Raw genomic sequence first — 142,760 nt, 5'->3', positions numbered from 1 at the left:
AGGGCACCCACCTGTCAGGGCTGGAGTGAGGATTAGGTGAGAGAATGGAAGTCAAGTGCTCCATTTATTACCAAAGAACTAAAAAAACGGGAGCTTAAGAAAATGGAGGCACTGGATAAAAGTCTACCTAGGCTGGGCGCAGTGGCTCACACCTATAGTCCCAGCACTTTGAGAGGCCAACGTGGGTGGATTGCTTGAGCCCAGGAGTTCAAGATGAGCTTGGCAACATAATGAGACCCCATCTCTACAAAAAGTACAAAAATTAGCTGGCCATGGTGGTGCACGCCTGTAAGTCCCAGTTACTCAGGAGGCTGAGGTGGGAGGATCACTTGAGCCTGGGAGGTCGAGGCTGCAGTGAGCCATGATTGCACCACTGCACTCCAGCCTGGGCAACAGAGTGAACCTTGCCTGAAAAAAAAAAACAAAGTCTACCCACCCCATCCTAGGGCAGAATAACCAGAGAGGAGGAGGTGAGAGTCCTTTCCAGGCACCTTCTAGGTAGTCCCGCAGTCTAGAATTCTGCTCTGGTTGGGCTAATTCCTGAGAGGGGTGTGGCCCAGTGCTGCCCTGGTCCTAGCCCTGCCTCTGGTGCTAGCTTGCTGTGTGACCTGGAGTACGTTGTTTTGCTTCTCTGAACCTCAGCAGCTCCTTTTCTCCATCCTGGATAGTTGTGAAGCTCACATGAGACTGTGCATCTGAAACTGTTCGGAGAGGTGAGAAATCCTCAGTGGGGAGCATCTCTGGTCACCCTTGAACAGTTGAAATTGATGATATCACTTTGCCAGGCCGACAGGCCCACCGTTGACCGTGAAGCCTCGACCACTCTTCTCCTGCCACCCCTGCCCCAGGACCATAGTGTTCACTGAGGCTCTTGGCAGGATCCCGTGGCATCAGTTGGACCTCCCTGGATCTGCCCCTGCTGTTCCCATTCCTTCATCCAAGCTCAGGAAAAGAAAGGCCCAGGCAGGGTTTCAACCAGTCTGTCTCCTAGGATGCACATACTCAGTGCCAAGGGGGAGCCTCAGACGTCTGGAGCACTCTGGTTTCTGTCCCACTGTGTGCTTTCCTCTGGAGGTGGGGGACTTGGGGGAGGCCAGTTTCATCACAAAGCATAAGTTCAACAGGCAGGTAAGACGATGCCTGGCCGAACTCCCATTAAAACACCCAAAGCCAGGCATGGTGGTTCAAGCCTGTAATCCCAGCACTTTGGGAGGCTGAGGCAGGCGGATCACTTGAGGCCAGGGGTTCGAGTTGGCCAACGTGGTAAAACCCCGTCTCTATGAAAATAGAAAAAGTAGCCAGGCACGGTAGTGTATGCCTGTCATTCCAGCTACTCGGGAGGCTGAGGCAGGAGAATCGCTTGAACCTGGGAAGCGGAGGTTGCAGTGAGCTGAGATCACGCCACTGTACTCCAGCCTGGGCGACAGAGCAAGACCCTGTCTAAGAAAAAAAAAAAAGAAACAAAAAACAAAACCAAAAAACGCCCAGTGCTGAATGGGCCCCTGTGGTCTCACCTACTGGCTCGGAGCTTTCACAGGGCAGGTTACCTAGCCTGGGCACCAAGCATGGGCCTGTGGGCAAGGGATGGCAAGACGGGATGGGTGGGGGCGTGAGGTCCAGGGTGTCCCCACACCCCTCCATGGTGAGGAAGGAGGTCTGGACCAGTGACTGGAAAGCTTGTCCCTATCAGGGCCTGGTCCCCCCAAGCCCACAGTGCCCAGGGTGAGTAAGTGTGGCCATGACCCTGAGCCCACCATGGCAGCTAATAACCCCAGGCCATCAGTGCCTGGTCAGTAGACAGCCCTGCTTCCGACCTTCCCACGCCGCCCCTTGACTCATTCTGAGAGCATTGCCACAAGGGGTTCTGGCCTCCAAGTTCACCTTTGGTTTGGTTTCTGCTCGGGCAGCTCAGAGCACTTTTGTTTTCAAGTGCAAACCCACAGAGCTGCTTTCCCCTTTCTCTGATCCCCCAAAACAAACAAAGGATGTTGGTGTGCATTTCGGTTTGTTTTGAAGCTGCAGAGGAGAGTGAGGGAAATGGGTCACCTCAGGAGCTTCGAGGGTGGCCAGGCCAGCCAGCAAGTGTGGGTGGTGGCCAGGATGGCGCCTTACTCTGGAGGACTGGCTAGCCAGCCCACCCTGGGTGGGCCCTGCTCCCAGGGAGCCACTCACCAACAGGGATGCTTGGAGCTGGGGGCTCCTCATGGGGCCATGCAAAGCGCCCTGTGTGGAAGGCAGGAGACCCAGGTCCCAGGCATGGCTCCAAGGCCCCTTGCTATGTGACATTAGGCAAGGCCTGCCTTTCTCTGAGTTTGAGTCTGGTGAAATGAGGCGCACTAGGCTCTGTTCCACTATCTCTCCCATCCTCGCTGGAGTAGTGGGGAGGGGGCATTACGGAGTCCCATGCCACTCACAGCACTGATGTCCAGGGCTCCCTGAGCAGCTGGTCCTGGGACTATTGGATAAGCACCTTATATCCTGCTAGGACTTTGGCCATCAGGGCTGGCCTTCTCTAGCCCCAGACCCATTCCTTCACCTTCCCACTGGTCAGCAGAGGCCCCCACACTACTTGGTTTACATGATCCATGGATGTGCCCCTGCTGGGCCTGTGGCCCTTCCCATAGTGGGTGCAGCTACCTGAAACAGTAAAGATTAGGTCAAGGAATTTTCAGCAGCAACCTCTTTTCTGACATCCCCCAAAGAAAGAAGTCCCCTGAGCAAGGCGAGCTCTGTCATTCCCAGAGCCTGCAGGTGACCAAAGATGTTCAGAAGGAGCCTGTGGGTCAGCCAAGTCTTTGAAGCATCAAGGGAAGGACCTGGCAATGATTTCCCTGGAGTGGGACCAGTAGCCGGGGGTTGAGCAAAGTGAGTGCATTTATTCCAGAACAATTGAACTGGATCCCAAGGACAGTATTTTAAATTTCTTCATTAAAGTCCATCTGTTTGGACAGTTCTTCATCTTTTGTATTCTTAATCCTTTTAGTGAAAGCTGCAGATTCTCTTCTTGGGGAAAAAATGCATACACAGAATTTTGCACCAGATTTAAAAAGATTCGCAGTCGTCCATGTGTAATTCTTGGGAAGTTAAAGTAATTCAGGGAGAACTGACTTCCTAGAGTGACCTTTCCCAACTAGGGAGGAGACACTATTGGATAGCCTGGGTTTTTCTTCAAAGGATGTTTTGGAGGACACAGAATCAATTGCTCCTTTTAGAGAGACACAGAATCAATTGCTCCTTTTTTTTTTTTTTTTTAATTTTTTCTTTGAGACAGAATCTCGCTCTGTCACCCAGGCTGGAGTGCAGCAGTGCGATATTGGCTCACTGCAACCTCTACCTCCTCGATTCAAGTGATTCTCCTGCCTCAGCCTCTACAGGCACGTGCCACCATGCCCAGCTAATTTTTTTTCTTTTTTTTTTTTGAGACGGAGTCTCACTCTGTCACCCAGGCTGGAATGCAATGGCGTGGTCTCGGCTCACTGCAACCTCTGCCTCCCGGGTTCAAGCGATTCTCCCACCTCAGCCTCCTGAGTAGCTGGGACTACAGGCACGTGCCACCACACCCGGTTAATTTTTGTATTTTTAGTAGAGACGGGTTTCACTATGTTGGCCAGGCTGGTCTCGAACTCCTGACCTCGTGATCTGCCCACCTCGGCCTCCCAAAGTGCTGGGATTACAGGTGTGAGCCACTGCTCCCAGCCTATGCCCAGCTAATTTTTATATTTTTTGTAGAGACCGGGTTTTGCCATGTTGGCCAGGCTGGTCTAGAGCTCTCGACCTCAAGTGATCCGCTCATCTTGGCCTTCCAAAGTATTGGGGTTACAGGTGTGAGCCAACGCGCCGGCCAATTCCTCCTTTTAGAATGGGAGTGCTAACTTCAGGATCGCTCTCTCTCGGGTGCCAAAAGAGGAGTGGCTTTTGTGTGGACCCAGGAACTGAAGCCTCCGTCCCTGTCCCTGGGAGGGCCCAATTTTGGGGTTCCAGGAGCTCCTGCACCTGATAAGGGGGTGCTGGCACCCTGTGGTTTTTCTTAGTTGACAGCTCATAGGTGATTGGAAATGTGCTGTGTCTGCGTTCCAGACTGCGGGAGCAGTCTGGAAATTTGTCTGTGGGCAGACATGCCACCCTCCTAAGATGAAAGAAACCTCGAGTGGCCAGAGCCTAGTGTTTGCTCGCCTAATTTGAGAGCAGGAAACTGTGCCTCCTCCTGGAGACTGCAGGGTTTGGGAGCGGGGAGATGGCCCATCTCGCTTCTTTGGCCAGCTTCTGGCGCCGCCTCGTGTCTACTTCTCTAATAGCAGCCAGGTCTCATTCCGGCACAGAGGGTTCTCAGTAGAACCACCAGAGGGAGCTTTAAAAATACGCATGTCGGCCGGGCGCGGTGGCTCACGCCTGTAATCCCAGTACTTTGGGAGGCCGAGACGGGCGGATCACGAGGTCAGGAGATCGAGAGTATCCTGCCTAACACGGTGAAACCGCCGTCTCTACTAAAAATACAAAAAATTAGTCGGGGGTGGTGGCGGGCGCCTGTAGTCCCAGCTACTCGAGAGGCTGAGGCAGGAGAATGGCCAGAACCCGGGAGGCAGAGCTTACAGTGAGCCGATATCGTGCCACTGCACTCCAGCCTGGGTGACAGAGCGAGATTCCGTCTCAAAAAATAAAATAAAATAAATAATAAATCAATAACCATGTTGGGGGCTATTCCAGACTAATGAAAGAATCATCTATTTCATTGGGGCCCAGCATCAGTATTTATTTATTTATTTACTTTTGAGACAGAGTTACGTTCTTGTTGCCCAGGCTGGAGTGCAATGGCGCAATCTCGGCTCACTGCAACCTCTGCCTCCCAGGTTCAAGCGATTCTCCTGCCTCAGCCTCCCTGGTAGCTGGGATTACCGGCATGTGCCACCATGCCCGGCTAATTTTGTATTTTTAGTAGAGATGGGGTTTCTCCATATTGGTCAGGCTGGTCTCAAACTCCCGACGTCAGATAATCTGCCTGCCTCTGCCTCCCAGAGTGCTGGGATTATAGGCGTGAGCCACCGCGACCGGCCCAGCATCAGTATTTATTAGGGCTCTCCAGATGACATCAACGTGAAGCTAGGGTTGTGAATCACTGTAACAGCAATAGGTTGGTTCCTTGGTCTTGGCCGACCGGCAAGGGAGGATGGTTGAGGTGGGGAGGAGAAATTACAAGGGATTTCTGGAGAATGTGTTTCACTTTGTTTGCATGGACCTACTTGGTGCTCTGGAAAGCACGCAGGTCAGCGAGTAATGAATGCCACAATAGAGAATGTTGTAAACAAAGCACCTATTGTAAAAAAAGTGTCTATTACTGGGCCTTTACATTAGCATCTGTGGGTGTTTCCATGGGCCCTCTCTGGGCATTTGTTCATTTTTTGTCTATCTCAATGATAACATTTAAAAGTCAACATATAAACATACCTTCACACCTTGGCTTACTTGGAAGGCTATTAACTGACTTTCTGTTCTGGTTTTGGTGTCCAAGATAACTTTGGAATTTACTATCCTATTGCTGCAAAGCAAAACTACGTTAATTGTCACAGGGTAATTAGCAAAGGGTAAAAGGACTCACTTGGTGAGGGATGTGTTTGAGCCAGGCAAAGACAAAACACTTGGGAGAATTGAGTTATCTTTTCAAAATATTTTCATGTTTACAAAACAATGCTGTAGCTATTTTGAACTCACAAGTACCTGCCTCACTGAATGATATTTGTGTGTGTGTGGTGGGGGGTGGGGGTTGAAGGAGGGGGTTGTGGATAGGAAATAAAGTCCCAACTCCTGGCCAGAGTAGGCAAAACCCTGTATGCTCTCCTCTGCATTCCTTCCAATCCCCACTCTTACACTCCATACTGACTGGCTCCCCTCCAGCCACACTGGGCTTTTTGCTGCCTCTCAAACATGCCGCCTTTTTCCCATCCCAGGGGCCTCTGAATCTGCTGTTTGCCCTGCCTGGGGCACTCTTCCCCCAGATATTTATGTGGTTAGCTTTCTGAGTTCTTTCAGGCCTTAGCTGTAATGTCAGAGGCCTTTCCTAATCACCCTAATTAAATTAGGACCCCTACCTAATTCTTCTCCCCATTTTGTATTCTCCATTGTACTTTTCACTGCTTGAATTGTATTGCTTATGTGCTTGTTTCCTTGTTTATTGCTTGGGAACCCTCATGTGTTATAACTCCTTGAGGGTAGAGGCCATATCTAGCATTTACCATAATTTCCCCAGTCTCTGGCACATTGACATGATTTAATAAGTCTTCTTTTACAAATTCTCGTATTTTGGAATAATTTTAGTTGCAATGATATCACAGAGTAATGGTATATTTTCACTCTGATTGCCTTACTGTCAATATCATATATAACCGTAGTATAAGGATCTAAAACAGGAGTTAATGTTGATACAATACAATTCACTAATCTACAGGTTTTTTTGTTGTTGTTTTGGGGGGATTTTTTTTTTTTTTTTTTTTTGAGACGGAGTCTAGCTCTGTCGCCCAGGCTGGAGTGCAGTGGCCGGATCTCAGCTCACTGCAAGCTCCGCCTCCTGGGTTTACGCCATTCTCCTGCCTCAGCCTCCCGAGTAGCTGGGACTACAGGCGCCCGCCACCTCGCCCGGCCAGTTTTTTGTATTTTTTAGTAGAGACGGGGTTTCACCGTGTTAGCCAGGATGGTCTCCTGACCTCGTGATCCGCCCGTCTCGGCCTCCCAAAGTGCTGGGATTACAGGCTTGAGCCACCGCGCCCGGCATGGGGGGATTTTTTTGCAGTGAGAGAAAGAGGCATTTATTACAGGACATCAGGCAAGGAGGATGGGGAGCTCACGCTTAAGACCCAACCTCCCTGATGGCTTACAAGCAAGGGTTTTTAAAGGCAGGGGTACATTTCAGGAAAGGAGAAGTTATAGGCCAATGTATAAACAAACATGTGGAAGCTATATATTGGTTTAGCCCAAAAAGGTGGGATATCTTGAAGCAGGGGCTTACAGGTCATAGGTAGATTCGGAGATTCTTTGATTTGCAATTGGTAGAGGAAGGAAGACTTTGTCTAAAATACTTGGGGTCAGCAGAAAGGAATGTTAAGGTTTGGCCTTAATATAGGCTAGCTAAGATAAGGAAACCGATTAATCATCAGGGGTGCTATACCAGTCAGGTCACGAGAGCAAGCCCTGATGCACTAGGTCAGAGTGACCAGTTTAGCAAATTGATGGCCTGCAGTGCCACTTTCTCCAGGCACCTCAGGAAGAAATTTAGAACACAGGACAGTGATCAGCGTTCAGTCCTCAGTTCCCCCTTATCTGAGGTCCACGTGACAGCAATGGGCATTTTCCATCTGGTGGGCGTCCAGGTTTCTGAAAAACAAATCTATTAGGGTTGTTGCTTTATTGGGCCTCGTTTCTTCCATCTGACTTTCACTTCTTGTCCTGCAGTGTCCGTCCTGGTCTCTGGATGGTTGCCTGTTTGTGCTGTGGTTGTTCCTCTGTTCTCCTGCACTTGGTTACTTGTTAAAGGGCACCTTCTGCATCCTCATCAGCCTGAGGAACTGCTAATAATGTCATATTAACAGTTTGTGTATTTGCTTCATTTTTTTTTTTTTTTTTTTTGAGATGGAGTTTTGCTCTTGTTGCCCAGGCTGGAGTGCAATGGCGTGATCTCAGTTCACTGCAACCTCCACCTCCCAGGTTCAGGCGATTCTCCTGCCTCAGCCTTCCCAAGTAGCTAGGATTATAGGCATGCGCCACCAAGCCTGGCTAATTTTGTATTTTTAGTAGCGATGAGGTTTCTCCATGTGGGTCAGGCTGGTCTCAAACTCCCGACCTCAGGTGATTCGCCCACCTCAGCCTCCCAAAGTGCTGGGATTACAGGTGTGAACCACTGCAACCAGCCTTTTTTTTTTTTTTTTTTTTTTTTTTTTTAAAGACAGTGTCTTGCTGTGTCACCCAGGCTGGAGTGCAGTGGTGTGATTATAGCTCACTGCAACCTTACACTCCTGGGCTCAAGGGATCCCTACAGATCTTACTAGAAGTGCACTTGACCTACTAATGTCCTTTTTTCTGCTTGAGGTTTTAGTCCAAGGATTCCACATTATGTTTAGTTGTCATGTCTCTTTAGTGTCTTCCAATCTGGGACAGTTCCCCAGTCTTTCATGACCTTGACACTTATGAAGAGTGTTGGTCAGTTATTTTTTGAATGTCCCTCAATTTGTGTTTGATTTTTTTCAGGATTAGACTGAAGTTATGCATTTTAGCAGAAATACCACAGCAGTGACGTGCTATTCTCAAAGGATGGCATCAGGAAGCACATGATGTTTATGTGTCTCCTTTCGGGTGTTATTAACTTTGATCACTTGGTTAAGGTGGTACCTGCCTGGTCTCTCCACTGTGAAGCTGCTATTTTTTCTCTTTGTAATCAATTAAATGTCTTGTGAGGAAATACATGGAGATGATCCAAATATTATATTTCTTGTCATATTTTAGCTCACTAATTTCAGCATCCATTGATGATTCTTGCCTGCAACAATTCCTGTATTGTTTGGCAAATGGGAATTTTCTTTTTTTTTTCTTTTTTCCTTTTTTTGAGACGGACTCTGGCTCTGTTGCCCAGGCTGGAGTGCAGTGGCGTGATCTGGGCTCACTGCAAGCTCCGCCTCCTGGGTTCACGCCATTCTCCTGCCTCAGCCTCCCGAGTAGCTGGGACTACAGGCGCCTGCTGCGACGCCTGGCTAGTTTTTTTGTATTTTTTTTTTTTTTAGAGACAAGGTTCTGCGTGTTAGCCAGATAGTGTGATCTCTGACCTCGATCTCCACCTTGGCCTTCCCAAGTGCTGGGATTACAGTGAGCCACCGTGCCTAGCCTGGAATTTTCTTTCTTTTTTTTTTTTTTTTTTTTGAGGCGGGTCTGGCTCTCACCAGGCTGGGGTGCAGTGGCGGCGGATCTCAGCTCACTGCAAGCTCTGCCTCCCGGGTTCACGCCCTTCTCCTGCCTCAGCCTCCCGGTAGCTGGGACCACAGTAGCCGCCACACCTGCGCCATTCATTTTTGAACTTTTTGAGGCTGAGGCGGGTTTCACCATATTGTGAGATCGGGTCTCGATCTCTCTGACCGCTGTGATCTGCCTGGACCGGCCTCTAAGATGCTAAATTACAGGCGAACTACGCTTGACCTTTTTTTTTTTTTTTTTTTTTTGAGGCGGTCTCATTCTGTCACCAAAGCTGGAGTGCAGTGACAGGCGATCTCAGCTCACTGCAGCCTCCACCTCGGGTTCAAGTGATTCCTCCTGCCTCAGCCTCTGGTAGCTGGGATTACAGGTGCCGCCACCATGCCTGGCTAATTTTTGTTGGGGTGGGGTTCCGCCATGTGATGATCAGGCTGGTCTTGAACTCCTGACCTTAAGTGATCTGCCCACCTCAGCCTCCCAAAGTGCTGGGATTACAGCCGTGAGCCACTGCACCTAGCCTCTCCTCAGCTGTCTATTTATATTCTAGAATCATGAATTAAGCCTAGATTTGCTGGAACAAGGCCCCTTCCCTAGGGATCCCAAGGGGCCAACAACAGTAATGTCCCAGCTACCACTTCCATTCCCATCACTTGCCACTCATGAGACAGACTACAGGGACCTCGCACTTTTGCCCTCAGGCGGTCCTGGATGACCACCTGATGTGGGGATCAAGTTAGCCTTGGAAGAAGCCATTTGCAGGCCATTCCAGCTGATCAAGAAAGAACTAAACCCAGCATAGGATTTTAGACAGTGAGGAACATTGAAGACCTCCTGGTTTTATCCCTACCTTTCATATGTGGGAAAATGAAGACTTAGAGTAAGTCTACAGGGATTAAATTTACTTAATTAAACAACAACAACAAAAAAATGTGTTACTTGTGGTAGACTAAATACTGACCCCCAAAGATATCCTGGTCCTAATCCCCAGAATCTGTGAATGCTGCCTTATATGGCTTAAGGGACTTTGCTAACACAAAATAAGAATTTTGAAATAGGGAAATTATCCCGGCAGACCTTAAATCAATCACAAGTCTGTTTATAAGAGGGAGATGGGAGATTCTATACAGAAGAAGGCAATGTGACCAGGAAAGTAAGATGCTACTCTGGGCTGGGTACAGCTGGTGAGTAAACATGGCGGACAGTGACAGCCAGGTTTCCCCTATGGAGGAGGAGCTGCGAGTAAGGAAAGGGGCAAGGTTGAAATCAACCCTGTGGTGTTGAATTGGAATCTGAGGTATCGGTACACATTCATGATGTTTTCCTCTGACAACTGATCATAGGGAGAAAAATTCATGGTTTTTACAGTAGATGGAGAGATGGGGGATATGTAGCAATGGATATAGATGTGCATGTGTATGTCTGTCTGAACATACACTTCCTAGCTCTGTCCACCAAGAGGGCCTAGGAGCATTGACACCCCCAGCAATGAGGACAACTAGTGCCCAGAAAGCAAGCTGAGGGGAGAACTTTTCTACCCTCACCGAAACCTGTTGGTCTGAGCTTTCTTCTTATTAGAGCTTTGAAACAGAACCTTGTGAGGAGGTGAGCTCTCTGCCACTGGAAGTTCTGAATGACTAGGAGATTTTACAGGGGGTTCTATGCATTATTGGGGCCTCCCTGTCCAACATTATGGGCACTAGCCATATGTGCTATGTAGTGCTTATTTCATATTAACTTTTTTTCTTTTTCTTTTCTTTTCTTTCTTTCTTTTTTTTTTTTTTTTTTTTTTGAGATGGAGTTTCACTCCCATGGGAGTTGTACTCCCAGGCTGGAGTACAATGGTGCAATCTTGCTCACAGCGGACCTCTGCTTCCCAGGTTCAGTGATTCACCTGCCTCAGCCTCCCGAGTAGCTGGGGTTACAGGCATGCACCACCACGCCCGGCTAATTTTGTATTTTTAGTAGAGACAGGGTTTCTCCATGTTGGTCAGGTCCTGGCCCTCGAACTCCCGACCTCAGGTGATCCGCCCACCTCGGCCTCCCAAAGTGCTGGGATTACAGGTGTGAGCCACCGCACCCGGCCTTTTTCCTTTTTCAATTGAAATAATTATAGATTTCCAGGAAGTTATAAAAAGTAGTTGAGAGAGGTCTCATGTACCCTTCACCCAGTTTTCCCCAGGGGTTACATTTTACGTTACTGTAGCACAATATCAAAATCAGGAAGTTTTTTTTTTTTTTTTTTGAGACGGAGTCTCGCTCTGTCGCCCAGGCTGGAGTGCAGTGGCCGGATCTCAGCTCACTGCAAGCTCCGCCTCCTGGGTTCACGCCATTCTCCCGCCTCAGCCTCCCAAGTAGCTGGGACCACAGGCGCCCGCCACCTCGCCCGGCTAATTTTTTGTATTTTTTAGTAGAGACGGGGTTTCACCGTGTTAGCCAGCATGGTCTCGATCTCCTGACCTCGTGATCCGCCCGTCTCGGCCTCCCAAAGTGCTGGGATTACAGGCTTGAGCCACCGCGCCCGGCCAAAATCAGGAAGTTGATGTTAGTACAATGTGTGTGTATTGTTCTGTGCCATTTTCTCACATGTGTAGATTTATGTAACTACCACCTAATCATGATACAGAACTATCCCAGCATCACAAAGACCTCCTGCAGGCTCTCCTTTTATAGTCACTCCTACCGCCCTTTCCCACCATCCTTAATCACTGGTCACCACTAATCCGTTTTCCATCTCCATATTTCTGTCATTTCAAGAGCGTTACATAAATGGAATCCTACACATGTGCTATTTAAACGTCAAGTTTAATTTATTAAAATTAAATCAAATTGAAAATTCAGTTCCTCGGTCATATCAGCCACATTTTGAAGGCTCAATAGCCATGTTTGGCTAGTGACCATCAAATTGCACAGCACAGATGCACTACTGTTCTATCATTGCAGAAAGTTCTATTGGAAAGTGCTGCTTTAGGGAATATGACCAGATCTGTGGTTCACAAATGCTGATTCATAGGCCAGATTACCCAACAGTGTGACAAAATAGATTCCTGAATGTATGACTTATATATTGTGGCATAATAAATTACCCTAAAATGCAGTGGCTTAAAACAATGATCAACCTTTCTTACCCCACATATTTTCTGTAGGTCAGGAGTTCTTGGGTGACTCAGCTGTGCTGTTAGGCACAGAGTCTCTCATGAAGCTGCAATCAAGAGGTTGGTCAGGGGTAGCCCCCTGAAGGCTTGGCTGGGGCTAAGGAGCCTCCTCCAATGTGGCTCACTCACATGGCTGGCCAGTTGGTGCTAGATGTTAGGTGGGCACCCACTTCTGTTTGCCTGGGACTAAGAAGTTCCCTGGGATGTGGGACTTTCAGTGTGAAAACTGGAACTGTCTTAGACAAACTAGAATGATTGGTCACCCTACTGCTGCCAGGAGGGCTCAGTTCCACCCAACATGGGCCTCTTCCAGGGCTGCTTGAGTGTCCTTATGACATGGCCACCATCTTTTCCTAGGATGAGGGATCCAGGAGAGTGCTCTGGTCCATATTCAAGGACAGGGGAATTAGCATCTGCCTTCTGAAGGGAGGATTGTCAAAGAATATGGACGTATTTTAAACCTTCCTTACTGTCCCATCTGATTGGGCCAATGATACAGGGCCTAGGAATCTATACTTGGTTGAGGGATCAACGATCGCTGATGTACAGTCACGTTTGCCCACCAGTGGTTTGGCTGGCCTCAAGGTCCTTTCCCACTGTGAAATGATGGTCATCCCACCTACCTCAGGAGGCATTCATGGGAGGGAAGGAGGGGGAAGAGCAATGCCAGCCAGAGGAATTGGTGAGCTGAGCTTGGTTAGATTACTGGATGTTCCTTCCCAAAGAAAAAATGAACAATAATTAGAGAACCATTTAGAAAATCCTCAGTGCAATGAAACATTGAACACTGTTATAAATGATGATTACCAAGCCTACATAGCAACATGGAAGAAAAAACAATACAAAATATACACTCAGGGCGGGGTGCAGTGGCTCACACCTGTAATCCCAGCATTTTGGGAGGCCAAGACAGGCCGATCACCTGAGGTCAGGAGTTTGAGACCAGCTTGGCCAACATGATGAAACCCTGTCCCTACTAAAAAGACAAAAATTAGCCAGGCATGGTGGCGGGTGCCTGTATTCCCAGCTACTTGGGAGGCGGGGGCAGGTTAATTGCTTGAACCTGGAAGATGGAGGTTGCAGTGAGCCGAGATGGCACGACTGCACTCCAGCCTGGGCAAGAGAGTGAGACTCTGTCTCTAAATAAATAAATTAATTTACGTATACACACACTCAAAGGATGGCTAAAATGCTATAGAAATACCTGAACATGGCCGGGCACAGTGGCTCACGCCTGTAATCCCAGCACTTTGGGAGGCCAAGGCAGGCAGATCACCTGAGGTCAGGAGTTCGAGACCAGCCTGGCCAACATGGTGAAACCCTGTCTCTACTAAAAATACAAAAATTAGCAGGGTGTGGTGGGCACCTGTAATCCCAGCTACTCGGGAGACTGAGGCAGGAGACTCACTTGAACTCGAGAGGCAGAGGTTGCATTGAGCCGAGATCACACCACTACACTCCAACCTGGGTGACAAGAGCGAGACTCCATCTCAAAAACAAAAAACAAAAAACAAAAAAACATGGACAAGGTCTGGAAATGAATTTATTATACCAAAAAGAACAGAGTTGCAGTCATAGTAGGTGGGCGGGGAGAAGATCCCAGGTAATTGAAACAAATGCAAGTTAGTGTTGGTTGTGTTGTCTTTTCGATTAAAGTGGGCGGCTCTTTCTTCAGACCTTAGCTCAGCAGTCACCTTTTCAGAGGCTTTTCCAATCTTTGTTTAAGTTGGTCCCCTCTGTATTATTCTGTGTCTCAGTCCCTTTTTTGTCCCACCATGGCACTTGTCACATTTGTAAATACTTTGTCTCTCCCTGCAGCCTGAGCTGCTGGAAGGAAGGCAGGGAGGGGCCGTCTCTCCTTTGTCCCCCATGTTCTCTCCAGGGCCCGGCACAGTGCCTGCACGCCTTGTTGCTCAGGAACTGTTCATGAATGCAGTGGGTCTGAGGGAGAGATGAGGGAGACCTGCAGGTGAAGGAGCCAATGGGAGCCCCTCTCATGGCTGCTGAAGGGGTGGGAGAGGGAGGAGGGCTGGGGATCATCCCCTCCAGGGGCCTCGGATCCAGGGATGTCTCAGCACTTTGCAGGCCATTGACTCTTGAGAATCTGATTAAATCAGTGTTTCTTAACCTCATCACTGTTGATATCTGGGCTAGACATTTCTTTGTAGGGCAGGGTTGGGGCTTGTCCTGTGTAAGATGTTTAGCATCATCCCTGGCCACTACCCAGCAGAGGCCAGTAGCACCACCTCTTCCCCAAAGCTGAGAAGTTAAAAACATCTCCAGATATTGTCAAATGCCCCTGGGAGTTGAGGGTCAGGTTGCCCTTGGAACTGGGTCAGAAAACCAGCCTAACACTCTAGTGGGAATGAAATCTTTTCAGCTCCGACTTAGAAGGATTTCCTCAGCAGCCTCGGTTTCCACATCTGTAAATGAGGGAATCTGATGCCAGTTTCACACAGGGGAAAATCTGTCTTGAGAATTTACCTTTGTACAGATCCCTGCAGGCTTGGGGTGACCGACTTGGAGAGTGCTGCCACTTGTTGGTGAGTAGGTGGGAGTGCACCTATGGCTTTTTCAGCTCCAGTCCACAGGGAAGCAAGTCGCCTGCCACGTGGAATGCAGCTGGCTTTTCTGGTAAAGGCCTGGCTCTAAGACTGGGCCCGGGAAGCCGAAAATAAGGCCAGCTAGGGTGTGTGGCAGTCAGGGGAGTCAGTGGGGATGGGACATTTTTCTATAATTTTGGTCAAATGTTTAGTGATTTTTTTTTTTTTTTTTCCCCTGAGACGGAGTCTCACTCTGTCGCCCAGGCTGGAGTGCAGTGGCGCCATCTCGGCTCACTGCAAGCTCCGCCTTCTGGGTTCACGCCATTTTCCTGCCTCAGCTTCCCAAGTAACTGGGACTACAGGCGCCCGCCACCACGCCCGGCTAATTTTTTGTATTTTTTGTAGAGACGGGGTTTCACCGTGTTAGCCAGGATAGTCTCGATCTTCTGACCTCGTGATCCACCCACCTCGGCCTCCCAAAGTGCTGGGATTACAGGCGTGAGCCACCGCGCCCGGCCATTTAGTGATGTTTAAAAAAAGTTGGGCCAACTTTGTTTATTTCCCTCTCCCTTTTCCTGCAGATGCAGAGATCCCTCTCCCTTAGAATCTCTCTAATTCAGGGCTTGGCTGTTCGGATTTGCATGAGGGCAGGGAGTCTGAGGGTTGGAATCATGTCTCACTGCTTGCCCGGCAACGACTCCCTGTGGCCAGACTGGTGGTGATTCCAGGCATCTCCCGCCCCCAGGCCAGGCTCGGTGGAAAAGGCAGAAGGTTGGCACTGCCCATGGCAACCCAAATTCACATCTTTCCCTAAACCTGGCACTTCTCCAACCCAGTAGGAGCTGGACCAGACCCTGAGTTCCACAGCTAGAAACATCACCTTCATTTGGGAGGCTGAGTGGGAGAATCACTTGAGGCCAGGAGTTCAAGACCAGCCTAGGTAACAGAGTGAGACCCTATTTCTATGGGAAAAAAAAAAAAAAGAAAAGAAACTTAGCTGGGCATGGTGGTGTTTGCCTGTAGTCCCAGCTATTTGGGAGGCTGAGGTGGGAGGATTGCTTGAGCCCAGGAGTTTGAGGTTGCAGTGAGCTGAGATTGCACCACTGCACTCCAGCCTGGGTGATAGAGTGAGAACTCAAATTAAAAAAATAAATAAATAAGAGAGAGGGAGAGAAGGAAACATCACTTCCATCACTGAATCCTACCGGCTCTACTTCCTAAGTAAGTCCAATTCATCCATTTCCCCCACCCCTACTGCTGCCCTCATCTCAATTTGAGCCTCTGATATGGTCTGGATATTTGTCCCTTCGAATCTTATGTTGATGTGTGAGTCCCAGTGTTGGAGGTGGGGCCTGGTGGGAGGCATTTGGCTCATGGGGGTGAATCTCTTATGAATGATGAATGGCTTGCTGTCCTCCCCATGGTAAAGAGTTACCACGAGATCTGATTGCTTAAAAGAGTCCGCAACCTCCTCCCAACCCCATGCTCCCTCTTCTGCCATGTGACATGCCTGGTCCCCCTTCATCTTCTGCCATGAGTGGAAGCTTCCTGAGGGCCGTGCCAGAAGCAGATGCTGGCATCATGCTTCCTGTACAGTCTGCAGACTGTGAGCCAATTAAACCTATTTTCTTTATAAATTACCCACCCTCATGTATTTATTTACGGCAACACCAAAACAGACTAACACAGCCTCCCTCATCCCATGCCTGGGCCAGGGCAGTGGCTCGGCTTCACCATGCTGCTCTATGTGGTGTTGCCTGGGGCCATGCATGTGGCTGCCTTCAGTTGGGAGCTTGGCAGGGGCTGGAATCTTCTAGATGGCTTCACTCACATGTATGGTAGCTCAGCTGGCTAGGGCCTGGGGGAGTGGGTGCAGAGGCAACTGGGCCTCTCTCTCCAGCAGAATAGTTGGACTTCTTACTACCCATGTGGGTCTGGGCTATAAGAGCAGAGAATAGAAGCTACCTGGCCTCTAAGGTCTAGGCCTAGCACTGGCACAGTGTTCTTGCAACCACATTCTACTGGTTAGAGCAAGCTCTAAGGGCAGCACAGTAGTGGACTGTGGGGTAAGTAGACTCCAGCTCTTAAAAAATTTGTATTTTGCTGCAGTCATTTTATTTATTTACTCTTTTTTTTGGCGGGGGGGGGAGGAATTGGCCACCCACCTTTTTTTTTTTTTTTTTTTTTTTTTTTGAGGCAGGGTCTCACTCTGTTGCCCAGGCTGGAGTGCAGTGGTACAAGCTTGGCTCACTGCAACCTCTGCCTCCTAGGTTCAAGCAATTCTCCTGCTTCGGCCTCCCAAGTAACTGGGACTACAGGTGCCCACCACCACACCTGGCTAATTTTTGTATTTTTTGGTAAAAACAGGATTTCATCATGTTGACCAGGCTGCTCTCAAACTCCTGACCTCAAGTGACTGCCCTCCTTGGCCTCCCAAAATGCTGGGATTATAAGCATGAGTGACTGCACCCGACCTGGCCACCATTTTTGCAGACAATCCACCAGGCCCACCTCCTTCAAGTCAGGTCAGGGGCCTCTGTGAAATACTTGCTAACTTCATTCTTTTTTTTTTCTCTGGAGATGGAGTCTTGTTCTGTTGCCCAGGCTGGAATGCAGTGGCACGATCTCGGCTCACTGCAACCTCTGCCTTCTGGTTCAAGTCATTCTCCTGTCTCGGTCTCCTTGAGGAGCTGGGATTACAGGTGTGCCACCACACCTGGCTAATTTTTTTTTTTTTGTATTTTTAGTGGAGATGGGGTTTCGCTATGTTGGCCAGGCTGGTCTCAAACTCCTGACTTCAGGTAATCTGCCTGCCTTGCCCTCCCAAAGTGCTGGGATGATGCGTGAGCCACTGTGCCCAGCCCACTTCATTCATTTCTGCTTAAAAGTCACCTCCTTGGAGAGGCTTTCTGTGACTGTCCTGAGTAGCCCTCACCCCTTATGCCCACTCTGCCTTATCAACACTTGCCATCATACTTTTTTTGCTGTCAGTCTTGCCCCCTAGACAGTAAGTGCCAAGAGGGGAGGAACCACATTTATTTTGTCCATTCCTGAGTCTCCAACACCTAGCAGAGGGCCTGGCCCATGGTAGGAGCTCAATAAATATTTGTTGAATGCATGAATATTCCTAAGAACGTTTCTTCCAAAGCAGTTATCAAAATCCATAATTACATATTTATTTGTATGATGATTTGTGCAAGTCCATCTTCTCCCTTGACTATTAGTTCCATAGGAAGGGACAGTGTCTATTTCTACTCACCATAGGAATATATCCTTAGTTCTTAGTGATCCTTAGTTCTTAGTGTGATGTCTAGAAAATAATAACCTGCAATGGATTTTGGCTGAATGAGTGCAAGCTGAGTAGGAGGGGCAGGATAGAGGCCAAAAAATAGAGCATTCCCAGATAGAGACATCCCTCATCACAACACACAGATACTAGACCTTGATGAAGATGGGTTGCTGTGGTTTTAATAGTTGTCCCCTCCAGAACTCATGTTTAAATTTAATTGCCATTGTAACTGTATTAAAAGGTGGGACCTTTATTTTTCCTTCTGAGGTTGGAGTGAAAGTTTAAGTGAAAGAAGAGAGCTCTCTGCCATGGAGAGGGGGCCCAGAAGAGGGTCGTCTATTTTTTTTTTTTTTTTTTTTTAACTTTAAGTTCTGGGATACATGTGCGGAACGTGTAGGTTTGTTACATAGGTATACATGTGCCATGGTGGTTTGCTGCACCTATCAACCTGTCAGCTAAGTTTCAAGCACAGCATGCATTAGGTATTTGTCCTAATGCTCTCCTTCCCCTTGTCCCCAACCCCCTGACAGTTCCCTGGTGTATGATGTTCCCCTCCCTCTGTCCATGTGTTCTCATTGTTCAACTCCAACTTAGGAGTGAGAACATTCGGTGTTTGGTTTTCTGTTTCTGTGTTAGTTTGCTGAGAAAGATGGCTTCCACCTTCATCCATGTCCCTGCAAAGGACATGAGCTCATTCTTTTTTATGGCTGCATAGTATTCCATGGTGTATATGTGCCACATTTTCTTTATTCAGTCCATCATTGATGGGCGTTTGGGTTGGTTCCAAGTCTTTACTACTGTGAATAGTGCTGCAATAAACATATGTGTGCCTGTGTCTTTATAGTAGAATGATTTATAATCCTTTGGGTATTTACCCAGTAATGGGATTGCTGGGTCAAATGGTATTTCAGGTTCTAGATCCTTGAGGAATCGCCACACTGTCTTCCACAATGATTGAACTAATTTACACTCCCACCAGCAGTGTAAAAGTGTTCTATTTCTCCACAGCCTCGCCAGCATCTGTTGTTTCCTGACTTTTTAATAATCACCATTCTAACTGGTGTGAGGGGCTTGTCATTTTTATAGTTGAATGCAAAGACTTTTATAAGAAACTGATGAAGGCTGGATGTCTCATTTGCATAAGGCACAAATTTCTGGTACCTCCACCCCCTATCCTCCTAGTGCTCATGTGGGCCCTTAACTTGAGTTTCTCCATATTGCTTTGTTCCACTTCCTGAGCATGCGTTAGGGGATGGAATTTTCCATTGTGGGGAGGTAGGACCTTTAAGAGATGTTTAGGTCATTAGGGCAGAGCCCTCATGAATGGCTTAATGCCATTATCTTGTTATTTTGGGAAATGGGTTGGCCTCGTCTTTCTTTCTCTCTCTCTCTCTTTGCCCTTCTGCCAAGTGATACTCTTCCACTATGGGATGATATACAAGAAGGCCCTCACCAGATGGCAGCATCTTAATATCAAACTTCCCAGCCTCTAGAAATGTATGCCAATAAATTTCTGTTTATTATAAATTACTCAGTTTGTGGTATTGTTATAGCAGTACAAAATGCATGAAGACATGGATGTAAATAATAATTTTCTGAATTGATTTTTTCAACACCCCAGGGAGCTGGTGTTTACATCAGCCACATCCTGAACTTCTTTCCATGGTATTATGTAAGATCACAGCCTTTCAGCTGGGCGCAGTGGCTCATGCCTGTAATCCCAGCACTTTGCGAGGCTGACGTGGGCAGATCACCTGAGGTCAGGAGTTCAAGACCAGCCTGACCAACATGGAGAAACCCTGTCTCTACTAAAAATACAAAATTAGCTGAGCAAGGTAGCACATGCCTGTAATCCCAGCTAGTCGGGAGGCTGAGGCAGAAGAATCACTTGAAGCTGGGAGGCAGAGGTTGTGGTGAGCCGAGATCGCGCCATTGTGCTCCAGCCTGGACAACAGAGTGAGACTCCATCTCAAAAAAAAAAAGATCACAGCCTTTCTCTGAGCCTACTGCTCCAGTATTACTTGGGTGCTTGTGAAAAATACAGGTGCCAGCCCCACCCCAGAAGTATTAATGGAGAACCTCCAGGGGCTAGGGGCTAGGCACCCCCACCTGCACATCCCAGCAGCCATGCAGGTGATTCTCAAGTGCACCACATTTTGCGGTAAGGTATCATCGCCTTTCCATTTCTATGCTTTAAGCTGGAAATTTCTTGGGCTGGGTTTTCCTTTAAGACACCCTATGTCTCTTAAGACCTCAGTAGCTTTATTTCCCCAGAAGGCTTTTTTTTTTTTCCTTTTTTTTTTTTTTAAAGACAAGGTCTCAATACTATGCAGCCATAAAAAAGAATGAGTTCATGTCCTTTGCAAGGACATGGATGAAGCTGGAAACCATCATTCTCAGTGAACTATCACAAGGACAGAAAACCAAACACCACATGTTCTCACTCATAGATGGGAATTGAACAATGAGATCACTTGGACACAGGGCGGGGAACATCACACACCGGGGCCTGTCGGGAGGTGGGGGGCTGGGGGAGCATTAGGAGAAATACCTAATGTAAATAATGAGTTAATGGGTGCAGCAAACCAACATGGCACATGTATACCTATATATCAAAACTGCACGTTGTGCACACGTACCCTAGAACTTAAACTATTTAAAAAAAAAAAAGACAAGGTCTCATGCAGGCTGGAGTGCAGTGGTGCGATCACAGCTCACTGTAGCCTTGACCTCCCGGGGCTCAGGTGATCCACCCAGGGCTCAGGTGATCCTCCCACTTCAGCTTCCCGAATAGCTGGGACTACAGTTGCACACCACCATGCCTGGCTATTTTTTTTATTTTTTATTTTTTGTAGAGACAAGGTCTCTTTATATTTCCCAGGCTGGTCTCAAACTCCTGGGTTCAAGCAATCCTCCCACCTTGGTCTCCCAAAGTTCTGGGATTACAGGAGTGAACCACCGTGCCTGGCTTCCCCAGAAGGCTTTGTAAAGAAGCCTGTTCCATAATCCCTGAAAAATGCAGCATGTTTATATACCTTTTGAGGCTTGTGGAGAGGTTATATGGCCCAGGGCCTTATGACTGGGCAGGATGACACTGAAGCCACACCAGGTAGGGAGGAAGCAAAACTGGATTCTCTTCTCTTCAGATTTACTGTGTGCAGAATTGGGAAGTTTATATTGGGAAGTAGGGAGACAAGGGGTGGGGTCCTTGGCTGTGGTGATGGGGAGGAGCCTTTAGCACAGTTAAGGGGAAGCAAATATTTCCTCAGGGGTGAAGAGGAGCTGGGGAGGGGTGAGTGGGGGAGTCATGGAAGAACCTGTTTTGTAACAGGTTGGGTGGCAGGCTACTAGGTTTAGATTTGAACCTGAAACTTTTGGACTTTGAGAGGCATCTGAGGCTGTTGGACTTTGAGAGGCATCTGAGGCTTTGAGAGGCATCTGAGGCTGTTGCTGCCTCTGACTACGCTGGCTCTGGCAGGAAAGGCTGCATCTGTGGCTTGGCGAAACAGTGGCATTAGAAAAAGGTGGGACTTAATGAGTTTTAGGAAAGCTATGGTATTTCCAGAGAAAATCCTGATGGTCAGACTACCCCTCCCCACACAGTCTCTCTTCCAGCAGGAAAGGCTAGAGAGTAGGTCATGGGGGTATGAAAGGATGGGGTGAGGACAAAGGCAGGGACACTTGCAGGCTCATTGGCCAACCTGGGTATTAATTTATTGTGTATCTACCTGTCACTGCGCATGTCAGAGAGGACATCCTTCCTGGCAACCAGGACAGAGGAGGAGGTGTTGGTGTGGGGCCAATGAGGAAGCAAGTCCCCTCCAGATTCAGGAGGAGGCTAGAGAAATAAGAGCCCATAGGCAGTGTGGTCTCAGCCAGGCCAGGTGCTTGGTCTGACACCAGGCCTCAGTCAGCCAGGAGAACCAGTCCTCATTCAGGTGCATGTGCACATGTGATGGGGGCTGGGGCAGCTGTGGGATAGTGCAACGTTAGAGTTGTTGTAGCCTTAGGTAGGGGAATGTGGCTTCTGTTATGTTGTTGCTTGGAAGGATAGGAGGTGGGGAAATAAATACTCCATTTTTTGTTTGTTTGTTTGAGCCAGAGTCTTGCTCCGTCACCCAGGCTGGATCACAGTGGTACGATCATGACTCACTGCAGCCTTAATCTCCTGGACTTAAGTAATCCACCCACTTCAGCCTCCTGAGTAGCTGGGACTACAGGTGTTCACCACCATAACTGGCTATTTTTTTTTTTAATTTTTTTATTTTTCATAGAGACAGGGTCTCACTATGTTTCCCAGGCTGGTCTTGAACTCCTGGGCTTAAGCAATCTTCCTGCCTCAGACTCCCAAAGTGCTGGGTTTATAGGTGGGAGCTACTGCAGCTGGCCAAAGTTGTGGTTTTTGCAGTCTTTTGTGATCATTCTTGTAATTAGGTGTACATGTAGCAGAATCTTCCCTTTACTGTCCTCCCTGTGTCTACTTGTAGGGTTTTGTTTGTTTGTTTGTTTGTTTGCTTGCTTGCTTGTTTTTTTGTTAACCCAAATGACTCCATTTTCATTCCGACACCTTCACACATTTTATAAGTCATTGAAGGGACTCAGTGCGATCTTGATTATCCTAACAGTTACATTTTATTACAGGGGAAGGATGTAGATTAAAATCAGCCAAGTGGGGAGATGCATAGGGCAGAGTCAAGGAGGGTTCCAAACACAGAGCTTCCATTGTCCTTTCCTGACGGAGGCATATGGAGGGTGTGCATTCCTCCTGGTGATGATGTGTGGCAGTACACATAGAATCTTGCCAACCAGGAAAATTCACCTGAGCCTTCAGACCTAGAGTTTTTACTGGGGCTCCTTGGTCAAATGCCCACAGGGCTGACATCGTCTCCATTCTCCAGAGATCCAGCTGAGAGTGCTTGACTCACAGTCCTCACCCTGAATCACATTTTAGTTTATCCCATGTGGCCACCCCCACCCTAAATCACATTGCTTGTTTATCTGGTGTGGCCAGCCTCCGCCCTAAATATCCTCCTATCAGGCATGATATTGCAAGGGCTTACAGATTACCTTCTGGAAGCTGAGGGCAAAAGTCAGGCCTCTCCTTGGGCAAGGCTAAATTATTTACTCCACAGGCAGATTAAACAGGCCCCAGCCCACGCCAAGGCTGTGAGTCCATTGTTTCTCACAGATTGACAACCCAAGAGGCATGATCCCTAGCTGTCCCTAAGGTGTGTGATGTGGTTTGGGTATGTGTCTCCTCCAAATCTCATGTTGGAATGTGAGCCCCAGTGTTGGAGGTGGGGCCTGGTGGGAGGTGTTTGGGTCGTGGGGCAGATCCTTCGTGAATGGCATGGTGCCCTCCCCAAGGTAATGAGCGAGTTCATGCTCTGTTAGTTCATGCTAGAGCTGGTTGTTTGAAGGAATCTGGGACCTCCTCCTTCTCTCTCTTGCTCCCGCTCTTGCCACATGATGTACCTGCTTCTTCTTGGCTTTCTGCCGTGATTGGAAGCTTCCTCATTAGGAGTCACTCACAGGCTTCACCAGAAGCTGAGCAGATGCCTGCACCATGCTTTTTGTGCAGCCTGCAGAAGAACCATGAGCCAATTAAACCTCTTTTCTTTATAAATTACCCAGCCTCAGGTATTTCTTCATGGCAACACAAACACGGACTAACACAATGTGCAGCCTGCACAGAGGGGTGATAAGCCCCTCCATGTCAGTCACCTGCCTTTATGCCACACATCATTCATCATCTATTCAGTTATTTCTTTACTCACCATTTACTGATACCTAAGATGTGGCAGGCACTCTGGAAAGGACACAAGCACGGACAAAGCAGAGCCAGTCCTGGCCTCACGTCCTCACTCTAGTGAGAAAGCTGGAGCAAACCAATGATGAAATACTTTTCTTTTTGAGATGCAGTTTCGCTCTTGTTGCCCAGGCTTTAGTGTTGATGGCGTGATCTTGGCTCATTGCAACCTCTACCTCCCAGGTTCAAGTGATTCTCCGGCCTCAGCCTCCCGAGTAGCTGGGATTACAGGCATGTGCCACTACACCTGGCTAATTTTGTATTTTTAGTAGATATGGCGTTTTTCCATGTTGGTCAGGCTGGTCTTGAACTCCTGACCTCAGGTGATCCACTTGCCTCAGCCTCCCAAAGTGGTGGGATTACAGGCATGAGCCACCATGCCCAGCTTGAAATAGTTATAATTTGCTACAAGCTATGAAGGAAACAGAAGGCTGAGCTCAGAATAAGGAAGGAGAGGAGAAAAGAACCTGTGTTAGATTTTGTGGCAGGGAAGGTAGATTCAAGAAGGTCCCGTTTAAGCAGAGGCCAGAGAATGAGAAGGCACCAGCCATCTGGGAAGAACATGCCCAGGAGAGGGGCACGTGGGCCTTGCTGCCCTGCCTCCTACAGATTGTGAAAGCAGAAACACAGCCCTTTCCTTGTGGCTGACATAGTCTGGTCAGGATCTAAGGCTTTGCAAGCCGTGCATGGCCAGGGTCTCAGTCCTACACATCCCCTGTGCTGATGCAGTGTGTAAGCCACACAACCCTACACAGCAGGTTTGGACAGACAGTGCCTGAAAGCCAGCACCCTGTGCAGCTCTACCAGGCTGGCACCAAGATGCCAGGCCATTTTAATTGCATCTGGCCTCATCCACATTTTATTTTTATTTTTTAATTTTTCATGTTCCCTGTCCCTGCATTGGTCCACATTTTAAATAATAACAAAGTGGTGCCCGTTAGCAAAGGCCATGGTGACAGAAACTGGGACATTCTTCAAGTCCCAGCCACTTAGCATAAATGCAAGCCAAGTGGAAGAGACAGCTCTGTTTTTGGCTTAAGGAAAAACTGCTTGGGTCCACTCACTGGTGGGGCCTGGAGAAGGGGTTCCATGTCCCTTGCAATACAAAGGGATCCCAGCCTAATTTTTTCCTGCTTTTCTTTAACCTTTATCAGGGACCAGAGTGTGCTGAGCAAAGGGGGAAGCCCTTGCCTTCTCAAGTCAGAGTTTTCTGGTGGGGTTCCAGCTCCAAGGCCAGTTCTCCTTACAATACCCACTCCCCATCACAGCCATGTGCACAGGCACACACAGTCCCTCTCAGAGAACATCACAGGTACCAGCACTGGGCCGGAGTTTGCCGTACAATAATAATGAGATCTGCACTTACCCCAAATTGCCATCTGTCTTATGCAGCAAGAATCGCTGCCTCTTTCCTGATTGTTTGATTTTAATACCACACTCGGCCTCCTTTAAAAGTTGGAGGCCTCCTTTGAAAGTTAGAGGCCAGGTGTGGGGGCTCATGCCTATAATCTCAGCACTTTGGAAAGCCAAGATGGGTGGATTGCTTGAGCTTACAAGTTCGAGACCAGCCTGGCCAACATGGCAAAGCCCCATCTCTACAAAAAATACAAAAATTACCTGGGTGTGGTGGGACCTGTAGTCCCAGGTACTTGGGAGGCTGAGGTAGGAGGATAGCTTGAGTCCAGGAGGCAGAAGTTGCAGTGGGCCAAGATCATGCCACTACACTCCAGCCTGGGCAATACTTTGTCTCAAAATATTTATTTATTTATTTATTTATTTATTTATTTATTTATAGATAGAATTTTGCTCTTGTCACCCAGGCTGGAGTGCAATGGTGCCCTGTCATAAATATTTTTTTAAAAGTTAGAAAGCAGGGAGAATAAAAGAAAAAGGCCTGCTGGGTGCAGTGGCTCATGCCTATAATCCCAGCACTTTGGGAGGCTGAGGCAGGTGGATCACCTGAGGTCAGGAGTTCCAGACCAGCCTGGCCAACATGGTGAAAGCCTGTCTCTACTAAAAATACAAAGTTTGCTGGGCATGGTGGCATGCGCCTATAATCCCAGCTACTTGGGAGGCTGAGGCAGGAGAATTACTTGAACCTGGGAGGCAGAGGTTGCAGTGAGCCAAGATCACTCTACTGCACTCCAGCCTGGGTGACTGAGTGAGACGAGACTCTGCATTAAGAAAAAAAAAAGTGGGGGGCGGGCACGGTGGCTCACGCCTATAATCCCAGCACTTTGGGGAGGCCGAGGTGGGCGGATCATGAGGTCAGGAGATCCAGACCATCCTGACTAACATGGTGAAACCCTGTCTCTACTAAAAATACAAAAACTAGTCAGGCGTGGTGGCATGCGCCTGTAGTCTCAGCTACTCGGGAGGCTAAGGCAGGAGAATCGCTTGAACCTGGGAGGTGGAAGTTGCAGTGAGCTGAGATCACGCCATTGCACTCCAGCCTGGGTGACTCCGTCTCAAAAAAAAAAAAAAAAAGCGATTCAAAATAGGAAAAAACAAATCATTCCAGTGATTCTCCTACCTCAGCCTCCCGAATAGCTGGGATTACAGGTGCTCCTTACAACCTTGCCATTTGCCTTATTTTATCCAGGCTGTTATAGCAAAATGCCATAGACCGGGTGGCTTACAAACCATAAAGTTATTTCTCACAGTTCTGGAGGCTGGAAGTTCAAGATCAATGTACTAGAAGATTCAGTGTGTGTTGTGGGCTTGCTCTCTGGTTCATAAATGGCACTTTATTTTTCTTTTTTCAATTTTTCTTTTAGATTCAGGGGTTACGTGTGCAGATTTGTTACAAGGGTATATTGCATGGTGCTGAGGTTTGGGGTATGATTAAACCTGTCATCCAGGTACTGAGCATAGTACCCAACAGGTAGTTTTTCAACCCTTACCCCCCTCCCTCCCCTCTCTTGTAGTCCACAGTGCCTATTGTTCCCATATTTATGTCCATGTGTACCCAGTGTTTAGCTCCCGCTTATAAGTGAGAACACACGGTATTTAGTTTTCTGTTCCTGCATTCTTTTGCAGCAGTTTCCTCCAGCTGCATCCATGTTGCTGCAAAGGACATGATTTCATTATTTTTTATGACTGTATAGTATTCCATCATATATATGTATCACATTTTCTTTATTCCATCCGCCACTGATGGGCACCTGGGTTGACTCCATGTCTCCTGCTATTGTGAATCATGCTGTTACAAACGTACATGTGCATGTGTCTTTTTGGTAGAATGATTTATTTTCTTTTTTTGAGATGAAGTCTCACTCTGTTGCCCAAGCTGCAGTGCAGTGGCACGATCTCGGCTCGCTGCAACCTCCACCTCCCGGGTTCAAGAGATTCTCCTGCCTCAGCCTGCCGAGTAGCTGAGACTACAGGCATGCACCACCACGCCCAGCTAATTTTTGTATTTTTAGTAGAGATGGGGTTTCACTATGTTAGCTAGGCTGGTCTTGAACTCCTGACCTCATAATCTACCCGCCTCGGCCTCCCAAAGTATTGGGATTATAGGTGTGAGCCACCACGCCCGGCCATGATTTATTTTCCTTTGGGTGGAATGGTAGTTCTATTTGTAGTTCTTTGAGAAATATCCAAACTGCTCTCCACACTGGCTGAACTAATTTACATTCCCACTAGCAGTGTATAAGCATCCCCTTTTCTCTGCAGCCTCTCCAACATCTATTTTTTAACTTTTATTTTATTTTATTTTTTATTTTTGTTTATTTATTTTTTAATTTTAATTTTTATTTTTGAGACAGAGTCTGGCTCTGTCGCCCAGGCTGGAGTGCAGCGGCGCGATCTTGGCTCACTGCAAGCTCCGCCTCCCGGGTTCACACCATTCTCCTGCCTCAGCCTCCCGAGTAGCTGGGACTACAGGCGCCTGCCACCACACCCAGCTAATTTTTTGTATTTTTAGTAGAGACGGGTTTCACCATGTTACCCAGGGTGGTCTCTATCTCCTGACCTTGAGATCCGCCTGCCGCGGCAACCCAAAGTGCTGGGATTACAGGTGTGAGCCATGGCGCCTGGCCATTTAACTTTTTAATAATACCCATTCTGACTGGTGTGAGGTGGTACTCATTGTGGTTTTGATTTGCATTTATTGGATGATTAGTGATGATGAACATTTTTTCATATTTATTGACCACTTGTATGTCTTTTTTTTTTTTTTTTGAGAGGAAGTCTCACTCTGTCATCCTGGCTATAGTGTGGTGGCACAATCTCGACTCACTGCAACCTCCACCCCCCGGATTCAAGTGACTCTCCTGCCTCAGCTTCCTGGGATTACAGGCGCGCGCCACCACACCCAGCTAATTTTTGTATTTTTAGTAGAGATGGGGGGTTTTACCATGTTGGCCAGGTTGGTCTCAAACTCCTGACCTCAGGTGATCTGCCTGCCTCGGCCTCCCAAAGTGCTGGGATTACAGGTGTTAGCCACTGTGCCCAGCCCTCTGCCCACTTTTTAATGGGGTTCTTTGCTTTTTGCTTGTTGAATTGTTTACGTTCCTTATAGATTCTGGATATTAGAGCTTTGTCAGATGCATAGTTTGTAAATATTGTCTCCCATTCTGCAGGTTGTCTGTTTACTCTGTTGATAGTTTCTTTTGCTGTGCAGAAGCTCTTAAATTTAATTAGGTCCCACTTGTCAATTTTTTTTTTTTTTTTTGAGACATGGTCTCTCTCTGTCACCAAGGCTAGAGTGCAATGGTGCAATCATAGTTCACTGCAGCCTCAACCTCCTAGACTCAAGCGATCCTCCCACCTCAGTTTCCTGAGTAGCTGAGACTATAGGTGTGTGCCACCATGCCAGGCTAATTTTTGTATTCTTTGTACAGATGGGTTTTTGCCATGTTGCCCAGGCTGATTTCTGTTTTTGTTGTAACTGCTTTGGAGGACTTAGTCATTTATAAATTCTTTGCCACGGTTGATGCCCAGGAGGGTATTTCCTAGGTTTTCTTCTAGGATTTTAATAGTTTGAAGTCTTCATTTAAGTCTTCAATCTGTCTTGTGTTAATTTTTATATATGGTGATAGGCAGGGGTCCAGTTTCATTCTTCTGCATATGGATAGCCAGTTATTCCAGCACCATTTATTAAAGGGGAGTCCTTTCCCCATTGCTTATTTTTGTCCAATTTGTTGAAGATTAGTTGGTTGTAGGAGTGTGGCTTTATTCCTGTGTTCTCTATTCTGTTCCGTTGGTCTATGTGTCTGTTTTTGTACCAGTACTATGCTGTTTGGGTTATTGTAGCCTTTTAGCATAGTTGGAAGTCAGGTAATGTGATGCCTCCAATTTTGTTATTTTTGCGTAGGATCCTTTGGTTATTCTGGCTCTTTTTTTGTTTAATATAAATTTTATAACAGTTTTTTTCTAATTCTGTGAAAAATGATGTTGTTAGTTTGATAGGAACAGGATTAAATCTGCAGATTGCTTTTGGCAGCATGGACATTTTAATGATATTGATTCTTCCAATCCATGAGCATGGAGTGTTTTTCCATTTGCTTGTGTCACATAGATAATGCTTTCTAACTGTGTCTTTACATGGTGGAAAGGGTGAACAAGCTCTCAGGCCTCTGGCCTGATGATAATCACATTTCAAAAGCTCTGCCTCCTAATACCATCATCTTGGGACTTAGGATTTCAACATATCAATTTTGGGAGATAAACATTCAAACTCTAGCCCCATTCTAATAAATCATTTCTAGAATTGTCTTTTAGAGGTTGTATATTAGTTTCCTATTGCTGTTGTAACAAACTACCAAAGACTTGGTGGTTTAAACAACTCAGATTTATCATTTTACAGTTCTAGAGGTCAGAATTCTGAAATCAGTCTCTCTGGGCTAAAATTAAGGGAGCATCAGGGCTACCTCCTCCTGGAGGCCTTGGGAGAAGAATCCATTTCCTTGTCTTTTTTAGCTTCTATTGGTTGCCTGCATTCCTTGGCTCATGGCCCCTTCTTACATCTTCAGAACTAGCGATATAGCATCTCCAATCTATCTCCCTCCCTCCCTGCCTCCCTCCCTCCCTCCCTTCCTTCCTTCCCTCCCTCTCTCTCTCTGCCTTTCTTTCTCTCTCTCTTTCTTTCTTTCCCTCTTGCTTTTCTTTCTTTCTTTCTCTTTCTCTCTTTCTTTCTTTCTTTTTCTCTCTTTCTCTCTTTCTCTTTCTTTTTTCTTTTCTTTCTTTCTCTCTTTCTTTCTCTCTCCATCTCTCTCCCCCACTGCCCCACTTTGCTTCTGTCATTAAATCACCTTCTCTCACTCTGACCCTCTTGTCTTCCTCTTATAAGAACTGTAGGCTGGGCATGGTCGCTCATGCCTGTAATCCCAGCACTTTGGGAGGCTGAGGTGGGTGGATCATCTGAGGTCAGGAGTTTGAGACCAGCCTGGCTAACATGGTGAAACCTCGTCTCTACTGAAAAAACAAAAATTAGCTGGGCCTGGTGGCAGACACCTGTAATCCCAGCTACTTGGGAGGCTAAGGCACGAGTATCGCTCGAACCCGGGAGGCGGAGGTTGCTGTGAGCTGGTATCGCGCCACTGCACTCCAGCCAGGGTGACAGAGTGACACTCTATCTTAAAAAAAAAAAAAAAAAAAGAACTTGTGATGACATTCTTGTGATTACATTGGGCCCACTTGGATGATCTAGGACAATCCCCCCATGTCAAGATCCATAACATCTGTATGATCTCACTTAAATGTACAATCTAAAGTAATCACTGTCATAGAAGCAGACAGTACAATGGTAATTTTCAGGGCTGGAGGGAAGGGAAAATGGAGAGGTGATGATCAAAGGGTATAAGGTTTAGTTATAGCAGATAAATAAATTCTGGAGATCTATGCATCTGACCAAAGGTCTAATATCCAGAATCTATAAGGAACTTAAACAGTTCAACAAGCAAAAAACCAAATAACCTCATTAAAAAGAGGGCAGAGGGGGCCGGGCACAGTGTCTCACACATGTAATCCTAGCACTTCAGGAGGCTGAGACAGGTGGGTTGCCTGAGCTCAGAAGTTCGAGACCAGCCTGGGCCACATGGCAAAATCACATCTCTACTAAAAATGAAGAAAAAAATGTGGGCAGAGGACATGAACAGGTGCTTCTTAAAAGAAGACATACAAGTGGCCAACAAACATATTAAAAAATGTTCGTCATCACTAATCATTATCTACTGTATATCACTGTGCCTACAGCTAACAATACTGTACTGTATACTTAGATTTGCCAAGAGGATAGATCTTAAGTGCTCCTACAAAAAAAAAAAAAAAAAAAAAAGGGAATGGGGATGGGGGAGGAAACTTTGGTAGGTGTTGGGTATGTTTATATGCTTTATGGTGGTGATGGTTTCATGGAAATATACTTAGCTCCAAACTCATTGACATATATATATTAAATATGTACAGCTTTTTATATGTCAATGCTATCTCAATAAAGTGGTTTTTGTTTTGTTTTTTTTGTTTGTTTTTTACATTCACAGGTTCCAGTGAGTAGGATGTGGATATCCTTGGGGGGCCATTATTGTACTTACCACAGTTTGCCTCCACAGTTTTTAATGTTGGGGTTGCAGTAATACTGAACATAGATTACCTTCCATTAACACTGTAACAGAAATATTTCCCCTCAAAGTGTTTTTTTTTTTTTTTGAGACAAAGTCTCACTCTTGTCCCCCAGGCTGGAGTGCAATGGCGTGATCTCGACTCACCGCCACCTCTGCCTCTCAGGTTCAAGCGATTCTCCTGCCTCAGCCTCCCGAGTAGCTGGGATTACAGGCGCCTGCCACTACGCCTGGCTAATTTTTTTTATTTTTGTAGAGACAGGGTTTCATCATGTTGACCAGGCTGGTCTTGAACTCCTGACCTCAGGTGATCTGCCTGCCTCAGCATCTCAAAGTGCTGGGATTACAGGCGTGAGCCATCGTGCCCGGTCCCCACAGGAAGTTTTTGTAACCATATTTCCTCAAGGTTGTGAGTGATTCAATATGCCCAAGCTGGAAGCCAGGTTGTGTTCCGTCCTGGGCTGCTGTCCATTTTCCTGCAGCGGGCATTCCCCATACTTACAATGATCGTCTTAGCGTGGGTTCCCAGCAGCAGGTCAAGGGGGGTGGAATAGGTTTATGATTCTTATCGCATGTAGCCTAATCCTTGCTTTTCAGAAGGATTGTATCACTTTACACATGTCCTGATGAACCTCATATGACTTTTTTAAAGCTGAAAAAAGTTCGTTCTTTTTTTTTCTTTCTTTCTTTTTTTTTTTGAGACAGAGTCTCGCTCTGTCGCCCAGGCTGGAGTGCAATGGCGGGATCCCGGCTCACTGCAAGCTCCGCCTCCCGAGTTCACGCCATTCTCCTGCCTCAGCCTCCCGAGTAGCTGTGACTACAGGCGCCTGTCACCTCGCCCGGCTGGTTTTTTTTTTTTGTATTTTTTTTTAGTAGAGACGGGGTTTCACCGGGTTAGCCAGGACGGTCTCGATCTCCTGACCTCGTGATCCGCCCGTCTCGGCCTCCCAAAGTGCTGGGATTACAGGTGTGAGCCACCGCGCCCGGCCTTTTTTCTGTATTTTTTAGTGGAGACGGGGTTTCACTGTGTTAGCCAGGATTGTCTTGATCGCCTGACCTTGTGATCCGCCCACCTCGGCCTCCGAAAGTGCTGGGATTACAGGCATGAGCCACCGTGCCCGGCCTGCTCTTTTTATATCAAGGTATTATGTCCTCATTAAAGCATATTTGGAGATTTTAAAGAATTTTATATATATATATATTTATATATATAATTCTTAATTATATAATTCTTAAAAATCATAGCTATGATGTTGGAACTTCTTGGAATTGTTTTAGACTAGATTTAGGACACCTCATGTTTTGGGATATGCAGGAGAACATTATTGATTGTGTTTATCTTGGGATGGTTTCTGTTCATTTCCCCAAGTGATTACTGCTGTCACTCAGAACCTGGAGGCCTGGCTGGGTCCTTCCCTGGATGCTGAGTGTCAGGGCACAATGTGGGGAGTGCGGCCAGAGATCCTTGACCACAAATACGCCATCTTGATTCTTCCCACTCAAACTCTAGTCTGAGAAGTTCGCTGGAAAATGATCGGAAGGCTAGGTTTTATGACAATGCAACTTTATCATCCAATTAATTGATGCTGATTACAAGCAGAATATTTTCTCTTTAAAAAATAATATATATAAGTTACTACTATTGCTGCCTTCATGAACTTCATCTTCAAGCTCTGGTACTTGGCATAGACAATGCTAACAAACCACATAGAAATCCAGCGACATCTGGCTCTGAAAACAGAAGAGTTGGGAGTGTTTCAACCTATGTTCTTGAAAGGGTAATTGGCTGCTTTCCACTTTGATAAATATCTACAGTAGAAGCCCTAAGGCTGTAAGTTAGAGACAAGAAAAAAACCAAAAACTCCCTAAAATGAAAGAGTCTTACATTGGTAACCCATTCTAATATTAACAATAAAAGAAAAACCTCATTTTTCCCTGGATGCTTTACATTGTTCTGCTTGAAGGGAGGAGAGGAACTGAGTTAGCATCTGGAAGAAACAATTCAAACTGGACTAGGCAAAACAGGAATCCGTTGGCTCAGGCAGCTGGTAAGTATAGGTTGTAGGCTCAGGCATGGCTAGATTCAGGACCTCATCTCTGCCTTTCTCTTATGGGCTGACTTCATTTTCAGGGAAAGACTTCATTTTCAGGGAAAGTCTTCATTTCCCTAGCCCCAGGAATTCTCATCTGGTCTCATTGGTCCATCCCTGTGGGGCGGGGATGGGGTGGGGACGGGGAGGCAGGAGCAGGAGAGGTATACAGGGCTCTAATTGGTCAGGCTGGGCCATGAGGCCACTCCCAGGAAGGCTTTGGAGTCAGAGATGGAGTCAGCTCCATGAAAGTTTGCTGACGGAAAGGAGAGGGAAACAGAGAAAAACTGACGTTGGGATTGTCCTATCCTCACAAACCTCCTTCTCCACCCACCAAGATTTGACTGTCTTCACCAGGGACTTGCTCTAGCTGGGTCAAGCTCAAGTGGGGTTATTGAAGTGGCGTAGGGAAACCCACACATGACAAGAACAGGGGAGCACTCAAGGAACAAGGGCCCACAGCCACCCTCTGCAGTGGCTGCTCCATTCTCTGCTCTGTGAAATGCCCTCGTTAGTTTCCCAACGTGGACAGGGATGCCAGACCCAGATCTACCCAATGGCCTTGAAAGCTCCTGCATTTTCCCCTCTGGTGTACTCATCTCTGGGTTTCTCTGTTCAGAATTGCAAGAGAGGATCTGATTGACCTGGCTTGGGTCAGGGGCCCAACCCCGGCCCAATCAGCTGTGGCAGATGGAGTGGAGATGGGGCTTAGGGGGTTCCCCTCTTCCTCAGAGTTGTGGTGGGTCAATGGATTCTAGTGGTTATGGGACCTGCAGATCTCAGCTGATTTCCTCTTTAAAAAAAATTACTAGTACTGTTTCTTGAGACAGGAACTCGCTCTGTGGTCCAGGCTGGAGTGCAGTGGTGGAATGCTAGCTCACTGCAGCCTCGAACTTCTGGCCTCAAGCCATCCTACCTCCTTGGCCTCCCAAACAGTTGAGATTACCCACGTGTGCCTCCAAGCCTGGCCCAGTTACTGAGTGCCTACTCTTTTTTTTTTTTTTTTTTTGAGGCAGAGTATCACTCTTGTTGCCCAGGCTGGAGTGCGATGGCAAGATCTTGGTTCACCGCAACCCCCGCCTCTCGGATTCAAGCAATTCTCCTGCCTCAGCTACACGAGTAGCTGGGATTACAGGCATGTGCTACCACGCCCGGTCAATTTTTGTATTTTTAGTAGAGACAGGGTTTCTCCATGTTGGTCAGGCTGGTCTCGAACTCCTGACCTCTGGTGATTCGCCCGCCTTGGCCTCCAAAAGTACTGGGATTACAGGAGTGAGCCACCGCACCAGGCCAAGTGCCTACTCTTTATGTGTTCCATTTTAAACTTACACCAACACTCTGAAGCTGAGGCTCTGAGAGGCCAGCCTTCTTGCACGGGGTCACACAGCCAGTAAGTGCACGGTTAATCCGAAACTAGCACCTAGGGGAGCTGGTAAAGGGGCCCAGTGTAGCAGAGGCCATGGAGAACTCTCCCCAGGTTGTTTTTTGTTTGTTTGTTTTTTGAGACAGTCTCACTCTGTCACCCGGGCTGGAGTGCAGTGGCTCGATCTCAGCTCACTGCAACCTCCTCCTTCCAAGTTCAAGCGATTCTCATGCCTCAGCCTCCTGAGTAGCTGGGACTGCAGGCGCGCGCCACCGCGCCCGGCTAATTTTCATATTTTTAGTAGAGACAGGGTTTTGCCATGTTGCTCAGGCTGGTCTCGAACTCCTGGCCTCAAGTAATCTGCCCGCTTCGGCCTCCCAAAGTGCTAGGATTACAGGCATGAGCCACTGCGCCCGGCCCAGATTGGTTCTTGAAAGCGGAGTTGAGAGGTGGCTCTGGAGGGGAGGAAGCCCTTCGAAATTTGCTCCCAGCCTCAAAACTGGGCTGCACTGGCGTCTGTTCCTAGCCCAGTGAGGTTCCTGGAGACCCGGTCTCCCTGAGTTCTTGTCCTCCCCCTGCCCACCAGTCTCTGTGTGTGGAGTGGGGACCACCAGGCTGGGAAGCCCAGAGTCCCCAGACAACTCGTGGGCCTGGGAGGGTCATAGAATCCGTCCTACACTCCCCAGGATCTTGAAGGAGGCTCTTCTTTACATTCCCAGTCACCCCTCCCCCAGCCCCTACACAGGGCCTAGGCACCCTGTCTGCACCCCACTTCCACTCTGTATCAGCTGCCCTCTTCCTCAGCACCCTATCCCACTGGAACAACTTTTCTAACTCAAGTCGCCACGTTCACATTTAATCTGCCGTCTCTTTCCAGCAGCCAGTCCTGATTGCCTCCTCCGCAGCCCCAGTTGCCTACTGCTTTAGCTAGTGTCGCTGCTGGCTGTGAGGAGTGTCCTGATTCTGTAACCCGGCACCTCCTCCACAGGGCCCTAGACGCCTGAAGCATTCGAGGACGTTTGTTGATCAAAGGCGAAGGGTGTGCAGAAGCTTCGTCCATCTACGAATTAATTCTCGAAACCCGCTTCAAGTGGGCCTCGCGCGGAACACAGGGAACACTCAGTGGTGAACGAGACCACTCGCTTAGGCCTAGCAAGGAGAAGGTGACCGTTCACTCAACACATACTAACTGGGTCCCACAGGAGCACAGGCCCCGGCTGGTCGCGTGTTCCCCGCGGTGCCCTCAGCCGGCCGGCCGGCCAGAACCGGCGTGATTTCCTCGCGCCGAGAGACCCAGCAGGAGCCTCGCAAAACCCAATTCACGTTTTATTTTATTATTTTGCCTGTCAAATGCATGGAAATTGGCTGTTAGTAGCTTTGCTACAGGAGAAAATCGCTAATCTGCGGTGCAAAATCGGCACACAGGGGTTTTCTCCGCGATTGTCTAGACGCCATGCGGGCGGGTCCGAGGCGCCAGACACATTGTATCCGGAACGCGGAGCTCTGGAGCAACAGTCGCCGCTGCTACTCAGTATCTGCGCCGCCCCCAGCGCCCAGTGTCCGCGCTGGGCCTGAGACTGACCTCGGGGGATGGGGCCCACCCGGGCTTTGATGGGGGGCCGGGGGTCACTTCGTCCACCCAGGCAAGGCTCGAGTCCAGCGCCGGCCACATCAACTCCCGGGGGATCTAGCAGCGCAGAGGCCGACCAGGAGGCCCAGAAGCCCCGCGCGTCTTCCATTAGCGCAGGGACCTCGGGGCCACCGCTCAGAGAATCAGAAGGCCTCCTCCCCCTTCCCGAGCGCTGCCACTGGGGCCGAGGTTTCCAGCAAGAACCCGCGTGTCCCTGCGCACGCACACACGGTGCACACGTCAGTACCGCGCCTCCCCGTGCCCGGGCTCACGCAGGTCCTCCCGCGCGCCCGCAACGCGCCCGCAGGCTCCCGTGTCTGCTGCCGGGGCCGCGGGGCCCGGAAGGGTAAGAACGCGACTCGCGAGCGGGACGGGGACCCCGGCCCAGCCCGGACGCTTTCCCGGGCGGGGCCTGGGGGCGGAGCGCGCCGGACTCGGCGCGCGAGAGGGGAGGCGGGTCCGCGCCGCCGCCGTCCGCGCCGCCCCGCCCTTGGCCCCGCCGCTTGCTCGGCTCCGCTCCCTGCCTCCGCGCCGCAGCCCCCGCCGTAGCCGCCTCCGAGCCCGCCGCCACCGCCTCTGAGGTAGGCGCAGCGGAAAAGGACCCTGGCTCCCTTGCGCCCTGGACGGCGGGGGCCGGGCCCCTGGGGAACTGAGAGGGAGGCGCTGAGGGAGGAGCGGGCGAGGGGCCTCGGGAGTCCGGCCCCGGGGAGGGAGCCCGAGCGGCCGGCGCGGGCCTGGATGGTTAGCTGGCGGGCAGAGAAGGCCGCGCAGGCGGGCGCCGAACGGGTCCGGGCTGGGGACCGCGAGGCCGAGGGTCCGGAGACGCTTGCGGCTGGCGGCGAGAGGCGGCCCGAGCTTGCGGGCGGAAGGGCAAGGGCGACCGCGTGGAGGCCCGGCGGGCCGCGCGTCTAGGTGACCTTCCCCGGCGGCGCCCTCTGGCCCTGGATCCCACCAGCGTGGATCCGGCGGGGACCCGTTCGCCGCCCACGCTCGCTGGACCAGGCCAGCAGGCGGGTGCCGGCCACGCTGCCGCCGCGGGGATGAGCTCACGTGACGACCGTGGCCCCGCGTCCCCAGGCCCACGCGTCGTGGCCGGCCCACGCCCGCAGAAGCTGGCGCCCGGCACCGCCCGCCTGTGCCAGAGCCTTCTAGGGCGGAACCCGCCGGCCGAGAGTCGACTTAGGCCGTAGAGGCTGGAGCTCGGGCCTGGGCTGGAGGTTTGGCCTAGGAAAAGGAGGCCCCACGGGGAAGGATGTGGCCTTCTTGGCCTTAGGAGTGATTCCTGGTTCGGTCGTTCATTCATTTGCCAAACGCGGAGGTGCATTTGGGAGCCTGACGTTGGATCAGAGGCCGGCAGTCCTAGTGATTTGTACAAGGTCACACAGCTGGGAAGATCGCAGACCTTCGTTTTCTCATCTATAGGATGGGAGCAATTATACCTCTCTTTCGTTGAGTTTTGGGGAAGAATAAAATGAATTAATTAACATGAAACCTTTAGAACAGTGCCGGTATGGAGAAGGGCTAAGTAGAAACCCTGACACCCTTGGGGCTTTTTGGGTGAATCCAGCCCATCCCCTGCAGACCATTTTGCTACACGTGGCGTTGTGGAAAGTGTTCAATAAATGTAGCTCCTGGTTTTAAGCATTTTTGCACTATTATTGACAAGCATTTGTATACCAGGTATTGAGTAACTTTCACGTTAATTTATGAAAAGTCTTGTAAGTTTACAGATCGACATTGTCAAGCTCGAGCAGTAAGTTTGCATGTGGAGACCTTGATTGCAGGAGCAGACCCTGTTTTAGAGGCCTGATCGGTCCGGGGTCCCTGTCCCCTTGACTAGCCTCTCCTCTCCTGGGGAGATAAGGGAAAGGGCTCCTCTGTTGCCTAAACTTCTCCACTGAGGCAGGGGAAGACCAAGGCAGACTACCGAGGGCCTGCCTGCATTCTGCCCACCCCAGCTCTGGACCGACTCAGCTCTTAAGGGTCAGACTGAGGCACTGAGGCCCTGTGCTACTTTGTCTTCAGTGCCTGGCGTGATGCTGCCTGGCACACAGTAGGTGCTTGAGAAGGGTCTGTGGGGGTAAATGCACTCTTGTATCAGAATCCACCCACCTTTATTGACAGAGTTTTACTATTTCAGTACATGGTACATAGTAGGTGCTTATTAGGTATTTGTGGAATTTTTGAATGGGCATGTGAAGGGCTGCAGGCCCAGACCATAGTCCTTTGATCCTAAACGTTTTTTCTTTTTCTTTTTTTTGAGACAGGGTCTTGCTCTGTTGCCAGAGTGCAGTGGCACCATATTGGCTCATGGCAGCTTCTATTTCCTGGGCTCAATCAATCCTCCCACCACAGCCTCCCAGAGTATCTGGGATCCCAGGCACACACTACCACGCCTGTCTAATTTTTGTATTTTTAGTAGAGTGGGGTTTCACCATGTTGGCCAGGCCGATCTCAAACTCCTGGCCTCAAGCAATCCACCCACCTCAGCCTCCCAAAGTGCTGGGATTACAGGTGTGAGCCACCATGCCCGGTCCTGGACATCGTTTTGAGGGACACACACATCTCACTTGTGGAAAACAGCCTCACCTAGAAGAGAGTCACAGGTATTTAAAGAACTGTAACAGACTGTATAGTCTCTTGAAATAAGTGCTTTAAACACATTGTCTTCATTCTCTGGTTTTCCAAGTCCCGAGGGAAACTTGTTGAACTGGTGTTTCTGGGCTTGCAGGGAGGGTGACGTGGGTGATTGGGATTCTACAGAAAGTGTTGGGTCTGTTACCCCTTCCCTCGTGGTGGGTGGATGGACAGCTTATGCTGGGGTTGTCCAGAGTAGGGTGCCTGCCTCTGGGTAGTGGGGACTGCTCATTGTTGATGATTTAGTTTTATTTCTGCTATTCTAGAGTGGGGCTGTAGGCAGGGGTTATTTGTAGCATAGAAGGTGGGAGACCATACAGGGATGAAGTGCCTGTGGGCCCCTGGCCTTGCTGAACACTAGGCGAGTGTGGACAGTGAACATGTTGGGGTGGTGAAGGGCCTCCACCCTCCACCCTTACCAGGAAGATGCTCCTGAAGCACTGAAGTCCACTTCGCCCTTGATGGAATTTCCCATGGTGCAGTGTCTTCAGTGGTAGTGACAGAGAGGCGCATGTATGGCTGAGGACCAGCCCAAGCCTGGAGGCAGCACCTCCCAGTGCTCCAAGATTCTGTAGTCTGCGGCTTTGGGTTTTCCATGGACTCCTGTGGTAGCCACTGAGAAAAGGTGACCAGTGGGCTTCTCAGCTGGGTCTGGGCACATTTCTCCATTTTACCGCGTACTCAGGGGATTTGGGATGAGTGGGACTTTAAGTTATTTACTCAGAACTGTGCTGCAAAGAGCACAGGAGAGTAGTTTGGGCCCACACCACAGGTCTAATGAGCCACAGGGTCTGTCTCATACAGGTCAAGTCACTTTCTTGTGCCTCAGTTTCTCTTTCTCTCTCTCTTTTTTTTTTTTTTGAGATGGAGACTCACTCTGTCGCCCAGGCTGGAGTGCAGTGGCATGATCTCGGCTCCCTACAGTCTCCATCTCTCGAGTTCAAGCAATTCTCTGCCTCACGCTACTCAGCTGGGATTACAGGTGCCCGCCACCATGCCCGGCTAATTTTTTTGTATTTTTTAGTGGAGACGGGGTTTCACCATCTTGGCCAGGTTGGTCTTGAACTCCTGACCTCATGATCCATCTGCCTCGGCCTCCTAAAGTACTGGGATTGCAGGTGTGAGCCACTGCGCCTGGCCCAGTTTCTCTGCTATAAAAGTATGATTGTCATCATCACAGTGATTGCTGATTGAGGGCTTGCTCAGCACCTTTCTAGGGGCTCAACGAATGTTCTGTGATGTTGAGTTCACCACCCTATACCCAGGGAGAGAGGTAGTGTGTTTCCATTTCACAGGGCAGCAAATGAGCACAGAGAGGTGAGGTAACTGCTCTGAGGTAACACAGCCTGGCAGGAGTGGAGTTGGGATTGAAGGCCTGATCTGAATGGTGGTGCTCTCACATTGCAGTTGCCCTCCAAGGGACCCTTGCAAGGTGCTAATAGATGTGAATGCCTTTTGGAAAGTCAAAATTGGTGTTCAGATGGGAGACATTATTCTTCCGCACCAATCAGAGTGACCTTGTGCATGACTGAGTGTGGGCCAACTGGCAGTGGACAATGGAGTCACCTCTATTTCTTGCAAGGACAGTGGTGCTGAGTGTCTATTATAAGGGTCAGTTTTCCCTGGGATCTGGTGGGAGGCGTTCTTCCAGGACCTGGTCAGCTAAACAACGCCTCATTATGGGCATGAAGGACTCTGGACCTTGTGGTTCAGGGTGACCTTTTGAACATGCTCAGTAGCCATTATTATAATAAATATACAAAATGAAAACGTGTGATAAAATACTGTGTGTGTTCCCTGCTTACCATGCACCAGCCACTGTACCAAGTGTATATTAACGAGCTGATTCAGTCCTCGTAGTGTCGCCAATCCAGGCTGTCTTTCTCCATATTAGAGCTGAAGAAGAAGGAGTGGAGAAGTTGCGACTTGCCCAAGCTCACATATCTAGAAAGTGGTGCGGTGGGTTAGAACTCAGATCTATTTGATTCCCGAGGCTACCTGGCCAACCACTGTCTGTCTCAAGCCCACCTGGTCAGGCCAAGCAGTGAGGCTCCAGGGAACTTGAGGTGCCTGAGGTCAGGCAGGAGCCCCAAGTGTGCCTGGAATCCAGACCATAGTGTACTGGCTGCCAACCCAGGCCATCTCCCCTTGATAGGTGTGTGGGCAGGCTGCCCTGAGTCAGCAACCTTCTCCTGAGCCTAGGAGCTCAGCATGGAACTCAGCTGTGCTGGTGGTGGCCCAGCTGCCAGGGTGTTTGAAAATAGAAGCTACCCCTGGAAAGCTCTACTGCCCACCGCGCGACTGTTGTGGAAGGATGGAGGGGAGAACAGCTGCACTGGGTACACAGACTTGCTACCAGAGCACAGGGCCATTGGCCTTTGCCAGCATCCTGGAGCTCGAACCAGGAACTGTTCCCCTGGGCTGTTTCTTCCTGGCAAGAAAGAGAAAGTGCTGGAGTGTATGTGTGTGTGCGTGTGTGTGAGCGAGCTGCTGACTGTGTTCGCCCCCACGTTGGCTTTTAGAGCTAGGGTTGCCTTCTGCTGGGGAAGTTGCTTTTCCTGGTCCTCAGGGCTAGGAAGAGGTGCTGTTGCTGTGATCCCTGGCTGGTCTGATACCCCTCCTATAGGCTGGCCTAGTTCTGCCCTGACAAACCACCTAGAGTGGTGTTGGTGGAACAGCGGGGCCAGAGACTTTTCCATAGTATTCTCTTCCTCAGCAGAATCATAAGATGATGGCAATGATGGTGATGATGATTGTGATTGCTCTGTTGGTTAGGGTCCTTGCAGGGATCTGGTACACACTTACACTTGGTAATCCAAAAGAGTTTAATGAAGACATCATTTGCAAAGCTGTGGACAGGGTGTCAGTTCTGGTCTGTTAACACTCTGAGGCCTACAAGAGAGGGAGCTTCTTGGCAGGAGCTGTGGCCTTGGGTAGAGGAAGGTAGTCGTTACCCATCTGAGGCCCAGCAGGGAGGGAGACTTGGGGTGACTACTCCGACTTCATTCTTCCCCAAACTCTCATCTTCTGCAAGTACCTCACATTGATAGGCTAAGCCCAATCCTAAACCCATGGATAGCAGTCCATAATGATCAGTTCTGGGGGCACAGAGCAGGGTGAAAGGGAGGAGAATGGATCTGGAGGGGCAGACAGAGTATCCAGTATAGTGGATTATGGTTACCACTGCCATTTGTTGAACACTTAACTCCATGCCAGATACTTCCGCTGTTCTGCCTGTTTCACTTATTCCTTGTAACAACTTCCTTAGGCCTAATCCTTTCCTCCCAGCTGTTCTTAGCTGAGTCTTGGAGACCCATGGGCACCCTGCTCCCTGTATCAACCATTGCAGTAGTTGTTGGCTCTCCTGGGATGCAAAGCTCTCCTGCCTGAATCCTTCTATTATTACTATTTATTTCTTTTTATTTTTTATTTAAAAGAGACAGAGTCTGACTATATTGCCCAGGCTGGTCTCGAACTCCTGCATTCAGGCGATCCTCCTGCTTCGGCCTCCCAGAGTGTGGGATTAGAGGCATGAGCCACCATGCCCGGCACATGCCTGAATCCTCTTGAGGGAGCCTCTGCAGAGAAAAGAGCCTATTTCTACCAGATGGGGGCCTGGTGGGTGCTTAGTGCAGGGACCACCCTGAGCTGCTGCTTCTCAGTGGCACTTGGGGGCAGCCCTGCCTGTTAGGCACAGGCTAAGAGGTAGGGCAGGAGGAGTTCCACCTCCTCTGGCAGGCTCTTGTTGAACAAGTGCCTCCGGTGATTCTTGTGCACACTGAAGTTAGGGAGCTCCGCCCTGCTCATGATTTCTGGCAAAGTGGCCAAGCCACTAGTGGTCACCTGGGAGTGAAATGTGCCCCGATGGATCTTGCCTGATAGCTCTTCCATCTCAGTGTAGTTTAAATCTGTTCTTGCAATCTGTATGGACATTCTAGGTAGCCTTCTGGCATGGCTACTGTAGCAGCCTTGGAACATGACTTGGGACACAACACAGCTCAATTTCAGGCACAGTGGTTGGCTTTTAAAATGCTTTTTTTTTTTTTGAGAGGGAGTCTAGCTCTGTCACCCAGGCTGGAGTGCAGTAGCATGATCTCGGCTCACTGCAACCTTTGTGTCCGGGTTCAAATGATTCTCATGCCTCAGCCTCCCAAATAGCTGGGATTACAGGCGCTTACCACCACATCTGGCTAATTTTTGTATTAAAATTCTTTATCCTTAAACAAATTATCAATATACACAAATAGTTTAAATATTGAAGCAGAACAAAAAAATGAAAATTCGATTTGAAGTCCATTCCTAAACCTCCTTCTCCAGAAGCATATCTAAGCCAGCCCCAATTTGCAGATTGGCTTATATCCTTCCACGTGCTTTCCCATCCATTCATGAACATAGAAAGATGTGTAAAAGGTTTTCCTCCAATTACATGGAATTACAAATTTTCTGACTTTTTTCATTTAACTGTGTCATAGCTATCTTTCAGTGCCACCGCATACATCCACTTTATTTATTTATTTTTTTGGTGAGACAGTCTTGCTCTGTCATCCAGGCTGGAGTGCAGTGGCATGATCTTGGCTCACTGCAACCTCTGCCTCCTGGTTTAAGCTCATGCCTCAGCCACTTAAGTAGCTGGCATTACAGGTGTGCACCATCACGCCTGGCTGATTTTTTTTTTTTGTATTTTTAGTACAGATAGGGTTTTGCCATGTTGGCCAGGCTGATCTCGAACTCCTGGCCTCAAGTGATCCACCCACCTCAGCCTCCCAAAGTGCCGGGATTACAGGCATGAGCCACCCACCTTATACTTTTTGATTACCATGTGATACGCCTTAGTTTGCAAGTATAGTACCTTAATTTCTTTTTCATTCATTTTCCCTTTGATGGACTTTTAGTTTGCTTCTGGGTTTTGTGTTACACATACTGCTACAGTGAGCATCCTGATGTACACGTCTTCGAGTGCCTTGGTTGCTACAGTGGAGCAGCTTCCTAGGAGTGGAATTGCCACTAGGATTAATGCTGGGTTAATTGCTTTCCAAAAAGAGTGTACCTGTAGTACTCCCACTTGGCATGAACGAGAGCGACCGTTTTCCACACCCTCACTGACACTGGATATTATTTACGTTTTTGCCAGTCTGCTGGTTAAGTAAGCTTCTGAAACACAGATGTAGCAGTCACTCAACAGTGGCTCTTGGTGGCCCTTAGAATAAAATCCATGCATGGTATTGAGGTCAGAGTTAACCAGTGCTTCTGAAGGCACTTGGTCCCCTCAACCTGAGTTCAGCTCTCCTTAGGCCCAGGTGGGAGCAGGCAGAGAGTGGGGGTCATTGCTAGTCGAGGGTCTCCCCAACTCCCCCACTCTTGGTGGTGCTGCAACAGTGGCCCTGCAGAGGGAGCTCGCTCTTCCTGGTTACATTATAATAAGTTCCTATTGTCAGATTCCAAGTTTCTACTTTTTCCCCTACTACTCAATAATACTTTGATGCTCATTGCTCATTCACTCATCAAACACATTTATATTGAATGCCTATTATGTGCCAGCCAGGCCTTAGCATCTTTATATACATAGCTTTTTCCATATTTTGGATAAATTTATGCATGACAGGCTCTGGGGTGCTTTGAGTTCAAAGGTGTGATTTGGGGGTAGGTGTATGAGGTAGGGTGGGGTGGGGGCACAGTGAGCAGAGCAGCTGTCATTGCCATGCAGCTGATGAGCCAGGAAGGATGTGTACCCCCAAGACAGAGGTTACATAAGTATTATGCAGTCTGCGCTGGGTGATAGATACACTATCCTTCCCCTCTGAGCTTCCAGTATGGGCCAGATTTTCATTCCTCAGCTGGAATGGGGCTTGCATAATTTGTTCAAGGTCAGCCAAGGAAAGGTTGGGTAGGTAGACTGGCAGGCTGTGGAGGGGAACCAGGGACTCCTGTATCCTGGTGTGACTTGCTGGTCCTTCTCAAAGTCTTCAGTGACTGCAGGCGGGTCTGCCCATCCCTCTCTTTCCTACCAACCAGTGGGAACGAAGCCCCCAGGCTCTGCCCTGAAGCCATCAGTCAGGCAGAGAGGCCTGTGTTTTTGTCTCCCCCAGGACGCCGGACGCCCTCTGACTTCTGTCTCTCCAGGGCTAGGTGCTTTGCTGATGTCAGACTGCCCTGCTTCATACGCAGCCTCCAGAGGCTTGGCTTGTGATGGCCCCTGGGGGTTGGATGCTGCAGAGACAGCTGTGTGTCAGTAGCCAACTGTACAGACTCCGATTTAGAGCAGATCTGGGTGGAAGGAGTGACTGGGAGAGGTGGGGGCCAGGGTTCAGCCTTCAAGTCAGCGCCCTGGCAGGGTGTTAAGTGAAAGCAGGTTGCCGACTTTTCTTTCCTCCAGTCCTCGCCTTAGAAAACGAATGCAGATTATCTCTGAAATGGGTTCAAGAGCTGTGTAAAAATGGGCATTTTGGGGGTGCTGTTTGTAGCTGTAAGAAAGCTGAACTTCTTAGGGAGCGGCTGAACTGTCTCGGGCCTTCCTTAGTTCCGTCAGATCAGTGCAGCGGGGGATGGGCTGAAGTGCACAAAAAGCAGGAGGGGAAGCTACCACTACCTGGCAGTTGGGGGCCTTTAGTGAAGGGGCAAGTCATCCTTTTGCTGTCCTCGGTGGTGTCACTTCAGGCCCAGGAGTAGACTTGACTCCATTTAGCCAGCGGTTTCTGTGCGTCTTCCCTGCCAGGTGCTGTGCTGGGGAGAATGCTTACCTGGGGGTCCAGAATGGGGGAGATTATGCTTCATTGTCTGTGTTCAAGGAGATGGGGAAGAGAGCATGACACACAGAAGAGAAAGCCAGCATCCAGCATCCAGCATGTTTACAGTGAGGTGTTGGATAAGGATATGTTTTAGTGAACAAGCAAGTTCACTTGTGTGCTGCTGGTACCAACTACGCGGTTGTTGTGGGACCCCACAGCCCCAAAAGAGCTTGGCTGTGTTGGAGCTCCCAGAGGCCCCAGGAGGGGTCCGGTCTGCTCTTCTGAGCTCTGCTGTCTGAGTCCCTTGTCCTTGGGTGGTAATCTCCTTAGTGGCCTTGTACTTTAGGCTGATGTTTGCTGTGGGTGGGGTGTTTTTTGACAGGTGGCTGTGCTTGTTGGGTTTTGGGGATTAGTGATGAGAGAGGGCATTTGGGGAACATTAAGTGGATGAGTGTTCTGCCTTTATCCTGAGCGGGGACCAGTCCAGATGTGAAGGCTACTGTGTCTGGGAGGCATCTCTTCTGTGGGGTCAGGGGAGAGTCGTGGGGAAGGCTCTGGCTCCTAAGGTCCAGGGAGGTCTTAGCTGACCCACAGATATTACCACAGGACTGCTTCTCCTCCTGTCTCCCTAGCCCCCACCCCGAGCTGAGTTTGTAGCCCAGCTGGGAGAGATAGCACTGAAGGGGGGTGCTTGGTTCACTGATGGTTTGTTAACCCTGTCAGGTGGAGAATGTTCTGGGCCATTTGCTGTTATGTTCTGTGTCTGCCTGGGGTTACATTGCCTCAGCTTTCAATCCAGAGTTGTTCTCCTAGGAAGGGGTCAGGCAAAGGATATTTCTTGAGGATCTGGTGGATGGTTTCCTGGTCTATCCCAGGGGGATGTACCTACAGGGTTAGTTTGGGAGGGAGGAACAGGTGGGGAGAGGGGAGCCCCCAGACTTGAAAGAGCCAGTGGCGGGCAGTGTAAAATGGTTCGTCCTCCTCATCGCTCTATCCTGATCCTAATGTGGGTTGACCTGTCCATGGTTCCAGCCTGATCATGTGCAAGAAATAACACAGCAGCGACAAAAATAGGACAGAGTAAACAGCTTGCTGCTCTTCTGTCTCTGCTCTGACACAAAAGTGAGCTGGGATAAAATTAACAAAGCATCTGGAAAAAGTAAAGTAGGACCTGGACCACAACTTCACAATTTAAAATTGTAGAAGTTTATACTGTTTCTTTTGCAACGTACTCAGTGAGTCTGTGGCCTCCTGCAATGCCTTTGAAGTTAAAGCTTTGGCCAAGAATGCAACTTCCATTTGTTATATTGTTCCCCCAGGATCACTTGAACCACTTTTTAGTGGGCTCCCTCCCACTCACCAGGAGCAAGTCATACATGTGTTTACTTGTGTGAGTATATATACATGTAACTTCAGATGGTGTATATGCAGATGCATTTTGATAATTTAGGTATACTGTATTTTAAAACGAATGGTCCTTCTGGTTGAGACTAATGATTCTGGGAATGGAGAATGTGCAGGAGATGAGGCTTTCTCATGTTTGACCCCCTCTGCTCCTGGGCAGAGCACACAGTGTACAGTCCCAGATGAGGATATTAATCCTGTGTACATAGCATATACAGCATGCCAAAGCAAAGCCTTCCAGGACTGCAGTGTGCTCCTCAGGGCAAAGACTATCTGAGTTACTCTCCTTCCTTGAGCACTGAGGTGCTTAATAAATGTTTGTTGATTGACTTAGTGATATGCAGCAATCCCAAGTAGTCCTTTGATGGTTGGTTTTGAAAATAGTTACACTGGAGCTTAAAAAAAATGTTTGTTTAAATTAATTTATTTGTAGGATGTATTTGGGTTTTTTCCACGTGAACAGCTGCCAAATTGGTTAGGTTTTACTGTATTTTCTATGAGAAATATGAAGTGGGTTTCCATAAAGTCCAAAAGTTTTGTGAAAAGTTGCTCCCATCCTGGCATGTAGTAGGTACTCTATAAATATTTGTTGAATGAATGAAATCAGAGCCACATGGAAAATGATGTTCCCATGAAAAGCTCTTATTTCCTTTTTTTTTTTTTTTTTTTTTTTGAGACGGAGTCTAGCTCTGTCGCCCAGTCTGGAGTGCAGTGGCCAGATCTCAGCTCACTGCAAGCTCCGCCTCCCGGGTTTACGCTATTCTCCTGCCTCAGCCTCCCGAGTAGCTGGGACTACAGGCGCCCGCCACCTCGCCCGGCTAGTTTTTTGTATTTTTTAGTAGAGACGGGGTTTCACCATGTTAACCAGGATGGTCTCGATCTCCTGACCTTGTGATCCGCCTGTCTCGGTCTCCCAAAGTGCTGGGATTACAGGCTTGAGCCACCTCGCCCGGCCCGAAAAGCTCTTATTTCTATTTGGCGCATTTAATGTCCTAGTAGCTGGCATTTTGTAAGAGGATATGTTTTATTGGCAACAGTCCTAAAATTCAGTAAAGTCATTGGCTCATGGGAATATGTCTTTGACAGTTTATTCATTAAGCAAATATTTCCTGACTCCTACTCTGTTCTGGGCCTGGGCTCAGTCCTGGGGATGCTGAGGAGGAGAGGTCTAAATTGTTGATCCTCTGTCAACAAAGACTCACTGAGTGTCTCAAACTCTGGCCACAAAATGAAGTACAAGACAGCAAGGGCTTCTTGGCCCATGTGGGAGGATAAGCTACCTGGAAGTTTTAGTGCTAGGTGATTTTTATTGGTTGCTAACTACATCTAATAATTGTTATTGATGGAAAGCTAATTTCCCTAATTACCAATGCATTTATTCTGGTGATTCTTTTATCATAGCAGAAGATGGCTGTGCCACCCACGTATGCTGATCTTGGCAAATCTGCCAGGGATGTCTTCACCAAGGGCTATGGTGAGTGTTGCAGAGAGCGGGTGCCTTTCAGCCCCCAGACTGAGTTGGCATGTTTGAGACTTTACCGATAACTGTTTAGGAGACCTGGGTAGGTCAGCTGTTCTGAACTTTCACGTGAAGGAAAAAAGAAGCTTTCATTTGTGTGGCAAATGAAGCAGTTTTGGTTGTGCCCCCAGTTGGACGGGCTCCTGCATTGATGCTGTCAAGTGGGTATTCCTGTTTTCTCTTCCAAGTGTGGAGCAACCCTATGGAAGCTGCTGCAGTGGAGTGCGGCTTCTATATTTAGCCTGTGCTTAGGCACATGCCCACGAGGCCTGATGACTGTGTCTCTGCCAGCTGTCAGGCATCTTCTTCTCAAACCCTGCTGGGAGTGCAGGTGGGACCCAGGTGGGCCTGTGCCCATTCTGTCTGCTGCTGTTCCATGGCAGCTGAACTCCCCCCACGAGCAGCAGCAGAGACTGGGTGCCCTCAGCCCGTGTGGCAGTAGTGTACTTCTTCTAAAAAAGCATTTCGAAGCAACCGTGAGGGAGGCAGAGGTGCTGTTCTCTAGATAGTTATTTAACCTATTAACAGTTGTCTTCTTCTTTCTTTAGGATTTGGCTTAATAAAGCTTGATTTGAAAACAAAATCTGAGAATGGATTGGTAAGTTGTCCAACCCACGTGGAACATGAGTATTTATTTATTTTTATTTTATTTTATTTTATTTATTTATTTTTGAGATGGAGTTTCGCTGTTGTCACCCAGGCTGGAGTGCAATGGCATGATCTCAGCCCACCGCAACCTCCACCTCCAGGGTTCAAGCGATTCTCCTGCCTCAGCCTACCGAGTAGCTGGGATTATAGGCGCATGCCACCATGCCCGGCTAATTTTGTATTTTCATTAGAGACAGGGTTTCTCCATGTTGGTCAGTCTGGTCTTGAACTCTCGACTTCAGATGATCCGCCTGCCTTGGCCTCCCAAAGTGCTGGAATTATAAGCATGAGCCACCACACCTGGCTTATTTTTATTTTGAAAAAAGATTTTAGATTCAGGCTATACATGTACAGGTTTGTTACATGGATGTATTGTGTAATGGTGAGGTTTGGGTTTCTAGTGTACCCATTACCCAAATAGTGACCATTGTATGGAACATGGGTATTTGTTGTAGATCAACAAATAACTGTCATGACATGGCTGGCAAAACCAAAAGAAGGTACTTTTTAAAAAAAATTCTGGCAGTTTGTGGTTTTCACATTCAGTCCATTTTCTACATGATGGGTGGTCCAGGGGAACCATGCCAATAGGCCCCCAATTCAGCAGCGGGTAATACTCAGAGCAGAATGGGGCAGGTCTCAGTTTCAGTTTTCCTTGTGCTTCTTATTTTCAAGTTCACCTGTGTTCAACCACATAAGTGTTTTTAAAGTAATCTTAGTAGTCCCTTTTAAATTGTGTGTGCAGTAATTGTTGGAAGGAAGAGGTTTTGGGTTTGAGTTACTGCTGTGTCAGCTTTAGCTCAGTGCTTTTTTTCTGTACCGGGCTGGAGCCAGGATGGAGGGGAGATGCTTTCCTGTCCAGACTGAAGAGTTACAGGGAGGAAGGAAGCTGTCTGCTGACAACGAATTCCCCATAAGATTTCTTTACATAGCAGGCTCCTTTACTCCCATCTGTACTTTAAATATCTATTTGAATTGTAGAGTTAGCCTTAGCCCCGCCACGTTCAGGGTCTTGCCTCTTGCAGAAAGGCAAGTGTAGTGTTTAGAAGTGGAGTGAAGCCAAGTGAGTGCTGTGGTACAGGCTGTGACTCTCTCTCTCCTTTGAAGGAATTTACAAGCTCAGGCTCAGCCAACACTGAGACCACCAAAGTGACGGGCAGTCTGGAAACCAAGTACAGATGGACTGAGTACGGCCTGACGTTTACAGAGAAATGGAACACCGACAATACACTAGGCACCGAGATTACTGTGGAAGATCAGGTAATGGCTGCTGTGAAAAGACACGGATTTGCTAATTCACATCTGCCGGCCTGCCTTGTGACTAAACCTACTGGCAAATTTCTTTTCTGTTCAGCTTGCACGTGGACTGAAGCTGACCTTCGATTCATCCTTCTCACCTAACACTGGGTAAGATTCTCATCTGTTTTCTCCACAAGGATGTCCTCTTATGTTGCAGGTGGTGGAAGCCCTTTGTGACAAAATGTTTTGGGGGCTGATAACACCTAAAATATGGCCTCCAAGACCTGGCGATTTAAGTCCTCTGGTTTTAATTTGGTCCTGGGGTCGTACCCACATCTATGCATTAACAGACTGTGCTATAATGAGCGCTTCCTAATTCAGGATTGGTGTTTACCCAACAAATGTTTTCTAAGTGCTGCCTGTGCTTGGCCCTGTGCCCATCTGGAGATCTAAGGATGCCCAGGCCATGATTGTTACCCACAAGGAGCTCACTTTCTAATAGAGGATTCAGAGCAGTGTTTAGCAGTGTTTCGTAATAAGATTCTGCATTTTGTTAGTGCTCTCCTGGCTTCAGCCGTGGAGGCTGCAGGATTTCTGGTTCAGTAATAGCCATTTCATGTGAGTTAGGCTGCTGGTGATGTAAGTGGCCATGGCCAAATGGGAGTGGGTGACATTTGGAAGCAGGGCCTAACTGGTCACTGTTGCCAGCCTCATTTCTTGAGGTGTGGAAGTCCTTATCCCATCTTCCTGCTTAGGGACACTGAGACCCTGTGGATGTAACTGCAAGGTGGCTCCTGAGGCTGCACTTTCTCCAGGCCTTCTGGATGTATTAGGCTTGTTAGTTCTTAACCCATCAGTTGGCAAGATTGTATGGCAGTCTGCCTCAATTCCTGGGTGCTTTTCAAAGTGCCTAGAAGGAATTACTCCCTTTTAGAATACACCCTTGTTTTTTTCCACTCATATTGGTGGGTCTTCTAAACCTGGGGAAGATTGTTTTGTATGCTGATGATGGGATCAAGGGCATGTACTGAATTTCAGTTTTTAAAAATTGTGGCCTGGGTGTGGTGGCTCACGCCTGTAATTCCAACACTTTGGGAGGCTGAGGCAGGCAAATCACCTGAGGTTGGAAGTTTGAAACCAGCCTGGCCAAAGTGGAGAAACCCTGTCTCTACTAAACATAAAAATTAGCTGGGCATGGTGGGCGCATGCCTGTAAGCCCAGCTACTTGGGAGGCTGAGGCAGGAGAATTGCTTGAACCTGGGAGGCAGAGGTTGCCGTGAGCCTAGATGGCGCCATTGCATTGCAGCCTGGGCAAGAAGAGTGAAACTCCATCTCAAAAAAAAAAAAAAAAAAAAAAAGGATTGGATGCAGTGGCTCATGTCTGTAATCCTAACACTTTGGGAGGCTGAGGTGGGTGGATTGCTTGTGGTCAGGAGTTTGAGACCAGCCTGGGCAACATGGCAAAACCCCATCTCTAATAAAAATACAAAAATTAGCCAGGCATGGTGGTGCGTGCCTGTAGTCCCAGCTACTTGGGATGTTGAGGCACGAGAATTGCTTGAACCCGGGAGAGAGAGGTTGCTGTGAGCTGAGATCGCACCACTGCACTCCAGCCTGGGCTACAGAGAGAGACTCTGTCTCAAAAAAAAAAAAACTTGTGGTAAGATATACATATAAAACTTAACATCTTTAAGTGGTGTAGTTAAATGGCATTATCAATTTTTCAGTTTTGCCATTTCATGTATTTTTTTTCTTTCTTCCTTTGTTCCTTTCCCACAAATATTTATTAGAGGGAGGATCTACCAAGTCCAGACCTGTGCTGGGTGTGCGGTCCACACAAGTGACTGGGCACACAGGGTTCCTACCCTCTGGAGATGTCTTCTTATAGCCTGGCTATAGATGATCTGAAGAGACCATTGTTAAAGGGCTGATTTACTCTCATTCTTCCTCTCTGCTGTAGTTTCTTCTGCAAGACCACTGCCTTCTTGCAGTGCTGTGTACTTTCCCCCCAGGAACTCTGCCATGATATCGGGGAGAGGTTATACAGAAAGATCCTGGGATAGGATGAGGGGCTGGAGGATGTGCCCACATGCTTGAATTTGCTGCCTGGGACTTTGCCTGCTGCCCTGGGATAGCATACTTTGGAATTTGTAGGCAATTTCCTTCTCATTACCTTAGGGAGCTTTGCAGAGGTCTTCAGGCCCTGCAGTATAAAAACGCACAGGAAAGGTTTTTTGCTTTTTTTTTTTGGGGTGTAGGGGGGACGGAGTCTTGCTCTGTTGCCCAGGCTGGAGTGCAGTGGTGTGATCTTGGCTCACTGCACCCTCCTCCTCCTGGGTTCAAGTGATTCTTCTGCCTCAGCCTCCCAAGTAGTTGGGACTACAGACATGGGCCACCACACCTGGCAAATTTTTGTATTTTTAGTGGAGACGGGGGTTTCACCATATTGGCTAGGCTGGTCTCGAACTTCTGACCTCGTGATCTGCCTGCCTTGACCTTCCAAAGTGGTGGGTGGGTTCACGTTTCTCCTGCGTCAGCCTCCCGAGTAGCTGGGATTACAGGAATGCGCCACCACACCCAGCTAATTTTGTATTTTTAGTAGAGATGGGGTTTCTCCATGTTGGTCAGGCAGGTCTTGAACTCCTGACTTCAGGTGATCTGCTTGCCTCAGCCTCCCAAAGCGCTGGGATTACAGGTGTGAGCCACTGCACCCACCCTTTTTAAAAAAAATTTACTTTTTATTTCAAAGTAATTTTATACTTAGAAAAATGTGGTAAAAATAGTATGCAGAGTTCTCCTGTGTGCTTCCCCCAGCTTCCCCTAATGTTATTGGCTTATATAACTATAATGATCAGAATCAGCACGTTAATGTTGATATCATACACTTAATCTGTTGTCACAATGGCATCTTTTTTCTGATCTGTGATCCAGTTCAGGATCCTAAATTGCATCTAATTGTTTTTTTTTTTGGGGGGGGGGGGCGGGGTCTCTCTCTGTTGCCAAGCTGGAGTGCTATGGCATGATCTCGGCTCACTGTAACCTCCGACTCCCTGGTTCAAGTGATTCTCTACTTGGGAGGCCTCAGCCTTCCAAGTAGCTGGGATTACATGCATGTGCCACCAAGCCAGGCTAATTTTTGTATTTTTAGTAGAGACAGGGTTTTACCATGTTGGCCAGGATGGTCTCGAATTCCTGACCTTGTGATCCGCCCACCTCAGCCTCCCAAAGTGCTGGGATTACATGCATGAGCCACCGCACCCGGCCAATTGCATCTAATTGTTAAGTCTTCCCTAATCTGGAATATTTTCTGACCCTGACACTTTTGAAAAAGAGTGGCCAATTATTTTGTTAAGATGTCCGTCAGTTTGGATTTGTCTGATGCTTCCTTATGATTAAATTTAGGTTTTACATTTTTGGCAACCATAGAAGTTATTGTGTTGTATTCTTCTCAGCATGTGATGTTAGGAAGAATATTATCAATCTGCCTCATTTTTGGTGATCAGTTTTGAAGTAGTGTCTGCCAACTCTTCACTGTAAAGCTACTATTTTTTTCTTTGTAATTAGTAAGTGTCTTGTGGGTAGACACTTTGAGATATGCAGATATTCTATTTCTCATCGTACCTTTGCTGACAAATAGTAACATCCATTGATGATTCTTGCCTGCAACAGTTACGCTTGACAAATGATGACTGGAGTGCAATGGTATGATCCTGGCTCGCTGCAACCTCTGCCTCCTGGGCTCTAGCAGTCCTCCTTTTCAGCCTCCCAAGAAGCTGAGACCACAGGCGCGTGCCACCAAGCCCAGCTAATTTTTGTATTTTTGGTAGAGATGAGGTTTCACCATGTTGGCCAGGCTGGTCTGGAACTCCTGAGCTCAAGCGATCCACCTTTCTCAGCCTCCCAAATTGCTGGGATTACAGGTGTGAGCCACCACGCCTGGCTACAAATGGTGATTTTCTTTTCTTTTTTGTTTTTTTGAGGTGGGGTGTCACTCTGTCACCCAGGCTGGAGTGCAGTGGTGTGATTCGGCTCATTGCAACCTCTGCCTCCCCGGCCAAGGGATCCTCCCTCCTCAGCCTCCCCAGTAGCTGGGACTACAGGTGCCTGCCACCACCCCTGGCTGATTTTTATATTTTTGGTAGAGACAGTGTTTCACCATGTTGCTCAGTCTGCTCTCGAATTCCTGAGCTCAAGTGATCTGCCTACCTTGGCCTCCCAAAATGTTGGGATTACAGGTGTGAGCCACCACACCCGACCTCAAATGGTGATTTCCTATTGCCATCCTTCCTTCACTTGTTACTTGGTATTCTATTGTAAGGAAGAGCTATTCCTTCTTTCCCATGTATTTATTCAATCAATTATTTATTTATATTAGTATAGATGCATGGACATTTAATCTATGGGCTATAATCCACAGTGTCATTTATTTTGTTGCTCAAGTTGTCCCAGATATGGCCTTTGGGAGACTACATCTTGTGTGCTTTTTGACAAACCTCTGTCATTTTTCAGAACATGTCTTTATTTCTGGTTTCAGAAAATATACGATGCTCATCTAGTACTTGTTTTTCCCCAGTCCTGCTGTCTGCCATTTCTCCAAGGAACCTTGGTTCTTTATGTTGGAGAATGATGTTTAGAAACTAAGATTGTGGGCCTGGTGTGGTGGCTCATGCCTGCAATCCCAGCACTTTGGCGTGCCGAGGCAGGCGGATCACGAGGACAGGCGTTTGAGACCAGCCTGGCCAACGTGGTGAAACCCTGTCTTTACTAAAAATACAAAAATTCGCTGGCTGTGGTGGCGCACACCTGTAATCCCAGCTACTCAGGAGGCTGAGGCAGGAGAATTGCTTGAACCCAGGAGGTGGATGTTGCAGTGAGCTGAGATCATACCACTGCACTCCAATGTGGGCGACAGAGCAAGACTCCGTCTCAAAAAAAAAAAAAAAAAAACAAAAAAAAACACTAAACTAAAATTCTGGGTGCTAGGTGTACATATTGCTACTGGGTATTTGAGGAAAGTTCTGGTGATGCATGATGGAGATTAGAAATGAAAGCTGGCTTTCCAAAGTGACTGAGGGTACAGCCTGGGAAAACACCTGGCTCCCAGGAGGAGCTGAGTGTAGACCACATCTGGATGAGGCTGCAGACCTCAATAAGGACCAGCACCCACACTGAGTATCTACCACAAATAAAGCTTGCTTGTTAACTACAAATCAGTCAGGGCTCTCTCGGGTGCTTGTCAAATTAGCACTACTGTTGAAATAGCTTAAAAATAAATCCCAATAATATCTGAAAAAGGAAGACTCCACAGACATAGTGTGCAGTGTTAGAAAGAGACCTGGAGAGAAGCCTGAGCACTCCCCAGCACTGCCCTTTCTCTTGGGGATCGTGGGCCCTGGCCAGAATCCAGTGAGACAGTGGGTGGGGGTGCCATGTAAACTGGTGCAGGTGGTGCACACCACTGGTCAGAGGCCCTGCCATAGGCATCATAGTTTGTGATCATCAGCAGCTTTTTATTAAAAATTAAAAAAGAAGATGGTTAGAAGATGCATGATTTTATATTTCTTGGTCTTTTTGCCTTTCTAAATGTCAGCCTCTCAACAGCTGTCTAATCATCAGTCATCTCAGCCAGCCTGGTGCCAATCACATACTTGTTCGAAACCCAGGCTTCTTTCCCCAGAGAGCAGGCAGATGAAGATAGGTTTCTTTTTCTTTTTTGTTGAGACAGTCTCACTCTGTCACCCAGACTGGAGTACAGTGACGTAATTTCAGCTCACTGCAACTTCCACCTCCCGGGTTCAAGCAATTCTCGTGCCTCAGCCTCCTGAATAGCTGGGATTACAGGCACATGCCACCATGTCCTGCTAATTTTTTAATTTTTAGTAGAGACGGGGTTTTCCCATGTTGGCTAGGCTGGTCTCCAACTCCTGACCTCAAGTGATCTGCCCCCCTTGGAGTGCTGGGATTACAAGTGTGAGCCACTGCGCCTGACCAGTTTTGGATTTTTCTTATTGAGAGATAATTTAGTTGTTACTCCTTTCCTTCAAACCTTGCCAAAATGTATAGAAGTAACTTAAACAAAGTTGAGGTTCCAAGGCATGTTTCATTGTCACTTGTTCTGTTGGTGAGCAGGTCTGTGCACACCTACCACCCAACTGCTGAGGGAGCTGAGCAGCCAAAGAAAGAGACTGACAAATCCAGTTTCTCGGAAAGAAACATTTAATAGAGACTTGCAAATAGAAGCAATGTCTCAAGCAGCCAAGAGACAGTGGATCCTTGCACTTATCCTCCAGAAAGTATTCTTTATATAGCAAGCTTTTAGAGTAAAGATGTGTGCATGTCTTAGACCGTCTTGTAAAAAACTTGCAAAACTTGTGACCACAGGGAAGTTAGATAAGCATCTTTACTTTTTTTATTTTTATTTATTTATTTTTTTGAGACAGAGTCTCACTCTGTCACCCAGGCTGGAATGGAGAAGCATGATCTTGACTCACTGCAACCTCTGCCTCCCGGGTTCCAGCGATTCTCCTTCCTCAGCCTCCTGAGTGTCTGGGACTACAGGTGCGTGCCACCACACCCAGCTACTTTTTATATTTTTAGTAGAGATGGAGTTTTGCCATGTTTTCCAGGCTGGTCTTGAACTCCTGACCTCAAGTGATCCACCTGCCTTGGCCTCTAAAAGTGTTAGGGTTACAGATGTGAGCCACTGTGCCTGGCTGGCATTATTTCTTTTATGGGATTGTCTGTGATATATTTCTTGGTTGTCATGGCTGTATTAGGCTGTTCTTGCATTGCTCTAAAGAAATACCTGGTCAGGCGAGGTGACTCATGCCTGTAATCCCAGCATTTTCGGAGGCTGAGGCAGGCAGATTGCTTGAGCCCAGGAGTTGGAGTCCAGCCTAGGCAACATGGTGAAACCCCGTCTACACACACAGGCACACACACGCTAGCTGGGCGTGGTGGTGCACACCTATAGTCAGTTCCAGCTGCCTGGGAGGCTGAGGTGGGAGGATCACCTGAGCTCAGGAGGTAGGGGCTGTAGTGAACCATGATCACACCACTGCACTCCCGCCTGGACAACAGAGTGAGACCATGTCTCAAAAAAAGAAAAAAATACCTGAGGATAGGTAATTTATGAAGAAAAGAGGTTCAATTGGCTCATGGTTCTGCAGGCTGTACAAGCATAGCACAAGCATCTGCTCGGCTTCTGGGAAGGCCTCAGGAAGCTTTTAGTCATGGCGATTGATGAAGCAGGAGCAGACACATCACATGGCAAGAGCAGGAGCGAGAGAGAGAGAGTCGTGGGGAGGTGCCACAGTCAAACAACCAGATCTCATGATAACTCATTATTGCAAGGACAGCACCAATCCATGGGGGATCCACCCCCATGATCTAATCACCACCCAGCAGGTCCGACAGTGGGGACTGCATTTCAACATGAGATTTAGAGGGTACAACATACAAACTGTATCAGTGGTGGTTTTGCTTCAAGATGGTGTCACTCTTGCCATGGAACAGGCTGTTTTCCTACATCACTTGGGAGGGGGGTGTTGGCCTTATTTTCAACTGCGACCTCTAAAATTCTTGTCTCATTGAGAATTTGGAATGTTTAACCTTTATTTATTTATTTTTTAAATGAGAAATTTGAAACATACAAAAACATACAAAAAAAATGTTTAATCCTCATTCTATTCCTATCACACAGCTTTGATAGTTACCAACCCTGTGGCCAATCATGTTTTATTTATACAGCCATAAATATAGCACTCCTCCATGCCCATATTATTTTAAATAAATAACAGCACATAATTTCATCTGTAAGCATTTTATTATGTATCTTTAAATGGCAAGATTCCATTTTAAAGGAGCATAACCATGGTATTATTATTGAAAAAAGTTGATATTTCTTTTTTTCTTTTTTCTTTTTTTTTTTTTTTTTTTTTTTGAGACGGAGTCTCGCGCTGTCGCCCAGGCTGGAGTGCAGTGGCGCGATCTCGGCTCACTGCAAGCTCCGCTTCCCGGGTTCACGCCATTCTCCTGCCTCAGCCTCCTGAGTAGCTGGGACTACAGGCGCCCGCCACCTCGCCCGGCTAATTTTTTGTATTTTTAGTAGAGACGGGGTTTCACTGTGGTCTCGATCTCCTGACCTTGTGATCCGCCCGCCTCGGCCTCCCAAAGTGCTGGGATTACAGGCTTGAGCCACCGCGCCCGGCCGTCTTTTTTCTTTTTTTTTAAGATGGAGTTTCACTCTTGTTGCCCAGGCTGGAGTGCAATGGCGCAATCTCAGCTCACCGCAGCCTCTGCCTCCCGGGTTCAAGTGATTCTCCTGCCTCAGCCTCCCGAGTAGCTGGGATTACAGGCATGCGCCACCACACCCGGCTAATTTTGTATTTTTAGTAGAGATGGGGTTTCTCCGTGTTGGTCAGGCTGGTCTCGAACTCCCGACCTCAGGTGATCCACCTGCCTTGGCCTCCCAAAGTGCTGGGATTACAGGCATGAGCCACTACGCCTGGCGGATCGTTTTTAATATTGTCAAATCTCTAGTCTCTTCAAATTTACATGATTGTTTCATGATTTTTTTTTTTTTTTTGAGACTGAATTTTATTCTTGCTACCCAGGCTGGAGTACAGTGGCGCGATCTTGGCTCACTGCAACCTCCACCTCCCAGGTTCAAGTGATTCTCCTGCCTCAGCTTCCTGAGTAGGTGAGATTACAGGTGCGCGCCACCACGCCCAGCTAATTTTTGTATTTTTAGTAGAGATGGGGTTTTGCCATGTTGGCCAGGCTGGCTTTGAACTCCTGATCTCAGGTGATCCACCTGCCTCGGCCTCCTAAAGTGTTGGGATTATAGGTGTAAGCCACCACACCCAGCCTCTTGCTGTTTTTAAAATAACAGGTTGGTTCTCTAGTCTCTAAAGATGACAGCTATGTGATTTGAGTGTTATTATAATTATTTATTTATTTATTTATTTTTTTGAGATGGAGTCTTACTCTGTTACCCAGGCTGGAGTACAGTGGCGCAATCTTGGCTCACTGCAACCTCTGCCTCCTGGGTTGAAACGATTCTCCTGCTTAAGGCTCCTGAGTAGCTGGGATTACACATGCCTGCTACCACGCTCAGCTAAGTTTTGTATTTTTAGTAGAGACAGTGTTTCACCATGTTGGCCAGGCTGGTCTCCAACTCCTGACCTCGTGATCCACCCGCCTCAGCCTCCCAAAGTGCTGGAATTACAGGCATGAGCCACCACGCCCGGCCCTGAGTGTCATTATAATGCCTAGAATAAACATATTGTTTAATATGTTTCAGCCTTTTGCTGATATTTTCCTTATTGAGGCTCACATTGCTCCATTGTTGAATCCCTTGGGAGCCTCTTCAGGTTAGCTTGTAAGTCCTTTTGCCTCCACCCCAGTAGTCTTCAATAGCTTTGATAGATGTTTTAGGTCACTGTGTACATCTCCTGCCTAAGATCTATAGTCAGCCATTTCTCCAAGGAGCACTGGTTCCATTTAGGAGGAAATGGTCTAGGTGCTGAGGATGAAGCATTAATCTCAATGTGAATAAAGCTAGAAGTGAACAGTGCTGTGTAGTCCTTGGGGCTCTGAGTGGATCTGGTTCCTCCTGTGGTCTCTGCTGAGAATGCAGCTTCCTGTGGGAGATGTCGATCTTGTAACTGAATGATAGAAACAATCAGATAAAAATGGCCCATGTTTTATTTGTTTGATGTGATCTTGTTCTCCAGTGGGTACTTCTGGTAAAAGACATGGTAATAATAGGTCTGCAGGTAACACTATTCACCTGCTCTTCCTAGGGCATGCTGGGTCTTGAGGAACAGGCAGTACAGACACTGAACTGCTTATAGACTCACATCTGATATCATCAGGTTGGACCTGGGGTACTGTCTGACTAACTAACACTTCCTGGCCCCCATGTCTGCAGAGTTCCAGGTTCTATATCAGTACCCGGTTCTCTGAAATATGTACTCATTGGGGTCTCATGAATATGTAATTGAAATCCATTTTACTGTTGTATTCACTTGGAAGGAAGGAACATACCCTATGTTTCCTTATTTAACTGTGTGAGCCACAGAGTAAGAAGATAACCGTCTCTTTAAAAGCTGCTATTTAGGTAGCTGTCTTCATGACAGATAAATCTTTTCCCCAGGTTTGGAAAATATCAAAGATGCATCTGTCTCATAATTACATGGTGGCTTTCTACCTAATGAATGCCTGTGTAGGCTGCTACATTAAGCATACAAAGAGGATAGGACAAGGAAGTTACTTCGTATTTATCTTCCAGGCTTTTCCTGTCTGTGTTCTCACTTCATTAGTGTGGGGTTTCTGCACACTGGGTCCCCGTGGAAGAGAGGTTGTGTCCTGCTCATTGTGGTACGGCAGTGCCTTAAGGGAGAACTGGAGTCCTGATTTCACCCCCACCCCACTTCCTTTATTTGACCTAGGATTAAAAAAAAAAAGCATTTCAAGGTGAGTTAGCTTCTGATCTTAATACAACTTCTTTTCCTTCAGGAAAAAAAATGCTAAAATTAAGACAGGGTACAAGCGGGAGCACATTAACCTGGGCTGCGACATGGATTTCGACATTGCTGGACCTTCCATCCGGGGTGCTCTAGTGCTGGGTTACGAGGGCTGGCTGGCTGGCTACCAGATGAATTTTGAGACTGCAAAATCCCGAGTGACCCAGAGCAACTTTGCAGTTGGCTACAAGACTGATGAATTCCAGCTTCACACTAATGTGTAAGTGTACATGGGGACAGCGGGGTGAGGGGTGGGGTTGGAGTGTGTGTGATAAGGGGATCGCGTTCATTATTTTTTTTAAAAGAAAGCCCAATTTTTAACCACTGTAAAGTGAGTTTGTTGGCATTAGATGAGCCAGATGGCCTGCTGCTATCATTTGTTTCCCACTTACCCATTTCCTAGAGTGTCTTAGATCCTTTCCACTCTACGAACAGTAAATATTGCCACAGGTACACAAAGTGGCTGATTAATTACAGCAGGGACATGGTGTCAGTCCAGAGCGTGTCCATTCCCTGCAGTTTTTGTTTTAGTTAACAAAACAGCTCTCAGCGCTCTTTCTCTGTCTAATGCCTGAGGATTAGCCTGCTGGGCTTGATGACATGTAGACATGGTAGACAAATTTAGGAGCTGATTGTCTGAGTTACAAAGTATCTTCTCTGTACAGTGAAACATGTAAAAGTAACTATTGGACAGTATGGTGAAGGGAAACAGTGATTATAGGTTAGGAGAGAGCCCCTTGAGAACTGAAGTAGATTGATGATTTAGGTTAAGGGAAACACATTTCATTCATGGATCTTGTTTTATCATAAACCTTGTTTTATTCAGTTTCATGAGGAATTAACCTGTGACAGGCACAAGCTGGGTGCAGAGTTACCATGTTTCTTTCTTTCCACTAGAGGTCACTAAAGAAGTAACTTCTTAAGGCAAATCAATGGTATTAATGTGTAAACTAATATTATTTCCATTAATAAATTTTTTGAGGAATTTTTATCATTAATTTGGAATCTGTTACAGCTAAAAAGTCACAGGAAAACTATAGAGATGGACAATCTAGTGGTTGGCAGGGGCTGGGGAGGGTATGACTACAAAGTGGTGATTGAGGGAGTTTGGGGGAGGGAACTGTTCTATATCCTGACTGTGGTCATGGTTACATTAATCTGTGTATGTGTGTTAAAATTCATAAAAATGTATACCAAGAAAATATCCATTTTGGCCGGGTGCGGTGGCTCACGCCTGTAATCCCAGCACTCTGGGAGTCCGAGGCAGGTGGATCACGAGGTCAGGAGTTCAAGACCAGCCTGGCCAAGAAGGTGAAACCCCGTCTCTACTAAAAATACAAAAATTAGCTGGGCGTGGTGGCGGGTGCCTGTAATCCCAGCTACTCAGGAGGCTGAGGCAGAGAATTGCCTGAACCTGGGAGGTGGAGGTTGCATTGAGCTGAAATCACGTCACTGCACTGCAGCCTGGGCAACAGAGCGAGACTCCATCTAAAAAAAAAAAAGAAGAAAATATCAATGTTATTGTATGTTTAATTAAGAAAAGGTGAAACATACAAAAAAGCTATAGGAAACATACCACATGCGTAGAAATGTTTTTGAATGTAGAAATCTGATTGGCATGGGAAGTTTTTTCCTTGGTTTAAAATTGGGCATTGGCACCAATTCTAGGAGGAACAATGGCTGTTAGCCATTTCCCCCACATATCTAAGCTTCAACATTTTTAATAAGCAACAAGTGGGTATGGTTTATTTTTGGAACCAGCGTGAAGGCAGCTGACACAACTCATCTGGGTTGCCCTGGTGCTTGCAGGGGCCCAGATGCATAACAGAAAGTCTTTGTGCTTCATATAGATGAATTTGAACAGTTCCAGCTGTTTATTTATTATTATTATTTTTTGGTGACAGGTTCTTGCTCTCTCACTCAGACTGGAGTGCAGTGGCACGATCTCTGCAGCCTCTGCCTCCCAGGATCAAGTGATTCTCCCGCCTCAGCCTTGCAAGTAGCTGGGACAACAGGTGCACACCACCACACCTGGCTACTTTTTGTATTTTTTGTAGAGGCAGGATTTTGCCATGTTGCCTAGGTTGTTCTTGAACTCGTGAGCTCAAGCGATCTGCCTGCTTTGGCCTCCCAAAGTGCTGGGATTACAGATTACAGGCGTGAGCCACTGCGTCTGGCCTCTTGTTTATGGTTTTGAAAGCTCTGTATAGGAAGGCAATATTGTGTTCCTGGTTTTGGGATATTCTGAAAAGTCTGGCCTTTTAAAAAACATGTAAGCCCAAGAAACTTCCCCAATTGAATATATTACTAAAGTCATTAAAAATCTGTTATTTTTGACAGGCTGCTGTTTTATTGTAGCATACTTGGGCTGTCTAAAGAAGACAGGATTCCCTGTGAATCAGGCAGTGCCTGGGTCTCCCTGTACTTTCTAGAAGCATAATGTCTGTCTCGCTGAATTTCATGGGGAAGCGAGAATTTACAATGTGTGGCTCATATGTGTAATCCCAGCTACTTGGGAGGCTGAGGCGGGAGGATCACTTGAGGCCAGGAGTTTGGAACCAGCCTGGGAAACAGAAATACTGTGTCTCTAAGAACATTTTTAAAAATTAGCTGGGCATGGTGGCAACATGCCTGTGATCACTTGAGCCCAGGAGTTTGAGGTTGCAGTGAGCTATGATTTTGCCACTGCTCTCCAGCCTGGGCAACAGAGCAAGATCCCATCTCAGGGGAAAAAAAATTTAGAATGTATTCTGTAATTTAGGGAGAGTGTCTTGTGAAAACTAGAGTTTTTTTTCTTAGGTCCTGAAGCCCTTTGCTGCATTCCAAAGTACATTGGCTCTGACACACAGTTACCAATGCCATTTCCACTGGAAATGCCCACAATTATGAGGCAGAACTCAGACAATGATTTTATGTTAAAGATGTTTGAGAGGGTTTAGGCAGGCTTGAAGACCATCTAATGCAAGGGGGATGGTCATTCCTTTTTAAAAAATTGCAGCCTTAAAATTTTTCTTAATTTTTTTAATCAAAGGAGTCTGAGCCCATGGTTGTAAAATCAAACAGTACAGATGGGCTTATGAAAAGCAGTGATTCCAGCCTGCCTCAGCCTGCTCATCCCACCTCCCCAGTGGCAGCCACTTTAACTGTTTTTGTTTTCTGTGGTTCCCTCTGTGGAGAAGGTTGCTTCTGACTAGGCACCAGTATGCACTGTGCATATAAACAACAATCTGAAAGCAGTAATGAGAGACAGTAAATGATCTGTGCAGACCCCAGCCCGACAGAGGACAAAGTGTAGACTCTCTGAGCTGGCTTTTTTAGTGGTGGCAGTGACTGCAGAGTTTGTATAGGCTGTTCAGCTGGGTGGGGCAGACTTTCAAATTCTGAGAGCTTAAGCAGGGCCCCCAAAGAGGAAGAGGAGAATTTGAATGACTGAAGAAGGGAAAAGGATATTCCCAGCAACTGGAGTCATTCAGTGTGTTTGTAAGAGAGGAGGGAGCTTGACCAGCTGGGGTCTCATTCTGAATGTTTCTGAAAGAGCGAGGCATTTTATGATGTAGCAAAAAGCTCCCTTTCAAATCCTGCCGGGACCTTAGATGTTGCGGCATGGGTGAGGAGTGTGCACAGGTGGACGAGATGAATTGTGGATTAAGCTCTTTTGAAGTGCTGCTCCTCCAAGAGGCTGGGTCAGTGCCAACCGTATCTCCCCAGCAGTGGCTGCAGCAGGTTGTGCCAAGGGCTCTAACTTGCCTTCTGAGGCATATGAGCCCTGCCTTTCTTGCCATTTCTGGCTGTGTTCTTTTCTCATTTTCTTCTCTTTCCATACCATTTTTTATTTTTATTTTTATTTTTTGAGCCAGAGTCTCTGTTGCCCAGACTGGAGTGCAGTGGTATGATCTCAGCTCACTGCAACCTCTGTCTCCTGGGTTCAGATGATTCTCCTGCCTCAGTCTCCCAGGTTGCTGGGATTACAGGCGCCCGCCACCATGCCCAGCTAATTTTTATGTTTTTAGTAGAGACAGTGTTTCATCATCTTAGCCAGGCTGGTCTTGAACTCCTGACCTCAAATGATCCGCCTGCCTTCCCCTCCCAAAGTGCTGGGATTATAGGCATGAGCCACCGTACCTGGACTTCTGTGCCATTTTTCTGGTAGAATCATTTATAAAAGTAATAACATCAGTAGCAGTAAAAATAAATCCCTAAGAATCTCAGTGCTCTACTTGCTGCTTTTCTTTCTTTTTTTTTTTTTTTGAGACGGAGTCTCGCCCTGTCACCCAGGCTGGAGTGCAGTGGTGTGGTCTCGGCTCACTGCAAGCTCTGCCACCTGGGTTCACGCCATTCTCCTGCCTCAGCCTCCCGAGTAGCTGGGACTACAGGCGCCCGCCACCATGCCCGGCTAATTTTTTGTATTTTTAGTAGAGGCGGGGTTTCACTGTGTTAGTCAGGATGGTCTCGATCTCCTGACCTCGTGATCCGCCCGCCTTGGCATCCCAAAGTGCTGGAATTATAGGCGTGAGCCACCTCACCTGGCCTGCTTCTTTTCTTTTTCTTTTTTTTTTTCGTTATAGAGACAGGATCTTGCTGTGTTGCCAAGCTACATCATGGGCTCAAGCGGTCCTCTTGCCTCGGCCTCTCAAAATGCTAGGATTACAGGCATGAGTCACCATGTGCCCCTTCTTCCCCGGCTTTTTCTTTTTTTGTTTGAGACAAGGTCTTGCTCTGTCACCCAGGCTGGAGTGCAGTGGCATAATCTCGGCTCACTGCAACCTCTGCCTCCCGGGTTCAAGCAATTCTCCTGCCTCAGCCTCCTGAGTAGCTGGGATTACAAGCGTGTGGCACCAGCCCAGCCAATTTTTGTATTTTTAGTAGAGACAGGGTTTCACCATGTTGGCCAGGCTGGTCTCAAACTCCTGACCTCAAGTGATCTGCCCGTCTTGGCCTCCCAAAGTGCTGGGATTACAGGCGTGAGCCAGTGTGCCTGGCCAGGTGCCTGTTCTATACTTATCAGACTTCCTGTAATTTAGTGCCTGTTTTGTGAAATTTGGTGAACTTCTGACTTCCCTTAATACCAGTATTGGTTCAGTCCGTTTCTGGCATCCCTGTCTTCTGGGAGACTTGGGTGGATCTGTCTGGGCTGCAGCTCGCCTCCCTGGGAAGCTCAGCATCTGTGCTGTGCTTGTTTGCAGGAATGACGGGACAGAGTTTGGCGGCTCTATTTACCAGAAAGTGAACAAGAAGTTGGAGACCGCTGTCAATCTCGCCTGGACGGCAGGAAACAGTAACACGCGCTTCGGAATAGCAGCCAAGTATCAGATTGACCCTGACGCCTGCTTCTCGGTGGGTATCTGTGGAATCACGCATCTCACAGGCAGGCCCATCTGCTCTTTACGTTGGAGTCCTTCAGGTTTGCTAGAGTGCTGTGCTTCAGCTTATTCAAAGTGAGAGATGCTGCTGCGTGCGGTGGCTCACGCCTGTAATCCCAGCACTTTGGGAGGCCAAGGCAGGCAGATCACTTGAGGTCAGGAGTCTGAGACCAGCCTGGCCAACATGGCAAAACCCCGTCTCTACTAAAACTACAAAAATTAGCCGGGTGTGGTGGCAGGCGCCTGTAATCCCAGCTACTCGGGAGGCTGAGGCAGGAGAATTGCTTGAACCCGGGAGGCGGAGGTTGCAGTGAGCCGAGACCATGTCACTGCACTCCAGCCTGGGTGACAGAGCGAGACTTCATCTCAAAAAAAAAAAAGACTCTGTCTCAAAAAACAAAAACAAAGTGAGAGATGTTCTCACTTTGAAAAGAGTTCCAAATGAGTACAGTGATCATACTACTAGTACTTCTTATGGGTACCAGGCACTGTGCAGAGCCTTTTATGTATAGACTACTGTGTTTAATCCCATTTGAAATAGGTGCTTTGTTTTTTTAATCATCTCTGGGTTTTTTTATTTCTTGTTTTTTTGAGACAGAGTCTTGCTTAGTTGCCCAGGTTGGATGCAGTGGTGTAATTACAGCTCACTGCAGCCTCAACGTCCTGTGCTCAAGTAATCCTGCCACCTCAGCTTCCCAGGTAGCTGGGACTACAGGCACACCACCATGCCTGGCTAATTAAAAATTTTTTTAGTAGAGACAGTGTCTTGCTCTGTTGCCTGGGCTGGTCTCAAACTCCTGGGCTCAAGCTGTCCTCCGACCTCAACCTTCCAAATGTTGTTGGGATTACAGGCATGAGCCACCATTCCTGGCCAATCATCTCTGTTTTTTTTTTTTTTTTTTTGAGATGGAGTCTCCCTCTGTTGCCCAGGCTGGAGTGCAAGTGGCACGATCTCAGCTCACTGCGCAACCTCTGTCCCCCAGGTTCAAGTGATTCTTCTGCCTCAGCCTCCCATGTAGCTGGGACCACAGGCACCTACCACCACACCTGGCTAGTTTTTGTATTTTTAGTATAGATAGGGTTTCACCATGTTGGTCAGGCTGGTCTCGAACTCCTGACCTCAGGTGATCTGCCTGCCTCGGCCTCCCAAAATGCTGGGATTACAGGCATGAGCCATGGCCCCCACCCAATCATCTCTGTTTTTACAAATGAGGAACTAGAAGCTTAGAAAGGTGAGTAACTTGCCCAAAGGAACACACCAGGAAAGTGCTGGGGACTGGATTTGAGCCAGACTGGCTTACTGTTGAGCCTCTTCCATTAATACCAGTTCCTGTTCTATAAAGCAGACTGTTAAAAGGGGCACTCTGAAATCTAGGGTTCTAATTGATAATTCCCCCCACCCCCCACTTTTCATTCTCCTTTTCAGCTCCTGCATTGCATATTAAGAAATCAATAGTCAGTTGGCATCTTGCAGACTCTCTGGCATTGCTCACAGGCCCTCAAACTACTTCCCAGTTTTTGCAGTAAATCCTATTGGGCTCATTTCTCTTGTCACAGGGCACTGGAGGTTGTATCTCTTTGGGGTGGAATGAGGGAATCTCATGTTGCAGAATGGTGTCTGTACTGATTTCTGTAATTTATGGACAGCCCATTTTAAGTCTCCTAAACTAGAACCGAATTTGGCTCCCTTAACAGGCACTTAAAAACAAGAGAAAAGGAGCCTCATTATTTATATGAGCAAAAGGACACGGGCCCCTAAGAGGCCTTCCTTCTCTCTGCTTTGTTCTTATGAGGGGTGTCAGATCTCAGAACACCATTTGAACAGGAAAGTATGCACCTAAAATTGATATATTTTGTATTGAATTTAATGAATCTTGTGAACAAGATGGTGATAAAAAAATTTGATTCTGAAGTCAAAGGTTGGTTGACTAAAAAGCTCTTATTAATTTTGGAGATGGAAGCGCAAAGTATTATACTTAATGTTTTCTCTGTTTTGTCATTTCCTTGACTAGGCTAAAGTGAACAACTCCAGCCTGATAGGTTTAGGATACACTCAGACTCTAAAGCCAGGTATGTGTTGCTTGTGTGTGAAATCGGTTCTTTGTCTTAAAAAAAATTGTGGTGCTGGTTTGCTGATTTATAAAATGTTTATATAATACAGTGGGTATATATAAATGGGTATATATAAATGGGTATATATAAAGTATAATTAAATGTTTATAAAGGAGTATGGGGTCATTATAAAACATTTGGAGAATATGAGATGTGGCAAGCAGGAGGAAAAAGGCTGAGGCTAACATATATTCTTTGCTATTTTCTTCCGTCCTTTTTTCCAATGTGTACATAATGCTTGATACTTATTTCTGGCAGATTCTCAAAACTAACTTATAAATCAGTCCCCCTGTAAAAAGACAAAGAAATAGGAAAAGTGGTTTGCAGGTTTCCTCTGCACAGTTGGCTAGGCCAGTCCATGATGTATTCTAGTTCTAGCATATAACCACCTTGGAACCCTGGAGATCTAAGATTACCAGCTACTTCCTGAATCAGGCTATTCCAGGGAAGGTCGGTTTGTTGTGTGCATCTGTGGATGTGCATGCACACTACCCATGTGTGTACACTGAACATGAACATGTAAGACCTTAGGTTGGATTCAGGATTGAGGTTTCATTTAAAGGGATGATTGCCAAAGAAGCTTACTGTATGCTACCAGTACTAGAGACTAATTGTACCAGGGGAACAGTGAGAGGAAAAAGGAAAGTGGGGTTCCAGAAGTAGATTTGGGTAGGCTCTCTGGGCGGTGGGATAATTAGTTGTTTTATAAGCCCACTCTAGGATACCTGTTGGTCAGATAGTGCTAAGCAACAAGGATTGAAGGGCCATGTGGACCCTGCTGATAATATCTGGAACAGGTTCTGAATTTGTTGTTAATCTTTCTTGTCATTTCTTTCCTCCATTCCTCCTCCTTTCCTCTCCCTCATTTTTCTCCCTGCAGGTATCAAACTGACACTGTCAGCTCTTCTGGATGGCAAGAACGTCAATGCTGGTGGCCACAAGCTTGGTCTAGGACTGGAATTTCAAGCATAAATGAATACTGTACAATTGTTTAATTTTAAACTATTTTGCAGCATAGCTACCTTCAGAATTTAGTGTATCTTAATGTTGTATGTCTGGGATGCAACTATTGCTAAATATGTTAGCCCTCCAGGTTAAAGATGATTCAGCTTTAAGATGTTACCCTTCCAGAGGTACAGAAGAAACCCATTTCCAAAAAAGGTCCTTTCAGTGGTAGACTCGGGGGGAGCTTGGTGGCCCCTTTGAGATGCCAGGTTTCTTTTTTATCTAGAAATGGCTGCAAGTGGAAGCTGATAGTATGTAGGCACTTTGTAAATTCATATTGAGTAAATGAATGAAATTGTGATTTCCTGAGAATCGAACCTTGGTTTCCTAACCCTAATTGATGAGAGGCTCGCTGCTTGATGGTGTGTACAAACTCACCTGAATGGGACTTTTTTGGACAGATCTTCATGACCTGTTCCCATCCCAGTTCATCGTCACCTCTTTTACACCAAAAGGTCTGCAGGGTGTGGTCACTGTTTCTTTTGTGCCATTTTGGGGTGGAGAAGGTGGATGTGATGAAGCCAGTAATTCAGGACTTATTCCTTCTTGTGTTGTGTTTTTTTTGCCCTTGCACCAGAGTATGAAATAGCTTCCAGGAGCTCCAGCTATAAGCTTGGAAGTGTCTGTGTGATCGTAATCACATGGTGACAACACTCAGAATCTAAATTGGACTTCTGTTGTATTCTCACCACTCAATTTGTTTTTTAGCAGTTTAATGGGTACATTTTAGAGTCTTACATTTTGTGTGGAATTAGATCCTCCCCTTCAAATGCTGTAATTAACATCACTTAAAAGAAACTTGAATAAAATATTGAAACCTCATCCTCCTTCTGTTGTCTTTATTAATAAAATATAAATAAACAGGGCATTTATTTAGATTTGTTTTTTGTCTCCATGCTCTGTGTATGTATTATATATTATTCGTTTTCACTCGCTGTATTACAGATTACCATAAATATAGCTGCTTAAAACAACACTCATTTATTTTACAGTTCTGCAGGTCGAAGCCAGGCAGGTATGCATGCCTACCTGGGCTCTGCTTAGGTTCTCACGATGCTGAAATTAGGGTGTCGACTAGGCTGTCTTCTCATTTTATCTAGGAAGCCCTCTTCCAGGCTTATAGCGTTGTGGTGGAATTCAGTTATTTTCAGTTGTAGGATAGAAGTCCCTATTTCTTTGTTGGCTGAGGCACTCTCAGTGCTTAGAGGACACCAGCATTCCTTGCCACGTGGTCCCCTACATCGCCAAAGCCAGAAACAGAAAAACTCCCTCATGTGAAATCCCTCTCACACTTCCAGTCTCCTCCAGGAAGAGCCCCAAAGCTTTTAAGGACTCACCTGATCAGGTTAGCCCACCAAGGGTAATCGCTCTTTCTTCAAGTTCACTGCCAGGTAAAGTAACCTAATCACTGGTAATATCCTTTCATATTTGTAGGTCCCTCCATATGGGTCATGGGAAGGGGTGATTTTGGAATTCTCCCATATATTTATATATTTTTAATAACTTGATTGTGGAATTTTTTTTTTTTTCTTTTTTTTGAGACGGAGTTTCGCTCTTGTTGCCCAGGCTGGAGTGCAATGGTGCACAATGTTGGCTCACTGCAAGCTCTGCCTCCTGTATTCAAGTGATTCTCCTGCCTCAGCCTCCCGAGTAGGTGGGATTACAGGCATGTGCCACCACACCTGGCTAATTTTGTATTTTTAGTAGAGACGGGGTTTCTCCATGTTGGTCAGGCTGGTCTCGAACTCCTGACCTCAGGTGATCCGCCCGCCTTGGGCTCCCAAAGTGCTGGGATTACAGGTGTGACCCACTGCGCCTGGCCGATTGTGGAAATTTCAAACACAAAGAATAGTAATAAACTCTATGCATGATCCAGCTTCAACAAACACGAACATTTTTTTACATTCATGATTTTTCAGCAGAATTTTTTTTTCTATGTTTGAAAGTGACATTCAAAACAGGAACCATCTATTTTTAGCATTTTATGCAACTGATCACCCAAAAACTGTGGGTCTCAGTATTTGACATACTGTCTTCAGGAACTTGCAGCTGTTTCTAAGTGAATGTTCATAGAATTTGTCCAGAGATTATGGCACATAGTGGTTGCTGGGTACATCTAGTCAGATGTCAGGTACAGGTGTTTTTTGGTTTTTTTTTTTGAGACAGCATCTTGCTTTGTTGCCCAGGCTGGAGTGCAGTGGCGTGATCTTGGCTCACTGCAACCTCCGCCTCCCAGGTTCACGCCATCCTCCTGCCTCAGCCTCCCGAGTAGCTGGTACTACAGGCACCTGCCACCACAGCTGGCTAATTTTTTGTATCTTTAGTAGATACAGGGTTTCACCATGTTAGCCAGGATGGTCTTGATCTCCTGACCTCATGATCCGCCCGCCTTGGCCTCCCAAAGTATTGGAATTACAGGCGTGAGCCACCGTGCCCGGCCAGCTACAGTATTAAAATATTTTAGAGACAGAGTTTCACTCTGTCAGCCAGGCTGAAGTGCAGTGGCATCATAATAGCTCACTGTAGTCTTGAACTCCTAGGCTCCAGTGATCCTCCCGTCTCAGCCTCCTGAGTACTTGAGATTACAGGCACAAGCCACCATGCCTGGCCCTAAAATATTTAAAAATGTATAAAGGGTTCTCGAGTATGAGGGAATATTTCCCTCACTAGTTACTTATTGTCTGCCTGTTGCATGCAGCATGTTGGAATATCATTGTGCAAAATGCCTTGAGTTCATAATACCTCACCAGTTAAGAGAACTGAGACAATCTGGTATGAGGACACAAATGGACAAAGTGGACAATGAGTCAGGGAAGAGGACTGCAGTGTGTTTATTATAGAACTTTAAAGTCAACAAGCAGAAACTAAGATTGAGAAACTCATTTGTTGAACTGAGTGGTTTTACAGAAAACGAGTACAGCTCAAAGAAGGGAAGCTCCTGGGGGACTGGGAGGACTTTGCACCTTGGCTAAGGTGGAGAGTTTCCAATAAGGACACCATTCAGTCTATGTGGGCTTCTGGGGGATTTCGGGAAATGTGCACATGAATGACTTCTTAGTTTTCTTAACACAGAGTTTGTGTGTTTCTGAGCTGTCACCAGGGTGAGATAAAAGCTTAGGGGAAACCAGATTCAGGAGCAGAACACAGGCCCTTTAGAGAGGCAGCTCAGCTGTGTCTCTGTGGGATGACAGCAATCTTCGCAGGGAGTCATAGAGACCAGAGTGGTGAAGCTGTGGGTACAATAAATGTCTTGCTTAACTGTCACATTGATTTTCCTGAAATTGATCAAATGGAACTTTTATGAATTGAAGCCTGTATCTGTTTATTAAGGAGACATTCACAGAACGTACACACTGAGCAAAGTATGGTGCCAGGGCCCTAGGTGAACTTCTTGGAAGTTTGTAAGTTTACATTTTTATATACTGGGGATTTGAAGTAACAAAATTTAAAAAGAGAAGCTTATTTTAGGAAATCGAAGTTATTTTCAATGGCAGCCCCTCACCCCTACTTCCTAGCTACCTAACTTTCCTCCACAATTTTTTTTTTTTTTTTTTTTTTTTTTTTTTTTTGAGACAGAGTCTCTCTCTGTGGCCCAGGCTAGAGTGCAGTGGCATCTCGGCTCACTGCAGCCTCCATCTCCCGAGTTACAGCGATTCTCCTACCTCAGCCTTCTCAGTTTAGCTGCGATTACAGGCACGCGCCACCACGCCTGGCTCATTTTTGTATTTTTAATAGAGACGGCGTTTCTGCATATTGGCCAGGCTGGTCTCGAACTCCTGACCTCAGGTGATCCGCCTGCCTCGGCCTCCCAAAGTGCTGGGAGCCACTGCACTCGGGCCGGTCCATAATATCTTTATCATCTTGTATAGTGTGTATTTTATACCACAGTCGCCCTCACAAGAAAATAAACTCTACCAAGGCTGGGGGTTCGTTTTGTTCACTGCTGTATCTTAAATAGGGAGAGGTGCTAAATCTTTTGTTGAAAAAAATAAATAATTGTGGGGAAAGATTATTAAAAATTACTTATAATCCCATCACCCAAACACAAAGTTAACATTTGTGTTTCTTTCGCCTTTGAGAGAGGAAGAGCAGTTAGTTACTTCGCTTTCGTGATCAGCCTATTCCACAGCTTGATCTTCTTTTTTAAAATGTCTAAAAACGCCTTTTTTGGCTGTATAGTACCCAATCACGCAGGCGGCAGGGAGGGGCTCGCTTTGGCCCTCTTAAGCATGTTACATTCTACCTTTAACCTGCAGCCGAGTGTGTAGCAGCCCCCACACTCGCCAACTGCAACTCCCTCCTCCCCGAAATCCTTTCTTTTTATTCCGGTTTCCAGAGCACGCCTCTAGGCTTCGACGTCACCACGCTGGGCCGTAAGTGCCGAGGGCCGCGGCGTCTGACGTCATGGCGTAGAGCCTAGCAACAGCGCAGGCTCCCAGCCGAGTCCGTTATGGCCGCTGTCGTCCTGAAGAGGATGAGGGGGTCAGAACAAGCGAAACTGCTGCCCGGGTCGGCCATCCAAGCCCTTGCGGGGTTGGCGCGGCCGCTGGTCTTGGCGCTCCTGCTTGTGTCCGCTGCTCTATCCAGTGGTAAAGGGGGCGCGGCGGCCGTGCGGGCTTAGCAAGGCTGGGAGGGCTCGGGGGCAGTCCAGGAGACAGGCTGGGCCAGGGAAAGGGCACTTCCGAGTGTCAGGAGCAGTGTCTGGTTGGGGCAGGGTCTCCGCGGGCCTGAGAAAGGAGAGTATGGTGTCTGAAGGGGTCCAAGGTGGTAGGGTCTCCAAAGGGCCTGAGCAGTGGGGTCCCTGAGAGATGCAGGGACCCTGGGAGCAGGGAGCAGGATGTGTAGATGGGCGGGAAGGGAGGAGTGGTGTTGGCGCCTAGAGATCGTTGAAGAATGGGCTGCCACAAGGAATGGCAGTGGTGGGGTCTCCAAAATTTCTTGGATCGGAAAGTTAGGAGACTCTAGAAGAGAGAGTAGTGACAGGAGCTGAGGAGATGGCCGGGTCTGGGGATGTGGTGTCTGGAAAGGGTCCTGAGATTGGGGGACTCAGGAATCTTGCAGGACCAAGGAAAGGTGGGGATTTTCCAGAATGGGAGAGGTCAGTGGTAAAGACCGAGGCGGGCAGGGGCAGTAATCCAGTGACTGAACTGAGCCAGTGGAATATTTCCGAGAGGGAAAGTGAAAGGGAAAGAGCTGTCTTTGGGTACTGGTGCATATTTGAGGCCTGGGAGGTTCTGGTGTTTGATAAAGACTCAGAGTACTGGGGCGTTGGGCCTCTGAAGGCCTGGGAGGTGGAGAGGAGTTTGGGGACAAGGGAGATCATGATTCCTTTTCCCTGTGTTCTGGGTTAACCAGGATAACCCTGCCTCATTTTATTGAATCTGTAGGATTTGATTGATAAAAGTTTTCATTTCTTGCAAATGTTGCATGGCGAAATCAAGAGATTGAAGGCTTTTATTGAGAAATTAGGAAATCTGTAAACCAGTGTCTGATACTTGGTGGGAAAAATCCACTAATAAGAACTTGTAAGGTTAAACGGTATTTTGTTTAGTAGTTCCATTTTTGTTTCAGGCCAAGACACAATCCTGCGTTTCTCCCTAAAAGCTGAATTTTCAGCTGCAAAACAGTATGACCTGGTATAGTGTTTTCTTTCTTGCCAACAGGACCTGTCCAGCCCTACATTCCTCTGCTACAGTACTGTGGGTACATACCTATGTTTCCTCAGCAACATTTCAGTGTTGCTAACTGGACGCCCTCTCAGAAGTCTTTGCAGTCTCTGAGGAAGGACTGCTGTCCATTTCCCAAGGCCCTTTCATCATTAGTGAAATGTAATGAGGATTTCCCTGGTTGATGCAGATGTTTCTATTCCCAAAGAACTTAAGTAGCTTAATTGTTTTGGCCATTTAATCATCTAAGAAAAATAAAACACAGACGTTTATATTTCCTGGTGGAATGCTTAAGGGGTATATATCTGGCAACTGTAGTTTCAGAAACAGCTTTTTTCCCCTAAGAGGTGGTTGAAAATTGGGCAAGCAGTGAGGCAGAATGGGGAGTGTTAAGTGTCCTTTAGTCTTTGCTTTTATTTGTTAGAGACCTATAAATATTGTTCTAACTATACTGAGTCATTTTAGAGTATCTTTATCTTTTAAATTAAGTCTTTACATATACCGGTTTAAAATGTCATAAATTCAAATGATTCTGTCCTGGAAAGAACCTAAATGAAAACGAACATACATGGTTTTAATAAGCGAGCAGCTCCACTGCACTAGTGTAGCTTGGGATATAAGTATTTTTTGTAAATATACCTTATAATTTCAAAGTAGTCATTCCTATAGTAAGAAAATTAGTCTAGAATGTGTTGAGTTCCAAATTTCAAGTGACTTTACAAAAGTAGATTGTAAACTACATTAGATTTATTTAAGTTTGTTCTATATTAGGTTTTAAAAAATGTCAGTGCTTGGTTATATGCTTGTCAGTCTGTAAGAATTTTTGTTTTATGTTTTTGTTTTGATAAAGTCTGAAAAATTAACATAAGCAGTTCAGATCACTGGGTGATTAACTCTTGGTCATGCCATTTCAAAAATGCCTGCTTCTCTACATTTGCCATTATATTGTCCCCAGATGATCACCTAAACTTAATGTATAATGCATTTCATTTTTAAGGCATTGTTTCTCAAACCATTGTGTGAATGAGTTCTTGGGGGTCCTCTACAGTCTTAAGTTTATTTTTTTATTTTTATTTTTTTTTTGAGACGGAGTCTCGCTCTGTCGCCCAGGCTGGAGTGCAGTGGCCGGATCTCAGCTCACTGCAAGCTCCGCCTCCCGGGTTCACGCCATTCTCCTGACTCAGCCTCCAGAGTAGCTGGGACTACAGGCGCCCGCCACCTCGCCCGGCTAGTTTTTTTTTTGTATTTTTTAGTAGAGACGGGGTTTCACCAGGTTAGCCAGGATGGTCTCGATCTCCTGACCTTGTGATCCGCCCGTCTCGGCCTCCCAAAGTGCTGGGATTACAGGCTTGAGCCACCGCGCCCGGCCAGTCTTAAGTTTAATAAATGCTGATATAGTTTTATTTTAGGGCAGTTTTAAAAAATGGACCAGTGGAAGGGGAGAATGAAATTTAGAAAGGTGTTTTTTTTTGAGTCTGTTGCCAGGCTGGAGTGCAGTGGCACAATCTCGGCTCATTGCAACCTCCACCTCCCGGGTTCAAGTGATTCTCCTGCCTCAGCCTCCTGAGTAGCTGGGACTACAGGTGTATGCCACACCTGGCTAGTTTTGTATTTTTAGTAGAGACGGGGTTTCATCGTGTTAGCCAGGATGGTATCCATCTCCTGACCTCGTGATCTGCTCACTTTGGCCTCCCATAGTGCTGGGATTACAGGCCTGAGCCACCGTGCCTGGCCTTTTTTGTTTGTTTGAGACATGGTTTTGCTCTGTCGCTGAGGCTGGAGTGCAGTGGCACAAACTTGGCCTACTGCAACTTCTGCTTCCTGGGCTCAAGCAGTGCTGCCACTTCAGTCCCCTGAATAGCTGGGACCACAGGTGCTTGCCACCGTGCCCAGCTAATTTTTGTATTTTTGTAGAGATAGGGTTTTGCCATGTTGGCCAGGCTGGTCTTGAACTCCTGAGCTTAAGCGATCCGCCTGCCTCGGCCTCCCAAAGTGCTGGGGTTACAGGTGTGAGCCACCGTGTCCAGCCTAAGCTGTATTTTTAAAACGTCAAACTTCAACTATCAATTAGGAAAGGGAAGATTTAGAAGTCTTATTTATATGCTTGTAGAAGGTCAACAGTTAAATCCATAAAGTCAGAGTTGTACCTTTGTTCTGAATACTCTTTATATCTGACTTAATCAGCTTCTCTGATGTGAAGGAGAGGAGTTCGAGGAAGTTGATAGCCTTTGTGTTACATGTTTCAGATCAATTATTTGGTTTTTCTTGTGCTGTATTTGTGTATTACTTTCAAGATTTTACTGCTTGGCTAATACATATTCTGCTCCTACTTGGTGCTAGGTATTGGAGTTAAACAATGAATAGGGTGATATTGGAGGTATCCTTAGAAGAATGAGTGGCGTTTTGCTGGGAACCATGGGATGGCCTCTTGAGGGAGTGCAGTAGGTGCATAGATACTATGTGGGATGTGGTGTGGGATTTGTGGTGAGATTTATGGTGAGAGTTGAGTCAAGAGCATATTTAATAAATATTGAGTGTCTGCTATCTATTAAGTAGGTAATGGGGATAGAACTGTTAGGGAGATTAGTAAGATAATGAGAGTGAGGTAATGGGGGCCAGATCATGTAGGATCTTGAAGGCTATTATGAAAACTTTCCCTTTTGAGAGAAATGGATGGCCCTGGAGGGTCTTAAGTACAAGAGTAACATTTGGTTTTTACAGAATGACTCTGGCTGCTGTGTTGAGTATAGACAGTAGAGGTTAGGGTGGAAGCAGGCAGATTAATTAGGAGGCTATTGTAATAATCCATGTGAGATAACGGTTACTTGGACCAGGCAGGAGCAGTGGAGGGTGAAAAGCCCTTAAATGCTGCATTTGTTAGAATAACAGATTGGATGTGGGATGTTAAAAAAATGACAACTCTAAGGTTTTTAGTTTTAGTAACTAGAAAGATGTAGTTGCCATTAATCGAGATGGAGACTAGGTAGAACAAGTCTTTTTTTGTTTTTTGAGTGGGTCATAGGAATTTATTTAAACTTTTTATTTTGAGATAATTATAGATTCACTTGCAGTTGTAAGAAATAATATAGAGATCCTGCATATCCCCTACCCAGTTTTCCTAATAGTAACATCTTTCAAAACAATAGTGCAATATCACGACCAGGATATTAACATTGGTACAGTCAAAATACGGGGCATTACCATCACCATAAGGGTATCTCAGATTGCCCTTACAAAGCCACCCCACTTCCCTCCTACCTCACCCCTCCTGAACTCCTGGCAACCACAAATTATCCATTTGTATAAGTTGGTAATTTTGAGAATCTTACATAAATGGAATCATACAGTCTGTAACTTTTGGGATTGACTCTTTTCACTCAGCATAATTCTCTGAAGATCCACCTAGGTTGTTGCATGTGTCAATAGTTTGTTCCTTTTTAAATTTTAATTTAATTTTTAAAATTTTTATTGTTATTATTATTATTTGACACAGAGTCTCGCTCTGTCGCCCAGGCTGGAATGCAGTAGCGCTATCTCGGCTCACTGCAACCTCCGCCTCTTGGGTTCAAGCAGTTCTCCTGTCTCAGCCTCCTGAGTAGCTGGGATTATAGGTGCACACCACCACACCCGGCTAATTTTTGTATTTTTAGTAGAGACGAGGTTTCACCATGTTGGCCAGGCTAGTCTCGAACTCCTGACCTTGTGACCCACCCACCTCACCCTCCCAAAGTGCCCAGATTACAGGTGTGAGCCACTGGTCCTGGTCGTTTGTTCCTTTACATTGCTGAGTAATATTCTATGGTATAGATAGACTACACTTTGTTTATTTATCTGTTGAAGGATGCCTGATTGTTTCTAGTTTTTGGCTATTAAGAATAAAGCTGCTATAAATGTGTTTGTGCCACTGCACTTCGGCCTGGGTGACAAAGTGAGACCCTGTCTCAAAAAAATAATAAAGGCTGGGCATGGTGGCTCAAACCTGTAATCCCAGCACTTTGGGAGGCCGAGGCGGGCGGATCACGAGGTCAGGTGATCGAGACCATCCTGGCTAACACGGTGAAACCCTGTCTCTACTAAAAAAATACAAAAAAACTAGCCGGGCGAGGTGGCAGGCGCCTGTAGTCCAGCTACTCGGGAGGCTGAGGCAGGAGAATGGCGTAAACCTGGGAGGCAGAGCTTGCAGTGAGCCGGGATCCGGCCACCACACTCCAGCCTGGGCGATAGAGCGAGACTCCGTCTCAAAAAAATAAAAAAATAAAAAAATAAAATAAACTTTCTATGGATATCATATAGTTGAGTCTGCCAGTCTCTGTTTTTTAACTGATGTATTTAGGTCATTTATATTTAATGCACTGTGGATATGTTAGGGATGAAGTCTGCCATTTTATTTTTTGTCTTTAACCTGGGATATATGAAATAAAAAGAAAAAACCCAAGGAAGTCACCACCATGTTGTTTCACACATCCTGAGATCTCTAACCGTTCTACCCAGTTCTTTCCAACTTTCAGAGTGTTCTTGTGTTATTTTATACATAATGTCCAGAGCTTTTAGTTGTTATTAGTGGGAGAAATAAGGAAGAGTGTGTTTGTCTTCCTGAAAGCCAGCCAGAATTCATTTTGAACATATTAATGTCAATGTCAAACATCCAAGAGGCGATGTCAAGTAGGTGGTTGGATTTATGAGTCTAGAATTCTGGTAGTTCTTGGAAGTTCTTTTAATTTTTCTCAGAAAAGTTAGGAAGTGATGTCATCAGTTGAAAATGAGGGTAACAGAGAAGACATTTGAAGTTTGTGGATAGAGGAAAATGTGACTGGTGTCCTAAGAGAGTAGAAGGGTAAGTGGACTAGGAAAATATAATTGCCAGCAATTTTAATTACCAACAACTTTAAACGTATACCTGAATCTTTGGTGTTGAATTGAAAATGAAATGAAAACAGTGGCATGGTTGTATATTTTTTCCAGCCATGTTCAGCTGTTGGGTGCAGATGTGAGTATTCAGAGAGCTTGATTTATTAATAAATAGGGATGAGTGTAGTCTCACCAAGTGAATGGGTCAAAGTGGACAAAGGGGAAGGGAATTGATGATGGATGTAAGAGAGTGATTATAAAGCAATTATAATAGCTGACACAGAATTGAATCTGAATAAAGAGATAAGAGAGTGTATTGGGCAAGGTTTGGTGGTGACCGTAAAGGAATGAAGATTAGAGGGTTGGAGGTGTTGATGGATTGAGAATACCAGGAATGAACTGGAAGGATAGGAGGTCATGTCAGCAAGTAGAATTCAAGAAATTGAGATTATGGAAGAGTTGTGATAATAGATAATGACTCTGGGAGTGAGTGGCTGAGGTAAAGAGGAGGGTTAGGTCATGAGAAGAGAGGAGGTCAAAGATTTTGAAATCAAGGCAGGAGTACTTTTCTTAGATAGAGTGAATTCTAGAGCCAGGAGCTAAAGATCATTAAGAATTAGGGGCCATGACCTTGGAGTTGGTGGATGAAAGTAAGTTAGTGGATGATAGCTTAAGATAAGAGAATCAAAGCTGGAGGCATTTAGGGAGGAGAATGGGAGAATAGTCTGAAAAGGGCAATGAGGAGGAGAGCTGTGCCTCCTCGAGACTCAGTGGTACAAGGATGTGGGAGAAAAAACAGCTATTACTTAAACGGGCTGAAGGGAAAATGTGTCCTTAAGGGAGAGTCAGGTTTCAGTAATAACAAGAAAGTGAAGGGTGAAAGAAGGGATTTGCTGATGACTGTGAATTCTGTACTGCGTGGTGGAAATTTCTTTATAATCATTCCTCTCCTAGCAGCGTGTGTCCTTTAAAGGTGCTCACCCATAGCAAAACTGTTCTTTTAAAAGTTTAGTTAGTTGGCTCTCAGTTATTTCAGTTTTAAATTTTATTTTAAAACATGTTTTTTGTACTTTGGCAGGAAAATTAAATGTATCAGAAAATAATAATTCATAAATTCCTGAATTATAACTAAGTTGAAGTGATAAATACAAAAATTATTTTCAGAAATTCCTGTTAGTAGTTTTCTGAGTAATGTAGTCAGTTTTAGGTCCTGTTTATTTCTCTTTTCTTCAGTAAAAAATTTCAAGGAACTCAATTATTGAAAATGTTTTAAGAGTTTTGCTGTAATCCCACCACTTTGGGAGGCCAAGGCGGGAGGATTTCTTGAGCCCTGGAATTCGAGACCAGCCTGGGCAACATGGCGAGATTCTGTCTCAAAAAAAAAAAAGGAAAAAAATTGCATGTAACATTGGACAAATATATGAAAAATAAAAAAAGCTGGGCAGGGTGGCATGTACCTGTGGTCCCAGCTACATGGGGGGCTTGAACCCAGGAGGTCGAGGCTACAGTGAGCTATGTTTGTGCTGCTGCATTTCAGTCTGGGCAACAAAGTGAGACCCTGTCAAAAAAAAAAAAAAAAAAAAAAAAAGGGGGAGGGGAAGAGTCTTACTAATTTATTGGTTTTTGTTTGTTTGTTTGTTTGTTTTGTTTTGTTTTTTTGAGACGGAGTTTTGCTCTGTCACCCAGGCTGGAGTGCAGTGGCGCTGTCTGGGCTCACTGCAAGCTCCGCCTTCCAGGGTCACGCCATTCTCCTGCCTCAACCTCTGGAGTAGCTGGGACTACAGGCGCACGCCACCACGCCCGGCTAATTTTTTGTATTTTTAAGTAGAGACAGGGTTTCACCATGTTAGCCAGGAATGGTCTTGATCTCCTGACCTCGTGATCCTCCCACCTTGAACTCCTAAAGTGCTAGGATTACAGGCGTGAGCCACCGTGCCTGGCCGGTTTTTTTTTTTTTTTTTTTTTGCTGTTGTTGTTTACTAACTTACTACATTATTTTTCTGAGATCCTCTGTTCATTACAATTGACACCAGCTATTTCTTTTTTTTCTACACAAAATAGATGTCAACTGTGATACACAAACCAGAGTGTATTCACATGAAGAAAGGGTTGTCTGTTGGATTGTTAATTTGTGTGAATGCACATGTTTGTGAAAGCACTAGAATGACTTGGTTTAATCTTACCCCTATAAAATATTTTAGTTTAATGTGATAGACTTTAAAATATTGTCTGAGGCCGAGCACTGTGGCTCACACTTGTAATCCCAGCACTTTGGGAGGCCGAGGTGGGCGGATCACGAGGTCAGGAGATCGAGACCAGCCTGGCCAACACTGTAAAACCCCGTCTCCACAAAAAATACAAAAAATTAGCCGGGCATGGTGTCGGGCGTGTGTGGTCCTAGCTACTCGGGAGGCTGAGACAGGAGAATGGCGTGAACCCGGGAGGCGGAGCTTGCAGTGAGCCGAGTTTGGGCCGCTGCACTCCAGCCTGGGCGACAGAGCAAGACTCTGTCTCAAAACAAACAAACAAACAAACAAATATATATATAGTCTGAATATGTTTAGATCTCACATGACAGAGATTTTTTTTTTCTTTGTTTTTTCTTTTTTTTTTTTTTCAGTGTGGTAGAGATTCTTGAAGTTCTTCAACAGATACTGCCTTAGATTATAAATTAGAGACAGGGATTCCTCTGTTGAATCTTCCTCTGTTGACTCTTCTTGATAGAATAATAAGAATTCTTCTTACGTAAAGAATTTTACTTTTAGTAAACTGTGCTGAGTAGGTAGCAGCACAGGGAAATAAGAATGTGTGTGTATTTGGTGACATTTCCCATACCTACATGCCTTCCCCCATCTTTAAAATAGTCTAGTTGTCCCTTAGCTCTCAGGGATTATAGGCGTGAGCCACTGTGCCTGGCTAAAAACATAATGGATTCATGGTTTACAATTTTTGGTTCAGAAATAATATTGTGATGAGCATTTCTGTGCTGTTACCAGTTTGCTGGATTACATGAGGCACAAGAGACATCTATAGGACAAGATACATCACATTGAGTGAGAGGGTACATGTTGGCACTGAACAGTCCCAGAGCTGAATAGTTAAGCCTTTTAAAATACTTAAAGGGGAAGCATCCAGTTTCGGATGCTTCTCCTTTAGAAGTTTTTTCTTCTTTGTAAGGATCCTTCTTTTTTTTTTTTTTTTAAATTTAGGAGAGGGAGTCCTCTAGTTCAAGTATCACTTAGAATTACTGTCTACAGCTTGCTTTTAGCTTCCTCTGAATTTGTTATATTGTGTTGAAAGTATTTAGGTCCAAACTCCATATCTTTTCTTGGACCTACTTGAGTGAGAATCAGCCACTTACTGTTCTGTTCTAGGGATCAGGTAGAGTCTGGGCAAGATATGAAGTCCACACCCTTTATGAAATGAGAACAGAGGGGATGGGTGATGTATGTGGACTTTACCACTGTGACCTAAAGTCAGACCTTTTTCTTTTCTTTTGGTGGCAGGCTGTATAATGCAGTAGGTCTTTTATGCTGCTTAAGTTGTTAGTATCTAGCAAAGCAGTTATCTGAAGAATAACTGACTAAGAAGAAATGTAACTGATTGCTGGCTATTGAGACTTAATAACTAGTTTTCAAGAAAGTTATAGGAATTTAGCAGAGAGAAATGCTTAGTGTAAAATTTGGGTAAATATGCTTTTAGCTTGGTGGAGATAAAGTTGGAGATTTCAGTTTAATATTCTTTGTTTCAGTTGTATCACGGACTGATTCACCGAGCCCAACTGTACTCAACTCAGATATTTCTACCCCAAATGTGAATGCTTTAACACATGAAAACCAAACCAAACCTTCTATTTCCCAAATCAGTACCACCCTCCCTCCCACAACGAGTACCAAGAAAAGTGGAGGAGCATCTGTGGCCCCTCATCCCTCGCCTACTCCCCTGTCTCAAGAGGAAGCTGATAACAATGAAGATCCTAGTATAGAGGAGGAGGATCTTCTCATGCTGAACAGTTCTCCATCCACAGCCAAAGACACTCTAGACAATGGCGATTACGGAGAACCAGACTATGACTGGACCACGGGCCCCAGGGACGACGACGAGTCTGATGACACCTTGGAAGAAAACAGGGGTTACATGGAAATTGAACAGTCAGTGAAATCTTTTAAGATGCCATCCTCAAATATAGAAGAGGAAGACAGCCATTTCTTTTTTCATCTTATTATTTTTGCTTTTTGCATTGCTGTTGTTTACATTACATATCACAACAAAAGGAAGGTAAGTTTGGGATTTTTTTAGCCCTTTATTTCAGTCATAATGCTTTTGATGATTCATGGTTCTTTCTTTTTTTTTTTGCAAGAAAAAGTGTAGTGGGTTTCCCTCTGTCACCCAAGCTGGAGTACAGTGGCACAATCACAGCTCACTGGAGCCTCCACCTGCTAGGCTTAAGTAATTCTCTTGCCTCAGCCTCTCGAGTAGGTGGGACTACAGATGCACACTACCACACCCGACTAATTTTTAAAAATTATTAAATTAAATTTTTAAAAATTATTATTATTTGTAGAGACGAGGTCTCGCTATGTTGCCCAGGCTGGTCTTGAACTCCCAGGCTCAAGCAATCCTCCTGCCTTGGCCTCCCAAAGTGTTGGGATTATAGACATGAGCCACCATGCCCAGCCCTCTTTCCTTTTTTTCAGTGAAGTTTAAATTCATAGTAAAATATTGAGATGTCTAATCAGCATGTAAATCTGTTGTGTATTTTAACACACTGCAGACAGAATGCTTGAATGTATGTACTTCTAAAAAAGAAATAGTCCTATTTCTTAATGAGCAATACCAAAGCCCAGTGATTTTTTTTTTTAAGGGTTTATGTCTTAATTTGGCATCATTACTTCAGTAGGAATACTTGTGGAGAAAGTGTTAATACTTGTCTTTTAATTTATTAATATTGAACTTAATGATCTTTTAATTTTTTTTTCTGGTTATAAAGTGTTACATGTTTATTTTAGGGAATTGAGAAAACACGAGTTTAGAAAAGAAAATTTAAACTACTTCTCAGCATTATTAACATTTTGGTGTATTTCTGGTCTATAAATGTTCACATAATTTATACATATAGGTGTATGTTATAATTTTTAATGAATATTATCTCACAGTTTTTTTTTTTTTTTTTTTTTTGGAGACAGAGTCTCACTTTGTCTCCCAGGCTGGAGTGCAGTGGTGCGATCTTGGCTCACTGCAACCTCCACCTCCCAGGTTCACCCAGGTTCAAGCAATTTTCGTGCCTCAGCCTCTTGAGTAACTGGGACTACAGGCGCGGGCCACTACGCCTGGCTAATTTTTGTATTTTCAGTAGAGACGGGATTTTGCCGTGTTGGCCAGGCTGGTCTCGAACTCCTGGCCTCAAGTGATCCACCCACTCCAGTCTCCCAAAGTGCTGGGATTACAGGCGTGAGCCACCGCACCCCGCCTATCTCATCGAGTTTTATGTCTTGAATTTTACCTGACCAATCATGAGCATTTTCCATATCCTTAATATTCTTTAAAAACATTATTATTATTTTTTTTGAGACAGGATCTTGCTATGTTGTTCACGCTGGTGAACTCCTGGCCTCAAATAATCCTCCCACTTCAGCCTCCCAAGTAGTTGGGATTATAGGCGTGAGCCACTGTGCCTGGCTAAAAACATAATGGATTCATGGTTTACAATTTTTGGTTCAGAAATAATATTGTGATGAACATTTCTGTGCTATTACCAGTTTGCTGGATTACATGAGGCATAGAGATATCTTTAGGACAGGATACATGCACATTGAGTGTGAGGGTACATGTTGGCACTGTACAGTCCCAGAGCTGAATAGTTAAGCCTTTTAAAATACTTAAAGGGAGATTAAACACACAATTCCTTTTTTAATACTTACTGGTCAGGAAGTTTCAGTTCTTGACTTTATTGTAACTTGCTTTGTAACCCTGAAAGCCACCTTCCCCTTCGGGGCCCCGATTTCCTTTCCTGACAAATAGTGAAACTGGACCTGATAATTTCAAAATGCCTTCCAGCTTTGAGAATCGGTGAATCTAATAATAGTTCACAATAAAGCAAACCAACCAACTGTTCTGGTTATTTGTATTTAGTGATATATTGCTAGCTTTGTAAGTGTTTATGGGTAGACAGAACCTTGAGTGCTGCTGATATTATATCCCACTGTTTAGTGTTTGGCCATCTCTATTATGAACATCTAAGGGACTTGTTAAACAAGTAGATTCCTGGGCTTTTCCTGTGTATATTGAAATTCGAGAAGCACTGTTTAGCCTTGTTTACAAGATGGAAAGCAAAATAGCTTTTTTTTTTTTTTTTTTTTTTGAGACAGGGTCTTGCTTTGTCACGCAGGCTGGAGTGCTGTGGTGCTGTCACGGCTTACTGTGATCTCTGCCTCCTGGGCTTAAGAGATCCTCCCACCTTAGCCTCCTGAGTAGCTGGGACTACAGACAAGCGCCTCCATGCCTGGATAGTTTTATATTTTTTGTAGAGATGGGGTTTCACCATATTACCCAGGCCGGTCTTGAACTCCTGGGCTCAAGTGATTTGCCTGCCTCGGCCTAAAATAGGTTTTTTTGTTGTTGATATTTTGTGTTTTATATTTAGAAACCTAGAAGAGAGATATTTCACTTGTAAAAATGTTTACCATATTCTCTGTTTTCTCTTTTGCCTATTTAATTACTTTTGTTTTCCAGATTTTTCTTCTGGTTCAAAGCAGGAAATGGCGTGATGGCCTTTGTTCCAAAACAGTGGAATACCATCGCCTAGATCAGAATGTTAATGAGGCAATGCCTTCTTTGAAGATTACCAATGATTATATTTTCTAAAGCACTGTGATTTGAATTTGCTTATTATGTAATTTTATTTGCTTGACTTTTTATATGACATTGTGCAGATGTTTGCCATAGGCAATTGGTACTTAAATGAGAGGTGGGTCTCTCTTTTGCCTTGGTGCTTTGGAAATTAAATGTCACAAACGAGTATATAATTTTTTTATCTGTACGTTTAGAGCTGAGTTTAATCAGGTGTCCAAAATGTGAGTTAAGCATTATCTTATATTTACACTGTTAGTTTTTATTGTTTTAGATTTATTATGCTTCTTTTGGAAGGATTAGTGATGCTACTTTCAAAAGATCCCAAACTTGTAACTAAGTTCTAACATATCTGTTACTGCTGACTCACATTCATTCTCTGCCATTCAAATACTATTTTTTATCCACACATTTTTTTGTGTTCCCAAACTGTAATGTACAAGGACATGTGTGATAATGCTTTGGATTTGAGTAGTATTTTTTTTTCTTCCAAGAAAACTGCTTTGGATATTTTTAGATAATTTAAACATAATTTAAGATAACGATATTGCTCAATCTGACCACAATTTTAGGTAAAACATTAAATGTGTCAAGAAATCTTGGCAACAGAGACTCTGCAGCTTGCAGTGGACATAGATAAAATGTTACAGAGATACTATTTTTTTGGTTGGAATTACTATATTAAATTTAGAAGTAGAAACTGGTAAAATGTTAAATACATGTACAATTACTTTTAGTTAGCAATTGATTATAGCATGGGTTCCTCCAAGGTTTCAAGCAATGGGCAGAGTTTAAAGTTATATCAGATTTGTTTACTTCGTTTATTATTTTACAGTAAATTTGAATAAATCTTATGGGCCATTATCACTTAAATAATACTGTATCTAGGTCTTTCAAATTAAAATTATACCTGAATGAAATTGTTTGTATACATAAAGGATATTTGTGTACAATGACCTTTTTTTCCCCACACTTGTTTTCTTTGTTTTTTATGGCAACTGGAAATTATTTACTATATTTCATTTATGTTTGTCTTTCTATCATAAAGAATTGATCAGTATGTAAATATGTGATTTGAACCATGGTTAACTTACAAGTGTTACTACAGCTTTTTAGAAAACATAGCCCTAAGATATGTTAAGCAGGGCCCGGGGGAGCCAGTGGGCTTGCGCTTTCTGTAGAGCTGGAAGAAGGCCTTCCATCCCGCCTCTCGGGCGGAGAGTGTACTTTCCTAATAAGGAAGGGAAGCACAATGGAAACACCCCTGAACCATTTTATTGCAGTAATTTTTTTCATATCTGAAACTATTATTTAATATTTTGAATAAGATTTTAAAAAATAAATGGCAAAGATATAAATCTATGATTTCATGAGTGTGTTTCATTTCCGTGATGACATTTAGGTGGTGACAGGGGAGTAGTGTATGTCTGGGAGCAATCTAACCTGACTCACTTGCGGGTATCCCTCTCAATTCTGCCTCTGTGAATTCCACTTACGTTTCTAAATTCTTCTTTAGGTCCAACTTACTGCTAGGTACTGAAGTTTATTGGAAACTGTAGCAAAGTAGGATGGCAAAGAAAAGCAAAGTGGCTAAATCAGTGTGCTCTTTCTAGCATCCTGGGGTCCCTATCTGGGATGGAAGGCTCCCCAAGTGTGGAGGCTCATCCCCCTTAATGGATCAGGGATTCTTGGGTACTTACTTCCTGGTGGTCCGGACACCTAGGTCACAGTGCTGCAATTAAGTAGCCTCAGACTTTTGGGGCATCAGATCATACATTGATTAAAAATGCCGCTGGAGTCTCACGGAGGCACTTGAGCACTGGGCACTAGTGCTAGGGACTAGGCACCCAGGGGCCATGGTTGAGCCTCACAACACTCATGCCGCCTCCTCCTGTGTGGTGTTATCTGCTCCCTTCTCCCAGACTCACTTTCTGGACAGATCAGAAGCTCTGCACCTGATTTTGGTACTAATGGTATAATGGATTACGTTTTAGCTCCCGTTTCTGTGTCTTAGCTGAAAAGGAATGTGTTGGAACTTGTGGGGCAGACAGAAACAGACATTTAGAATTTGGGCAGTCAGGCAGGCATGTTGTATTAGTCTGTTCTCACATTGCTATAGAAATACCTGGGACTGGATAATTTATAAAGAAAAGTTTAATTGGCTCACAGTTTTGCAGGCTGTGGAGGGAGCATGATGCTGGCATCTGCTCAGGTTCTGGGGAGGCTTCAGGAAGCTTACCATCATTGTGAAAGACAAAAAGGGAGCAGTTGTCTCATACGACAGGAGCAGGAGCAAGAGCAAGAGAGAGTAAGGGGGAATGTACTACACAGTTGGTTTTTTTTTTTTTTTTTTTTTTGAGACGGAGTGTCGCTCTCTCACCAAGGCTGTAATGCAGTGATGCAGTCTTGGCTCATTGCAACCTCCACCTCCTGAGTTCAAGTGATTCTCCTGACTCAACCTCCCAAGTAGCTGGGACTACAGGCACCTGCCACCACTCCCAGCTAATTTTTTTATTTTTTATTTTTTATTTTTTTAGTAGAGATGGGGTTTTACCATGTTGGCCAGGCTGGTCTTGAACTCCTGACCTCAAGTGATCCACCCGCCTTGGCCTCCCAAAGTGTTGGGATTACAGGCGTGAGCCACTGTGCCTGGCCTTACTATACACTTTTAAATCACCAGCTCTCATGAGAACTCACTATCCTGAGAATAGCACCAAGGGAGATGGTGTTAAGCCATGAGAAAACCACCCCCATGATCCAGTTATCTCCCACCAGGCCACACCTCCAACACTGGGGACTACAATTCGACATGAGGTTTGGGCAGGACATGGGTCTAAACCATGCCACATGCCTTGACTGGGCTTCCTTGATTTTAAATGTGATCTCCTGAGGGTGAGTGCAAGCTCTTGTGGAATGTGTGTAGTTTGCCCCACTGAGTGAGTTGCTTGAGAACAGGAACTGGCTCTTACTCCTCTCTAGCCCCAAGCTCATTACTCTGCCTGCCACCTGCTAGGCCCCTTTAAATTGTTATTCAATGAAGTATTTGAGAAATTAGTTGAGGAGAAAACCAAGACAACTCAGCTCTGCACAAGATCACATAGTCTACATAGAGTCCAATACTACTAATGTCCTGGGTACACAGCAGCATGTGCGGGGTCAGAGCCGAGTGTAGTGTGTCAGTCCTTATCTGCACATCCACAATTCTACAGGAAGCTAAAGCCTGCACTAGTTGTATGAGATACCACGCTTTCCTCCAAATCCCAGGTTCTGATCAGAGCAGGTGCTGCCTGTCGAAGGTGAAGGAGGTCACGGCCGGCACTGCTGCCGATGTTCCAGTTCTCCCTCATCCTGCGTGTGGGGTGGGGTGAGCAGGGCTGGCTTTGCCCTTCGGCCTTCTTTCAGCCTGGTTTGCTGGTGCGACAGTTCGTCTCCCTTCTGGGTTCAGCATGAAGCAGTTCATCCTTCCCAGCTAAAGTTCAAAAAGTTAAAAGTCTTTTGAGGACCAAATGTCTTCTAAAGGAACAGAAAAGAAGGCTGTCCTGAGGTTGTCAGTCTGGCCTGACCCAGCACAGCCTGAGCCAGGATATACGGGGTGGTTCTCTTCGATTAGCTGGATTCTGTTTTCATTTTGACGTTAGGAGCGGAAGTTGCTGGGACAGATTCTGGAAATGGAGCCAGGGCTATTTCTGTGTAAGTACCACGCGCCAACCAACTGCACCGCTGGAGCTCAGAGCTGGAGCTGTTTCTGACTCACATCTCAGTAGCTGTCTGTGGTGATGGCCTGCTGTCTAGGCTGTTTAAGTGGCTCAAGGGAGTATGATTTTGGACCAGTAAGCAGCAGCTTCTACCCTGTGAGGTTTAAGCCCACCTCTCTTCTAGCTCCGTCCTAAAGAATCCCAGACCCATCTGTACCAGCTGGTACCAGTGGGCACCATCAGGGCAGAAACAGCATCTGACTTGAACCACTCTGTCATCCCAGCACGCAGCACAGGGCCTGAGTAAAAGGAATCCAGGTGTTTTGTTTTTTTAATGCAGTGCCTACCCTATGAGGGATTTTTTTTTTTTTTTTTAGATGGAGTTTTGCTCTTGTTGCCCAGGCTGGAGAGCAGTGGCACGATCTCGGCTCACTGCAACCTCCGCCTCCCGGGTTCAAGTAATTCTCCTGCCTCAGCCTCCTGAGTAGCTGGGATTACAGGCATGCACCACAATGCCTGGCTAATTTTGTATTTTTAGTAGAAACAGGGTTTCTCCATGTTGGTCAGACTGGTCTCGAACTCCGGACCTCAGGTGATCTGCCCGCCTTGGCCTCTCAAAGTGCTGGGATTACAGGCGTGAGCCACTGCGTCTGGCTGAGGGGTTTTTTAATCTAATGAGGCTCTAGATTTAAAAAACCCCTACTCCTTACTTAGGAAGCCTTTCTCTGCCTATCTTAATTGTTCCGCTCTGAAACCCTATTCCTTCTCTTACAAACTCTAAACTGCTTCATTTCTCTGCTGGGAAACCCAGAGATGCCATGTTCTGGGGATCCTTGACTTCCTGGATGCCTTTCTTCTCATAGGGCCCTTTGTACTTCTCTCCCCTTGGCATGTGGATTGGATAGCACTCCCACCTGAAGAGGCCATGCTTTGCAGTGGGCCCTGCAAGAGCTATGATGGGCCATGAAATCATACAGGTCTGGGTTGGAATCCCTCTCTGGGCCTAACCCCTAGGCTGAGTGTCCTCCCCAGGCCATTTTTCCTGACTTCCTTGGAAATGAGGAAGGGTCAAGGGTCTTGAGGGCTAACTTGAATGTCCTGCACCTTGCGGGGACTAAGGTCATCCTGGCCCATGTGGCACCTACCTGGTCTTCTAGGAAGACAGACCTAGGGAGAAATTGAGGGAAAGGAAAGATAAGGGTTGAGGTCAAGGCTGGATGACCATAATTTGAATTTGCTGTGCCTGTTGCAGCCTCCTACCTTGTAAAGTGAGTGATAGATTAGCTCGCTGGCCTGTTAGGAAGAGTAAATAGATTGATGTTTGTGGAAAGACTTTGTGCATAGGAAGGAGTTTTCACCATGTCACTGACCACAGAAGAGCCAGCTTGAGCCTTGAGCCCACCAAGGAGGGATAGCCCACAGTTTCTGCTCAGGAGTGGCCCATAGTCCTGGGGCTGCCTTCCCTAGTCCCCTTGGGACTACCTTGAGGCACACAGCTGGTCAGAGCTGGGTTTCTCCTGAACCATCCAGGCATGTATGGTCCTTTTAGGGAATAGGTGGGTCTCCTTTGGAGCCTCTCAACCCCATTCCCTGTTCTCCATCCTCATCCTTTCCCAATAATGAGGCCAAGGGGTCCTTCCCATCATTCCCTGGACTGTTCCCAAGAAAGGAGAGAGGCAAGGGGACCGAGGACCCCAGAGAGGTGGCTACTTTTAGGCTACACGGTATGTATGTCTGAGCCTCTCCTTGGGGAGCAAGGATGGAGGCAGGACTTGGGCTGTGGAGGGTCACTCTCCACATTCTACTATGACCATGGCATTGCATTAAAAGCAAAACACCTGGACTCCTTTTACTTAGGCCCCGTGCTGCATGCTGGGATGACAAAGTGTTTCAAGGCAGATGCTGTTTCTGCCCTTGTGGTGCCCACTGTCAGGTAGAGAAGAAAAAGAATCATAGTGAAGTGTGATGAATGCTATAGGCTGAAAACTGCGTTTTACTTTTTTTTTCCTCATAAAGGTAATTTAGACATTCTGATAACAGCTAACACAGGGCTTACTACGGATTGAGAATTTGCTGTTTCTGTGTGTGCAAACAACCCAATAAGGCAGTTACTATTATTATCCTCATTTTACAGATAAGGAGCCAGGAGCATAGAAAGTTTAAGCAAGTTGCCCAAGGTCACGGACGTGCTGAGAGAGAGCTGGGATTTGAATTAAGGCAGTCTGTTTCCATACTCCCTGCTCTCTATCACTAATTCTCCATTACTCTGGAAAATGAAACAGCTACAGAAGGTAAGAAAAAGAAATTATTCAAAAGTTCTCTACTCTTAGGCCCTCAACATTTGTGTGTATTCTCCTTTTTTTCCCTTTTAAACTTTCTTTTATTATGTTATGACACACCACACTACAGAAAAATGCATCAAACAAATGTACAGCTTAACAAATTATTATAAAGTAAATACTGTTTAACCACTGCTCAGGTAAAGAAATAGAATTTTGCCAACACCCCCAATCCTCACTTCCTAATTATTACCCTCAGTCTCCTCCCACAGGGAGCTATCATTTTGATCTTTATGGCAATTATTTTTTCACTTTGCTTTTGAGATTTACTATCTAAGCATATATGTGTAAAACATCGTCATTTAGTAGGTTTTGGAATTTTAGATAAACTGCATCATACCACATGCATTATACATGTTTGTGCTGGCTGCTTTCACTCAACATTAGACTGTGAGTTTCATCATGGTAGTTAAGTGTGTAGCATCAGTTTATTCATTTTCATAGCTACATTGTATTCTACTGTAAAAATATACTCACTATGCTTAACTAACCCACATTTGATAGACGTTTGAGTTGTTCCTAGTTTCATACTATTATGGGTGATACTGTTAGGAATATTCTTACACATGTCTTTTCTTGTTTGCAGGGGTATTTGCATCTTTGGTGGGTATACACTTAGGAGTGGAATTGCTGGATGTATATGTCCAGCTTGAATAGCTAATGTCAAACAATTTTATAAGGTGATTGGATCAATTTATATTTCTATAAATTTTTTCTTTTTTTTTTTTTGAGACGGAGTCTCGCTCTATCACCCAGGCTGGAGTGCAGTGATGTGATATCAGCTCATGGCAACCTCCGCCTCCTTGGTTCAAGCAATTCTCCTCCTTCACCCTCCTGAGTAGCTGGGGCTACAGGTGTGCGCCACCATGCCCAGCTAATTTTTGTATTTTTATTAGAGACAGAGTTTCAGCATGTTGCCCAGGCTGGTCTCAAACTCCTGAGCTCAAGTGATCCACCCACCTCAGCATCCCAAAATGCTGGGATTACAGGCATGAGCCACTGCACCCAGCCCAAATTTATATTTCTTCCGGCCCGTGAAGATGTTGCTCTCTACATCTTTGCTTACACTTGGCATTATTAGTGTTCTTAATTTCAGCTATGCTGGTGGATATGCAGTGGTCTCTCCTTGTGGTTTGACTTGGCCTTTCCCTGATGACTAATCATATTGATAATTTTTCATATGTTGATTGGACATTTGCATATCTTCTTTTGTGATGGGCTTGTTCAAGTCACTTGCTTATTTTTCCATTGGGGTGTCTGTCTTTTTCTTATTCGTGTGAGTTCTCTGTTCTGGATATAAGCCCTTCATTGGTTATATATGTGATAAACAGCCACTTGTATGCTGTGACTTGCCTTGTCACTTTCAGAATGGTATCTTTTCATGAACATTTTTTGTAAGGAAATTACAGCTCTGTTTTATTGAGGTATACTTTACATACATAAATTCATAGATTTTAAACATTTAATCAGTTTTGACAACTGTATATATATTTGTAACTGCCACCCCCAAACAACATAAAAGATATTTCCATCACTCCTGAAAATTCCCTAGTGTCATTTTCTAGGCAATTCTTCACCGATCTTCCAGAGGTAATGACTTTCTGATTTCTATCACAATACATTACTTCTGCCTGTTCTAGAATTTCAGATAGAATAAAAAGTAGATGTTCTTTTGTGTCTAGCTTCTTTTGGTCAATATAACGTTTTTGCTTTTTATTTTTAGATTCATCTATATTGTTGAATTATCAATAGTCATTGCTTTTTATTGCTGAGATTCATCAATAACACTGAGTAGTTTTCATTGAGTGAAGAAACCACAATTTATCCATTCTCCTGTTGATGGATGTTGGTGGTGTTTGCAGATATTGATCTAGCTATATATGAATTTAATATTATAAACATTTTAACATATTAATCCTATATTTTAATATTTAATAATTAATGTATAAAATATTATGAGTATATATAATTAATCTTTTTACTTTGAGATAAACTGTAGATTCACATGCAGTTGGAAGAAATAATACAAGAGTCCTATGTACACTTTACCCAGGTTCCATCAATGATAACTTCCTTTTTTTTTTGAGACGGAGTCTCCCTCTGTTGCCCAGGCTGAAGTGCAGTGGTGTGATCTTGGCTCACTGCAACCTCTGCCTCGTAGACTCAAGTGATTCTCTTGCCTCAGCCTCCAGAGTAGCTGGGATTACAAGGTCACACCACTACCGCCCAGCTAATTTTTGCATTTTTAGTAGAGACAGCGTTTCGCCATGTTGCCTAGGCTGATCTTGAACTCCTGACCTCAAGTGATCCCCCCACCTTGGCCTCCCACAAGTGCTGAGATTACAGGCGTGAGCCACTGCACCTGGCCTGATATAGTTTGAATCTCCAAATCTAAAGTTGAAATGTGATCCCCAGTATTGGAGATGGTGCCTGGTGGGAGATGTTTGGGTCATGGAGGCAGATCCCTCATGAATGGCTTGATGCCCTCCCTGTGGTAATGAATGCATTCTTGCTCTGTTACTTCACACAAGAGCTGTTTGTTTAAAGGAGCCTGGCACCTCCTCCCACCCTTGCTCCCTCTCTTGTCATGTGATGCACCTGCTCTCCACTTGCTTTCTGCCATGATTATAAGCATCCAGAGGCCCTTACCAGAAGCAGATGCTGGCACCATGCTTTGTGTTCAGCCTGCAGAACAACGAGCCAAAGTAAACCTCTTTTCTTTATAAATTACCCAGCCTCAGGTATTCCTTTACAGCAATGCAAACTGATTAACACGTGGTGGGAGGGCTAGACTGGTACCAACTACTCCATCATAGTTGGAAGCAGAAGTTTCCCTCTTTCTTTCTTGATGAAGTGAAGCATGTGTTGGCAAAGATGTTGAGACAGATGCCAGGCAGAGCTAGACACTTTCTCTGACCCTTTGTCTTTGTCGGGTCTCTATGAGCAGTATGGCAACTACTTGTTAGACTCTGTAAGTGCATAGCTGTAATGTCTTGCAACCCCCTGCCTTTAGCATACTCCAAATGAAGGAGCTTCTGCTACATAAACACTGGCGTAAGGTTTTCTCGGATCCTGGAAATGAATCATCTTACCGTTACCACCAAATAGAGTGTGTTCATTTCTTATTACAAATCCAGTTCCGCCTATATTAGTCTGCCCTTTTACAATGAAAACGTTAAGGTTGCCCTGCTGCCTGGTTGAGAGTAGTGGACCCTTTCAAAGGTCTACTGGGCTTCTTTGCTGCTGAAAGTCATTAATTCATGGGCTAGATTGTTGGCCTTGGGCCTGCAGGCAGAAAGCCATGTAGTAAACAGTGTTCCAGCAGAGGGAGACACACAAGGGATGTCTTTCAGCCTGTCAGGAAGGAGGCATGGCCAAATCAAACGCTGGCACAGGGAAGTTACCCTGAGACATGCTATGCCTATAAAGAATGTGAAGCTTGGCGTCTCACTCTGCTCCAGGGGCCCACAAGCAACTCATTCATTCAATAGACATCCAGTGGTTGCCTGTACTGAGCCAGGCTCTGTGCTGAGTTCTGGGGAAATAGAGCAAGGGAAAGGTTCACCAAACACATGAGGCTTGGATCGGCTCCTGGGGTCAAATGTTGGTTCCAAAGAAAACTGAAAAAAAAAAAATTGCAGTGAGTTCATCATTTCCACATTTGAAGAAAAGAGCATACAAATCGAGTTCATATTTTGGAAAGGAACCCAGAGATTTCATTTTGGAGCTCGGGTGCACTGCTTGGAGGGGGACCCCTGGCCTTGCCCAGCTCATCCACAGGCTCTCAAGAACCCAGACCCAGTTGTATTTCCATAGCGGAAGATATGAACACACTTCTCTCCTTGTTGGAAGCCTGAGGACTCTTTCTGATTCTCTCCTCCTTTTCCTCCTCTCTCCCAGAAACAGATGTCTGAGCTTGAGGACACCAATTTCACATTGTAGGATCAGGTGTGGCCCTTTGGGATCCATCACTGGGTTACTCTGGGGGCTGGACCCTCCCTTCTTGCCCTTCTGGCACCCATAGTCTGTGGTTGGGTTTGTGATGGGTAGAAACGTGGTAGTTCTGTTTTCGGTGTCCTGAGCAGGGAGGCTGTTGGCCAGGGTGAACATTTATGGGGTCTGTGTGTTCTTTGGATAAGTGAATCTACCTCCCTAAAGTCTTGATGTTTTCTCTGAAAATTCAGTTTCTGTTGAGGGGGAGGTCTCTGCAGGTTCTAAGATTCCAGAGACTTCCTAGGTTTCCAAAGATGATTTCTGGGATTCCTTTTGTTAGTTTTATAAATATGCCTTTGACTTCCTTTCTTGGTCATGTTCTTGTGAGCCCTCTGGCTTTGGGGCCTCGGGTCATGAACAAGGGAAGCAGACAGAGCTACCTTGCTTACTAGGTCTGGTTGTTTTGGGTTCACTTGACCACATTGGTGGATAATACCTTGAGGCCAGGTAAGATGGTGTGTCTGGACACATCCTTGACCATATCTTGTCCTGATTCCTCCATCCCTTCTCTCTGCCCTCCCACCAGGTTGCAGAGTCCTTTTCTACCTTGTATCCATTGTCACTGGCAGGATGATGATGTTCCTTCCACAGACAGGCTTAGATTTTTGAGGAAACCCCAGTGGTTTTTTTTTTTTTCTTTTTCCAGGGAGGAAAAGTCTATAATATGGTGGTCAGAATTAGTTACAATGAAAGAATGGAAGTTTGTGGATTTAAAAATAAAACAACTGGGTCTGGAAAATACACTGTAGAGGAGGTTCTCTAAGTTGAAATTTGTGAATGCTGTGGCATTCTAAGTTTTCCAGTTAGAAAGGGATTACTGAGTTGGGAAGCTGCATCCTGCCCTGGAAGCTAAGAAGGCAAAGGGAAGCCTGATCTGCTACCAACTGAGTGGCCATCAGAAATGGGAGCTACAACCTTCCTGGGTGATGGTATAAGGCCTCTTTGCTCTCTCAGTAGAGTAAGTATGAATGCCAATCAATGAAGGGCACAGTGTTTTCCTCATCTGCCCTTCTGCATGAAACAAGGAAACCATTTGATAACACGCCAAGACTCACCAGAGAGGGAGGGGGCTGAGGCTTCAAAGTGATGTGTTAGATTCTTTGGGAATGTACCAGAAGGGTACAGCTTCCTGACTCGGTAATCCCATTTCAACCAGAAAACAGCATGCCACAGAGCCCACAGATTCCAGTTAGGCCAGGGAGAAAGGAAGTCCATAATTACTTCTGATAAAAAGATACATGAATAGCCGGGCGCGGTGGCTCATGCCTGTAATCCCGGCACTTTGAGAGGCTGAGGCGGGCGGATTGCCTGAGGTCAGGAGTTCAAGACCAGCCTCGCCAACATGGTGAAACTCCATCTCTACTAAAAATACAAAAAATTAGTCAGGTGCGGTGGCAGGCGCCTGTAATCCCAGCTACTTGGGAGGCTGAGGCTGGAGAATTGCTTTAACCCAGGAGGTGGAGGTTACAGTGAGCAGAGAGTGTGCCACTGCACTGCAGCCTGGGCGACGGAGTGTGACTCCATCTCAAACAAACAAACAAACAAACAAATAAACGAAAAGATATATGAATAAGTAGGGAAAATTCATGAAGGTGTGGCCAGTTTTGGATAAATGTATCCAAAGCTTTCTGATGGATCAGATTTCAATAAAAGGATTTTCCTGGTACATAAACCGCTCTGAGCCCCCAAGAGTTTGATTCTTTCCTTCCAGCTCTCCTGGCATAGCCAGAGGAGGGTTTTGTGTAATTGGCCCTTGAAACATTATTACAATCACTTTGTGGCTTCTTTCAGCTTATTTTTAATTACAAGGTCTATTGCATTTTTAAATTATTAACTCTGACAATTACTTATCTTGGCATTTTCTTATCTTGATGAAAATGAAAACAGCAAGGTCATGTTAGCTCACTTGAGGTTTTGGTCTGCTGCAGCTTAAATTGAGCTGAATAGCTCAGCAAATGTTTGCAGTGCGGGGACCAGCTGAGGTTGCAGAGGGTCTGTTCAGGGAACAGGGGCGGGAAGAACTTGGCAACACAGAGGCTAGTTCAAGGGCGTTTGGAGCCCAGGTGGTCAGAGCCCGTCTGTGGAAGTGGGAGGTGCCCTTGTAGGTGATGATGGCCCATGAGCAGCTTCTTCGCCTCAGGAGCTCTGCATACAGCTCGCCTGGGACAGACAGCCGGAGGCAGAGCCAGGAAGGAGACAGCAACCCTCTGTCTCACAGTAACTTCTTTCTCTGACCTTCTGTGGTGGTCCTCACTCTATGACAACAACAGCAACTAAACAATAATGATAAGTGACCGTTACTGAGTGGTTACTGTGTGTCTAATGCCTTGCCCACGACGCTTGGCAAATATCCACGGAATCTGGGCATGGCAGGCCCGCATCGCCATGCTGCCTTCTGTCCAGCAGGGGGTAGTGTGACTACACCATAAAGGGGACCTCCTTCTTTACCTGGGTTCTCAGGAAAAAATATCTCGAGTTTCTGCTGGATGCTGGAAGGATGCTTCTGGCTTCGACAGTGAGTCCAAATCTCCAACAGTGAGGGCAAACCAAAGTATGATTATCAGCTGGGCATGGTGGCTCACGCCTGCAATCCCAGGACTTTGGGAGGCCGAGGTGGATGGATCACAGAGTCAGGCATTTGAGACCAGCCTGGCCAACATAATGAAACCCTGTCTCCACTAAAAATACAAAAAATTAGCCGGGTATGGTGGTGCAGGCCCGTAATCCCAGCTACTTGGGAGGCTGAGGCAGGAGAATTGGTTGAACCCAGGAGGCAGAGCTTGCAGTAAGCTGAGATCGTGCCACTGCACTCCAGCCTGGGCGACAGTGTGAGACTCCATCTCAAAATAAATAAATAAATAAATAAATAAATAAATAAATAAATAAAGTAAAAATAAATTAAGAAAAAAAGAAAGTATGATTGTCATTCCTCCACCAATCTCAGGGCACCTGCCGGTCCATGAGTCCCAACCCGAAGTCCTTCGGTGTTCAGGCCCCAGCTCCATTGACTCCACCAAGGGCAAAGGGCAGGCATGAACTTGGAGAAATGGCTTCAGCCTCAGTGGACAATGCTGATACCACGGTAGGGTCCTTGGCAACATGCCTCCTTAGAGATACACAGACAGTTCCTCAACCTGAGAGCCGCTTGGTGGGAAGTAGAGATGGGGTGCCCCCATCCCCAGATGTGTTATATGCATTAGCCAATGGGCACTGCTGTTGAGAGACTGCTTGGCCATTTGGGGCAGCTGGCTTAGAAGACACATCCCTTGGATGTCTGCAGCTTCTCAGCCAGAAACCAGAGAAAAAGTTCCATCTTTCCCATAGGCTGGGAGCCAGTCACACCCAGGGTATAATGCTGAAGGGGAAGGGAGCAAGACTGTTGGTGGGACATGGTTGTCCCACAGCAAGACTGTTGGTGAGACAGGGCTCCAACTGCCCTGGCCCTCTGCAGAGCCTCCTGAGAAGGTAAGGTAGTGGCTGGCTGTCTGCTCTGGACGATTTCTGCTGACCTAGTTCTGGGAGTGGTTTCATGGCTTGGGGAACAGCCAAGCACTTCCCAGAAAGGACTACACAGAAATTTGTGACAGCCCCAGAGGCCTGCTCAGGACTCTGAGGGCTGAATTTTTTTTTTTTTTTTTTTAAATCTTGGGGAGACAGTTTTGGTTATGGTCCCCAGCAAAGACAGGCTGGGAGATTTCTTCTACCAGCCTCCGTGAGGAGTTCAGATCCTGGGTCCCTCAGCACAGCCCACATCTAAGGCTGTAGCTGTGACGAACTTAAAAATCAATGCCGCCGCCCAACCCCTCAGCTTCAGAAGTGCCCTAGGTTCAAATGTTCAAAGCAGCCCCGAGTTATCTTTGCAGCTTCTTCAAATTCCTCCACTACTCTCTAGGCCCTGAGAAAGGAAAATGTTAATCTATCTCAGACTGCCAACTCCTCCAACCCCAAGCACCTTCCTCCTGCTAGGCTGGAAACTTTGCAAACTGGAAAATGTCTGTGCGCTGGAGGCCAATGCCCACGCTCCAGGCCTCTTGCTTCCTGGCCGCAGGCCTCATCCCAAATCCAGTCGTCCCTGTAAAGTTCCAAAGCTCAAAAAGCTGCTTGCGTGTGTGCAGGCAGGCACGCGATGGTGGTGGGCACGCGATGGTGGTGGGCACGTGATGGTGGTGGGCATGCGACGGTGGTGGGCACGCGATGGTGGTGGGCACGCGTGGGTGCATCTGTGGGCCTCTCCTCTGGAGAGATTTGCCTTTCACTGCCTGAGATGCAGCTGAGGAGGAAATGTTCCCTGATTCCTGATCTGGTAGATCAGCTGGGGCCATTGTGTCCTCTGATTTATAATGTTAATAGGAATACTAATAATACCTGCCATTTCTTGAGCACTTTAACTAGGTTCTTCACCAGGGTTGTTTAATTTAATTCTCACAAGAGCCCTATGAGGTAGATGGTATATGGAATATAATATATATAAAATAATATAATTTTTTTTTTGAGACAGTGTTTTGCTCTTGTTGCTCAGGCTGGAGTGCAATGGTATGATCTTGGCTCACCGCAACCTCCACCTCCTGGGTTCAAGCGATTCTCCTGCCTTAACCTCCCAAGTAGCTGGGATTACAGGCATGCCTGGCTAATTTTGTATTTTTTGTAGAGACGGGGTTTCACCATGTTGGCCAGGCTGATCTCAAACTCCTGACCTCACCTGCCTTGGCCTTCCAAAGTGCTGGGATTACAAGGGTGAGCCACCACGCTTGGCCACTTTTCTTTTTTTTATTTTTGAGACAATGTCTCATTCTGTCACCCAGACTGGAGTGTAGTGGTGTGGTAACTGCTCACTGTAGCCTTGACCTCCTGGACTCAAATGATCCTCCTGCCTCAGCCTCTTTTAGTAGAGATAAGGTTTTGCTATGTTGCCTAGGCTGGGCTTGAACTCCTGAGCTCAAGCAATCTGCCCGCCTCAGCCTCCCAAAGTGCCAGGGTTACAGGCCCTGTTTTCTGAGATTCACCTGAAGAGTCTAAACATGAGACACAGTGGGGGTAGATGGGAAGAGAAGAAAGGGGAGGAGGGGAAGGGAGGAGACAGGGTAGGGGGTACAGACACACACACACACACACACACACACACACACAGAGGTGTGAGGCACATTTGGAGCCAACTGTGCTTCTATCAGTAGTAAGACCACTGATGTATAAGTAAGTGTTTCTTACAGACATGGGCCACATGGGGCAAAGGGCTGGCCTCATAACACTGCCCAGAAGGGAAAGGTGACCCTGAAGACAGATGGACCCCCAAATTCCTGGAGATTGAGGGAGGAAAGCAAGAGCCACACAGAGGAGCCTGCAGCCAAGTGTTCCATTTGGGGACTCCAAAGAATCCACAAAGCACCCATAAGGGAAAGTTCAGGCCAGAGAAAACCCACCTTACATGTCAGTTGTGAGCAAAAAAAGGCAATGCCGGATGACACTGGTAACAGTCAAATAATACTGTTCCTGCCCTCCTCCTTCTCCCCGCTCCACACTTATTCAGAGTGGGAATCAGATGTCTTGATGGACGGGCACTTTGGTGGTAGCTGCTTTATCTGGCGCCTCTAGGATTGAAGTGGATGGACAGCACACTGAACCGTCCTGACAAGCATGATCTGGTGGCCAGAAGCCAACTTCAGCCGCTATAATGCAGTCATGATCCCCCCTTCAGTTTCCCAGACCTAAGCCGGTTCATGTCCTGGAACCACATGATCAAAGCGGTTCTTGGCCTTCTTGAGAAAGAAATCTGCAAAGTGCCACAAATACATCCATATATATACTGCAAAACTACTCCTAAGCCTTGACCAGTGGGATCTGCAGACACTGGATCTGAGGAGTGAGGAAACAGGCAGTCCTTTAAGGGACCCCTAGACACTAGATTTTAATTTTTGCTAATTCCTCGGAACTCAAACTGCCCCCTTGGCCTGCCAGTCAAAGGAAAGGTTTGTGGTGGTGAGCTGATAAATGGAGTTTTGACCAAACTTCATCTCACACTGGGCCCATGGACTCACTCTTGTGATACTTCCCTAGTCTCTAGGTATCTAATTGGAATAGACATACTCTGCAAGTGACAGAATCATCACATTAGCTCCCTGACCTGTAGACTGAAGCCATTATGAATTTTCCTCTTCCTGCAAGGATAGTAAGCTAAAAACAATATTGCATCCTTGGCAGGGGGGTCGGGGGAGGATTTTAGAGAATAGTATCAAAATACAGGGATCCTGGAATCAAGAGGGTGAAAGTGGGCAGAGCTTCCTTCACTACTATACCTAATAACACACTCATAATTTTTGCTTCCTTACTTTGCAGCTTTGGACTCAGCTAGTTTGGAAGTCTTGGTTTTCAAGGGAGAAACCAGGAAACACAACAATGACACCACAGAATTGGAAGTTGAGACTGCTATCTAGCCTCTAATGTTAGGCTACTAACAGGCACAGATAGTGTTTACCATTTGTATTAGTTTTCGCATTGCTATAAAGAAATACCTGAGGCTGGGCACGGTGGCTCACGCCTGTAATCCCAGCACTTCGGGAGGCTGAGGTGGGTGGATCACCTGAGGCCAGGAGTTCGAGACCAGCCTGACCAACATGGTGAAACCACATCTCTACTAAAAATACAAAAATTAGCTGGGCATGGTGAAGCATGCCTGTAATCCCAGCTACTTGGGAGGCTGAGGCAGGAGAATCACTTGAACCTGGGAGGCACAGGTTGCAGTGAGCCAAGATCGCACCTTTGCACTCCAGCCTGGGCAACAAGGGTGAAACACCATCTCAAAAAAAAAAAAAAAAAAAAGAAAAGAAATACCTGAGACTGGATAACTTATAAAGAAAAGAGATTTAATTGGCTTAGAGTTCTGCAGGCCGTGCAGGAAGCTAAGTGGCTTATACTTCTCAGGAGGCCTCATGAAACTTACAATCATGGCGGAAGGCAGAGGAAGCAGGCATGTCTTATGTGTGGCTGGAGCAGGAGGGAGAGAGAGAGAGAGAGAGAGAGAGAGAGAGAGCGAGCTGCACACTTTTAAACAACCAGATCTCACAATAACTCACACACTATCACAAGAACAGCACCAAGGGGAATGGCGCTAACCCATTCATGGGAACTTCACCCCTCCGTGATCCAATCACCTCCCACCAGGCCCCACCTCCAACAGTGGGGATTACAATTTAACATGAGATTTGGGTGGCGACACAGATCCAAACCGTATCACCATACTAGTAGGGATGATTGATCCTGATTACCAACACATTCATTGTTTTGCTTAAGTTAGTTTGAGTTGGTTTCCTGCCCTTTGCAACAAAGATATATAGTAGGAGCTCAATAACTACTGAATTGTGAGTTAGGTTCTCTTCTATCTCTTTAGGTCGCTCCATGAGTGGGCCACAGAATAGCATGAATAATTCCCATTTGTTTCTATGGGTGGGAGGGTCCATTCTGACCCGGTTCCTGACTACACCTGGAAATGGAGTCCACCCTGAGGTGGGGTGGGGGCAAAGGGGAGTGCAACCTGGAGAGAGCAGCAGAGAATGGAAACAAACTTTGCTTGTTTTTTAAAACATGAAAAAAAAAGTAGCAATTTCACTTCGTGTTTAATATCACTTTACATTTTATTCCTCTCCCCAAACACTCTCAGGGCCTCTGAAAGTTTCTGCCGTGCACAATTTGAAATTGCTTCTTCGTTTCACAACTCAAGGGATAGCTTGAGCTAAGAGTCAGAGCTCTAAAGGAAGTCACCTTTGTGCCCCGCTTCTCTTTGTTACAATGCCCAGTGACGTTTACTTAATGGGTCGGAAATGAGGTCTCAGGTGTTTATGTCAGAGCTTTGAGAATCTTATCTGGTGGTACAACTTTCACTCAAAATTAATGTGCTGCATGGTGAGGGGGATGAATAAACTCGTTAGGAGAGCGAACCGATTTCCTCATTGTCACCTAACAGCATTCATTGTGTGTGTGCTTAGAATAATGTCTTTTCTACAAGCCAAATGGGAAAATGCTCTAATGTATTTCCCTGAATTTGGCCTGCCACTATTGTAAATTACCTTGCTTAATGGACTTTGGGATTCTGTTATCTATTTGGAGACTTCTGAGCTCCTGGAGAACCAAATCAGGTGTCTTAGTCCCCAGGAAGGGAAGGCAGGCTTAGAAGATTTACAGCTCTGTGAACATCATTATTGATGTCTGTTGTGTTTTGCAAACAACTTTCCTGTGGAATAAGTGCTTATGATGAGGCTGCGGGCAGTTTTTTTGATAAGTCGCCCTGAAATAATGACTACCAGGGACCATAAATTCCCACTGGAAATCAACATTCCAGGAAGGTATTTGGCAATTATTTCAACCCCACCCCCACCACCACCTCAGCTGTGTGTGGGAACCCCGCCAAGTTCCTCAGCAACCTTCAGTGTATTTACTAAGAGTTGCTAAAATAATCATAACAACAACAACTACAACAACAACTCCAACTCCAACAGCACACATTTGTAGAGCACTTTGCAGCTTACAGAGGGGTTCACAGACCTTATCTCACTGAGGAGATGCGGAAGTTGAGGCCCAGGGACACCAGCCAGTAGTGAGGGCTGCTGGAAACAGGGCAGGGCCCGGTCTTCCTGATTTGCCTCCATTGTCTCTACTCTCTACTTCTGTGTTGGTTAATTTTATGTGTTGACTTGACTGGGCCACATGCTACCCAGATACTTGGTTAGATATTATTCTGAGTGCTTCTGTGAGGGTGTTTTTGGATGAGAATAACTTTTCTTATTTTTTATTATTATTGTTTTTCAAGAGTCAGAGTCTCACTTTGTCACCCAGGTTGGAGTGCAGTGGCATGATCACAGCTCACTGCAGCCTCAAACTCCTGGGCTCAGGTGATCCTCCTTCCTCAGCCTCCCAAGTAGCTAGGACTACAGATGTGCACCACCACATCCAACTAAGTTTTTATTTTTATTTTTGTAGAGATGAGGTCTTGCTATGTTACCCAGGCTGTTTTTTTTTTTTTTTTTGAGACAGGGTCTCATTCCATTGCCCAGCCTCCAGGCTGGAGTGCAGTGGTGCGATCTCAGCTGACTGCAACCTCTGCCTCCCAGGCTCAAGTGATCCTCCCACCTCAGCTTCTGAGTAGCTGGGACTGCAGGTGCATGCCACCATGCCTGGCTAATTTTTGTAATTTTTGTAGAGATGTAAGTTTCACCATGTTGCCCAGGCTGGTCTTGAACTTCTGAACTCAAGTGATCCACCTGCCTCAGCCTCCCAAAATGCTGGGATTACAGGCATGTGCCACCACACCTTGCTGAGAATAACATTTAAGTCAGTAGACAGAGTAAAGCAGGTTATCTTTTCTAATGTGGTTGGGCATCATCCAATCAGTTGAAGACCTGAATAGAACAAAAACGCTGGCCCTCCCCCAATGAAGACTTCTTCTGCCTGATGGCCTGTGAACTGGAACATAGGCTTATCCTGGTTCCACAGCAACTTCTGGCCTTTGGGCTTAAACTAGGACATCGGCTCTGCAGATTTTGGATTTGCTAGACTTCATAATGATGTGAGCCAATTCCTTAGAAATCTTTCTTTCTCTCTCTCTCTGCCATCTCCCAGTAGCCATGTTCACAAATGCTTTCTGTGTATATATGGCTGCTATTGGTTCTGTTTCTCTGGATAACTCTGACTAGTACAGCCACTCATCTCATGTCATTAAACAATGTACCCCCACAGGCTCCCCTTGCCAGTCCCTGAGAGGAGGTGCAGGCTTGAGTTGGGGGATACAAAAGGCTAAGATTGCTTGTGAGATTAAAATGTTTTTAGATTTTTTAAAATTTTAATTGTGGTAAAATACAGAAAAAAATTTACCCTCTTGATCATTTTTGAAGTGTACAGCCCAGTAGGATAATGTATTCACAGTGCCGTGTAAAGTTTTGATTTTAGCTGGACTAGATAAGACTCTTTAATACCTGAAGATAACATCATCCGTAGAGCCAAAAGTGACCCCAAATTATGGGATTTTCAGGGAGAGGGAAAAAACAAAAAAAAGCTCTTGCCTGTTTGCCCTGTGGAGCTGCAGCCTTTCTCTAAACCAGGGTGGGAGCCAGCTGTAGAGCTGTGATATCAAGGTCACAAGGAGCCACAGAACCGGAGGAGGGGCTACAGAACCAGAGGAGGGGCCACAGAACCAGAGGAGGAGCCACAGAACTGGAGGAGGAGCCACAGAACTGGAGGAGGGGCCACGGAACTGGAGGAGGAGCCACAGAACCAGGGGAGGAGCCACAGAACCAGGGGAGGAGACACAGAACCGGAGGAGGAGCCACAGAACCAGATGAGGGGCCACAGAATCGGAGGAGGAGCCATAGAATTGGAGGAGGAGCCACAGAACTCAGGAGGAGCCACAGAACCAGGGGAGGAGTCACAGAACCAGAGGAGGAGCCACAGAACTGGAGGAGGAGCCACATTACTGGAGGAGGAGCCACGGAACTGGAGGAGGAGCCACAGAACTGGAGGAGGAGCCACAGAACCAGAGGAGGAGCCTCAGTACTGGAGGAGGAGCCAGCGGGGGGGGGGGGGGGATTTGGGGAGGAGGGGTCATCCTAGCTGAATGTTGAAGAATGGTGGGATCTGAACAATTGAAGATGGGGAGGGAGAGGGGTCAGTCTCAGCACACACACCTGCCACCCTGCTGCCAGGATGGTGGGCATGTGTCCTTAGGCCACAGCCACCTTGATGGCCATAAACATTCCTGTTGCCTTTGCAGTCCTAGCTGGTTCTCTAGTAGCTCTAGATTCTGGAGGAGCAGTGTCCATCCCCTACTCCCTCGGAGCTTTCTCTCCACACCTGAGAGGCATTTTATAAATAGCCTGTTGACAAAACCTTAAATATAGTACCCCTGCGAGCTAAATTGCCCAGTGGCACAGCTGTAAGTATGTAAGGACCAGTGTGACCAGTGGGGCTGGCAGGTGCAGGGAGGAGCAGAGCATGGCCCTCTGCCCCCGGTCCATGTCCTGAGCATGACCAGGACTGGCCTGAAGGAGTGGGATAGGAGCTGTCTGATCAGAGAGCCCTTCCTTGGGGTCCTCTGTCTTGACCAGCTTCTTCTCTGAGACCATGAAAGAACAGAGCATATGGCTGGGGCAGTTTGGGGAGGAGCCAGCCTCTGGGGTCAGGTCTGGGACCCTGCACCAGGATTCTACCTGAAGCAATTCAGCCCCAAGCAGTGGACTGCATCCCAGGCCTGGGGGGTCTGACTTCAGCCTGCTGGCAGCCCCCACTCACCACATTGTGGCCACAGGAGCCTTCTTCCATGACTTCTATGCATGAAACCCAGGCTCCCTGTGGGGTCCCTCGCCTGCCAGGAACACCCTCATCTTCTTACTCTTTCGATCAGCTTCTTCTACCTGCCCCTCAAATCCCAACCAAAATTGTGCAGATGGGCTTTCCCATCATTCCACCCTGGTCTGGATGAAATCAGAGCTCCTGGTGTACTCTCCTGTGTCCCTCAAATTCTAATAGTTATTATTAAATACTCATTGTTGAGTATCATTGTCATTGTTGGCTGAAAGCCTGCCATCATTGAAAGCTCTGAGGACAGGGCAGTGTCTGGCTGTTGCTCCCTGTATCCCTAGCACTTAGCATGGGGCCTGGCACGCCGTGGGTGTGCAGGGAGTGTGACTGAATGAAAGACAGAACCTTTAGCAGAGCCCACACCTCTCTGAAACCAGAAGCACCCATACTCCAACAGCTGAAACCTCCCTTCATCTCCCTGGAAACATCTGGCAACCTCCACAACTCAGTCCAGCTGAAGGAAGTGGAAGGGCCAGCCAGACCTTGCACCAGGGTGTGCTGAGGACACACAGCTGGGAGCACTGGGCTGCAATCTTTAGCCAGGCTGGAGTGGGTGGCAGGAGAGGCGGTGCCCGCACTGGATCATCCTGGTCGATGCCACTGTGTCAGCCGCCCAGAGTGGGCCGTAGAGGACAGAGAGGCCGCCCTGCACTCTACAAGGCAGGTCGTGGAGGGGTGAGGCCTTCTTGGGCAAGGGCGACTGGGCAGTGTGGCCTGTTAGGGTGTCGGGAGTGTCAGGTGGGGAGGCAAAGCTCCAGGCTGTGTCAGGATATCAGGAGACACAGAGATGAGGCCACAGCGAAGGTACAGGACTTGCCGTAGTTCCTGCAAGGAGGAGCCGCAGTACTGGAGGAGGAGCCACAGAACCGGAGGGGATTTGGGGAGGAGGGGTCATCCTAGCTGAATGTTGAAGAATGGTGGGATCTGAACAATTGAAGATGGGGACTTCAGGCCAGTAGTCTCAAGGTCTGCATCATGAAGCCCTTCCTGACGAGTCCAGGCTTTGCTGACCACACCAGCAGAGTTAAAGTGAAGTCCTGGTCATGTAGATCTGGAAGGTTGGCGCCCCTGGGACAAGCCACAACCCAGCAGGTCTCAGGTGGGAGGGAGCGGGTGAGGCAGCAGCAAGCGGTTGGGCTCATCTGGGGCCACAAGGTCCCCACGGGCTTTCAGGGCTCAGATGTGTGAGTGGGGGTGGGGGTGGAGGGGAGAGGCAGTGGAGGAGGGTACAGGAAGAGAGAAGGATGGGTGGGAGGAGAAAGTGGGGACAAGGAGGACGAAGGGAAGTGGATAGAGAAGGAGGAGGGAGGAGCGGGGAAAGAAGAGAAATGAAGGAAGGAGTGAGGAGGGAGGGGAGCCCTGGCCGCGTGGCTGTTGGGCAGGCCTGGTGCAGGCAGTGTGGCCCACATGCTGCCCCTCCAGACACAGGGCTCAGCCTGGTGGCCGGGGGCAGGGAGCCTCTTGGCCTAAGCCTCACATTCACAATTGCCTCTTTACATTTAGATGTTGGGAATGGTTCCAAGTGAGGTTTTAATGTTAGGAGCAGTAATTTGTTAAATGTAAGCATTTAAAACCTGCCACAGGATTTATATCCGCATCTTGGTATGTCTTTGGTTTTTAATCTATAAGAGGCCTGATAAAGTGGATGTGGTCCAGACCTCTGGGCCTGGGGCAGCCCCACGGGGAAAGCCTTTTTCAGGGAGAGAGCCTCCGGCCGCGGGGGCCCTAGGCCCAGTTCCCACTTGTACACATTGCTGGATGTCTCACCTCACTGGTTCTGCAAACCCTGGCCAGACACCAAGCCTCCCCACCAATGGGAGAACTTAGGGTGTTTTAATCACTTCTTTTTCACCCCATTAGTGAGGTAGGATCTCACCCTATGGTTACGGGATGTGTGAACACTTGACACCCAGCACTGGACAGACAGATTGACAGCAGTTTATCAGTCATATGTGCTCACAGCCCCGGGGAGGAGGACTCAGCACTCCACACCAGCCACAGGGGGGTCACACTCAGGAGCAACGTGAACCACCTGGGGCTGTGGAAGCAGGCTTTGTAGTACCAGGAGGGCAAGGTGCCCCTGCTTCCCACAGGAGGACGTGGTTGACTTGGCTGAATAGTTCTGAGGGCTGGCAGGGAACCGAAACCCACTACTCAGAGAGAAGCAGGAACTACATCTGATCTCCCGGATAAGGAGGTTGTCTGGCCTGGGGACCTTATCCACAGGAAGAGAGGTGGAGGGGGAACTTGTGGTTAGACCATCCGAGGCCCTCCCAATTTTATCAGATGTCATGGTGGCACATAGTAGGCCTTCATATAGTGCAAAGGAACTAATAGGATTAGAGCTCCTTCCTCAGGTGCAGGGTAGAGGAGGAAGGCTGGAGCTGGAGCAGACGGCAGCATGGTCAAGGGCTCAGTGAGAGCTCGGGAGAGGCTGTCGGGGACTGCGAGGGCCCCAGGAGGTCGCCCAGGAAGACACATTAAAGCTCTCTGGCACATTCTTGCCCCTGCTGTGCTTAAACCAAATCAAACTTATTCCTGGTAGAGGACCATTCCATTCTTCTGATCTGATGGAGAAGAAATACATTGAATTGAATGAAGATGCATTGAATGTCTTCAGGCCAGCAGTCTCAAGGTCCAGCCACCAAGAGGGCAAACTGACCCTGACAGGTGCAGGCTCAGGATCCTGGGATGTAGGAAGCCCCAGAGTATCTTCCGTCCCCCTTCTCCCCTTGAAACCCTAGATCTGGGCTCACAGGATGGCCTTGGGGAACCATCAGAAAGATGGAGACAAGCCAGGCATGGTGGCTCATGCCTGTAATCCCAGCACTTTGGGAGGCCGAGGTGGGCGGATCACAAGGTCAGGAGTTTGGCCAACATGGTGAAACCCCGTCTCTGCTAAAAATACAAAAAATTAGCTAGGTGTGGTGGTGCGTGCCTATAATCCCAGCTACTCAGGAGGCTGAGGCAGGAGAATCACTTGAACCCAGAAGGCGTAGGTTGCAGTGAGCTGAGATTGTGCCACTACACTCCAGCCTGGGTGACAGAGCAAGACTCTCCCTAAAAAAAGAAAGAAAGATGGAGATGTGGCCCAGGGCCACACATTCCAGATCTCCATGGTTTCCTTTGGAGTCGTCGTCTCCATCTTTTCAGACTGACAGGTCAAACCCTCTAGTGTGTCCTTAACCCCAGCAGTCTCTGCACCCTCCTTCCACTTGGGCTTCGCTGCTCCTCTGAGCCCAGTGCCAGACTCAGGGGCTGCACAGGACCCCACCCTTGCTTTCCTGGCCCTCATGCTGTGGTTCCCTCATCCTTTACACAACCCTGATTCCATAGGTGCTGGAGCTTCTTCCTGCAGTGGCCAGTGGTCCATTGTCCTTGTCATGCATTTCTGACTCCAGTGAGGGGACTGTGTATTTGAATATGAATCTGTTTTGGTCTCACTGCAAGATTTGGGACACTTTTCCTAAAGCTGAGAAGGGGCTGGTGGTTCAGTGTGCAGGTTTCGCAAGCAACAGAAAATGGTACACTTGGCCTAGGCATTGCTAAGACCTGGCAGGACCTCAGGGGGGTATCTGGCAGAGGCCCACCCTTGCTGCCACATCAGGGGTGATGTGAGACTCTTCCCTGAATGTTCTGCTGTGTACAGGACCCCCAAGAATATTGCACGATCCTAGGGAGGGAAAGAGGCCTCACTAAAACCTGACCAACATTGGCTTTCTCATCAGCCTTGGAAAGTGGCTCATGAAACGCTGCATACTCATTTTTTCCTCTAACTATAAAAGCAATTATAAAATTTAGAAAATATGGAAGAATGTGAAGACCATCAGACTCACCCAGTACCCCACCATCCAGGAGAAAGCACTATTGCCATTCAGGTCTCTTTCTCTCCAGTCATGATTTATGCCTGTCTAGTGATGAATATATGCGGTTTACAGGATGAGGGTTCCACTGTAGAGAGTTCTGTTTGCTGCCTTTTGTTTAACAGCCGCACAATATTCTCCTGTGTGGATCTGCTATCATTCATTTCCCCTGTTTTTGGGCTATTTGGGTTGTTTCCAGTTTTTTTGTTTGTTTGTTTGTCGTTGTTTTTCTGTTATTAATAATGCTGCTGGAAACGTCTTTGCGTATTGGTCTTTATGTATGTCTCCGATAACGTGATTTGTCAAATGTCACTGTGCAAAAGACCCAGCTTGGGTGCCCAGTTGCCACACATGCTGGACTCTTCTCAGTTCCAGCAGCCTGCAAAACTCCTGAGCCTATCTTTCCAGAATGTTCTTCCAGCCAAAGTCTAAGATGCTGATGAGGAAAAAGCAGAGTAAGACTGTGATGATGCTGGAGGGTGTGTACTCTCCAGTACAGGGACTGTCGTGGGTTGACCTGTGTAAGGAGGTGTCCTGACCCAGAGCTCCAAAGCTAGATGCAAACACCCATTTTCAGAGCTCTTGTCCCTTTAGCGAGTGTGTAGTGTGTGCCAGATTAGAGCTAATCTTCTCTTTACTTGCCTGAAGCATTCAAGTCTTCCCCACAACCCTTTAAGGTGATAGTATTTCTGCCCCTGATTGACAGACAAGGGAACTGAGGCACAGATAGAGGCTAATTACTTGCCCAAGATTCCAGAGTCAGTGACAATGCTGGAATTTAAAACAAACAAAAGCAAACCACCCACCACAGTGCAGGGACGGTGGCTCTGACACAAACGTAAATCGCATCGTCACTAGCTGACTCCCACATGCCTGTTCGCGTTTTTCCTTTCTCTGCTGCTTGGGTTTTACACACCCCATCTTCCGGGTGGGTGTCTGAATACTTCCAATTCAGGACTGTTGAGCCTGACACTTCCTCTGCATTCGTTTGGCTCAAAGCTCCTGTCCACCTCCATCCACCGCATCTGAAACTTTGAGAAGGAAACTTCAAAATGTCATTGGAGCTGGAACAGCACGTTTGCTGGTGGGGGACCCTGCTGTGACTCACTGCTGGGCTCAGAGCCACTGAAAACATTTCTCTTGGTAAGGGGGCCACTGCGGCCAGCAGAGCTTTACAGGCCCAAGGCTCTGCCTGAGCTACCTTCAGAAGAGAGGAGGCACTGTGCAGTGCTTCCAAAAGGCCTCCCATGGTTCCCAGGGGAGCGGGGACCCATGGATGTGCTGAGGAGAGAGATCCAGACTGTGGGTGACACATGCAAGTGCCCAGTTGCCACACACGCTGGACTCTTCCAAGTTCCAGGAGACTGCAAACCTCCTGAGCCTGTCTTTCCAGAATGTTCTTCCAGCCAAAGTCTAAGGTGCTGATGAGGAAAGAGCAGAGTAAGACTGTGATGATGCTGGAGAGTGTGTACTCTCCAGTACGGGGACTGTCGTGGGTTGACCTGTGCCATCCAAAAGACATGTTACAGTCTCAGCCCCATTATTTCAGAATGTGACTTTATTTGAAAATAGGGTCTTCGCAGATGAGTTTTGTTAAAAGAAGGTAACACTGGATTGGGGTGGGCCCTAAATCAATGGCTTGTGTTCTTATAAGAAGGCCATGTGACAATGGAAGTGGAGATTGGCGAGATCCGAAAGCGAGGAGACGCATGGAATGGATTCTCCCTGGAGCCTTCAGAGGAAACATCGTTCTGCAGACACTGTCATTTTGGACTTGGCCTCCAGAACTGAGAGAATACATTTCTTTTGTTTAAAGCCACCCAGGTTATGAACACAAATATAGGGGATGAATTGGAGGGCTTGGTCCACCCGGAGGCACTAGATTCCATTCCTAGGGGCTGGAACGATGTCCTCAAAAGAGGAAGGAAGGGTTAGGACAGGATTTTCAACCCAGAAGTCCAAATAGAAGGAGACATTCGAAGCTTGGCCCTTAAGTCTGTGCTCTTGGCTGTCTCGATAGTCTGTCCCTGGGGCCTCCCCAGTTTGGTCAGGCTCTGGGACCTGTGTGGGCCTGACAGTGCATATCCTCTGTGTGAGGACTGGTCTGGCTGAGAAGTTTCTGTGTGTTATGGGATCAATACTGAGACTGGACTTTGTACGTCCACACCAGAAAGTAAAAAGTGATTTCCTTTAAATCATCTTAAAAAGTTTCTGACTAGAATTTTAAGTCTGTTTATCAGCACAAGGGACTCTATATCATCCTCTACCACCCCCTATTTCTCTATTTTAACTGGAAGATAAAAATAGTTAATCAGAGAGTCAGAGTTGAATGGGGAAAGTACCTGATTCTCACATTCTTTCCTTTTTCTCTCACTCGCAAAGTGAATTTAGAGATAGGGAGCAGCTGGCTGAGGGAGGAGCACCTCAGTATCTGTATTGATGGAGAAGAAACCGGGCTGGGTCCATGAGGACCCACAGCTGCCACCATCAAAGCCTCAGCCAGCATAGGCCGGAGCAAAGGTAAAAGCTTATTTGGGGGAGCTGAACTTCCCCTTCCCCAAAGCCGGGCAGCAACCTGAGTGACCCGGCTCAGAGTGAAAGCCTTCATCCTCCCCTCCTTTCTCTTTTTGTCACTATTTAAAAATCCTTCAGTCCCCTTCAGGGTTTAGATCTTATTGCTGTTGATTCCCGCCCTCCCACCTTTTTTATTTTTTTCGAGACACTGTCTCACTCTGTCGCCCAGGCTGGAGTGCCGTGGCACAATCTCAGCTCACTGCAACTCTGCCTCCTGGGTTCAAGCTTTTCTCCCACCTCAGCCTCCCGAGTAGCTGGGGTTACAGGCACGCGCCACCATGCCCAGCTAATTTTTTGTATTTTTAGTAGAGATGAGGTTTCACCATGTTGGACAGGCTGGTCTTGAACTCCTGACCTCAGGTGATCCACCCACCTCGGCCTCTCAAAGTGCTAGGATTACAGGCGTAAGCCACCATGCCCGGCCCCCGATGTCCATTTTTTATGCATATGGTTGTTTATTATGTCTGCTCATAGCCCCAGGAGGACAGGGATTTTGTTCCTTTTGTTCACTGCTGTGTCCTCAGTACGTAGAATGTGCTTGACCCATAGTGGGTGCTTAGAAAGTATTTATCAAATCAATCTGAAAAAGATTGCTGCTTTGCGGAGACACGTGCTGACTGTGTTCTCAAATCCATGTGGAAGGAGACAGAGAGGGCACACACTTTTTTCCTTGAAAGTGAAAAAGAAGAATCCAAACCACATATTCACAGTGCCTGTAATTTCTCCAGAGTACCTTTACAGGTATAAAGTGCTGGAGTCGGCGTTACAGTCACCGTGTCACTGATGGGAAACAGAGCCTGCGTGGAGTGAAATGAGTTGCTCATAGTGACACAGGGTTAGGGCCGGGACTGGGCCAGGAACCCTGCTGTCCTGCCTGGAGTCCATGTCCCATGCCCTGGATCAGTGTGGACTGTAAAAGTTGTATTTATTAATTTATACTTGAAACATGGCATTGAAAAAGAAAACCGGCTGATCCAGCGTTTTCCAAAATGTATCCTAAGACTCTAGGTCCTCAAGATCCTTTGTGAAAAATCTGCAAACTTTTGTTCCTCTCGCAGAGGATGTAGGGGAAGGTATCACACGTACATCTATCAGGATCTCTAAGTCCTACAGGAAGGGGGCCCATTTAACTTCATCGAGTCCTGTGTTTTCCTCTTGTTTTGAACTTTAGGAGCCCGCCCCTTCCCTCCCTTTCTCCCTCTGCCTTTCCTTTCTAGTACTAAGCATCCTGCAGTGGGAAATTTGGATGTCATCCAACTCCTTCGTGTCTTCCTTACAAGGAAAGCCCTCATTCACCATTTTCAGACGATGGCTTGGAGGCGAGAAGGGCCTAGGGCTGAAACCTCGCTGCTAAAGACTCAGGCCTGGCAACAAAACCCTCCTGGGCTCTTGTGCTGGCTGGTCCTCTTGGGAAGGATGGCTGGGCTCTAGAGGGTGGGTGCCTGGGGTGTTGCTAGCAGAATGGGCGTTCTGGGGTAAGGAACCAACTCCCATAGCTGGCAGCTGCCCTCCTGGAGCTGAGTGGAACAGTCTGTGGTTAATTATTTGCTTCTCCTGAACAGCGCTGCCTACTCCGACCCGCAGCTCCCTGAGCCTGATTACATTACCCCTTCCACGCAGATTCATCTCAAACTTGTTTGATGCCTCTCCAAAGAGCTCCATCTGGTTCCCTCCCTATTCCTGACAGGTGGCTAACGCAGCTCTCTGAAGCCCCCCAAACACCAGGAAGCATCTTCTGCAGAACTGACTTGGCTTTTATGTCACATTGCTGTCTCCCCATCGTGCATTTGCTACAACTACAGACATTTGTATGGAAATGGAATCCGTGTTTGTAAGGGTTCATCTGCTCAGGCTGCCTTGTGAGCAAGCACTGGGGGACAATCTGCCCGGCCAGCACCCACCCACGTGGCTCCTCGGCTCCTCGGGCAGGACTTCTCCAACCTCTGAGAGTGGGGGATGCCATTGGGCTGGGATTTATGGCCCGTGTGAGCCTTCCTGGGCCACAGGAGCATCTGCTTCAACACTGCAACAACGTCTCTCCATCTCTAAGCATATGTCCAGAGTGGGGCTGTCACTTGCCGGGCTGTGGGCCGTGCTGTGGAGCGCTTGGCCAGAGGGTGGGGCCATGCTGCACCAGGAACAGCGGTGGGGAGGCCTGGGGCCACGGACTGTAACAGAGGCACAGAGGAGCCACGTGTGGCACATCAAGAGAGGGGTTAGGCACGAGTGCACCTTTTTCCATCCAGATGCACCCCACATGAGCATGGACTCAGCGTTTACAGAGCACTTTCACCTCCCTTCGGAGTTTTTCTTCAGGACAAGAGTTACCGAGTGAATGCCTGCGTCCTCACCAGATTCATCTGTTAGAGGTTAACCATCAATGCCAAGGCATTAGGAGGTGGAGCCTGTGGGAGGTGATGAGGGTTAAGGGGAGGGCATGTGAGTGGGGCCCTCCTGATGGGATTAGCGCCTCTTGTAAGAAGAGGAAGAGACACCACAGCTTCCTGTCTCCGCCATATGAGGACCCAGCAAAAAGGCAGCAGGCTGCAAACCAGGAAGAGGGCCTCCTCAGAACCTGGCCATGCTGGCAGCCTCCTCGGAGTCCCCGCCTTCACAGCTGGGAGGAACACGTGTCTGTTGTTTAAGCCCCCCAGGCTGTGGTGTTTTTTCACAGCAGCCTGAGCTGACTAAGACAATGGGAGACTTCAGCTTGCAGGAAGAGGAGGTTCATCGGCTCCAGGTCACACAGTCTGGTCCTGCAGCTCCAAATTCCAAGCCCCTTGCTCAGTACCAGTGGGTCAGGGTCAGAGAATTCCAAGGAAGGCCAGGCTGGGGAGGGGCCCCTGAGGGTGGGGATGGGGACAGTCCACCCTAGAGATGGGATCCCACTCTGCCACATGGTTCAGAGCAGGCCCTGCCTTGGGGACCCTGCCCTCCATCACTCTCAGGCTGTATGGTTCGGGGGCCCCCCACCTACACCACCCGCACCTTCGGGAGTGCATTAGACCTAGGCCTGGCCAAGCCAGTAAATGCCTATTGAGCACCTTCTACCTGGCAGGTGCAGTCCAGGCGCCTGGGAAGTAGCAGTGAATAAAACAGGCAAAAGGCCTATGCTGTGGACTTTACATGTTGGTGGAGGAAGAAAGACAATAAAAGTCAAATATCCACTGCATTAGAAAGTTAGAATGGTCGGGAGAACAATACAGTGAGGAGGGGACAGGGTGTATGTGGGTGGAATGGAAGTGGGGAGGACTGAGGAGGTGGCCCCTGAGGAAGGGCTTGAAGGAGGGGAGAGAGGAAGAGGGAACGGAGAGGGCAGAGTCCCTGAGGCAGGAGCACTGGTGGGTGGGTTTGAAGAGCAGCAAGAAGCTGTGACCAGAGCAGAGAGGAGAGGATTTGGAGGTGGGGGCTGAGGTAGGGCCTTTGGCTGGTGCTCAGAGGGTGATGGGAGGTCAATGAGGGGTATGGGGCAGAGAAATGCCACTGTCTCACCCACATTTTGACAAGAGCACTCTGCTGTGATGAACAGCTGGTGGGGACGGGGCCCTGCTGGAGGCTGGCACAGCAGAATCCAGGTGAGAAACGGTAGAGGGGGCAGAAAGAGTCCGACTCGGTATGTATTTTGAAATATTTGCTGACCACTTGAATATGGAGTGAGAGACAGGGAGGCAGTGAGGATGCTTTCAGCATCAGCAAATGGGAAGATAGATTTCCATTGACCGAGAGGCAGATGAATGTACGAAGAACCGTTTTGCAGCTAAAGACAGGATTTCCCGCTTGGAAACGTGAGGTTTGTCATATCCCTTAGAAATGCAAGCGAGGCTGTCAAGTGAGCCTCCAGCTCAGGGTGGGTTGGGGCTGGCGATACAAAATTGGGAAGCACGTGGAGGGCATTTGAAGTCAGAAAACTGCACAGTGTTGCAAGCTGGTGATTGCTGGTGCAACGCAGAAGAAGCCTGAAGCTTGCATCCTCAGACATCCAGTGATAAGCAGTGGCGCAGGCCAGGTGGAATCCACAAAGATTCTGGAAAGAAGCCGCCAGGGAGGTGGGAGGAAAGCCAGGAGGGTTTTCATGCTGGCGGCTGAACCTCGTGGCTTCTTGTCACCCCTGGCCACTGTGTTGCCCATGGTGCAGGCACAGGACCCGTGTTGGTCTGATCAGAGCACAGCCAGGGTACTTACTGGAGTCACAGAGCACAGGAAGCAAGCTATTTTCTGTCTTACCGTGCTTAACTGGGAAGACGAATGAGTCGGGAGCTGTTGGTAGCCATTTTCCCAGTCCAAGTAAGCAACTGGCACCAGATCAGAATTGCCAGATGCAAGACGCAGAGGGAGGCAGAGTCCCAGGCCATTTCAGCTCCACATTCAACCATGCCCCAAGCTCCTGGCTTTTAGTTTCATCAGCCAATGATTTCCTAATTTTGCTCAAATCGGCTTAAGCTGGGTGTCTGTCATTTGCAACTCAAACAATTCTGACCAAAGCATCAATGCACCCAACATCTACACGGGGAGAACCTCCCCCACCGTCATTTTGAGGCTGTGCCCTCCAGTTGAACACCTGTTCTCTGTGGCACTGACTCCTCTTTCCATAGGGACATCTTACAACAGTCGCCTTTATCTGAGGTTGTGCAAAGAGGGATGGAGGAGAAAACAATGGAGAATCACTGGTGAGGATTTTTTTTGTTGTTGTTGTTAAAAGAAACGTTTTGGATAAATGTATCAGTTTAATTGAGCAAATAATTTGTGAATCGGCCAGCGTCTGGCACTGGGGTAGGCTTAGAGAGACTTTGGTGCTGTCCTGTGGTTGGAGAGAATTCACAGACAGAAAAAGGAAAGTGAGGTGAAGAAAAGGGAGGTGACTGGAAAGCAGAAGGGAGGTACAGAAACAGCTGGATTGGCTACAGCTCTGCATGTGCCTTATTTTTTGTTGTTGTTGTTGTTGTTTTTTAGATGGAGTCTCCCTCTGTTGCCCAAGCTGGAATGCAGTGGCATGATCTCGGCTCACGGCAACCTCCACTTCCCAGGTTCAAGTGATTCTCCTCAGCTTCCCAAGTAGCTGGGGTTATAGGCACCTGTCACCACACCCGGCTAATTTTTGTATTTTTAGTAGAGATGGTGTTTCACCATGTTGCCCAGGCTGGTCTTGAACTCCTGATCTCAGGTGATCTGCCCACCTTGGCCTCCCAAAGTGCTGGGATTACAGGCGTGAACCACCACACCTGGACCTGCACGTGCCTTATTTGAATATGGTTTGACAGTTGGCCATCTGTGAGTGGTTGACGTGTGGCTGTTGTGATTGGTTGACACCTGGCTACTTGTTATGTTAGGCTATAGTCTGTTTGTATGTTTAGTTAGAGCATAGTTTACTATATATAGAGAAATCTTTAGACCAAACTTAAAATATGTTAGGAGGCAACTTTAGGCTAAACTTAATTTGACGTTTTGGTTTTTTTTTTTGATGGTTTGTTATTTTCATTATTTATTTGAAAGAGTGGGAACCAGGGGTGGTGGTTCACGCCTGTAATCCCAGCATTTTGGGAGGCTAAGATGGGTGGATCACTTAAGCCCAGGAGTTCGAGACCAGCCTGGGGAACATAGTGAAACCCTGTCTCTATAAAAAATGCAAAAATTAGCCCAGTGTGGTAGTGTATGTCTGTAGTCCCAGATACTCAGGAGGCTGAGTTGGGAGGATCGCATGAGCCTGGGAGGCAGAGGATGCAGTGAGCTGAGATCATGCCACTGTACTCCAGCCTGGGTGACAGAGCGAGACCCTGTCTCAAAAAAAAAGAAAAAAAAAGAAAAAAAAAAGGTGGGGGGTGGAAATGACAGGACCATGCCTGTACTTTCCACCCCAAGAGCTGTAATGGGGATGAACTGCAGGGGCCGAGTCTCTCCTGAAAGGTGGGCTAGAGGGCAGATATTAGAATGAGCTCCTGAACTCAGGAATAGGCAGCATGATGGATTCAAGAGAGACAGAAATCTTCAAGAGGGAAGATATTGATCTGAGGGGCTTGCGAGGAGAATGGAGTGTTGAGGCTTTTTTTGTCTGAAGCAACTGGGTGGACAGTGATAGAGCCACTGAGTCAGAAAAGGAGGTGGGAGAGGTCAGCCCCTGGGAAGGGGAAAATCCAGGCCTGAGCTCCCGAAGCCTCTCCCCATATTATTAATCTCCTGCTCTATCTACATGTTTGCTTTTGAAGGACATTTTCCCTCCATGCTTTGAAGCCACTTAATTCATTAGTTCTTTATCATTTATGTCCTATTTCATTATGTTATAATCTTTACAGTTGTTAATTTGCATTTCATTTCCTGCAGTGACAAAAAAATTCTACCCATGAAAAATGTTATTGTTGTAAATATTAATACAAGTCACAAATGATCACCATCCAGACCCATTTATCATAGCAGCGGCTCCCTTTGTCTGAGGCTGGGAAGATTCAGGGTAATTACTAAAAGCTCGAGCTCTGTATGCCTCAGAGCTGGAAGAAGCAGAGCTGGTCACAAGCCCTGAGACAATGCTAAAAGAGGCAGAAAAAACAGTACCTGACTACAGCCGACTACCTGCATTTGTACCTCCTGTGTCACTCTTGACACAGACCTCACACTGCCTGCACCTGAGCATCTCAGAGGCCAAAGAAGGACAGATGGCTGCTTTCATGCCCAGCAGGGGAGAGTCTGTGACCAGGAGGATGGAGCAGGGAAGGAGCCGAGGTGAGGTCTTCCCTGGAGGAGAGCCAGGAGAAGGCCTGCTGCGGGCCTGAGAGGGAAGGGGGCATGGTCAGTGGCGGGGCAGTGGCGGTTACACATATCCCAGCCCCAGGCTCCTCAGTTGCTTCCCTCCCGGCTCAGAACAAGACACTTGCCCCTGGGCCTTCTTAAGGAAAATCGCGCTGCAAAGAGTCATTTTGCTGCCCTGCAGATCAGAGATGATGAATACTCCTAGCCCCTCAATGAGCTGCCTCAGTGTCTAGGCCTAGTGGGAAATACTCGTTACTCTTTTTCTTTTTTTTTTTTTTAGACAGAGTTTGCTCTTGTTGCCCAGGCTGAAGTGTAGTGGTGCGATCTCGGCTCACTGCAGCCTCTGCCTCCTGGGTTCAAGTGATTTTCCTGCCTCAGCCTCCCGAGTAGTTGGGATTACAGGCATGCATCACCACACCCGGCTATTTTTTTTGTATTTTTTTTCAGTAGAGACGATGTTTCTGCATGTTGGTCAGGCTGGTCTCAAACTCCCGACCTCAGGTGATCCACCCACCTCGGCCTCCCAAAGTGCTGGGATTACAGGTGTGAGCCCCCGCGCCTGGCCCCATTACTCTTTTTTGAGACGGAGTCTCGCTGTGTCGCCCAGGCTGGAGTGCAGTGGCGCGATCTCGGCTCACTGCAAGCTCCGCCTCCTGGGTTCACGCCATTCTCCCGCCTCAGCCTCCAAGTAGCTGGGACTACAGGCGCCCGCCACCTTGCCCGGCTATTTTTTTGTATTTTTCGTAGAGACGGGGTTTCACCATGTTAGCCAGGATGGTCTCGATCTCCTGACCTCGTGATCCACCCGCCTCGGCCTCCCAAAGTGCTGGGATTACAGGCTTGAGCCACCGCGCCCGGCCGGCCCCATTACTCTTTAAAGAAATGCTGCAGCCCTGCAAGAAACACTAGGAGCAAACCGGGTGGCAGCTGAGTCAGAGCTCTGCCAGCCAGGGCCCAGTGCTGTGGTGTGGGGCTTGAGGCTGTGAGTGTTGTCCCTGCTGGGGGCCTGTGGCCTTGGCTCTGTTCCAGAACATATCCGAGTCCCATCTCTGATCCATGACTAGCCCCTGTCCCACACCTGACCTGTCCTGCCTGTATCCCAGCTCCAGCCTGGGCTCCAACTCTGACGCCCACACCCTTACCCTTACCCTTACCCTGGCATGGTGACCACCACATCTCTTCACTCTAAAGTCACATTTTCCTCTTCATAAATGTGAAGTCATCTGTGGGTGGTACACTGAGATCCTGTTCCCCAGCATCCTTTTTCCCAGTCGGCTTAACATCTATTCATGATTCCTAATGGACTCAGTTTTCTAATTTGATCCTTTCTTCTACATTTATTGGTTGCCATTCTCTGATAAAAAGATATTTTTCTTTTTTTCTCCTTTCTTCCTTCCCTGGTCTCCTTTTGTGGAGAATTGCTGTGGTTTCAGAGATTTATTTTTTCCACTAAATATGTTAGACTCTCCATGCTTATCATTATTCTTTTTGATGTGGTAGTTGTCCCACGTTTGGCCCATGGGACCCCCTTTCTGTTGGCACATGTGTCTTTTATTTATTTATTTATTTATTTTTTGTTTTGTTTTGTTTTTTTTTTTTTTTTTTTTTTTGAGACGGAGTCTCGCTCTGCCGCCCAGGCTGGAGTGCAGTGGCCGGATCTCAGCTCACTGCAAGCTCCGCCTCCCGGGTTCATGCCATTCTCCTGCCTCAGCCTCCCGAGTAGCTGGGACTACAGGCGCCCGCCACCTCGCCTGGCTATTTTTTTGTATTTTTTAGTAGAGACGGGGTTTCACCGTGTTCGCCAGGATGGTCTTGATCTCCTGACCTCGTGATCCACCCGTCTCGGCCTCCCAAAGTGCTGGGATTACAGGCGTGAGCCACCGCGCCCGGCCGGCACATGTGTCTTTTAAACGTGACTCCCTGGTCTTTGATTTTTCCCTTGCTTTCTGGCCTGGGATACTCCAGGTACACCTGTACTTCCCTTTCTCTAGAACCGGACTCAGTTGTTTTTCTAAGGAGCCCTACTTTTTTTTTTTCTTTTGTCTCTGCACAGGCTGGGCATAGAGCACGTACCTACCTACTTCTTATAGAACCGGTGTTTTGGGGACATCTTCTGCACCATATTGTTCACTGTTTGAAGGCAGTGTCTCTGGTGATGGTGCTTATGACAATAGAGATGTCCTTTGGGCAGTCACAAATCATCAACCTGAATGGTTGAACCAGGCATGTATTAGGTACCAGCAAAGCACAGGCTTTGTGGTGGCTGAACGAGGTCCCCTCGGAAGACATGTCCATCTTCTGGAGCCTGTGAATGTAATTATGGTCAGGATCTTGATAAGATCCTCCTGGGCTACCCAGGTGAGCCCTATAGCCAATGACAATTATCCTTATAAGAAACAGAAGGGGAGAAGATGCAGACACCGAGGAGAAGGGCAGATGAAGATGGAGGCAGAGATTTGTGGGATGCAGCCACAAGCCAAGGAACTCCTGAGCTGCCAGAAGCTGGAAGAGGCAAGGAAGGCTCGCCTATAGAGCCTTCGGAGGGGGCATGTCCTGGCGACACCTTGATTTTGGACTTCTGGACTCCAGAATGGTGAGAGCTAAATTTCTGTTGTTTTAAGCCATCTAGTTGGTGGTACAGTAGTCCCCCCTTATCTGCAGGGGATATGTTCCATGACCCCCAGTGGAGGCCTGAAATCATGCATAGTACCAAATCCTACATCCACTGCTTTTTCCTATACAGTAAAAGGTGAGTAGTGTGCACTGCCCTGCTCTGAATTATCCCGGGACAAAGGGATAATTCACATCTAAGGTGGGATGGAGCAGGACAGTGTAAGATTTTGTCATGCTTCTCAGAATGGTGCGCAACTGAAAACTTCAGACTTTTTCGTTTCTGGAATTTTCCATTTAACATTTTCAGGCTGTGGTTGACCGTGGGTAACTGACACGTTGGAAAGTGAAACTGTGAATGAGGGGGAGCTACTGCGCTTTATTATGGCAGACCCAGAAAACCTACACAGGCTCCAGGAAAAAAATTGACTGAAAAAGCATCAAAGCCATTGCCGTGGGGGAAATCAGAACGGTGTTGACTGCTCACACTCACAACTGGTTTGCTGTTGTTTTTATTTGAAATTACCGTTGGATCCCCTAAGGTCTTAATCCAGTGCAGCCCTGTGTCCTGCCGGCTGGTGCTGTAGTGCGGTGGTGTTAACCAGGGTCACAGAATAGTTGACACAGTCCCAGATTCAGGGTGGCCTGCTTGGAGCCCTGTGCCAGGAGTCTGTGGGGCTGCTTTCCACGAGAGGCTGCTGCTCCAGCCTGACAGCCCCCCTGCCCCAGGTGGAAGGGCACCCCATGCATGACTGTGCCTGCTATTCCCTAGTCTGCACCCCCGGGCCACATAACTGGAGGGGCCTGGGGACAACTCTAAGGCAATGCCAAGGAGCTGGTGTGGACCGGTGCCCATCACAGCTGCACACGCCCCTGCCAGTTCTGAAACTGCCTGGCCGTGGGTAGCCCCCATAGGGCAGGCCTTTAGGCCAAACCACAAGGCCAAGGAGATGCCTGTGGTGGCTGAAAAGGCCAGGGGAGTCTGAATGCTGAGAGTGATGCTGGGCAGCCCAGAGAGCACCACGTGATTTGGTGAGGGCATCTGCTGCAGGGTGCGATTGGTGAGTCCTGAGGGGATGAGAATGGGGACTTGAGGCAAACTCACCCTGGTGGCTGCCCAGGTCTGACCGAGGGGAGAGAGGCTCAGAGGAGCCAGAGGGAATCCCTTGTGGAGACGGGTCTGACTCCAGGCTTGGCTGAGTGTTTTTGCTCGCTTAGTGGTTTAGCACTTTTGAGAAGGGGGAGTCCTCAGAGATTCGCCAGGGCAGGGGACCTAAGTCCTAGGCCACAGGGATGCAGGGAATCTAGAGGAGAGCTTTCCACAGAAGCCCCCACCCTCCATCCCTGAGATGCGCAGGACCCTGGCCTTCAGACCGGAGGAGGGCAGGGGGCATGGCCTTGGGCCCCAGTCCTGGCCAAGGCCTCCAGCTCTGGAAAAGCGAAACTGCTGTGACCCTCCTCATCTCCACTAACACCCAACAGAGCCATAAATTCCGATTAGGGAAAGATGCCGGTTGGCAATGACATACAAAAAGTTTGTGATTAGTGAACTGTAAAAGCTAACATGACATGCTCATAATTGGGATGTATTTACTGCGCAAAAAACGCCACGCTGCCATTTGGGCAAAGTGACTTTGAGGGAACTTTCTAAAGGAGACTGACACAACTTCCCTCTTTTGCTTACCAAACAGCAATAACCATTATTGATGGTGCTTTTCAAATGGCAGCTACAGAGAGAGAGGGGCTGTGATTTCTTGTCAGAACTGCTTTATGGGGTCGTATTTTCCGGGTGTTTAAGGAACCCTGTTCATTTGTGGCATTATCCTGGGTGATTTATGGACCCTCAAAGAGCTGACTTCATTTCGATGTTTCAGGCGTTTCGCTTCTTTACAGCAAACCTTATTCCAATATAATCAATGGAGGTTTCTCCTTCTGGCCTGGGAGGGAGTGCCATGTGGGTTTATAGCAAAATCAATATGAGGATAAATGGACAGCAAAGAAAGTCCATTGTCAGAGTGGAAAGAGCGTGTTAAGTCCCTGGCCCAGCAGCAAAGCCATCAGGAGGGACTTGTCCAGAGGCTGGCCTTGCAGAATGTGGCCGCCGGGCACACTCCTCGTTGACCAGCCCAGAAGACTGGGAGCACCATAGTCAGACAGTTGAGGAGAGGGTTCAGTCACGCTTTTATTAAACATAGTAAGAAGTTTGTTTATAAGCGACCCCCCTGCAAGTCTCATTAATGTTTGATGCTGTTCAAATGTGTGTTTTCTAATTAAGGTAAAAAATGATTCTCAAACACATCAAAGTTCCAGCATTTGCTTTCTGGGGGATGAGAAAGCAGATGAGTAGCTCACAGTTGGGCCTAAATGTCTCTTAAAGGAGACCTGGCGGCAGCAGAGGCCCTGGAGGAACCCCAGGTGTTCTTGCTCACCCTTTTCCCTCAGTCAGTGCCAGGGAAGTCCTCGTATTTTCTCTGGAGACATGGAGGGGAACCATAGCATGTTGCTGCTTCTAGAGGGGCTTGGAGGTGGGGGAGAGTGTTGGGGTACCAAGATGGGGTTCACTATGAGGTAATTGAGGTAATTTAAGACAAATGCAAGTTTGTTTTTATTGGAGAAGGAAAACCTTTATGCCTCTTGAGGTCCCTTGGTGGAATATAGCAAATACTGAATTATTGAGCAAACAGAAGTTCAGGCTGGAAATGAAATCAAGCTCCAAGCAGAGTAGATACACACGTAGGGGGTACCTTCCTCCCCGGGCAGCCTCATTGTGCAGGCAGACGCTCACTGTCCCACCAGCTGGCCTTACATTCATTCTCTCGTGTGTTTGTTCAGTGAGCACCTAGGTGGGCCGGGGCCTACTCAGGACCCTGGGAACACAGTGGTGCACAGGACAAGCAGGCTGCTGCCCTCAGGGAGCTCACAGTCTAGAGCAGGAGGAGATTCTAAAGAAGTAGGCATGGAAATAAATATAAAATTAACGGTGATAAGTGTCATGAAGGAAAAGAACTAGGCCCCTTCCCTGGTCCTCAAAACACCCCTGCTACGTTCTGACCAGGGAGATCACTGTTGTTCCTAGTGTTCGATATATTCACCCCCATCCCCAGGCCTTTATTTAAGCTAGTTCCCTTATAATCTAGTAACCCTCCACTCCCTAATACTCCTTCTAAGGAAGGCCACAGAACACTCAGGACTGCCACTTTCCCCTTCTCTGTCCCATCTTCCCAGACAGCTTGAGTGGGCAGGGAGCTTTTAAGGTTTGGCTCTATGCTAGTGCCCATGCTGAGCACTAAGGACTCAGTGGTTAACACAGAGATACAATTCCTGTCTTCAAAAAATGTACACTCTCATCTTTGCTTTAGGGGCTGTTCAGTGTTGACCCCCCTGGTTTGGGCTGGTCCCTGTTGATTTTATGCATTAGAGTCTCAACAAGTCTGCAGGTTCCTAGAAGTTCCTTGGTCTCCCCTGCAGCACATCTGAGCGTAGGGCCAGACACAGAGTTGGGTGTCCTACTAGACTTGCTTCTATCTGCCCTAGTGGCAAATTACCTTGCTCTAAACTGCAGTGACTCTGTCACTAGTCTGTAAACTTCTAGAGGGCCTAAGCCCTCTGTGTGGCAGAAATGGCTGACTCCCTACCAAAATCCTTTCTCTTCTGACTGTGGCAAAGAGCTGTAGATGGAAAGTCTGTCCAGGAACTGCATTTTCCAGCCAGCCTCTATTCTCACACCCTCATCCTTATGCATCTCAGCATGGGTGTGAGACCAGATTTTAACAATAGAATATGAACAAAGGTGATACACATGCTGCTTCTAGGTCAAGTTCTTTCCCTTTCATCAGCTGGCTGATGACCACAGGTCCTGGGAGATGGCGGAGTCACAGGATGGAAAGATCCTGGGTCCCAGAATCACTGAGTGGAGAACAGCTGTCCACCCACCTGGGACCCTGGCTTTTAAACTGATTTATAAGCAACAAATAAACCACTATTTGTATTTGAGTCTTTATACATATTTAGGTGTTTTGTTACAGTAGTACAAATAGACCTTAACTAAACTGCCTTTTCTCAGTCCTCACCTGGCCTGGAATATAGGGAACACTAAACAAAACCGTGACAAATGAATAAATGAATATGGGGTTAATAGCTACTTCTTGGCTTACATTAATAGTCTGCAGAAGGAGGGATTACTGTCCTATGATATCAAGAGTAGAGAAGTGAGCAGAAGTAACGTGACTAGTCTTGGATTAGATTTTAAATTTTGTGGTGGCTGGGGTTGGACAAGGGAGGATAGTTCTAGAAACAGATCCCGGGAGCCTGCTCTCCCTGATCTGGGCACCAGGGTGAGCCCCGTGCTTCTGGCCCCTGCCGGGATACACTTTCTCTGAAACTGGCTCATCTCCCTCTGCCTGTTGCTTGTAAGGGAACTGTGCCTTAGCCAGAACAGGTCTCTGAAATCATCATGCTTTGCTGGTTTTGTTTTTAAACTTAACTACATATAAACATACATAGAAAAGCAGAGCAAATGATGTAGTGAGCACTCATGCCTATCCCTAGATTAAGCTACTGTATATATCTTGCAGTATTTGTTTCATCTTTTTTTCCCTAAAGTATTTAAAAATAAATGACAGGTATTTTACCCCTATTTCAACATGCACTTCTAAAAAAATAAGATACTCCTGGCCAGGCGTGGTGGCTCACACGCCTGTAATCCCAGCACTTTGGAAGGCCGAGGTGAGTGGATCACTTGAGGTCAGGAGTTCAGGACCAACCTGGCCAACATGGTGAAACCCCTTCTCTACTAAATATACAAAAATTAGCTGGGTGTGGTGGTGCATGCCTATAATCTCAGCTACTCGGGAGGATGAGGCACGAGAATTGCTTGGTCCCGGGAGGCGGAGGCTGCAGTGAGCTGAGATTGCACCATTACACTCCAGCCTGGGCAACAAAGTGAGATTGCATCTCAAAAAAAAAAAAAAAAAAGAAAAATACTTCTGTATAATCATAATGTCATAATGGCATGATTATACCTAACAAAGTTAACAGTTTCCTGACACCATCTAATACCTTGTCTGTGTTCAAATTTACCCAAAAGTGCCTTATAGAAAAGTTCTTCAGACTGGTGTCCATCAGGGACCAAGCTTTGCATTTGGTTGTTGTCCATGACCTTTGGAGAAGCCCAGCAGTCAGGGTCAGTGACTGCTCTAGTCCTGTGGGGTGAAGATGTTTGGATGTGGCTGCAGGACTAAGGATAATTATTCATTACTGAGAACAAGCTTAAGCGCTTCCTCATAACACTCAGGAATCCATCCCTGGTAATTTATGGCCCCAGTAGTTGAGCACTTTGTCTCTAAGTGCTTTACATCGTTTATTAGATACACCTGGCAGCCCCAGCAAGAGCGAGTCAGCATGACCAGGGTAACGTGCGGAGAGCAAGAGACGGTGAGTGGCCCATGCAAGGTCACCAAGCTTGTCTGGACCTGAATGTGGGCAATGGCCTCTATACCCAAGGCCTGGCCCCAAGAAGCCAAAGCCCAGCCTGAGAGGGGCTTGGGCACCACCAGGCCCTGGCCAAGCATTTCCAGGCCTAGGATTGGATTTGACCTCCTTCCCTGTAGGGGAAGAAGGACGTCAGCTAAGGAAGCCCAGGGACAAATATAGTTTCCCATCAGGTCATGGGCAGGACACCAAAAATCCTAAGTCAGATCACATTTTAAATGCATGAAGGAAGTTGTGCTCAAAGTCCAGGTGAATCCTTTCTCAAAGCCAAAGATCCTTTGTGATATGAATAATTTGTCCCTAAAGTATCAGATTTCTGTGAACTGGGTTTTCTGAAACTAAGCAAAACAAAACAAAACAAAACAAAAAACCACAGGAGTTAAAAGCATGGACCCTGGAATTGAACTCCTTGGATTCCAGACTCTGCCTCCCCACAGATGACTTGCCTGTTTAATCCTCAGTTTCGCCATCTATAAAATGGGGGTTATAACTCTGCCTTAAAGAGAGATTATGAGGGCCATATAAGATAATGCTTACCTTAGTGGCTGGCATATAACTAACAATGTTGGCTAACTGTTATTACCAATTGTTAATTTATTAACCAGACAAAACTACAGGATTTAGCTCAGGTCCAAGGACTTCTAGAGGTCGCTCAGACTATACTAAAACCTGGAGGCAGTCCTCCTGGCATGATGGTTACAAGCTTGGGTTCCTGGTGGGATGGGGATGTCAGAACAGGACAGGGGAGCTTAGGCTTGGGAGGGTGTCTGGGGCTAGACGTCATCCATCACCAAGAAGAATCTCAAACGTGGATCTTGTCCAAGTTTCAGCCGGGACTGAGACTTTGTCATGCTATTTAATCTCCTTTTAGTGTTAGTTTCCTTGTCTGTCAGATGAGGATAGTAATGTCCACCTCCCACTGTGGTGAGGACAGAATGGAATTTAGTATAGAATGTATTTGCCCAGGGATTGGCATTAAGTACTCTGAGGTAGCTGCTGTATGTGCTGAATCCTAACTCTTCCTGAGGGGTGGCTCCAGAGATGGTGGCTGCCACCAGGAGCAGTGACGCCGTAGGGTCCTGACATCCTTCACCAGGTCCAGGGCCTGTCTGGCCATTCCCATCTCCACATTCCAGGTCAGGAGTGGAGGAGTGGAGAATTCTTCTGGGAGAGCCTTCCTGCTGGGGTGAGTGGACTCCTGGCTCCAGGTGCTCCTGCTGCGGAGTTCCCTGTCTGTGCAGCAGTTCAGGAGGTTCCTGTTTGGAATTCGCAGCAGGTTGCCTCTGCTCCCCCACCACATTATTTTTCAAAGCAATGACCCAATGAAGCAATTACTGTTCCAATCGGGATGGAGATCTCTGCAACCTGCAGCCAAGCATGGCCTCTGTGGCATCTGTTACTCTCCTTATCTCTCCCCGGGCCTCCAAAGACCATCTCCATTTTCATGCCCATGGACGATTTATAACGGCTCCAACGGCAAGGCCAGGATCCCCTCTGAGCAGAAACTTTTCTTAAGAAAAGGGGCTTCTCATTACCCCAAGCATCTTTGTGAAGAAGCCTTTGAGTCTACCTGTGCTGTTTGGATTCTGAGTGTTTTTCTTCTTTGGAAAGTAAACTTAATTACAATTACATTTTTTTATTTTTTGAGACAAGATCTTGCTATGTTGCCCAGGCTGGAGTACGGTGGCACCATCATGGCTCACTGCAGTCTCGACCTCCCGGGCTTGAGCGACCCTCCCACATCAGCAACCTGAGTAGCTGGGATGACAGGCACACGCCACCATACTCAGCTAATTTTTAAAAACTTTTTGGGGAGACAAGGTTTCACTATGTTGCCCAGGCTGGTCTCGAACTCATGGGCTCAAGAGATTCTCCTGCCTTGACCTCCCAAAGTGCTAGGATTACAGACATGAGATACCACACCTGGACTTACAATTACATTTTTTTTTTTTTTTTTTTTTTTTTTTGAGACGAAGTTCTGCTCTTATTGCCCCAGCTGGAGTGCAATGGCGCAACCTCTGCCTCCTGGGTTCAAGCAATTCTCCTGTCTCAGCTTCCCTAGTAGCTGGGATTATAGGCGTGCGCCACCATACCTGGTTAATTTTTTGTATTTTTAGTAGAAACAGGGTTTTACCATGTTAGCCAGACTGGTCTCAAGCTCCTGACCTCAGGTGATCTGCCCGCCTCGGCCTCCCAAAGTGCTGGGGTTACAGACGTGAGCCACCACACCCTGCCTACGTTTTATTGATGCATTTTGGGTGCAGAGTTTAATTTTGGAACAGCAGTTCCATACTGCTTAACTGGGCATGGTTGGTCTATGAAATGACTGCTCCAAGGTACCCTCTAGCACGAATAATTCCAGAGTGGAAGGAAGTAAGATGGGGTAGCCTCCAGAGTTGCTTTGTATCTGACGGTGTACAGACCTGGCCATGCGGAGCCATGTTTCATCTTACATGGCAGAGGGGGATCGCCAGCCCAGAGCTGTGGAGAACAGGGACAGGCAGCATCCCAACCATGGGGGGCATTTAACTGCAGCCATGGGATCTTTGCACTTTGAAACAAGCAGTGTGGGCAGGGCGATGCTTGACCCTTTCTGTGAAGTCTTCCACTGTCACTCCTCCGTCCCCTAGAAGTGTCCCTCCAAGAAGCTTAGCTGGCTTGGGCTCTAACAGGCCCTCCTTGACCTCTACCTCCCCTGGAAGCCTTTTCTGATTAAAGCCACCGGCACGACTGCGCCTGGCCCATTATTCTGTCTGGCTGCCCACAGTGAGTTCTAGTTCCCCAGTGTTGTCTGCCCCTGCAGTCCATGGGCCTCAGCCATTTCTGTAATGAACATGGACCAATCTAGGACAGAGTGGGTGGCAGAGTCCTTGCTCCTCCCTGCGCAGGTATGTGAGCAGATATTCTTGAGCTTCATAAGAGGTTGAATCTATGCATTTCAGGTTTCCCAGTTCCGAGGCATTGCGTGCACATAGTGGCGGTTCTTGATTCAAGGAATTGCAGCCAGGATGCTTTTCACAGGGAGGACAATTGGAATTCATGCCTGGCCCCTTCAGACTGCGATGAGGCACTCTGGCAGTGATACAATTCCTGACTGTAATGCTATTGCTGTATTATATCCTCTTCCTGCAATAAACCATAGATTTGTAATCACTGTCATTTTGGTCCTGTGTGTCTTCTTTAGACATTGAGTCCTAATTGTCCCCACAAGTCACTTTGCTGGGGAAGGGGGTCCTGGAAGGACCATTTCCTGACATGCTGCCGAACTTGTCCCAGCAGCCTAGCCTGAGGCCATCCCAATTGCCTGCCGATTAGGACACAGTGGACGCCTGGGCTTACAGACCACTCCCAAGCCCCGCAGTCAGGATACCTAACTTTTCCCAAAGGGCCCAGCTTCAGAGCTGTCAAGACAATGAGGTGTTTTTGAATACCAGCGCCTGGCGTCCCTGCAGGAGGACTCGGAACTGCACTCTCCCAAATCAGAAGCAATGGCAGTGCGACTGTCATCACATTTGTTATTTTCCGCCTGCATTTACATAACATTTCTGCAGAGTGCTTTATAATCATTTCATTAGTCATTCATTTGCTTAATTGCATAGCCTTCAATTCAGTTAGAAAATCTGATTTGAAATTCAAGTTTCCACTACCACAAGTTTTAATTCAGGAAAACTTTTTTGCCCCCCAGAATTTGGAAACATTTCTAAATTTTGAGTGAGCCCCATTTCACCAGCAATGGGCGGTTCTGGAGCTCAGAGTGAAAGACAAATTTGAAAGAGGCTGCAATGGTGGCCTGGTTCTAAGATCTAATTTAGAAAGGCAGAGAAACCCTGCCCAGCAGTTAAAACAGGAAGAGTGCTACAGAAAGCACTGAGGGTGGCAATTAGACAGGGTTTGATGGCTAAAGAAGACGCACAGGACCCAAATGACAGTGCTTACAAATCTATGGTTTATTGCAAGCAGAGGATATAAGACAGCAATAGTATTACAGTCAGGAATTGTATCACTGCGAGTGCCTCACTGCAGTCTGAAGAGGCCAGATGTGAACTCTGTCCTCACTGTGAAAGGGCATCCTGGCTGCAATTTCTTGAATCAAGAACAACTGACATGTGAACGGAATGCCTCAGAACTGGGAAACCTGAAATGCAGTCTTGACCGGGGCTTCTGATATCCTGCTGGTCACCTAGGCATGTTTCTTATCAGGGTGCCACCCCAATGGAAGTGCCCTTTGGGGGCCTCATTGAGACCAGGTGTGTCATCAATCTCGAGTTATCAATAAACAATGCATCAAGCTGGTACAAACTGCCCTGCAACTCCATGGCTGGAAAGCAACACTGTTAATCAGTAAGTTTCTCAACCTGACCAGGGCTCAGCACTGTGTAGGTACAGCCCTTATTTTAGTAACACAGCCCAGATGAATTCCAGGCCTGCTAGAAGTAACCCTCACAGCTCAGCTCAGCGAGTGTGTCTAAGAATGAAGAAGGCATAGAATCCACCCACCCTGCTACTGTGAGCTTGGGGAGCCACCGGGCTCAGCCTGCAGGGGACAGGGCTCACCAACCCCGACCATTGCCCTAGCCCCTAAGTGCAACCCCAGTCGTCCAGCTGCCCCTGTCTCCTATTCATTCACTACAGCATCACCTAAGCAGACTCCTGAGCATGCAGATGTGACCGTGTCTTTACTCAGCTGTCACCCTCTCTGTCAGCCTTTCTCTACACTGCCTACTCCCTTTCCCTACTTTCTTTTTCCATTGGTAACTGACGAGATCTGTGTTTTGTTCTCTTAGGTTTGTTCATTGTTGTCTGTCCCACTGGAGTGTAGATGCCACCAAGCAGGGTTTTCATCTGTTTTGTTCACTGTGTGTCAGCGCTAAGGTGGTGAGAGCTTGGCATGTACTGAATGAATGTCTCCACTCCATCACTGGCTCCCTCTGGCTTCAGAATCCCAGTGGGGGCCCATCTCAAGGTGGACCAGAACCTTCTCACCTCTTCTCCCATAGCTTCCTCTATCCCACCCAACCCCACCCAACATGAACCTGTCCTTTGCCAGCAGCTGCTTCCTAGGCCCTTAATCAGCCTTAATTTCAACCTGTCCCCATTTCACCCATGCTGTTTCCTGCCTGGAATTCCCCCTCATCCTTCTCCTTCCTGCAACCTCCATCACTGCCCCAACCACACCCCTGGCTCCCATCTACCGTTCAAGGCCCAGTTGAAATAATGCCTTCTCCCAAATGCCTGCCCCACGCTGCTGCCTCCAGACCCAACCCTCTGTCATGGCACCTCCCACATGGGTCCAGCTGGGCATGGGTCCAGCTGCCCAACTCTGCTCCTGTGTGGTGATGTCCTGTCTGTGGCCACCTGTTTCCTGCACTGTGAGGCCTTGAAGGAGAGGCTCAGATAATTTCAATAGCCACAACAGCCACCACCATCACATGCAGGGCATTGGGTTAAGGCCTGATGTGGATTCTCTTTTTGATTTTTCAGTCTCCCTATGAGGCAGGTGTGTGGCTATCCTCATTTTACAGAGGAGGAAGCTGAGGCTCAGAAAGCCTGAGAGACTTAGCATCACACAGCTAGTGAAGCCAAGAGTGGAACACAGGCCTGACTCAGAAAGCCTGTGTTCTTTTTTTCTTTTTTGAGACGGAGTTTCACTCTTGTGGCCCAGCCTGGAGTGCAATGGCATGATCTTGGCTCATTGCAGCCTCCACTTTCTGGGTTCAAGCAATTCTTCTGCCTCAGCCTCCTGAGTAGCTGGGATTACAGGCGCCCACCACCATACCTGGCTAATTTTTTGTATTTGTAGTAGAGACGGGGTTTTGCCATGTTGGCCAGGCTGGTCTCGAACTCCTGACCTCAGATGATCAACCCGCCTCAGCTTCCCAAAGTGCTGCAATTACAGGTGTGAGCCACTGCACCCGGCCAAAGCCTGTGTTCTTAGCCACCCCTACTCTGTGCCTCCTCCCCCGGGCTTGTTTGTGTTTGTCTATGCCATGACGTTAGGGGAATAGCACTTCCCACACCTCTGCTTTCCCAATCGCTCCTGGCCTCTTGCCCCACCCTGGCTGTTCCTGGCTGACAGGTGTGGGACAGGAAGGGGCATGTACACCTGCCCATCTCTTTCCTCCTGGTCCTGGGAGCCGGGCTGCTTCTCGACAGTGTGTGCTCCTAACTGTTCTCAGTCCTATGGCGTGTCCTCACCTGACTCAATGGGACAGCCTCCCTCATTTTGAGGTAGAAGAGGAGAAAGGCATTTGCCCTTAGACACAAGTCATGGTCTCCAATTCAGGCTGTTTAGAAATAAAGGTGACCTTTTGGTCCCCTACCTGCTTTAGTGTCGTATTTATAAACTGGTTTAGAGTCTAGGTGGAGAATGAAACATTTCCTGAGTTGAACTAAAGTGGGAGAAGAGAGTGTGAGGCGTGGGAATGGGGGGCAGGGAGGGTCAGGCTCTTTGCACAAAATGGAGATGTTCTTCAGGCATAACGAGAGCTTAGGGACAAAGGAGCAGCTAGAATAACAGTTCAGGGTAGTAACCCTTGGCCCTGGTGGCCCATGCTGGGGCTCAGTGAGAGCGGAGTTAAGGGAGATGGTGGTCCCTCTGGTGCAGCTCCCAGGGTGGCCTCTGAAGAGACCCTTGGTGCCTCTCCTGTTGGCCCAGCCTCCATCTGTTTAGCATGCTGCTAAGGGCCCCGTGGCTTATTTGCAGAGATTATGTGAGGCTGTGGCCTCTGGGGGAAGGTGGAAAGCCGCTGGGCTTTCCTCTGGGTCCGTGAGTGCAGGCTGCACCTGCTTCAAGCTCAGGGCCTGCCATCTCGGTCTTCCAGATGCTTGCCCCTCAGCACAGTAGGCTCCTTGCCAGCTCTTGCCTGTGAGGCAGTCGGGAGCTCCTGTGGCTGGATCTCGCCTCCCACAGAGCAGGGTCTCTAGTCCATCTGCCTGGCTGGACCCCCCTAGGCCCTTTCTGCAGGTTGGAGTCACATGGAGCCCTGTGCAGGCAGGCTCCCCGATGTGGACATGGCTGCTCAGAGCTGTGACTCAGGGGCTGGACAGTCATTTTGTCTGCCAAGATTTAGCTCTCGAGCCTCAGGCTGCGGGCTCAGTCTCGGCAGTCTGCCCCTGTGGCTTGGAAGAGGGAAGAGTACAGAGGCCCAGGGACTTCCACAGCCTCAGCCAGGGTCTTCTGCTCCCGCCCTCTCCTCCGCTTCCTTCTAAGCATGTCAGCTAACATTTAGTAAGTGCTTGTTGTGTGCAAAGCACCTTTCATGCAGCACCTCATTTAATCCTCACCAGTCCTCTTCCCCCTTTGTGGCTGAGGTCAGAGAGGCCAAGGCTGAGGTCCCACAGCTAGTGCTCACACTTGCCTTCACAGAAGAGCCATGAGCTGCTCTGAGCAATGGGACAACCGCTTTAGACACATTTCAGGCTGATCACTGCTTGCAGTGAGTCGACATCATCACCAAGGTAGAAGCCACAGTGAGATCCATTCCTCCAGGATAGAGATTCCCTCAGGGAAAAAGACCCTTCCTTATTTGACTTTTTAGACCACCTCCTCCTTTGTCCTATCACTCAGTTCTCCCAGTAACACTATTAGCAGCTCTCTGGGCTGGTTTGTTTTTTGATAGGCGAGGACTCTGAGAGGCCCTTGGGGGTATGCTGCAGGGGAGCCAGATTTCTAGAGGGCAGGTAGTCTCCACTAGGACTGCCCACCTCCCATTGCCATGAGATGTGCATGAGCCTGGGAGGCCCAACCTGGAGCCAAAGAGTCTCCACCCATGGGAAGGTTCTGGCCAGGACAGAGCCCACGAGGGTGTCTGTTCCTTTTCTGTGTGGCTGATGTCTGACCCTCGCCAGGTCCCTGATCCTCAGCTATCACTCTGTGAAGGACATGTGACTTAAAGTGCTGGCTCAGGAGACAGCTGAGCTGGGAAAGGAGACCAGGCACTACTAGTCCCAGTCCCTGGGGTCTATCAGGGCAAATGCTTGCTGCTGAGATGGAAAATGCTTGCCATCTCTGTAGCTGAGCTCAGTACTATACGGTGTCTTTCCTTTTTACACTCAGTCCAGTAGGAGTGACCCTGGTCGGGTAGCTCTCCTCCAGGCAGTGATTTGGGGACCCAGGTCCTCTTCTGTGTCATGACCCGTCTGACTTTAATGACCCGCCCCCATCACTAAGGGGTCATCTCCATTCCAGCCAGAATGGAAAGCAGCGGGGTGAATCTCCCGTGGAAGGTTTGGATGGGCCAGGCTGGCAAGCCCATCACTTCTGCCCACATCCCACTGGTCAGAGCCCAGGTATATGGCCACCTCTAGCTATAAGGGCAGCTGGGAAATGCCTTGCAACTGAGGGCCCAGGAGGAGAGCAAAACAGGTTATGGTGCACATGGTCCACTGGAGAGTGAAATAAGGCCTTCTTAGCGTTTGCATTTCCTCCCTGCCCTGTGTCTGGTGCTGAGATCCCAGCAGGATGGGGCCCTGCTGTCCTTGTTCTTATCGCCCCTGAATTATGCAGTGCTCTGCCGTAAGGTCTGGCTTGGCCACATGGGAGGAGCTGACTGCAGCCTCAGAATGCTGATGTATCTCAGGCTGCATGGTGCCCTTGCTGGAGACCCCAGTGCCTCTGTAGGATCAGAAACCCTGAGTAGTGGACCCTGGGTTAGGGCTGGACTCCGGCCCTGACCAAGGCACCAGGTGACCATGGGCGAGGCCTCTCGTCCCTTGTGGCCTCCAATACTTGATGAGCCCAGCTTGCTTCTCAAGCCAATGAAGGCACCTAGAGATGATAAAGCCCTGAAGGGAAGAGGAGCAGGGGGAGGTGGACTCGGAGCTGAGAATGCCCCACAGAAAGGCCCTGAGGATGCATAGGTACCCAGCAGGCATGAGTCATTAGGCACTGCCCTGCCTCGCATGGCCAGACCACCCACCTGGAGTGATCACTCCGCACCATACACGAGGCCCAGGGGATCTTAACACATTAGTAGCATTTGATCCATCCTGTTCCACTCCAGTTAAAAATAAGGCTCATAAATTGAGGCCATGCCCTAAGGGACAACAATGTTATAAGCTCATCACCTGATGATGTTCAAACCTAGTTATAAAAATACACAGCACCTCTGCACCAGGGAGGGAGTGACCTACTTTCTACCTCGTGGACGGATGCTGAGTTGTCAGGGGTAAGGTCCAGACCCTTATTCTGTTTTTAAATTCAAGACAGCTCATGGGTTTTGGCTGGTCACTCTTCCTAAAGTCTGAAGCCCCTACCAGTGTGTTTCTGGGATGAATGCTGCAGCCTGCTTGGCTCCTGGTTCACCCAGCAGGACTCTCTATAGCACAGGCTCACTGGGCACCTGAGCCGGAGACCTCTTGGTTTTCTTCCTGTCTCCATCCCCATGCGGTCCGTCCCCTGGAGTGAGGCACGAGGTTTTCCCACGTGTTTGTCTCTGTGCCCGGAACTGAGGGCCCCGTAGGAGGTGGCTCCTTTGCCCTTGCTCTTTTTATTTCTTTTTTGAGATGGAGTCTTGCTCTGTCACCCAGGCTGAAGTGCAGTGGTGCCATCTCCACACACTGCAACCTCTGCCTCCCGGGTACAAACGGTTCTCCTGCCTCAGCCTCCCGAGTAGCTCCTGAGTAGCTGGGTGGCATGTGCCACCACGCCCAGCTAATTTTGTGTTTATAGTAGAGATGGGGTTTTACCATGTTGGCCAGGCTGGCCTGGAACTCCTGACCTCAAGTGATCTGCCCACCTCAGCTTCCTAAAGTGCTGGCATTACCGGCATGAACCACCTCACCCAGCTGCCCTTGTTCTTATTATCTGTAGTCCGTTTGGAAATCTTTCACTTGGGTGCCTCTCTGGGGTCCAGAACCCGAGAAATATTCACTTGCTCTTCACTCATTTGTTCAGCAAGTGTATCCTGAGTATGTTCTGTGAGGCAGATGTGAAGCCTTCTCCGGTGGAGCTCGGCCTCTGTTCATCACCTGAGCACATGTGAATTTATAGTGGTGGTAAATGCCAAGAGAGAGGCACAGACGAGGTGCTGGGAGAGCCTAGTGTGGAGGTCGACTCAGTCATCAGAGTCAGGAAAGGCTCCGCGGAGGAAGTGACGAGGGAGCTGAGCTCTGAAGATGAGGAGGAGTAAGCTAGGTGGCAGAAGTTAGGACAGGATCAGGAAAGAGACCCTGGAGCACAGAAGGTCAGCTGAGGAAACCTTCTTGAGCTCACCTGACCGTAGCTGCATGTGGCTTCTATCGGAGTCTGCAAGGGCTGTGGAGAGGGGCTGTCTCCTCCTGACCCTCTCCCTTTCCATCTCTGCTGCCAGCAACCTGGGTGCACAGTGGGAGTGCAGCAAGCCCTTGCTGGGTTGAATTCCAGAACAATTCTTTCTTTTTCTAGCAACTTTCTTAAGCCCCCAAGGTTTACGTAGCTACTTTGAGGTCACAGTACAGCTCAGCATCACCCGTCTGATTGAGGCTGGCAGAGCTGACAAGGTGACTTCATTCTGTCTTTCAGTCACCTTGGTGGCAAATGCCCACACTATCACTGCCCATCCCTGTGGATTTCAAATATACTTTTTTTCCCAGGTAATAATATGCATATTTAAAAAATAAATTTTATTGCATATATATGAGGTTTACAACACGATGCTATGGGATACATGCAGGTAGTGAAATGGTTACTGTAGTGAAGCAGATTAACAGATCTATAGTGAAGCAGATTAACAAATCTCACATAGTTTCTTATGTTGGTGACAAGAGTAGCTAAAATCTGCTTATTATATACATTCTTGCCATTAATGTTTTAAAGAATGTATTTGTTTGCCTGCACAAAAAATGAGGAAATTGTTTGTGTGCTTTGGCAGTGGGGGCACCATCCTACTTGATGTATTGAGAAGCTGGGCCTGAGCATTTAAATTGCTCTTTTCTGCCTGTGGCCTCCTGGTGGATCTCGACTTCTCACCCTTTCTTGTGTTGGCAGATGGCACTGCTGTTAGGTCTGTGGGTGTCTAACGCGTTCACTGTGGCTGGGTCTGGCCCGACGAGGCTCCAGGAGGTGGCCATTGGGCTCATAGGAGCTACCATCTGGCAGAAGCCTTGGGGGATGCTCCTGAACATGGTGGGTGGGGGACAGTGATAAGATGAAGTCGCTCCAGGCAGCACAAAATGCCTCTGTCCCCTGGGGCCCTCTGGAAGGCCACTGTCAGACCTGGAAGCTGCAGGCCCTGCTCTAGTCTGAATGCCTCGGTCAGCACGTGGTGCCTCTTCTTCTTCCACATCTTAACCCCTGCACTCTTGTCACAGGTGTGGAGCCGGTTTGCTCTGATGTTATCCTGGGAGAGGTTGCCAGGGCTCTAGCTTTACTCATGAGTGCAGGTTTTAATGGGGTCCTAGCAACTTCTTTTCGTTTTTCTTTTTTTTGAGACTGAGTTTCCCTCTGTCGCCCAGGCTGGAGTGCAGTGGTGTGATCTCAGCTCACTGCAACCTCTGCCTCCTGGGTTCAAGCGATTCTCCTGCCTCAGCCTCCTGAGTAGCTGGGATTACAGGCACCTGCCACCACACTCAACTAATTTTTGTATTTTTAGTAGAGACAGGGTTTCACCATGTTGGCCAGGCTGGTCTCCAACTCCTGACCTCAAGTGATCCACCCATCCTGGCCTCCCAAAGTGCTGGGATTATAGGTGTGAGCCACCGCGCCTGGCCCTTAGCAATTTCATGTTAGAGCTGGACCTGTCACCGCCCTAATTATTTCTGAGGCTGCACTTACCTCTGTTTATGGAAACATCTAACCTGCTAAACCAACCTCCAGGAGGCAGCCTCTCTGGAGGGACAAGCCCTCCCAAATGCTGCCAGTCCAGGACTGCCTGGGAGACCTAGGACATGAGCCCAGAGGGGCCTCCAGGTCTCAAAGGGCCAGTACTTGGCATTAGAGATGTTGCTAAAGAGATTATGACAGATATTACTGTTATAATCATCCAATTATTATGGAACAATTAGATGTAATTAGGTGAATAAATGAATTGGCAACACCGATTTACCACATTGATGACACATTGTGACACACTGATACTTTCTGAAGAGTTTTCCCAACTGGGCTCTCATGTATTTCCTTCTAAAATGATCCTATGACATCAGGTCCTACTAATCTCATTTGCCAGAGGGGGAAATTGAGGCCCAGAGAGGCTGTTGACTTGCCCAGGTTTTCTCATCAGGCCCAGCAGAGCTGTGAAGCCCTGATGTACCACAGCCGCCTGTCTAAGTCCTTAGGTGCACAGCCTGAGAAACCAGATCTGACACAGATGAGGAAGTTTGGACTCTTGCCTCCCACCCCCAATTATAAAAAGTCACAGAGACTGGCTGGTGGTGTTGTCTTTGCTTCACCACAACCACTATGAGAACTGGCCTGAGTCACCTGTGACTTCTGGGGTCTTGTGTATTCCATGATCCGCAGGCAGATTTCCTAGGATGAGAGAAGGATATCCAATTGCTCATCGGCGAAGGTGCTAGGTCTCCCAGCCAGACACCCTCAGAGACCAGTGTCAAGTCTCCCTCACCTCTGTGATGTGAAGTCAGCTCGTTCATGACCCAGGCAGGCCGAGGGTCAGAGGGGCAGATGGAGCACTCCCGGCCAGATGAAGGTGAGCCCTGGGGACACCAGAGGAGAAAATCAGGGACCCCGGGAGGGCCAAACACACCCATCCTCAAAGAGGAAACACATGCGTGGAGTGGCCCAGACTCACGCACTCTTGCTGGAGACCGTGTGATGCCTGTCCCGGAAGGGCCCGCTGGAAATGAGGCTGCCCCGATCAGTATGCTCAGAGCCAAGTCCTCCGAGCTCCTGCTACCCTGCCTGTCCTGCCCAATGCATTATTAACGAGGCAGCCTTCATTCCCAGTTTTTGGGTAGCTAATTTGTTTCTACAATCATGATTTCAAATATCACATGAATAATTCAGAAAATGATTTTACTGTAGTTAGATAAGCCTGTTAGCTGTCACACATCCGAATAAATTAGCTTCTCTATCCCATGGGGCTTGGAGGGGAGGTGCTGGCCATGCAGCAGGGGCCCTAGTGCCAGCCACCATAGCACTCAGAACTTTACTTCAAGAGGCCAAGCCGGCCTCAGGGCCAAGGGAGTAATAGGCACCATAATTTGTCACAGAGGAGCTTGGTCACTGCTGAGAGTTGGTTGGTCACAAATGGCAATTAGTC

General features: G+C 47.4%; 2 protein-coding genes across 5 annotated transcripts; both read left to right on the top strand.

Moving 5' to 3' along the window:
• Window positions 1-36,494: 36,494 nt before the first annotated feature.
• VDAC1 (voltage dependent anion channel 1) lies at window positions 36,495-70,381 on the top strand. 4 transcript variants are annotated; one of them, XM_003900099.3, is made up of 9 exons: window positions 36,495-36,727; window positions 48,549-48,621; window positions 49,215-49,264; window positions 50,422-50,574; window positions 50,669-50,721; window positions 61,075-61,302; window positions 66,266-66,416; window positions 68,455-68,512; window positions 69,435-70,381. In XM_003900099.3, exons 2-9 carry the CDS (start codon window positions 48,555-48,557, stop codon window positions 69,524-69,526), a joined length of 852 nt encoding a protein of 283 aa, XP_003900148.1. In that variant the 5' UTR covers window positions 36,495-36,727; window positions 48,549-48,554; the 3' UTR covers window positions 69,527-70,381. The 4 variants fall into 4 exon arrangements, with proteins under 4 accessions (XP_003900148.1, XP_009207336.1, XP_009207335.1 ...); XM_009209072.2 differs by having other exon boundaries at window positions 36,603-36,727; window positions 48,552-48,621; XM_009209071.2 differs by having other exon boundaries at window positions 36,721-36,962.
• Window positions 70,382-73,285: 2,904 nt separating this feature from the next.
• C5H5orf15 (chromosome 5 C5orf15 homolog) lies at window positions 73,286-88,287 on the top strand. Its single transcript, XM_003900100.3, has 3 exons — window positions 73,286-74,148; window positions 83,825-84,351; window positions 86,806-88,287. The coding sequence occupies exons 1-3, from the start codon at window positions 74,010-74,012 to the stop codon at window positions 86,935-86,937; spliced, it is 798 nt and encodes a 265-aa protein (XP_003900149.1). The 5' UTR covers window positions 73,286-74,009; the 3' UTR covers window positions 86,938-88,287.
• The last annotated feature ends 54,473 nt before the right edge of the window (window positions 88,288-142,760 follow it).

This window comes from Papio anubis, chromosome 5, assembly GCF_008728515.1.
Source record: "Papio anubis isolate 15944 chromosome 5, Panubis1.0, whole genome shotgun sequence".
NCBI classification, from domain to species: domain Eukaryota; kingdom Metazoa; phylum Chordata; class Mammalia; order Primates; family Cercopithecidae; genus Papio; species Papio anubis.
The sequence above is the reverse complement of the archived record's forward strand: the minus strand, read 5'-3'. Positions and strand labels throughout refer to the sequence as shown.

Coding starts and splice junctions, on each gene's coding strand:
- VDAC1 (XM_003900099.3), top strand. CDS start 48,555: ATGGCTGTGCCACCCACGTATGCTGATCTTGGCAAATCTGCCAGGGAT. Junction 66,417..68,454: donor ACCCTGACGCCTGCTTCTCG/GTGGGTATCTGT, acceptor TTCCTTGACTAG/GCTAAAGTGAACAACTCCAG. Junction 68,513..69,434: donor CACTCAGACTCTAAAGCCAG/GTATGTGTTGCT, acceptor TTCTCCCTGCAG/GTATCAAACTGACACTGTCA.
- C5H5orf15 (XM_003900100.3), top strand. CDS start 74,010: ATGGCCGCTGTCGTCCTGAAGAGGATGAGGGGGTCAGAACAAGCGAAA. Junction 74,149..83,824: donor GTCCGCTGCTCTATCCAGTG/GTAAAGGGGGCG, acceptor TCTTTGTTTCAG/TTGTATCACGGACTGATTCA. Junction 84,352..86,805: donor CATATCACAACAAAAGGAAG/GTAAGTTTGGGA, acceptor TTTGTTTTCCAG/ATTTTTCTTCTGGTTCAAAG.